This window comes from Saccostrea echinata, unplaced genomic scaffold (assembly GCF_033153115.1).
Source record: "Saccostrea echinata isolate AGI-Se365-2 ecotype Australia unplaced genomic scaffold, CSIRO_AGI_Sech_v1 ptg000009l, whole genome shotgun sequence".
NCBI classification, from domain to species: domain Eukaryota; kingdom Metazoa; phylum Mollusca; class Bivalvia; order Ostreida; family Ostreidae; genus Saccostrea; species Saccostrea echinata.
In genome coordinates this window covers 1,299,307-1,412,175 of record NW_026889758.1, presented here as the reverse complement: position 1 = coordinate 1,412,175, position 112,869 = coordinate 1,299,307, and the positions used below count along the sequence as shown (strand labels likewise).

Below are 112,869 nucleotides of genomic sequence, written 5' to 3'. Positions count from 1 at the left end.
TTTGTGTTTTTATACTTGAGAACTCGAAGTGTACAATGCGTAAACATGCAAACGTAGCAATGATCCAGAATAGCGTCAGGCTCCGGGCCATAAAACTTAGACGAGCTCTCTTTTGATCTCAGTCTCACTTTTAAACTATTAATTCCTTTGATAAAAAATGAGACTGAGATCAAAAGTGAGCTCGTCTAAGTTTTATGGCCTCTGAGCCTGACGAACGCAGGGTCTTCCACCTGAGTACATTTGAAAAAAAGCATTAATAGTTACAGTTCAGAAGTTAAAGCCAAGTATTCAAGTTTCCCAGACAATCAGATAAGGAGAGACAGTCGATCTTCGATGGCAGCATAAAAAGCACATTTATATATACATGTATCATTCATCTACATACTCTCAAATTGTTTACATTTGTAGAGAGCAGGATTCATATAAGCCTACTGGTTTGTTTCCCAATCTTAATTTTATTGTACATGTATTTATGTATTTGTAACATTGTCAATTTTGTCAATAAGATATATATCGAATTTAAATATATATATATATATATATATATATATATATATATATATATATATATATATATATATATATATATATATATATATATATATATATATATATATATATATATATATATTTTTCGATAGGTCCTTAATGGGATTCTATAGCGAATTGTCTAATTCGTTTAATTGAATTGAACTCGTTTTAACAATTTTAAGGAAGTAATTTGTTATAGCAAATTTAAGAATTCGTATTACCAGAATATATTTCGTTAAATCAAACTTTTGAATTCGCTGTAACGAATTCAACAAATTTGTAATACTGTACACAGGGTTATTTTCGCCCTTTTACACAAACAATTTTGCCCTGAAACAATTTCTGTTTGAAAAATTATACTGTCTTCTTTGAATTCGCCCCGTCTAAAATTCGCCCACTTGTGTCTAGGGCGAAAATAAAACGGATGCGAAAATTTCCCTGTATACAGTAACGTTTAAAATTCGTTATAACGATTTTAAACAAAATGATATTGATATACCGAATCAAATTCGTTTTCACGTAATTCGTTAAATATCGGATTCAAAAACATTTTTGATTGGTCCGAAATGGACTCCCGTATTACGCTAAATACAGTACAGCATTTATATTTTTGGCAGGATTTACAAAACATTAATTTTTAATACGGAAGAAGAAGAATTATCCTTTAAAACGTTATCCCTTTTGATAGAAAGATGCTGGGATAGAAAGTGAATCATTGCTTTCTTAGGAAGAAAAAGAACACAGATTAATTGGTTAATTTACTTCCAGTTTTTAATTGATGTAAAAACTAAGTAATCGGGATAACTTTTTTAAAAAAAAGAACTTCTTCTCTTTATGACGAGTTGAATTGTTTGTCGACATTCGCCGATACTTCGCTGTTTATTTCATGTACGTTGTTTGGAGTCATGTTCCACTCATAATTGCAAAAATGCCATTCACATTGATTTATCTTCAAAAGACATTGCAAACTAATCATCTAATTGTAGTTTTATTTTGTACTCGCTATAACTCTTCCGAGAATTAGGCCCGAGGGATTCCGGATGACTCTTTCAATTGCCGTCGTTGCAATTCGGAAGTATCGTTTTTATTATCAATTTAAATGAACGGTATCTTTGATCGTCTATTGTTAATACGCTTCTTGTCAAAAATACTCATTGACACGAGTAAAACACGTTCCGCTACGAATTTAATCTACGTTTTTTTTTCAAAACTCATCACTATTTTTTTTCTAATATAAAAAGACTATTAATCTTTTACCAAATTATCCAAACCTTCAGCGAACATTTCTCAAATCTTTCTTTTCATGTTGCAACAGTTTCCTTGCCCAATTTTTCAAGCACTCAAATATCTCCAAATTATGACATTTCCATCGCTGCATTCATAAACCTAGCATAGCTCAATGATAGATTGCTTCCCTAATTGGATTATACTGGTAGTTGATGGACACGTAGTTAAACTGCAGTCAAGACAGTAATCTTGAAAATAACCCACTTTGAAAATACACCTTCAAAGGCTGCGGGATGTGTTTTACAAGTTTTCTTTAATTTTCTGATTCGAGGTGGTCTATTTTGAGGTAGATCGTCGGTCAGTGTGGTTTCATATTTACAAACTTTGGAGCCAGTAGAGGTCCTGAATCAGAATTCGGCAGTCATCCAATCAGATAGGCACACCTGACGAACACTATGGACAGAAGCTATCTTGAAAAACTGAAAAAATATAAATAAAGAAAATAAAGCTCTGTATAAGCTTTGAGGGTACCTGGCGTATGAGTGTAAGAAGATCTGAGTCCTAGTATTTTACAGTGTTTCAACTAAATATAAGTATCTCACAAAGACAATCCATACTGTATTTTCCCCAAGTACATTTATTTATTATATTTATTTATTTATTTATTTATTTATTATACCCATTTCTAAAGATAGTTGGGGGTCAATTTTAACAAAAACCTGGTTCCTTGAACTCCTCTAACATTTTCAGCAATAGCCCATTCATATTTTGGAATATGGTTTGCGGTGCCCTGTACATATGCAATAAGGTTTGGAATTTCGATTTTCAATCTTAGGGACGATTGAGGTTTAAAAAAAAATGATGTTTTTTTTCTACAAAAACCCCTCTTACATTTTTTTGCAGTAGCCAGGCCTTTCATATTTTAGAAAGTGATTGGAAGTGTCCAGTAGATGTGCAATAAGGTTTCAGAATTTTAAATTTTTACCCTGGGGGCCGATAGGAGGTAGAAAGAAATAACGTTTATCTCCAAAACCTGGTTCCCTGAACTCCACTGACTTTTTTTGCAGTAGCCAATTCATCATTTTGAATACGAGTTACGGTATCTTGTAGATGTGCAATATGGTTTCAGAATTTTCATTTTCACATTAGGCGAGGATTGGAAGTCGAAAAACGACCTTTTTCTACAAAAACCTGGTTCCTTAAACTCCTCTTACACTTAACGCAGTAGCCAGATAATTTTTTGGAGTGTGATTGGTGGTGTCCGCGGTAGATGCGAAATACCGTCTCAACAGTTTTAAAGATATTTGATCAGTTATAAATTGACGAAACTTCAATTCCGGGGGGGGGGGGATTTAGAAATTTTCCAAAAGAGGCGTACATGTATTTTTATAATAATAAAGTACGATTTTTTAAAACATATCTTTGTGTTAACTATTCCGAATATGGCAGGAAAACAGGTGAATTGTGGAGGGAGGTTGATTTGGGCAAAAGTCGATCAAATGTATGATTGGAAAGTTGAGATCCCACCCAAATACTGAGAAAAGTGCTTTTTAAGAATTCGATCTGGCAAAAATAAAAATATAAATCACTAAATAAAAGAAAAACTCATCTTAAGTTTATCGTTAGGAATTTCATTTCTTACTTAAATATACATGTATAATCAATACTACATTTATGTAACCTTTATTTGAATATAATTGAAAAAAAAAACAAAAATTAACGACTGCAGTAAGATCGTAATGGGATTTTTTAAAAATAAGAACATCGTATACATCAGGTATTATAAAGCTTGTGGGGTATAGTTAACGAAGTGTAAAATGTTATCGATTTAAAAAATCCAAAACGCATTAATGAATTGGTAAAGACATTTTCCCTCAAGTCTTCAAAGGGATTGCATCATTTAAAATTTTATAAGCAGAAAGGATGAATTGCATGCAAACTGAACAAGTATTTTCTTCCTTTCCGAATACATGATTAGCTGCTCCGTACGGGTCGTCTACGCTTGTAGCGATGTGTACCAGAAAGAGAATCACATGGACTCCTCAGAAGACGTGAACACAACCACAGTTTAAACCATTTTCATTGCAAAAAATATTTATATACTAGTAGTTAAATTCATTTCAATTTATTGACATCACCATGTTGGTATACAGTCAAGTTACATAGTTATTCAAGTTTTATAGTATAGATATATACTTTATATAATACAAGGTATGTAGTGACATATGCGTTAAAGAGCTATAGGTTCACTTTATGCATAAAATGACCCTGTAGATATACCAATTTATAAAATAAAAATCTATGTTTCATTTTAAACATGAAGATAAAGTAGAGACTGAGTGCTTTCATTTCCCATTAAAAATTTTCTCCTGAAAGTTCAGGTATTGGAAAACAGGTTTTATGAAATTGCGATGTTCTTGAATTTTAAGGGAAACAGGTATATTTGAGTACTTTCAGAGAAGAAAAATAATATGAGCGCACTTCTTGATCCAAAAAATAAAACATGTTTTGTAATCCTCAGAAACATTTCTATCATTTGATGATTACACATTTTAGATCAGAGGTTGCGCTCTATATAAAATATCGAAAAATAGCTTTAAAAAAATGGCCGTTTTGTTGAATTTTTCAGGATATGAGGAAAATAACGCAATTTATGACGTCATAATGCATTTACTAGCCAGAAAATTACGTCATTTTTGATAGATTCGCAATCACCAAGGGTCTAAATGATATTTAAAGCATTGTCAACTAAACCAAAGCAGTTTCACTTTTTCAGAAATTCACAGGATCTAAAAAGGCCCTAAGTGAACCTTGTTCTTTGATTGACGGAATAAAATTAGAGAAGGGGGATTTTATGAATCAAAGAAAATAGAAAATAATTCTTAAAACATCTTCGTAATATTAGAATGATTTCGGGATTTGAATGGTTGCACTTTAAACCATTTCACGCAAACCTCATTAGGGTACATGTAACCTTTATTCAAATTCCGGCCTTAAAAGTATATTGTGCTATTTGCGAACAATCTAAAGAAAATATTCAAATAAGTTTATTTCTTGTCTGTGTTTCGTCAAACATACGAGTAAGAGAAAATGTTATTAGCTCATGCTACTCACTCTGTATGCGGTGAACTTTTTTTTTTCTAAAACAAAGTTTATTCAAAGAAACGCCTTGCTTTTTGAGATATATAATACTTTATACAGGCAATAATTCCAGTACTGAATCCACTGTTACGTACCGACATTGTCTGCTGGCGTACGTACTACATTGTAATTTACTTAATGCATCACGCTTGTTAGCCAGCTAGAATTTTACTTGTATCGCGATTCTTATATTTTCTTTTTATTGCAGAGAGGGTGAGGGCCCACACGAACAGGGATAAGATATGCCATTGGAGTTCCCCAACACGACAATCAAGGGTTTGACAAAGATTTTGATGCCAGTTTCGTATACAGACACAATATACAGGGAAGCCTCGTCGCTGTTTAGTATCCTGCAGAAGTTTACTGGTTCCCTGCTTTTTGTAAAAGAAATGACAAAATTCAGAGAAGCAGATATTCTAATCTGAGACGGCGTTTTTCTGCGAAGTTTTATGCGTTTCCGTTTCATTTGGCTCCGTGGCCGCTCTCTAGCCTGGCTTTTCTCGCGTGTTACCCTGCCTCCCCAGCCATTCAAGTCAAAGTCACTCAGACAACACGAGGAAGATGGCGCCCAGTTTCCGGTCCACTGTGTAATTGTCACTATGCCAACTCAGCAAGCTAAGGTTTAAAGCAAAATAAAATTATAATTTTGATATTGAGTGGACAAGGAGATATATACAGAACTCAATGATTTATTTGCATTTACATGCACCCCGAACAAAAAAGAGAGAAAAAATCCATGGCAAATGTATTTTGGCAGTTTGGAAATAGCGAAAAATTCATAGAATTTCAATTTTTTGATGCTAGAGACATTAGACATTACAGGCAAATTCATCAATAAACCATGATTCATAATTCTTGACAATTGCCATACATGCTTAATGAGCGGTGCACATAAATGGTGTAAAAAGTGTTTGACAGCTGAGAACACTAATTCAGGGAACTAGTAAAAAAAAAAAAACCGTATACAAATGTCACGGTTTTATTTTTTGAAATGCCGCTGAAAACTCTGTAGCTGGAACAATGTCTACGAGATCCAGAGGGAAACATTAAGCAAACCGACAAGTCTGTCAATGCTAGGAAATTAATAACTTGTTTTCCACAAGGGACGATCTTTCGATATGACACTGGTAATGCACATGCGCCAGAAACGGATTCTGATCAACATTTTCCGATGTAGTCCATTCAATCAATAATTCAGGACAAATATAATGAAATCAGATTTATATATTAAAAATATAAGTTTTTCTTTAACTTAATGCAAGTTAGAATTGTTCATGCGGTCAAGACAACTCAACCGTAGAATTTTAATCCACAAGGAGCGTGACAAAGGCATATTAACAGCGTTGCATTACAGGTGGCTTTTTGTTGTTTTCTTGGACCAAAGAGTTCGACTGCTCTTCTACTCATTGGTTCACTTCTTCCATCAAAAAAAGAAATTACTTTATTGTGGGGAAAAGCACGCGCTTTGAAATCCACGGAAAACACGGCGTTTTGGACAATAGCAGGGCGGGGCCGTGTCGGTGTGGGGATCTGTAGTATTTGTATTAATCACGTGACTTGAAGTGTCCTCGGTAAACCTTTGTTAGACAAAGATCCCCCGTGTAAGAATTAATGGCACGACAACGATGTCCACTCGCGTGTGGTCAGCTGTCTTGTCTTACATATTGAAATTATTGTCGTAAGCGGCCGACCTGTCGTTCGCGTGCGTGGTCACGTGTTCCGAATGAACTTATGACAATAGAAAGTACCCGAATGACCACAATGTCGGACAAGCTACGAAGTGTCACTACATTTCCCGAGCCGGTGCGGTCAGGGGCGGGCGTGATGTCGATGAACACAGTCTCTAAATATCTCATTATCGTATTATTTGTTAATAAAGGACTTGATAATGAGACAACAAGATTCTTCGATGACAAACAGCGTAACAGTGGTGCTAACAAGTCCAGTGATATCCACCTCAATACTTTATGTTAAATGCATTAATTGATATATCGCATGTCTCGGATGTGCATTTTTGACAATAAATTCTTGTACATACTACTTAAAAAAACAACTTGACAATGGGAATGTTATTATATAAACACAATAATCAGTCGGTCAATTTTAGAAAAGTTCCCAGTACAATATCTGGTTGGAGTTGTAAAATTCAATTCCGTGTTTTTCATACTGTTAATCTTCATAATTTATTTTTCTTAATAATATTGTAAACATATTACGTACAAATAAAAACATCTAAAAGTGAACTCCTCGAAAATATAAAATTGTAAACATCGTGTTTAAATTTTATGGGCAGGCATATTGCACATCTGTCATCAATGATAGAGAGCAATTTTTCTGATTTATTTCTGTGTTTTAGTAAAATATATAACCACACATAAACCATATTTTAATTATAGATGTGGCTCTTTAATTAAAGAGCCTCGCGCAGCACGTGTGTTTAATATCTTTACAGAGAGATACGTTTGCGCTGAAATGACAAAAATTCTGAATTGCGGCGCGAGAACAAACGACTTGATGTAGTTTTGGTATTGCTTGGCATGCATGGTATCAACAATGGGACAAAATATACATATTTATGGCAATTTATAAGATTGAATTTCTCTTTTACATCGTCGATGGATAGCGAGCGGCGGGCCGTGGTCACATGCTGTCTCGCTAGCACGCGCAGCCACAATAGATTTATTCCAGTCTTCACCCCTGTTTATGTGTTAATATGCTGCGATTTTTCATTTAAGAAATAGCAGGAATTTCTTAAGTTAATGCATCTCATATTATTGAATTGACAACATTTTTATCAAAATCACACCGATTTTTTCTTCTATCGTAATGAAAACCAGCGCATTCCCCACTAGGGGGCGTCATTTACGGCAGTCTCTACGTAACCCCGTGACCGCGTGTGGATCTCCCAGCGATTGGGGCGGGGTCTATCGCTGTGGCATTTGAGATTTTTTGCCATGTAAACAGATATAGAAAATCAGTAACTAATTACATCAGATAGCGTAAAAATATAATGTGTATCACCCGTTGGTAGAAAAGGCAAAACCAGTGCAAAACGGGGGATTTCATTAACACAAAAAACACTTTTTTATGATCAAGAACGTAAATTGTCTATTTTTTTCTTCAAGTTACGACAAGACTGAACGAATTCTTTGTTATATCAAAAAATAAAAATGTCTCAAACACAATTAAATGGGTACTACCCAGCGGGCTCACCGCCGGGTAAAATAAAAAAAATCATTTATAATTGTATATACCTCAACTACGAGATTAAATATATATATATATATATATATATATATATATATATATATATATATATATATATATATATATATATATATATATATATATATATATATATATATATATATATATATATGTATGTATGTATGTATATCTTTTTTTAATTCATCTTTTCTCTTAAGGAACAATATATGATCTTTAATAAATGCACACCAGAAAAATCTGTATAATTGGTCACCTTTATGAGTATAATTAAAACGTAACACCACTTTGTAAAATAAATCAATAAATTTTCACAGATGTTAAAAGTATATTGCGCATCAACTTAAGAATTATTCATATATATTCTTGTTAATAGATAAAAGTAACATGCTCCCCTTGAGCAAAATATTAAAGGGACTAGAACAAGCGAAAAGAAAGTATGAAAACACGGAAGAGCGTGAGTACAGTTATCATTTGCTGCGGTACTCGTATCACGACTGCGCATCAATGGCCTTCTGGCGAGTCACGCCGAGGCGGGCGGGGCATGATGGGTATCTCCACATCATCCTGGTACTAAGACCTCAGAGAAAACTCTGCTTCCAGGGAAAGCAATCTCATAAGATATATTTTTTGTGATTTTTTTAATTTCATCCTGTGGTATGTGCTGGTAAGATGTCATCAAAGCGCGTCATTGTCGATTGGAGATGTTACAACGCGATGTGAATTTACATATAATCAATAAAGAGCGTTCGTGTATACTCATAGAACATTCCGCACTGCCTTTGATCTTGATGGTTGTCAAAAAATTCGAGATGAGAGATTACCTGCAAGAGAAAAAAAAAACTTTTCAGGCACATTTTCTTTTATCTTTTTGTTTTTATGATCTATATAGTATATATGGGTTTTCCGTTGTACATAATCTTGCACAGAATGCATTTCATTATACATGGATAATTTGTTGAGTATACCGTAAATAATTGATTTCTCATCTCAATACAAACGAATGGAAAATCTTAGTAACTGTTAAAAATTGTATGTCTTTAAACTTTTATTCTTTGCAAATTTTTTACTTTGAAATTTATTATTTATAAAAATGGAAAGGAAATTAATTTCTTTAAAAAATGTTGCTTATTTTAAAAAATAAAATAAGATGTAATTCTGCAGTATGTGATCAATTGAGAGTCAGTGCCCCCTTTATATATTTAGATCTTCATCTTATCCGTCTATATCTTTACTGTATACTGTGTACCGAATGTTTATAACTTAATTACATTATCACCCCAAACTGTGCTCTCCTTTAGGACTATAGTTCACCTTGAAGGATCTTCAGGCCAGAATACTAGAATTTCATTTCTCTCCTACTTCATCAGATAAACATTTTATTTGCTACAGTTATTTTGTACTCATGTAAGACAAATCTCGCCGATGACTCGGTTTTCTTCTTCTTCTTTTTTTTGTTTCAATACAAATAAGTTCCACGTAACAAGTCCACCATTACAACCCTCCCCCCCCCGCCCTCCCCATATATTAAAACGAATTTTTTCATTAAAATATTTTTTATGGTTTGAGGTTGATTGGTGATTCACTTCAGTATATCTGTAGCTCTGATAACGTGTCCATCAGATAAAACAAATCAGAATTGGTCCTAGGTCACTTCTTATCCATACGATATCAAACATCTTCATGTTTTCTGTTAATTACAATTTTTTCCGGGCCACTGCTCATTAGAATGATTTTGAAAGGGAAATATATATAGTGTCTTAGTATTTATGAATTTTTTAAAAATATTATTAGCAAAATTATTTGATTATTAAACTCTAAAGTAATATTTCTATATAATATCATATTTTAAGACAGTTATTGAAATAAATCTAGCTATTCAAACGAAATATCCAAACTTGTTTGGTTGAAATATGACAAATAAAATTCATTTTGTAAGAAATTCTAGTGTGGCATTGACGCTGAACAAATGATGAAATATATCGATCTGATTTCTCAAGACACGCCCCCTCTGTGTTCACTGTATAAAAAGTACGAGTCGATCTACGTCTTGGTTATGTCTCTTTTTACTTCAATTAAATAGAATTAAATCAAAATTGAAAGGTGAAGTCAAATTTCAAAGAATATACAAATAAATTTTCAAGATATTCAATAGATTGCAATTACCACGGATAAAAATACATGTATTTTAAAAAGAGTTATATTCATTGCTCCATCATTAATTGTTTAGAAGGGTCTTTTATTCAGCTGGGATAACAGTACAGAAAAAATGGTAAATTTAAGATATTGCTGGATTTTGCTTCATACCGTAATAACAGTTTTCTTATCTAAGATTGAACTTTTATAAGAATACGCGTTTATAGTACAGAAAGACGTGTACTTTGCACAGGTTGATGAACATTTAAATATGTATAACTATTGAAATAGATCCGTAAACTGTAAATTTTTCTTCATCCCGATCGAGTAGAAATCTGTGTACTTCTAGAAAATACAAATGCATCATTACTGGGCGAAAAAAAAGTCTCTTTACATCAGTTGAATCTTTTTGTATCTACATGAACATATATACAGGTATAGTTAACTCTCGCGATTTTCGCTGCTCGTAACATCACAGAACAACCGCAACGCCTTAGCCGGGGTCCAATCAGTTTGATCTTTGAAAAAAAATTAAAAATTCAAATTACTTTTCTTCCTTTATTGTTGTTGTTGTTGCAGATCATGAGGTTATAAAGAAACAAAAGGGAAATCCCCATGTGAAAACATGAATAAGAAAATGGACACAGAAACAGTATATACGGTTCTATCTAAGACAGTACTACGGCAGCGGAACGCCATCAGTTTATTTTAAACATATTTTCTTGTAGATCAAATTGACTTGTAAAAAGAGAAATATAATATTTGTATTGGGAACTAACATATAATATATAAGACACATATATCGATTGCTTGTTTGTACTTCCGGTTTCTACATATTTTTCTTTTTTTTTTGACCTATTTGTCGTTCCCTCAGATATATTTAAACCTATAACGATTAAAAAGAGAGAATAAAGTTTTCTTGAAAAAAATAATAATTCTACCTTTAATTATACCCGGGTTGAAGCGGATATTTCCGGTTCATCGATAATGACGGTGATAAATCATGTTTATATACCACCGTACACGAGATATCTAGAGATAGAGGAAATGATTTCGGTTATATCATAAATTTTTATTTTCACTGGTCGTGATTGGTAATAAACCGTACATGGCACCAAGAACCACCATATCTCACCCGATCGTCTGTGGCGAAGCGTGGAACTCTTCTGTCTATGGAGTCTCATTTAGCCCAGTGACTTATAGTAGAAACATTTCAAGAATTTCTTATGGCTGTTTAATTTCTCCGATTTTCATATTCTAGACTATAGAAGTATGAAAATGAGCCGTAATTAGTCACATTTGGAAAATGAAAAAAAGAAAGAAAGATTTTAGGTTCTTAATCATTCCGTATGCGTTAAAATTAAGAACCCCGTTTGAATCTTGTTGTCCTCCTTTCAGATGAGTAGGATAGTGGAATTAAGATGATAAAAGAAACACATTTTAGAAACTGAAAAATAAAAAAGTACGAACAGTAGAAGAGAAGGATTGTTCTGCACAGAAAATATTTCAAAGCAGTAATTTTATTAGTCATAGTCATGGTTTAGAAATGTATGAAATTCCGAGAATATTCTCTTCTCTAATTACTAGTATCCCCGCCCGGTTATCAGTGATGAGTTTATAAAATTAAATTTAAATAATTTTATTTATGTGCTTATAATATTGTTATTAGTGTAGAATTTATATATTATTGTGTTATATTGTTTTTGTAATTCATTAATAATACCGTACAAAGTGAACGCTTCTTTTCTGTGACTGATACTAGGCAATGCAATAAACATAGATTGATCAATTATTATGCACCAGAACAAGTATTTACTTTCCTAATTTGTTTGAAGAAAGGCGAAAAGAAATACAGTTTATTAGTTAAATATTCTAAATTTTTGAATTAAATATTCTACAAATTTTGGCAGTTTTATTATGGGACCTTATTTGATAATTAATATATTAAACATTTTGTGCTTTTAGGATTTATGACCTAAAAATTAACATCTTTGTAATCTTATTATCTTTATTGACCGATTTTTCTGCAACTGAAATTAATGAATATTTATGAGTGAATTTCAAATCAGAGTTTGGTGTAATCTGACTGTAAACAAAAAAAAAAAAAAAAAAAAAACAAAAAAAAAAAAAAAAAAAAAACCAAGCATCACAGACAAAGACCTCGGAACAACGACAAAGTTATCAGTGGATCTTCTCGCTTCAAAAACAAGATAGATAAAAATGAAATACCCAGGAGTAAAACAAAGGGGTTGGCGTTAAAACCAAACTATCTACATGAATTCTGAGTACGCCATCGGGTAAACATTAGGTCGTGACTGTCTTTCACACAAAGATCGGCTTCACGACTGTTAGATATCGAGCTGTCGGATGATTTGAAATTAATTCATCAGATGATATCACACAAGATTTATTTGGAGTGATATATATATTTTATTGCATCAAATTAGAGAGGCATTTGAAGGTGACTCACTCGAGGTTTGAGACACAATTACTCTACAACAGTATTAATAGTATAATTCTCCAAGTAGAACAAATTCATATTTTATGAATTAGTGACCGATTTTTGCGTTTATGAGTATGATTACAAGGGATGAAAGAACTTACGACAAAACGACAATTTTATCTGTTTCTCACTTCTTGCCTTCACCTATACTTGATTAAAATTGCCCTCTAACAAATATTTTTCCAAATACTAGAATATATAACTTTTTTTCAAACTAATGTAAAGAAGAAAATAATTCGTAAAAATATGTTTTGTCTTAGTCGAAGGTTCGATTGTAAAAAGGGGGTCCAGCGAAGGATCAATTATTGAATAGGCTGCTTTCTGTTTAAAAGACGAATGATCACAAGGTCCCAGGTTGGTACATGTAATCATTCTCATAAACAACAAATAAAAGACGCTTATTCCTTAATTATCATTACAATTTACAAATCATTTTGTAATATCCCTCGCTCCTTTCTTAATTGAAATATATAATTTAAATATCAGCCAAGCCGAATGACGTCATGTAATCTCATTATGAAGGTATAACCCCGAATTTTACTGTCATGCTACTGTTGACAAAATATTTTCAATTGTACAATATTTTTATTTATTGTCTATCAAAATTATAACGAATTTTGTGATTTTTTTTCCCCCTAAAAGAAATAAAGCAAAAACTAGCATTAATGTTGAACATACTTATAGTAATATTTTGAATAACACTTTTAAAATATTGAAACTGTTTTTGTTTAAATTGAAATATACATCGTAGCAGTTTCTGACAACGGAATATTATGAGATAGATCTATATGGATATTGAAATTATAAGAGGCGTTTTTATGTTCCTTTGAATTTAATTCTAAAATTTTAATTCATCATAAGAGGAGAAAAATAAAATTAAGCGGCACTGATTCAAACTAAAATGGGGCAATTACCTAAAGACAGTTAAGTTTTTTTTCTTGTTTGAATGAAATAAGTTACAGGAGGGGAGAAGTTAATATACGAGAATGTGTTTCAGTTTTAAAATCTCCTGCAAGACCTGATACTTTTCAACCGTGTACTTTTTTTCATGTCTTCATGAAATACGGATGCTTGAAAGACCTTCGTGAACCTTCAAAATTCAAATAGATTTCTTAGATGGAAATGAAATAAAATGAAAGGAAAAATGAGAGTGTACTTTTGAACAGGAAGAACACAAAGTCAAATCAAAGTTAGAGAGCGCCCCGATCTGTTTATTTACTGCGGAAAGAACGACTCCTAGCGTTAGAGAATGGACTCCGAAAGGAAGCCATTTCTGTCTAATCAAATAGCTAATGTTCTTGACGTGATAAAGATGGTGCTCTCTGGTCATTTAGAATAATTAAAATCAAATTCACTCTTCATGTACGGGGAAGCCGCGATAAGACGTCCAGTAAAAGGTCTATAGCTCGCCTTCTCTCAGGTCATCTTATTCTTGTTGCTTCAGAGAATTCCAAGTTGTCTTTTAGAGAACTGTTTTACACCACATCAATATTTTATCTTTTAAAGGGAGAGGGGGACATTTCGTAGCTTTATTTTAATCTGCGTTACACTAAAAAGAAGACATCCGTTAAATTGTCTGCTTTAAATCCAAATGGACTAGTCATAATAACACTTCCGAATAATTTGCTACATGTTATAAAGTAAATTTACATTTTGTGATCTCTAACCAAATCATTTCAGCACATTTACCCTAAATTTATGTTTTCTTTATTTCAATTACGGATGTTAAAGCGAATGAGTCGAGTTTCATACTCGATAAAATCCAATATTTTCACGCCACCAGGTCTTGATTTCCAGAGGAATTAAATTACAGAGTCCCACAAAAACAGAGAGAGGCCGAATTATATCAGACGCACGGAAAAGCAGAGTGTGATAATGTAGGGTTCCGGAGTTTATATGATTCAGTTAGTTTGTTGTCACTCTCCGAAGCCGGAGACCTAATGGCGTCTTCACACTTAATTATTTGGAACACCAATATAACGGCTTCTTCTCATACTCTAGAGGAGTCCCGAGGGAATATATTTCTTCAAAAGGCGAAAAATGGAGGGAATTTTCTTCCAGGGAGTAACGGTGATTTTATTGGTAAATCGAATTAGCTTCAGATTATGGAGGGGAAATTAATCGGAAAACATAGTCTTGAAGAATTAATACCATATTTTGTTATGTATATACAATTCAAGGATATGAAACACACCAAAAAGAATTCCTTTATTAAACAGATCATTAAAGACTTACCGTCTCTGTAATGTAAATCTTTTACTCTCTTCTGTGATTTACGATTAGGTTCTTGATGAACACGAGCATTATTCTTTCTGTTTAGATACTCTTTGATGTAGAAAGCTTTTAAAACTTTGTGTTGATCAGGCCTTCTGGTTGCTGAAGCAGATTTTCCATAGAAAACGATATTCAAGAAAAGAATTTCGGCTTGTATATGAGTAATTCATATTAAACATGAAATTACAAATACGACAACTCATTTTATTATTGACACGAACACTACAATGTATATAATACAAGAAGAAATTCCAATAACATTAAAATCCTAACACGAAGGGAAAGTGAAATAGTAGTATAAAAAATGTGTTTCCAGTTTGTCCCAAATAAATTGATATTTATGATATTAAATAAGAGTAAATTTTAACATTTACGACAATCAATTTTATTCCCTATTTATTAGTACTTTCACTGTCTTTGTATCGCCAGCTATTGGCGCCTATATATGGACGAATTGGAACACACTATCAAATATAAGAAATATAGTTTTACCTTTCATCAGCAGCATACTTTATATTGATAATAATTTTTTTAAAAAAACTTTTATAGTATGTTGTTCAAGTAAGAATAGGAAGAAAGTGAAGTATTTCTGTATTTTTATAAATACATGGAATTATTTTCATTTAGAGGTAAAACTAAATCGGTTTCTTATTATTAACAAAATTTATTTGGTTTATCTTAAGAAAATTAAATCTAGGGTCAAAAGATTATCATTTTTTTAGTCCTATTCCAAGTAAGCATTATCATAAATCATTCCCTCTCTGCTGCTAGACTTATCAATGTATACGTATGCTATTATTATATCCAATATTAAGGCTATAATTAATTTAAGGGACTTACCGATAGCTAATTATAACTTTTAAATGGACAAAACATGAAACAATATTTATTTCTAATACAACGAGTGTATGACGCAGCGGGGAAATCTGGAGCTGTTTACAGAATTCATTATTCTTTAATTTTTGATGAATTTTTGTTTTATATCCTGACAAAAAATAACCACATATTTGGTATGATAAAGAAAAAAGATTTTCATTTCGCCAACAAATTATAGGAACACGTGCGTCAAGAATTGGCAAACAAACTGAAGTTTTCCTTCTCTTTGAGTTTGGTGTCTGTTGCGCATGCACGCAAGCGCCGCACGTGTACATGCGGATGACGCTCAAGTTTAAGTAAACATTGCAATACTCTTTTGAAATAATGTCCTATTGAATACACGTGTAGATTTGTTTTCTCATAGCTTTTTCTCGGTAGAAATTAATTGGAATCTTCTATCAAGTTTTTATAATACAAGGGATTAATTCTCTCTCTCTTTTTTTCTCTCTCTCTTTCTCTCACGCACTAACGGCGAAGAGTCAGCTGCGACCCGTAAAATTTGAGGGAAAAAAATCTCAACTCAAAATCCACATTAAAATTTCACGGAGAAGCGTTCCTCCATTTTAATATCATGTTAATAACATTATTGAGCGTTTTTGCCTGGACGCAATGGCACGACAACAATAGACAATATCAATCTGCATTTGACAACACACCGAATGGTTTACATAAAAGTTTCTTCTGATTAAATAGAATGATTGGAAGCAGACCATTCTAATATCAGAAACTGGTGTAAAGCGAGAAATGGTACACGGCATTATAACCCGATACGGATGGTCTACCCACCATTAAGCGTAGAAAATTTAGATTTTTAACAAAATAAATTTATAATCATGCCTCAATTTAAAGTTTGATGTCTCTATTGGAGTAGCGGCGCCGTTCCTCAGAAACATTAGATTTACATGATACCGGAAAGCATGCATCATATGAACGGGTACCTGCCCCGGTTAAAATGTTACAGTAACGGAAAATATCGGTCTATTTTTATAAAATGCCCTTTGCTTCTATGCAGGTAATCTGTACAATTTTTCATGCTATGGCAATATCAGTTAAATATCTGGGGACGATGATGGGTGCCCGTGTCCCGACAGATGGCCGGCCCGCGGTGAATTTCGCTCATCTTCCCGGTAATGACATTATAGAGGCTTGTCATCGTCACTTTGCCGACGGATCCGGTCATAAAAATATTTAAAAAAATACCCCTTGTTTCTTTTTTTACACCTTGTCTTTATGATTCGGTTATCGTAAAACATTTTATTTTATTATATCATATTTCATACTGACATAAAAACATGTCGACTACTTGAAAGCTAGGATCATTACTCTACTCTGGTCAACAATAAGCGTATACATGTATTTAAAATCATGTCGTTACTATTTAAACAGATACATTCTAATAAAAGTCAATATATGCATTGTGAACATGTGTTGCAAAAACAGATGAGGTAACAAGATTTTGTTTTTTGGAATCGGAAACTGATTGATAATGGACAAGTTCAGCCATGTTTAATTTCTCTGATTTCTAGAGATCCATTCATCAAGAATTCCGAACATGGACTGTAAACATGGATAAAAACGCTGAAATGTGGTCAATGTCAGACAAATTAACATCCTAAAACAATGGGAGTACTACCTAATGATTTGACACATAACTAAATACACTCTGTTGTTGTATGGCCGCCGTGTTATTGACACCACGTGCTCCGGACAACGGCGGTTGGAGGCCGATCCTTAAGTCTGTTTTCTTCCATGTTTTTGACCAATGTCTTCCTTCTTTCTGAAAATATCGACAGAGCATTTTGCACATGGCTATTTGTTATCCTGTGTTGGGCGCACGTCAAGAAAACATGCGTGCACGTGGGTAAATAGCCTTCCGAAACATAAGTTAGTTGTGTATAACAATATGGCCGTCGTTACATAAACACTTCATGTCTAATCGGCGCGCTTTATGTGAAAATAATCAAACCGAATTTCCTAGACAAAAATATATACATTCCTTTTCTCCTGGAGGTAAGTCAGGGTTGGCATCTATCGGGTATTGCTAACTATAGGACGCGATAAAGTCGGGCTCGTGCCGCTAGAAATGTCGTCCATCTTTTACCAGAAGAAATTTTATTTCTCAAAATATAGTTTTTGTATCTTCAGAGACGAAAGAATTGTTATTTAAAATAAAGCAGTTTTCAAGGAGAGAAGATTCATAATTATTATCATTGCAGAAATCACTTCCCAGATTAAAATTTTACTCGGGTACATTCCTATACCTGCAACATCGACCACCTTGCGACTTTTTCTACTGTGGTCGATTAGCAGTTGATGATAAGTGTTCGAGTTAATTGTCCCTGTTGGAAATTTCTCGCCTTGTAACGATGCCTAAGAATAACAATAAAATTACAATAGTCATCCTACCAAACATATTCTAGGACTTCTTAGTACTTTAATAAATGACATCCTCTTTTCCTTCACACGATCTAGAGATGTATACAAATATAAATATACAAGAAATTATACATGTATATTGCAAACATTTTATTTATTAAATCAATTTTCATGTTGATTCGGTAATCAGACATATCTCAACACATTTTTCACCGTTGATAATGTAAAGTCAAACCTCTACAAGTATCTACAATCCTGATAGCTTAAATCAGGGAGCTTTTAATGTGTCGAATTAGGGTGAGATTTCGCCATACAATCGTTTCGTAATGGAAAAGATATTTCATCCCTTTCGTCATACTACATGGTCTTTCAGTCGTTGTTTTGAGAGGTTTTCTCGGATTCCAATCCCATTTGAGTTCCATATATGAAGCTCCTCTAAAAATGGCATTGATTCTGTATCATTTTCCTATTTTTAATCCTTCTTAAACAAATAGTTGTAAAGTAATTCCGCCATGATGGCCCACTTATATCACTACTACCCCTTTATTATACAGTTACGCAGCTAAAAACCATCAGAATCATCTGATTCATCGAAAAGACTCATATTTTCAATAATGTAGGAAAGACGTTCTTTTCGATTTGAATGAAAATTGATGATTTAACTCTATATATGTAATTATTTGAAGGTTGTTAATTTAATTCTATGTATGTAATACATTTTAAGGTTGCAAAATTCATGTTTTATTTACATTTCCGAATATTTTTTCTTTAAAATTCTTTGCAAATTAGAAAAAGTTCATGAACTCATGAACTACCGTGGGATGAGTAAGAATATTTCCATTGTGATATGATTGAAGTAAAAAAAAATAGTGCAAACTTTTTTTTTCAAAATGATCGTTGAATGACAAAAATATGTGGCAAGTCATCAGAAAAATAATGTAAATATAAGATATGAATTTAATTTTTGAGAATTTCATGAGGTACATTAACTACAACGCTTCAAGCCTGCACATTTATCATGAAGCGCTAACGCGCTTCATGAAATATGCCGGCGTGAAGCGTCGTATTTCATGTCCTCATGAATTCTCAAAAATTAAATTAATCTCTTAAGTAATCGACATTCAAACTAAAACTGAACCGTGAACTGTACACTGCTTAGATGCAACAAAAGAAAGACGTCCCTTGAACAAGGCACAACAAAAACTCCGCGGTCTAACTGATAAATAAACTGACTACACGGTAACGACAAGGCTGGACGGCAGAGAACGGGTGTTTCTTTTTTGGCAAATCTGACACCGACATGTCAAAAACGTCTTGACCGCCCTCTGTTATCTTTGCTGAGGTCACAGAAAGTCTTTGATCCGGAATTCTGCATTCCTCTTACGGTATTTCAAGACTCTGCATTTAATTACACTGTCCGTCGACAGACTATGAGGTTGTCGCCAGTATTCCAGAGAATGGTAATGCGCAGTGTTTAATTATTCATTTCTACTTATCGATGTCCATATCTGAGATGTATTTTAGAGATGTCGAGGGATACAAACATTTTATCTAATGTTGTATCTTATACAGGGCTTTGATACTGTTTGATATAAAACCCAAGATTTCTCGGCCGGATAACACGGTTAAATATCCGAGACAAATAAAACCATAAAGTTTTGTATGAGCAGCGATTAAAAAATGATTCATGAACAGCGATAAGAATCAAATATTCACATCTCTATTACCAATCATTGTGGTCTATATTTATTAGTTGTTTGTCGTTGGAAAGGTGTAAATTGTACTTCAAGCATATGAAAAGCACAACCTTATCAAACATAATTTTTTGTAAATCGCATATTCCAAAATCACAGGTCACGAACAGAGATAGTAATCACTGTTGTTAACTAGTTATTTATATTTTATTACACAATTAACATTACAAAAATCAAGTCGTATGAGGGAACCAGTTCTTATGGCATAGCTCGGTGCACATGCGTAGGATACGATTTGCTTTACCGATGAAGGATAACTGGTACCAATGATGTTTTTTATAACCTCCCACATTGAAGAGTATACTAACAAACTCCCTATTATTCTAAGTATCTTGGATGCTGGCTTGTAATTGATCACTGATAGTACTTTGTCCGTCAGTTTGATGTCTTACAATTTACATACAACAGGGATAATTGCAAAATTCTCCTGATTTCCTTCTTTCAGCAGGTCTTGGCCCAGAATTTCCAGTTTGCATGGGGGGGGGGGAAGGTGGGAGGGGTCAAAACAGGCAATTTGACATGTAAAGATATGAAGTGTAAGCCTGTCATACAATTTTTTTTTCAGTTTATATGGATATATTGTAAGGTTTGATAAAAAATGCAATGTTATACATCAAAAATATAGCTCTTACTTTCAAGTGTTTTTGTTACTAATTTAAGGAAGCTGACATGGTGCTCCATCCTGAAACATCAATACACATAAGTATAATTAAAAGGATTACATATCTTTCGGAAGAATTACATAAGGAACTTTTTAAGTTATGTTCTCGCCATTTTTAGCTCAACATTCAACTGTGCTATTTTTTCAACGATACATCAACAAAAATTCCGCGATAAAAAAAATGATATATCAATATATAACAAACAAACATCAGCAATAAAATGGTTGACTTTGGGGGTGTCCAGAGAACTTGAATACATATAGAACTGGAGGGAGAGAGAAAGTTAAATTTTATATAACTTTTAAAAAACATGTTAATTACTAGGCAAACCGGTATTACACTAAATAAAGGGTGAAAATACAGTTAAGATACACTCAAATTATTGAATCGCTTATTCGATGAAAAAGGTATTTGAAAAAACTAATACACAGAATGTTTTCACTGAAATCCTTGAAAATACACATAACAGAGAAAACAAGCCAATTTATATTTTAACCACAATTTTCCTGATGATGAAGAAAGACGTCATGGTTGATGACAATCTGTCAGTTATGTCACCTTGAAACCAACACAAAATGAAGGCGCTCGTAAATTTAGTCCTGCACGTCCAGCATGCAGTTGTCTATACAAAGTTTATCTACAATTTCAAGAATGAGAATCGTGAAGGATGATGACAAACTCATTTTTTGGAGAATCTTGTCACGAGAGATTTTTATTTCCGTGTACGGAGGCAGGCGATAAATCAGATGGCTGGTTCTCCGCCCCTGCGGCATGACCGACAACCTCGGTTTGGGGTATAAAGAGTGCGGCCCTGGACTCGCCGATCAGTAAAGGCCTAATCTGTTGTGACGCTGTCCTATCAATCAGGACGACTAAAAATTGTCTGTACAAATGAAGTATTTATTAAAGAAACCAGCAGTACTAGTAGCTCACATAAACCTTTTATGTCTAAAAATTATAATGAACGAGAAAAATTAAATTACTCGTTTAACGAGGTACCTACATACATATTCTTTATGCAGTTGCAGCATCTGCAAGAACGTAAGAATACCGCGATTGATTTGTTTATTTATTGTGAACTGAAACATTTGCAGGTATCAGCAGTTTGGTGGTGCGTCTTAAATATGGTAGCTTAGTTCATGTTATTTTTTTTTTGCGTATTTCTCCTGGTTTTAACTGACCAATTCCTAATAGGGGGATTTTTCAGTGACTACTCATCCTCCCTGTCCCAGGGTCACCTCGGTGTTAACACGGACAGACCCTGTCTCTAACACAAAATTAGACCACTGTCGTCCAGAAAACGACGTTAACACGACACTGAGCACGTTACTGGATTTAGGGACTCTCATCCGCCATAAATCTATTTACATCAGTTTTTATTGAGAAAAACATAAGAATGTGTCTACAGAAACTTGTTTCCTTGGCATGATTTAAAGAAGAATTTCTCCTGAAAAGTACGTAAAATTAAGTGAAATAGAACAGTTATAGTTAGTAAAATAGAAATTGGCATTGCTGCTGTTTCAAAATATTTTAAAAGGAATTCATTGTATATAATGAAACCTGTTTATTTAGATACACCTATATTTGTAAATATAAGTAGCAAAATAGAATTTCAAACATTTTATGCATATTTGTCCACTCAAGTGTTATCGGAAACGAGGGCCTAACACTCGAACCAAGCAAATACGGGACTCGTGATTCCGTATTGAGATGATTTGTTTGTGGAATTGATCCCATGCTGGAGACAATGACTTACAAAACGCGAAAAAATATTTATTTGTGAATTTATTGAATCACAGAAGGATTTTGTTTGCAGAGAATCCCGCTTTGACCTATTTATTGGACCCCATCCATTGGAGAGATAAAACCCAGAACCAATATTGTTCCGGTACTCGTCCTGGTATCAGATGTCGATATTTTAGCACCCGATAGACATCGCCAGTAGGAAAGCAGGAGGAGGAACATGAAAAAAATTCCTCAAAGACTCGTCCTCTGTCGATAGCATTGTCACGTAGTTTTCAATACCGCTCGATCCCGGGCGCTGAAGCAGTTCCGGCAACCGGAAGTCTGAAAATGGCGGACACATTGTGTCCGTTGCTTCTATTTATGCCCATTATTTGTTCGATCCGGAACAAATACTCGTCGGGGTTTTAGATCTGGAGCGAAATCTACATCACAAATCGTTTGTGAATGATGAAACTAAATCTCGGATATATAAAAATCGAATTCATTGCAAATATAATAGATAATATGGATTCTTTTTTGTTTTCCACAGTGTGGAAAACAATCAACATTGTAAACCTTGGACTATGATGAGAACCACACAGATTACGTAACTTGAGCCATTCGATACTCGTCGCAATCAGTAAATCTGAGAATTTCATTCCATACTGCTACCAACTAACATAATGGGCCGAGTAAACAACAAAACAATATTTACTACTTTATTAATTTCGATATACCCATTACGCTACTTGATTTCAAGCTTACTTTTATAATTTGAGAAGATCATATATTAAAAAAACCCCACAATTTTTATGCTATTTCACATTTACTCAGTCCAAAAATGGACCTCTGAAATTACTCAACAGCCATAGCCCATGGGAAAAACATTCCGTGATCTTGATTATTCAGTACATAGCATTTTAAAAAAACGGATAACCTCTTTCCTTTTATAGTTCCAAACCATCTGCAAATTCCTTAAAAAGTATTCAATACTATTCGTTACATTTAAAAATTCTGAGATATTGTGGCATTAACGTAATTAAAATACCATAATGCCTAATCTCGAAAAAAGTATTGTAAGTGCTGCTATCTTTTATACCCCGAAAAAGCTCTTAGCTTTCCTTCTTAACGATAAGTCAGCACCTGGGGATTTAATGGCGGCCAGAAGCACGTAGCAAACGTCATAGCCTCGTCATCAATCTAGATTGAGTTGTCGTCTGTAGGTGTCATCCAATCGAAATAAAGAGATCAGCATTAGAAAATGGTGCTTAAGAGGATCGGTATAACAGTGATTGGGAACAACTCAGGGTTTATGATAACATCTTTTAAGAAGCCCAAATTTTATAAAGCTCGAAAATCTGTCGTAAACAAAACTTAAATCAGCGGAATGTTATATTTCAAAAGATGAATGATTATCTCTCAGCCTCAATATGATAGAAAGTCATAAAAAAGAATCATACTTATCATTCATATTGTTATCAGTCACACACAAAGAAATCACACCCATCTCTATCCATCTTGATATATACAGAATTGTTCATGTCTCTTCCCACCTCTAGATATCAGATTGTCATATACAAAATCATACTTGTCTATCAATCTCTAGATATCAGAATGTCATAAACAAAATACTTGTCTATCAGCCTCTAGATATCAGAATGTCATACACAAAATACTTGTCTATCAGCCTCTAGATATCAGAATGTCATATACAAAATCATACTTGTCTATCAACCTCTAGATATCAGAATGTCATATACAAAATCATACTTGTCTATCAACCTCTAGATATCAGAATGTCATACACAAAATCATACTTGTCTACCAACCTCTAGATATCAGAATTTCATAAACAAAAGCATACTTGTCTACCAACCTCTAGATATCAGAATGTCATAAACAAAAGCCTACTTGTCTACCAACCTCTAGATATCAGAATGTCATATACAAAATCATACTTGTCTATCAACCTCTAGATATCAGAATGTCATACACAAAATCATACTTGTCTACCAACCTCTAGATATCAGAATGTCATAAACAAAAGCATACTTGTCTACCAACCTCTAGATATCAGAATGTCATAAACAAAAGCCTACTTGTCTATCAACCTCTAGATATCAGAATGTCATATACAAAATCATACTTGTCTACCAACCTCTAGATATCAGAATGTCATATAAAAAATCATACTTCTCTATCAACCTCTAGATATCAGAATGTCATATACAAAATCATACTTGTCTACCAACCTTTAGATATCAGAATGTCATAAACAAAAGCCTACTTGTCTATCAACCTCTAGATATCAGAATGTCATATACAAAATCATACTTGTCTACCAACCTCTAGATATCAGAATGTCATATACAAAATCATACTTGTCTATCAACCTTTAGATATAAGAATGTCATACACAAAATCATACTTGTCTATCAACCTCTAGATATCAGAATGTCATACACAAAATCATACTTGTCTATCAACCTCTAGATATCAGAATGTCATACATAAAATCATTCTTGTCTACCAACCCCTACGAGGGATTATCAAAACATCGTGGACTGATGCGATAAAATTAATACTATGTAGCCTACGTTTACAAAATTTTTATTGAACATAAAACAACAAAAGTTTAAGAAATGTTGAAAATTTTAGCTTGATATGTTGATAATTTACCAAATTATTATTAAAATAAAAAAGACATTACATGATCACCGGGCGCTGTCGCCGTTTAGTTTCATGACGTCCGACAACGTCATTGTTCCACTCTTTCTATCTCATACACTTATCTTGAATAGATTCATTGGAGTTAAGAAAGGACTTAAACTCGGCCTGTTTAAATATGACTTTACAATGTCATGAACAGCTGCTTGCAATGCATATAATATTGTAAATGGATCTAAACATAAGGAAAGATCCTCACTTGGTTATGCCACCATATTTTACTTGTCGGAGTTTAATATCTACCACACATGATTTACGTCACTTCTCGACGTGACTGACGTTTGACAACCTGACTATAAATCGACATTAACTGCATGTGCATCTCTCATCTCTCTGAATCTTTTTCGGCGTTTAAAAACAACTATTCTGGATGCATTTTATTTCTCTGTAGCCCGTTAAACGTTTCCTAGATCTATACCAGTTTTTTTTCCAGGGGCGAAATTTTATAGAATGTTGGAAAAAGAAACACCTTCCCCTTTTTGACGTCACTTTCATGCCCTTAATTGTTTGGACACACCATATAAAATGTACGATAAAATTTTACAGAACTTACAGAATGAGGAAAACAAGAGGCCCATGGGCCTTGAATCGCTCTTCTGATAAACTGTGCAACCTATCACTTCTATTTGAACCCTCGAAGTATCCTGTATATTTAGATAAACCCTTGAAATTCCAATTCACACTCTGAGAACCCAAGATGATTCTAAGCCAATTAGTACCTGAGAGTTGGTCATGGTGACCCACTTATCACCTGTCATTGTCTGAGGACCCATCAACCAAGTTTGATGATTCTAAGCCAATTAATACTTAAAATATTTTTTAAAATTATAACCATAAAATTTTATAAGTAGGTCAAAGTGACCTACTTTTCAATTGTTGTACTCCAAGGACCCAAGATGCATCAATTGACAAAGTTTGATGACTTTAAGCCAATTAGTACCTGAAATATTTAATTAAAGCCATAGATTTTCAAAAGTAGGTCACGGTGACCTACTTTTCAGTTGCTGTACTCCGAGGACAAAGATACATCGACTGACAAAGTTTGATGATTCTAAGCCAATAAGTACCCAAAATATTTAATTAAAGTCATAAATTTTCAAAAGTAGGTCACAGTGACCTACTTTTCAGTCAATCTACTCCGAGGACCAAAGATACATCAACTGACAAATTTTGACGATTCTAAGCCAAATAATTCCTGAAAATATTAAATACAGCCATAAAATTTCAAAAGTAGGTCACCGTGACCTACTTTTCAGTTGTCGTTCTCCAAGGACCCAAGACGCATCAACTGACAAAGTTTAATGATTCTAAGCCAATTAGTACCCGAAATATTTAATTAAAGCCATAAATTTTCAAAAGTAGGTCACCATGACCTACTTTTCAGTTGTTGCACTCCGAGGACCCAAGACACATGAACTGACAAAGTTTTATGATTCTAAGCCAATTAGTACCCGAAATATTTAATTAAAGCCATAAATTTTTGCAAGTAGGTCACGGTGACCTACTTTTTAGTTGACCTACTCCGAAGACCCAAAAGTCATCAACTGACAAAGTTTGATGATTCAAAGCCAATTAGTACCCCATATATTTAATTAAAGCCATAAATTTTCAAAAGTAGGTCACTGTGACCTACTTTTTAGTCGACCTACTCCGAAGACCCAAGATGCATCAACTGACAAAGTTTGATGATTCTAAGCCAATTAGTACCTGAAATATTTAATTATAGTTATATAAATTGAAAAGTAGGTCACGATGACCTACTTTTCAGTTGACCTTTTTTGAGGACCCAAGATGCATCAACTTACAAAGTTTTATGATCATAAAACTAAAAATGTCCAAATTATGCTTCTAAAACGCTTTGAAATCGAATGCCTGCAAAGTTCAAAAAGTAGGTCACTGTGACCTACTTTTTAATAAATATGTTTTATGGCCCCAAGATGCATCATCTTACAAGATTTAATGATTCTAAACCTCTCGGTATTCGAATTAATGACCTTAATTGTTTTGAAAAAGATTAGCCATAAAATTCAAAAAGTAGGTCAAGGTGACCTACTTTTTAGTTGACGTACTTCGAGGACCTAAGATACATAAACTGACAAAGTTTGATGATCATAGGCCTTAAATTGTTCAAAATATGCCTCTTAAGTCATTTTGAAAAAGAATGGCCGCAAAATTTAAAAGGTAGGTCACCATGACCTACTTTTGAGTCAACATGATATGAGGTCCTTAGATGCACCAACTGACAAGATTTGATGATCCTAGTCCTTATAGTAAGCAAAATATCAACATTTTAATAAAATCTAATTTTTGGTCAACTTTGAAGTGACCTTGAGACCACGCCCTTTGCCCAAGGGTAAATCCCCGTGCAAATTTTAATCTACAACATATCCTCATCCTTTTGTGTAAGTTTGGTGATAATCTGCCCAGTGGTTCTTGAGAAGAAGATTTTTTAGCAACCAGTACTTTTGTTTCTATTTTCCTAATTATCTCCCCTTGTTAAAGGGTCACAACCCCAGTTTTAGTATAAAAGGGAGCCCTTGGGCCAAGGATACCTTGTGACAAATTTGACAATAATTGGCCAAGGGGTTCTTGAGTTATGGCCCATATTCTAAAAAGTTTACGCACACCGCACGCCGCACAAATGGCCATAGCATTAGCTCTTTGAGCCTTTGGCTCAGAAGAGCTAAAAATGGCAAATATTATGGAACAATCGTGTCATACCAAATGCCTGAACGGGATGACAAATACCGGCCCGTAGAACGCAGGGGGTGGGGGCAGGGGGGTCCGCCCACCACTTTTTCTGAGTATAGTATTTTGCTGTAGTAAATTTTCCTTAATAAGCTGGTTGCCCCCCCCCTTTTTTTTTTGCTGCAGTAAGGCTGAACACTGGTAATTTCCGCGATTTTTGGACTATTAATAGTTTTTTTTTGGCTTGTCAGATTATTTTGGAAAATTGGCCTCCTCATCTATTTTTGGTCATTTAAGGTTTTTTTTTTTGCTTGTCAGATATTTTTGTGAAGCCCCCCCCCCCCCCCCCCCCTTTGAAACCGTTGCTACGGGCCAGGGGCCCGTTTTACAAAAGAACTTACGACTAAGACCAAAATTTAATTCTGCAAGTAACTTTCTAACTTACATTAAATAGAAAACGGTTTTAGTCTTTCTAAAAGGTATGTAGAATGATATTTTTAAGTTAGCAATGTTAAACAGAATCATTAATTTTGTAAAATTTTACCATCAACTGAAGTTTTTGGTCTTAGTCGTGAGTTCTTTTGTAAAACGGGCCACTGAAATACACGTATAAAGGCGTTTTTCTTAGTTACACACAGGTAGAAAAAAAAACTTCATGTTCGAGGCTGCGCGCCGCCTGGACATACCATTGCTTAGAAAAACATTCACAGTTTATTGAAAATTATCATCTATGGTTTATCCTATAGATAGAAAAGATAATGCAAACTATATGGGTTAAAATTCGTTAATGTACCTAAAGCGATTTTAATTTTATTTCTCCAGTCCACCAACTTTTTTTATAAGCCCTCGTATATATAAAAGTAGATAACTGTTATTACTAAGAGACTACAACACAGCTATTAATCAGGGTTAGGGTTAGGCTGGGGGGGGGGGGTAGGGTGGAGGGTGGGGGTGGGGGGGGGGAGTGCAATAGATATCATGTAAAAGTAAAAAAAAAAAATAATGTTAAAAAAAAGGTAAACAGATAAGATATTTTAGATTATTTCCGGTTCAGGGCCCCGTTTTACAAAAGAACTTACGACTAAGACCAAAATGTAATTTTGCAAATAACTTTCCTTTTTTCATTAATATGACAATGGTTTTAATCTTTTGAAAAAGATTTTAAAAAGATATATTTATGCTGGCAAATTGTAATAGAAACATCAATTGTGCAAGATTTTACAATCACCTCAAATTTTTGGTCTTAGTCGTAAGTTATTTTGTAAAACGGACCCCAGATCCAGATTTCTTTTTAAGAGAAAAGATGTCACAACTTTTGTCGAACTGACTGGGGAGGATAAGGAGGGGGTCATTTCCCCTTCTTGTGGGAAAAAAGAGGCTAGCGCGTGAGAATGCTAGCATTAATTCTAGATATGTGCAATTGTCATATTTTGGCCCTTATAAGGAATCAATGCAAAGGATACCAATGTTAAAAGCATCAAAATATGAATATCATTAAAATTTGTAGTGGACACACTATTTTTGAATTTGCAATACTAGTACATGCTTATGAGAGAATAAGAGTTGGATTTTTCTTTTTAGATCACAAAAAGCACCCATCAATGTTTGTGTCCCGTACAAAATCTAGGTCAAGTTCATTCTAAACGTTGTTTTCAAATAAATTTATATTTTTTTAAGTTAGTAAATGAAGAAGTCGTAGTTTTGTTGAAATCTTGATTAATAAAGCACGTATATAGTTTGTATTTTATGTCAAGAATATGGAAAAAAAAAATGAAGTTCAGTAAGACACGGAAAAGCGAGTTAAAAGTATTGCTTAGTTGTGGGGACTTTCGTCAAATCATCAGAAGGAACACAAATCCCCCATTTCATTCCTGTGTCTCTAACTTGTGTACAGCATCTCCCCGCACGCCCCCAGTGTCGTGAGGACAGAAGGCACCGTTTTATTTACTATCCTCAAGGCTAGTTAATTTGTTCACTTGAATTTCTACTATTGGTCCGATCCCGTCTCCTATGTAGCGCATTAATCTACGCGTCCGTCAATGTACACCCTTTTGGCAGGCGACAGCTATTTACCGACAGATTAGAAACTTATTCCAAAGTCTTAAAACCTGAGTTTTACAACTAAGATACAACTTTGAAGATCGGTATGGCGGGCAAAACCCGAGGACCACGTATAAATAGATCACTTTCAAACGTTTTTACGATTCTAGTTAAATAAACTTGTAACCTTTGGGTTTACTTTGGAATTAAAAATAGATAAAGTCAAATCATTCAAAATTAAGAAAGACCTTTAAAGAACAAATGACTAGAACAATTAACTAACTGAACTGTAATCATTTGACACTTTTGACTCAGTATTCAGAAAAAAGCAATTAATAACATACTAGTATACAGAGTCAGAGAAGTTTGATGTATAATAAAAAATAAATGAAATTGATTTTCCTCTTCCAAACTGCAACAGATTTAGTTATATTAAAACAGAATCGCATCACTCCCCCATTCAGTCTTAAACACTGTTCACATCATTAAAAAAAAAGATTCTAATTCCCGATAATATTAGCTATACTCTTCTGTTGTACTTTTAGTAATTCACAAAAGAATTTGCATCATCATTGTTTTCATGAAGAAATGACAATAAAAAATCTATAAGTGATCGAAGTGAAAGCGAAAATCAAGAGTCTGGTATGTTGCGTGACACTTGTCCTATTGTACTCTCAAGCGTTCATTCGTTTCAATATCTATGAAAGGTTCGACTTCCCACCCTGCACTTCACCGGAAGCTAATTTACCAGTCCTTGCGTCTACACGAAAATGTAATTTGTGAGAGTCTTGTGCCGTTTCCGCTTCTTCACTCACCTATCTCACATGCCGAAGAATGAAAACAAAGACCTCTGCGGGTGTTCAATTCCCATGCCGCCATTTTCCGTGGGACCGGAAGTTTATTCGGAGTGCATTGGGTGGAACTGATGCTCTCGGTGAATCGGGATGCTTTAATGAGTCGTTGTCATAGAACAGGTATCTTTGATCTGATCATTGCCTCAGAGTTGAGCTCATGAGACAAATTATTAATTAAAACTGATTTATTTCACCTTCATCGACCTTCATTTCCGGGTCGTGCGTAACGTCAAAGCTTCAATTATCTCAGTCCCAAAACAATAGTCTGACGTCATTACGTAATCAAAATAGTCAAAAGTTCAGTCGAAGAAAACACGTCCTGTCGCATATTGATGCCTTCTACAAGAATGTACAATTTATACATAAAGACCTAATATTATTTTTTGAAAAGTTTTTGAATTTTATGAAAACAGAGGATTTCAAAAATTGTATATTGTATTCAAAATTTAACGTATATACTTATAGGTCATGGACTCATTAGCACAACCATGCATTAATCATCGTTTCATACATGTATCTTTGGCCGTGCTTATGACGTACAGCGTACTAAGAGAAAGTGCGTAATGCACTAAGACATAAATCTTGTTAAAAATGCACATTACGTTTTACTGCATAGCAAAATCACAATCCCAAGTTAGTGTTGTTAATTAATGCTTTGTTACAATGCAAAATATAATAAACTGAGATTATTACACTTTGCGTCGTAATATTTTGCGTTAACTTCGATGCATAAAGTAATAACTGGATTATTATATTTTGCGTTATTACATTATGCATCGAATCAAACGCAGAATGTAATCACATAAGATGTAGAAACACGCTTTTTGGATAATTACATTTTGAGTTATTACATTTTGCGTTGTAGTCAATTGAAATAATTACTTGTGTTACTAGAGGTAAAAACTCTCCAAATCAGGGAGAAGTCACTTTCTGAGCCGCAACGAGTTAAACAATTTACAGTAAAATATGACAGAAACACTTTAACATATAAGCTGTAGATAGAGTTAAGTCCTATCGATTTATATAAAATATTTTGATGTATAACATCAAATATAACAACAAGAAAACTTCCAAAAGTTCGAAAATATGGTTTTCATTTTGTTATGGGAACTTACAAGAATTATGTAATAAACTTTAATTTGCATCGGGATCAATGTTACAAGTATACCGATAGGAAATTGAAGAATATTTTTGCGGGTGTGACCGGCTGAAAGGGATGCTTACTCCTCCTAAGCCCCTGATTCCACTTTTGTAATTTCCGGGGGGAGGGGGGCATGTTTTATGCCCTGTTTAGTGTTACAGATTTGTATATTTTGTTTGAGATTGGTCTACACCTTTTTCATTGAATAAAGTAGCCAAATTGTATAAATAAAATATAACTGATTGCAATTATTTTATATTATTCCAACTTTCTATGAAAAATGCATTTATTTGTGGAGATAAAAGGCAATCAATTCTGCAATTTTATTCTGCGTTAACTTCGAAGCAAAATGTAAAACACAAAAAGAGCAGTAAACATGGTGATTTTGACAATAACAAAGTATAGGCATTACAGTAAAAAAAAAAATATCTGAATGCATTAAAATGATAACACAAAAAGCAAAAACTATAAAAAAGTGTATTATTACATTTTGCACTATTACATTCTGCAATGATCTTAACGCAGATGTAATAATACAAAATGTAATAATTTCAGTTTATTACATTCTGTGTTGCAACAATGCTTTCCTTTACTAAATATTTTTTTCCATGCAAGCTTTGGTTTATTTTTCGCTACTATCACCCATGTCATACGAGCTTTGCAGTAACAGAGCGGCCTTTTTCAGACCTAGCCAGGATTCCGGGATATTAAATACCCGTCCGTTCCGAACAATTCCTTATAAAATGAACAGTTTCAACTTACTGCATTTCCTCACATCTTGAATTAAGCATTTGCTTAAAAGTGATTGTCATTTCTAATATGAGAACGTGGTGCTTTGTTCTTTCTAAATTCTGTGATATAATTGACAGTGTTAAAAATAATTTGACAGTTAAAACATGTGGGAGCTCAATGTTACCGGCAGCGTATAAAACGAGGACGATTTTTATGACAGTTTTGAAGACTTGACCTATATCTAAGAAATTATCTCGAATCCAATGTAACTAAAACATACAGTGAAGTTAAATTCCATATGAATCATTAGGAAACCAACAATTAACAGCTGATTAAAGTATGTATCGACTATCTTGTATTTTGTTAGAAGAAACTCCAAATGAAATGTGTGATTAAACTCGACATAAATTGAATAAATTCCATTATTTTAACGATAATGCGGATTAAGGGTTTCTGCTTTTAGTCTGTCGATCTTACAGCGTTATCATTAAGCCACCATTAATCTTTGCTGTATCTGGATCAGACAAGACAGTTTGTAACTGAAGTCGGGATTCCCAGTGCCTGGAGTAATTAGTCGTCATTAACACATAGAATGGACTATAATTCAAGCAATATCAGTCATACAAATATTCCATACTCCGTCCGTGTACCTGATTAGCCGATCAGAGAGCTTCTTTTATTCCGTTCCGACTAACGCTCGCGTATCACCAAGTTTTATCCAGTACTCAATTATTTGGGATTTTCTTTCGTGCTTGGACAATTTCGCACCAGTAATTGAAAGCAAACCTCGCATACAGTATCTCCACAAAATAATAATGTATTGTCTTTTGAAATTATTGAAAATTCAATGAACCACATGGATCAGATTAAAAACTTTCGGCGACTCCGTATAGTCTATTGGTATTAAGTGGTATGTACTAAACCATGCCGGTTTTAACTATTGCTATTCAAGTCTAATCCCTTTACTACCAGGCTGACTTACTCAGGAATCTAAATGATTTTACTGAAACTGCATTACGACATAATTGAGACATTTAATGAACTGAAACTGGGGGAGAGTCTTCACCATTCCATTCTCTCTAGTATAAGTTATCAGCTTATGACCGATTCTACAAACAAACCAGCTTTCCTCTCAGTAAAGCATCTCACTATTAGTCCAAACGAGTCCACAGAGTCCTTTCAGTTCATATAAACTCGAATATTTATTGTGTTAAACATTTAAGGAATGAAATCAATAGCTACCAAAGTTACACTGGTATAACATGGGTTGGGGTAGTTTACGTTTTATAAACCGCTAAGTGGTTTATACTTGGGTAGCTATTAAATTCATTCCTTATCTTAGAGACATATAAAAACCATATAAATGGTTTTTATATGTCTCTGCTTATCATTATTAATTTAATTTTCCATCATTATGTGTAGAAAATAAACAATTTCTCCTTTTAAAATGCCTTAAAATTGTGCATATTTTAATTGTAACTCAAGCGGATTGATACGTTTTTGACGCAAGTCATTGTGACGTAGGCAACAAAGGTTATCCGATTTAAACTAATTATTTTTATCCAATCAAATGACAATTTACTACCAAAATTAAATAATTTTAAGATGATGTATATTTAAGGAATTAATTTAACAGCTATCCAAGTTATACTGTATAACCTGGGTTGAGGCAGTTTACGCTTTATAAACCGTGAAGCGGTTTATAAAAAAGCGTAAACTGTTCCAACCCAGGTTATACCGTATAACTTGTCATTCCTTATAATTTAATTTTCCTTCATAAAGTGTAAAAAAATAAGACAATTTCTCCTTAAAAAATGCCTTCAAATTGTACGTATTTTAAATGTAACGTCAACCGGATTGATACATTTTTGACATGTCATTGTGAGGTAGACAACCCAGGTTATACAATATATTCTATTTTTTTATCCAATCAAATGACGCGTTACAACCAAAATTAAATTATTCTCAGATGTTAATTTTCTAACATTCATAAACTGTCCAGAAAGTGGGCCTGTTCAGCGCGATAAAGAGACATAATTTGAAATTAACAGCAAGCTCCATATTTTCAAACATTGCAAGAAAATTTAAGAAGTTAACAAATATTAATTTTCAAAACAAAAAAAATGCAAGTGAAAAATGAAAAAAGTATTTAATACTTTTTGTGTATTCATGAACAAATTAAAAATTCACAAGCAAAGGTTAAAAAAAAGAGCAATAACACTTGTACACATTTCTTATAAACACACATCAATTCACAAAGTAAATAAACACAATCGTACATTACTTCAGAGATGTGAGGACACTGTAACTTTTAACATCTCTGTGATAAGATTTTTGAAACACTCATACATAAATCTCATTCACTTTGTTAACAGGCTTTTCTATGTACATTATCACATTTGGTTCCACATTTAATATCATTCATCAGATCTACATAAATATACCCATTTTGTTCTGTATCTAACATAATTACACCACCAGGTGTCTCTGTTCAGAATTTTCATTGTTCCTGTGACATGCTAGTGGGGTAGACAAAATGCTAATTTGATTTTAGAACTTGAAGTGCAGAAAAGAGTTCAATGACAATAAATTTGTGTTACATGTACTTAGAGGAGTACATGATTTATAATAGACATTTGAAAAATTCAATGTCAAAAATATCCTTAAATATACATGTTAATAAATGTACTTCTTAATTAGAAAATAATAAAAAATAACGGTAAACACCAAACTCATACAAAATAAATACAAAAAGAACTGTGAAAAATTGAACATGAATAAACATTAACAAAAATATAAAATCAAATATGGATTAGTGTCAAATAAGGACGGATTAAAATAAAAAAAACCCTCACACTAATCAAGAATGGTAATGAAAGTAAAATGAACACAAATTATCAAGCAGGTAATTAAAATGGTCCCACAAAATGAAGAAAAATCCACAATGAAAGCAACCCAGAAGAGTGTCTAGTTCAGGTCACTCATTATAACGTGACCTTGTCTAGTCGCTCATTTGACCTTGACTTAGTGGATGTTGATCTTGACTTGTGTAAGTTGATGCTATGTGACCTTGAAGTACTCCTGGGCAGCAGTCAGTTGCTCCTGTGGAAATCGTGACAGCAAAGACATTCTCTGTTCACCAGAATCTTTTTCTGGAACTGAAAAAAAAAATATGTACATTTAGGACAGCCTTTAATATAAAATTTAGAGAGGAGGTTTTGGAGCAGTTTTACACACAACCCAACTGACCTTTCTTAGATGACGCTGAGCTTGGTGAGATCCGGGCCTGAGCTTCCAAAACTTTCTCCTGACAACAAAAAATACACCGGTATTATGGGTAGAATCATACTTCAAAACATTAGATTCTACAATTGACACACCTAGATTTGTAGCTTTTCTGTACAATGAGTTAACTCAAGAGAGAAAATCCATAGGTACACGACTATGAAGTGGCACTTCCGAGAGTGACGTGGGAGTTTTTAAGATTCCATACTTTACACACATCTGGAACTGATACTGTCCAGCTACAAGATATGCACAAAAAACAGTCGTAACATCACCCGCTTCCATAGGATGGCGTAATAAATACATGATTTAAAGTAGTAACTTGGGGGTTTCAGCTGTAGAGATGCATGAACTCTGATGTGTTGGAGTCTGGGTCTTCAACAGCTTCTTAATAAAAACCTCTTCACAACGTAATCAAACTACACTAAAATTCAAGGACTTGCTGAAGCTGCAAAGTTCTAATCACCTTATTTTATTGTTAACACAATGAGTTAATTATGACAGTTCAAGTTCTATTTAGAAAAGTCTCTGTGTAAGGCTCTTTTTGGGGACTTAAATAGATCCGTAAGTAATCCGATCATTAAAATTCATTATAGTCTAATCACAGAGATAGCAAGCTGACATTACAAACATAATGAGATGTTATTCTGAATAATACTCAGTTCAATTAATGAAAATTATGCAAACTATTTTCAATGTATGAAAAGCCCTCCTCCCTCCCCTCCTACTTATTGGGTGATAACAGTTTTCATGAGATTCCTGGAAAATTAATCAAATATTTTGACAGTTTGAAGAGGTTTGGTTGAGAAATCTCGAGTGGTTCAGCAGTAGGTATAGATGTAATACAAACTCACTGTGCAGCATGTGCCTTGTGGGATGATCAGGAAGAAAAAAGACTACTAAGACAGTAGCATATAGGTATAGTGTATAGCTGATGGCTACATTAATTCATCAAACAATTTTTGTTAGAAAAGTTTCACTTTAAAAGAACATTACTCCAATGTTGGTCTTGACAAGTGTCTGACTTCAACAATTTTCCAAAATTACACCTATATGGAAGAAATTTTCATAGCTTTTTTAATTTCTAAAATTGATTAGAGCTGCTCTTTACTTGGGCAGGAAGTTACAGGTTTTCTACGATATGATTACATCACAATACATTGCTTATATATTATGATATTTTTTTCACACAATCATTCTGGCTTTATGTTAAAAAAAAGAAAATCCTTTTTCCTCCCAGAATCTTCAATAAAATAAAAATTATCATATCAGATAGCAGAGAGTAAGAAATTCAAAAACTAAAAAAATCCTTGTATTTGACTGTCATTGTTACAAAAAATAAAGTCTAAAAATGATTGCTACAGGACTGATACAGATAATACAAATATATCTTGTATCCCGATTAATTAATGTATAGAAATATTCTGATTGGTTAATGTATAGAAATATCCTGATTGGTAAATGTATAGAAATATTCTGATTGGTTAATGTATAGGAATATCCTGATTGAGTAATATCTTGATTGGTTAATGTATAGGAATATCCTGATTGGTTAATGTATATAAATATCCTGATTGGTTAATGTATAGGAATAGCACTCTTCCCAGCCCTACTCTTCTGTTCTTAACTTGGGTTTTGGTCAGAGTACAATTTTTTTTACCAAATTCGTACCTCCATCAACTAAAGAGTGCCATGGAATAATATGTGCTTATATATTGTTCATATTTAATAATCCTATGCTTCTTTTCTCCTAATAAAGCAATCTGTTGTCTTGTTTAAGCAATCACATCTAAAAACAAACAAGTTTTCTATATATTTTTTTTGACCTACAACACTGCTTTATTGACTGGAAACTTCAAACAAAAGACACCAATTAACTGAATTTTACATGAAGTACCTTAATGAGCATAACATTTTAATAATTTAAAAGATAAAATGAAAATCAAAATACCGAAATTCACTGCAAAAAATAAATAACACAATGAAATTTCATATAAATGCTTCAGCTTTCTTGCTCGATCATTTATTTCCTCAGTCGTTTTCCTCACAAAGAGGCTGTCATCATCAGGTGTGAAGTAAAATCAAAACCGAAAATAATTAAAAACTGAAAAAGGAGATTAGATGGATCCAAAACATGCCTTACTAATGGTGCATTATGCTTTATTGTACTTTATTCTTCCTGAAGAAAATGAGGACACGACTCATTAATATTTACACGTATCGTACCACTCCGCAGCTCAAAGGGGGAAACCTTTTACAGAAATGAAATGCACACCTGAGTGGTTCAGTAAAACAACGGTACAGATGTCACAATCATCGCTCTTAACCTTATTAAACCTCTCCTTTTCTTCAGTTTTCTATTATATTGCAACTGGGAATTATTTGATCGTTTCTTTTTTTAAAAACCTGTAAGCAAGAATTGCATAATCACTGCTGTTAGCTAATTGATATCAGCAGTTGATATTATCTGAAGTTATCAGAGTTTGGATCAGATGCAGACATATAAAGGAAACAAATCATTATCTTTTATATTTGACTTTAAACATTGAGGTAAAAAGTCTTGCAATACTTTATAAAAAGTACTTGGTATCATATGAACAGAATTTCTTTCAAATGCACAAAAAAATCTTCACTTCATCTCTTTTACATGATAACACCAGAACCATAAAAAAAAAAATCATTTTTCTTTGAAGAATAATCACTAGTGTAGGAATTATGTGGCAAAAGACAATGGATTTCTTAGTTCAGGACTAACTCCTGCACTATATAGCAAAATAATATTCTACTATGAATTAAGAGAGTGTGTAAATATCACTCACTTCTTTATTTCACATCTTTTAAAAAATTTCCCCAGCACTACTTTTAAAAATGATAACTACATTTTACAATATATTGAAAATGTAAACTACATTTTACAATATAATGAACTGCACTTAAAATATAATTCTCTCCAACAGCATTTCCACTTTACAGTATGTAATCATTATCCCATTTTCAATGTTTAAGGTTCATATATCTCTAAGTCACATTTTCCTATGTTTCTACTCTTAGAGTATACATGTGAATTTGACCCATTTAAAGTTCAGGTGTCTCAAGGTCATATTTCTGTAAATATTACCTCATCTTCCTAGTTTACGTGGATTTCTAATGTACATTTACCAATGTTTTTCTTACTGACCCTATTTCCCTAGACTGCAGTACAAGTTGATCATTTTTTTACCTCTATGAAGTTGGAGAGGAGGGCACAGCTAAGTTCCTGTTCCAGAATCGCCGTGTTGGACTTGTTGTTGTAACAGCAGGCTATGAGGGTCGGGAATAGAACCCCCGTCAGTCGAGGGTCACTGAAATACTGGAATGGTAAGGAACACATCTGCTGTAGAACTGTAGGGGACTGGCCGGATTGAATCACAATCTGAAATAATGCAACCAATACTTCATTGTCATTATTGTCCAATGTCAGGAACTTTAATTTTTACAAATATGTAAACTTTATTTTTAGAGAAAGCAAAGATATTCCCTGAGAATAACTTAAAATGTCTGCTGAATTCACTAAATATTCTCAGAACTTTCCGTTGAATAATTACAGTCAACCCGGTTATCTGGAACTCGATGTGATTGAGATAGACTTTCATATAACCAAGTTTCTGAGTGAAATACGTAAAGAAAAGGTGGAACTTCCAATTCACTTCAACGTATCCATGGTATTTGAGATATCAGAGTGAGGAATACATCTTTTTTTTTTTTTAAATTAAACAATTTGCATTTGTGAAAAATAACCTTCTGTCACCTAAACTAATAACATATATAAATCAAATTAAGGCACATATGCTGAAATTTTCAAACCTTTTTTAATCTTCAGAATGAAAATAAATTTCTTGCAAGACATTGTTATCATATTGCTCAATATAATTATGTAAAAAAAAATGTAACCTCTCTGAAAGAAACAACTCAAATTTCTACATGCATATAACTAAGTATACAAACTGTCATAATCAGATTGTTTAGACCTAAAATTCCCTGTAAATAATTAATTCCTTTACATGGACCCCTGGATTTTCTTTGTTTCTCATCTGTACAATCTGTGATACAGATACTGTGGGAGAATATCTGGCTCATCCTTTCTGAGCTCCCCGTATTTGTTCTTTTCTGGACAGTCTTACAAACATCAATGTCAAAAGCCTTAATTCTCTAAATGAGCTGTTTCATGATTGTCAATGAGAATTTTGATCCCAGTAATTTGTTTAACACCAGTGGCATTAATCAAATCCAAAGACTCACAACCTAGAACTAGATCCATTGTTTCAATTACAACGTCCACCTCTTAAGGGAATTTTCCTCATTTTAGCTAGACCCCATTATAAGAGGTCGTGACCTCAGAAGAGCTAGCTTGATTTTAGCAGGATGGACTTTGGGAGTAAAATACATTTATTCTGAAGCAGATGCACACAACTGTGATTAGGTGATAGAGCTACTCCTCGTTTCCAATAATATTCCACTGCTAAAACAACAGTAACTATATTGTGTTGTCATTTAGAGATCTCACTGACCCAAAGACTGGGGAAAAAAAGACAGCAAGGCTTCAGATGGAGAAGGCTTGTTAAGTGACAATGATTCAGAATCTCAGACAAGTCAGTCTGACAAGTGACATAGAATATTCCTATTTTCATTCAGGATTTTATGGAGTGAATTTCAACATTTGCAGTATGTTCTGTACAGGAAATGGAATAATTTAAAACCAAGAATACCACTTTAAAAGATTTCTACTTGATTTCAGTACATTTCAGTACACAGTACTCAAAGAATATGTCAGATGTGAGAGTATTTAAATTATGACCTGGCAAAAAAAAAATAAATCAGAAAAATTTCAGAAAACTTCATAAAATTCTGCCTGCAGCAAGTGTGTACATCTCAGAGATGACAAGTGGTAAACACCATTTATCATAGAAAGTCCTTAAAGCTTACATAAAACTCCTCCTTAACAAATCTGTAAACCACATTATAAGGGGAAGGTACCGAGTTATAGGGGTTCATAATAAAGGAATCCTCTTAAAAACACGTGTCTGAAGTTGTTGAATCTCTCTCCTCCTTGTTGCTACTTCAGCATTCTACAACTTTCCCACAGTCTTAAGCAGCCTCAAGCATAAAGTTAAACATGTATGAATTGTTCAATAATCATAATTGACTTGATACTACAGGAAAATCTGAGCATTTCTTCTTCTTGATCTTATGAGAGAGAGAGAGAGAGGGAGAGATTTGTTTTGAAAATTGATTTGGTGCTGTATCATTGTTTATGTCAGATCAACTAATTAAAAGTCAATAACCTACACCCTGGTAGGAATGTCTGAAGAAAGGGCATCAACTGATCAATCAATCTACCAGTTCCTCCTCAAATGACTATTTAAATAAACAATCATTTTTCTATGGTCCATGCACAGCGTCACGGCTCAGTGATTTTAGTCACTGCCTTATTAATCTAGATCATAAATTTCACTGCTTTGAATTTTTATGGAAGCTGGAATTACTCACAGCTCTCCAGTAAAAGATTTTTATTTGAGGTCAACTACCGAATACCATGCAACAAATACTGCTCGTCTTAAGTCAACAAGTAAAGATGATTGTAGTTATTTGCCACCTAGAAATAAGTCCATAGGATATGAATGCTGCAACCAAAGGTACATTGCATTGTAACATGAAAAGTCCCAAACCCTTGTTTATTTGGTCAGAGCTAATAGTATAAAAAATACAATGAAAGAACAAATAAAAACATAATCAGAGATTACAGAGCTCACCTCAACGACTGTTTTGTCTTTAAGTAAGACAAAGTCCCAAACTAATAATCTAGTAGTGTGCATCCCTAGATGTAACATTTATGTAATTTTGATCCAATAGGTCTGCAAGTTACTTGGGAATGGACTTACCTAAAAACTTTAAACTAGTCCCTAATCCAGAAAATGTAAGTCATATCCAGCATCTAAAGCAAGTTCGAGAGTGTTCATCCTGTGATGCATCATCCATGCAAGTTTGGTTCAGATAGCCCTTATAGTTTACTTTAACCTGGTTACTCATCCGGAAAATGTTGCTTAGATACAGCATCTGAAGCAAGCCTGGTAGTGTGCATCTTTAGATGTATCATCCATGCAAGTTTGGTCAACATAGGGCTTAAAGTTACTTGGAAATGAGACCTGCTCCAAAAATTTTAACCTGGTCACTCATCTGTGTGTCCCACACTTACCTGGTTTTGGGAGTGGAGTATGGTGGTCTACAATGACCTGTTTTAGGGTGGAGTTTGGTGTGTGTGTGTCCCACACTTACTTGGTTTTTAGGGTGGAGTATTGTGGGTCCTACACTGACCCGGTTTTCGGGGGTGGAGTATGGTGGGTCCTACACTGACCTGTTTTGGGACGGAGTATGGTGTGTGTCCCACACTTACCTGGTTTTCGGGATGGAGAATGGTGAAGTATCCAACACACAGAATGACTTCATGTAGAAGCTCCTCACACGTCAGCCTACTACAATACCACATCAGATAGCTAGCAATGTGTCGGAACTCCAGGGACATTCCCTCCTCACCCAGTGTTTTCTGTAACAAAAATAAAACCAGGCTAAAGACAATAGGACAATGCTTCCTTTCCTACTCAAGGAAATGGTCAGACAAACATACAGATCAAGTTCAGGTATACAGAGAAACTCCATTTAAAATTTGTTTTCCTACTGCAAATTTGTAAATCCCCCATGGGGCACATCACTCACCAGAGCACTTTGGAGCACTTTGGTTAGGAAAAGCAGAAATCTGTCAGTATTGAGTGACGCAGGTAACCTAATGACTAATTAAGGCATTGCTGTTATTGAGAAGAAAATTTTTATAGATACAACCTTTAGATTCCCTTGTAAAACTCTGATCCCCTGTTATGGCCCCTTTTTACATCTGAGGGGTCATAATTTGAACAAATTTGAATCTACAATAATTGAGGATGCTTCTATATTAATATGACTAATCATGGCTTTGCTGTTCTTGAGAAGAAGATTTTTCCTATGTATTCCTATGTAAAACTATGATCACCCATTGTGGCCCCACCCTACCCCCGAGGGTCATGATTTGAACAAACTTGAATCTTCACTACCTGAGGATACATAAATTTCATATTTTCTAACCCAGTGGTTCTTGAGAAGAAGATTTTTAAACAATGAAATTAATTTTTCACTAATTCATAATTATCTCCGCTTGGAAGAAGGTGTGGACCTTCATTTGTCTGAACAAATCTGAATCCCCTTCACCCATGGATACTCTGTGCCAAGTTTGGTTGAAATTTGCCCAGTAGTTCTGGAGAAAAAGATGAAATTGTGAAAAGTTTATGACAACCACAAGGACAGACAACGGACAAATTTCGATCAGAAATGCTAACTTGAGCCTTTGGCTCGGGTGAGCTAAAAGTCAGATACAGTTAAAATATTTTAATTGGTTTCTCTCCTCCTTCCTAACCTGTGGGTCAAAAAAGTGTGACACAAAAGGGGAAACAAATAATTAACTTTATAGGCCTAACTGGGAAGTTGGACATATAAGTATACTTATGAAATCATGATAATTTTCGTAGGGATGTGCTACAAATATTGATTAACATTGCTGTGTCAGAATTTTTAAGCATATTTCAAAACTCAAGCCTTAATCATCTTGTCACCTGGTATTCTAGTTTTTTGTTTAAATATGTAGTGGAAACATATTATAGATCCTACAATAAAAATTACTTTTCAAACTTTGTACTTGATAAACTGTTACCACTAGAGTACATTTCATCCCAGAATTCTCACTGACTTCCATTTTGTGCAGTTGTTTTTTTTAAGTTAAGCCAGAATGAACTTTCTTTTGATTTAATCATCTCATTCAGTGACATACTTCGGATTCAATGTGCACAATACAAAAAAAAAAAAAAAGAAAAAAGGTAAAAGAGAAACAGAAAAAAAAACCACAATCTTTTTCAGAGCAGAAAAGTGATTGAAATATGAAAATTTAAACTCATACGTCATGCTGACAGCCATTATTAATTTTTCAAGGCTGAGCAAAGTTTGATGTGCAACTGAAACTTTAACAAGTCATTAACAGCCATTTGATGAAGTTAATTGGCATAAAATGATTTTTAAAATTGTAAATCGCTCGTTTCATCTCCTTTTTTTTCTAAAGAACAATAATGAGAGGCTTCTCTTTCAGAACTTTCCACTCTTTATCTTTTGTCAGACTACAATCTGTATATAATTTCTCAAGATCAATTTTACAGACTATCCACAACCCACGCTGAAATGTACCTTGTGTTCAATATTTTTCCTCACAAAATTAAGCTTTTCTAATCCAACATGATGTTTAACTTAAACACAAGAAATCACATTAATAGAAATATCTATTTCACTGCTCACAAAGTTCAAATGTAGACAAATTATAACCCTGAATAGTTAATGGTTAAATAATCAGGCATTGGGAATGTGCTGCATTTTTTTCTTTGATACAATGTAATTTTTTCACTTGGGAGCTTTATAAAAAATTCCTTGATAACTGAGTACTATATAAAATTTAAAAATGGACCAGGAACACTTCAGTATGTTCTGAGAATAAACAATGTTTGTTTGTTGAAGTCCAGAACACAAATCTAACAATTTACCTGTAACATTTCCAGGCTGAAGGTGGCCATATTGTTTAACATTTTGATTCCCGTTAGGATGACTGCCATTGTGTGCTGGGGTAACTCCGGGGGTGAGAGTTCTCCCCTGCTGGGTGCCCCTGAGTGAAGCAGCATACCGTACAATAGGGAGACGATCCCCACGAGCTCCGTGACCTCGTACGTATTGATCAGCTGAGTCGGGTCCTCTAGCTTCTTCTTCTCAAAAATTGCAGCATTTCTGAAATTACAAAAAAAAATTGTGTAACAAATAACAGAAGGTTCGAGGACATACTGATGCATGTATTTAATAAATCTGTAATGAGGCTTGTCAGACTTTTCAATATACTTATAAATGTCTCTTGCACTATTCATGTCATAAATAATGTTTGATGCAATTACATTTGTACTTCACACACCCTGAAAGTGTCATTTATCAACTACTGACAGAATTCTGTTTTGACATTTTTTTCCCCAGTCAATTAAGAAATCCTTGTGCTAGGTATACAGTAGTGCTTTGCAAGGGAGATAAATCTAGAATTTAATATTCAGTGTACCTGTGGTCTCAGTGAAGGTTGAACATTTTTAAAAAAAGGATGGCAACTCTTAAGACTAGTTTACTGTTTGTACAAATTCTAACATCTGATTCTCTCTGGAAACAAGATGAACTAAATCAGATCTTATTTTAACTCCTATAACACCATATTGTATACATCAAAATATCATCAATATAGCGAACACACTTATAATGAATTGACGCTTACAGTGAAGTGATTTTCATTCCCTTTGACTTTAAAATATATTGTAAACTTAATGGATATAACGAATTATGCTTATAACAATTATAAAAAATTGTCTTTTCCCGGCAATTCATTATGTGTTTTTTTTTTCTGTACATGTGGAAAGCCCTAGCTTTTGGTTATGAGAAATAACTGATGGGAAAAATCCACTCTCTTAATGAATTGAAATGAATAGAAACTAATCATATTATGGTCCAAGAAAGCAGATAGAAATGAAAGAAATCGTCCAATTTTCCTCTGCTGCAAAACACAAAAAGAACTCTTGCATCAGATGTGAGCTTAAACACAAAACCATAAAACATCGCTGAACATTGAATTATTGGTCTTTATTTACAAAAAATGATAGTCTTAAATAGATTTATCAGATAAATGCGACAGCTCTAATTATATCTTGTGGGCTTTAATTATATTTTCAGTATGAAAAACATATTATTTTCTATCCATAAATGAATCATATTTTATCAATATTATATGAATCGTAGTCACTGCTGAAGCCTGGTGTTTTGGGAAACAGAATTAGATTTAAGTCCAGTGTATAATCTAATGATGGCCCGCAATAAGTCCCCCCAAACGAACCATTAGGCAATCCCCCGAGGAATATGATGAGGACGTCTAACTCTATCATTCACTGCAATATAATTTGCTGAGATTTAAGGTTGTCATATTTGATATAGATTAGGAATGTAAAGCCAGGAATTATCCCGACAGACCTAATGTGTTATCATTGTCATTGGTCATTTGAGCAGATAATTCAATATCTGTGGTATTTGGCGAGTACTGTGTTTACAATTAAACCAATTTTCTATCAAGCACTGATTTTGTTTTTTTCTCCTAGAAATGCACACATGCAAGGAACATAATATTACTTTCAGTATCTGGTGTGGGCCCAGAGGACATAGCTAATTTTGTGAAAACACAATGGCTCAATATTCAAATGTAATTTTGCTGAAAATCACAGCCAAAATGACTTCCTTTTTTACTTTTGCTTTTAGATTTCATGCTTTAAATTTTTTTTTTTAATGCAACAGATTTCCTTTTTGATTTGAAACACGTCTGAAAAATGAATAATTCATATCCTTGATTCATCGTGAAGAAAACTTACAAGTTAATTATGACAAACTGCACATACCTCAGATGATAACATTACAGAATGGGATACAACATTTGAATCTATACCTTAAAAATACATTGTATATCCCACATCTACAGGATTCTTAAAGGAGACACAAATATATATTTTCAATTTGAGTTTAAACATCACACAGCATGTAGTCTAACAAAGAAATATTTTTGACATTTAAAATGAACAACGATGTACAAACATGAAACATGAAAATTACAATTGAATAACTGTTTTTGCAGGAAGACTTATTGAAAGTAACTGAGATATTTAATTCATTTGTCTGAATAAAAAATATCCATAAAAAACATAAAATTCTATTTCTGACTGTGAATAATTCATGTTCAAAGTACACAGAGCTTATCACTGTCTATGTCAGTGAACAAGAAAATTGGAAATCTCGTTTTGTGTGAATGATTTTTCTTCATTTCTCTAAAAATTGGATTACGTTAATTAAGATATCAACTGTGAAAATACATGGAAAAACACCTGCATGTTAGATTTAATCATAGATTACCCAAACAATGTTACATAAATGTAAAAATTCTCGGCAGTAAAAAGAGAACATAATTATGTTCATGGTCTTTTTTGAGCAATTGAAAACATATTACTTTCTCAATTCATTTTGCGAGTATGATTTTTTTTTTTTGATTATCCTCCATACAAATATGAAATGATAAATTGTCTCCAACACAAAATCAAAGACATGCCTGATTTGTACTGATGAAAAGACACTTAATTGGACGATTCAGATACGTAGGGCAGAGAGGATTTTTTTTACCCAATTTTCATTACAGGAGAAACTTCATTGACAGATGTATCGGACCTGACCTCAACAGAAATAAAAATCACCCAACAGTTGGCTTTTAGACAGATTTCTTTTTCATGGATACAACAATTTCTGAAATATGTTTTAATATGTTAATTTTTTTGTAGTTCCTATTAACTAAATTAACAATGGATCTTATCTGGAATGTTAACACATGTGTATACTCATTTTTATTTTGATTTCAAAATTAATAATACATAATTTGTACCAAATGCTATATTGTAAGTTTTCTCATCCTTTGGGAGGTGATATTATAGAGTCTGGTCTGCATGGACAGAAATATAGCTCACTTTAACATATAATCAAAAGTTCATTAATATAAAGAGGGGAAAATCAGTTTTTGCATAAAATTTTCCATAAATTCTTAATGGAACTAAAACTATTCAGTGTTTGAGTTTAAATGATTAAAAAAATCTTAAATAAATATGATTTTAAATTGTTATATATTTTAAAACTTGGTTTAGCAAACAAAATTGGCATTTATTTACTGCAATATTTCCAATGACCAATTTCTTTTTACCATGTGTTTATAAAGGTCTTATGCAAGGAAATAGCCAATCAAAATGAACTTAGTCAATTGTAGTTCTATATATACAGAAACAATTTCTTTTTCTTTTTGCATTTTCGGCAACTTTTTTTTAGGTCTACAGTTTTAATTTTGGACTCATGTACTAGGAATATCATATCTTTAGCAGAATTGTGCCACTGAATTAAAGGGAACTCTTTTTTTAGATGCGCATGATGCAACTTCCTGGATGGTGTGTAGGCTGTTTGTCAACATGTGAAACCCACGTGTATTTCAGGGTAGGTATGTTTACACTCAATTTTCTTTCTTAAAAGCCGCATAAGGCGTATTTTTTCTGATCTCAAATTTTTGTCTCAGCATTAATCTTTATTTTCTCTTTCATGAATTATCTGCTGAGAGTCTAATTAATTAATTAATTTAATTAAAGCTACATAGTAACATATAGTGAAATCATTTCCTTGTGTGAGACCTAAAGAACAGTCTCCACAGGGCCAGTATCATATTTTCTGGTTCCTCCCCTAAACAACATTTAATTATAGATCAGGGGAACCCCTAGCTCATCATTGTCAGAAGTTGACTGCCCCTATCATATAATAACAGGTTACTGTACTGTTCTAGCCACCTAATTACTAGTCCCCACACAACCTGAACACGAGAAAAGTGATACAGGGACCCTGACAGATGACAAAATACGGAGTACATGTAGGGCTGTAATTACGACTTACAAGAAAACCTAGAAAATAAGGCAAGAGCTGGAGCTGCCAGGCAGAAGAAGCTGGACCAGGGTAAAAGTGGTGACAAGCTGACAATCTGACTGGGATAAAAGCAGTCCCAAAGGAGAGACTGGACTTCTATTAATTAACACGGATTTCACCTAGGACATGTATGCTTGTTGCAGATTTTAATTGACATCTGTAATATCTTATTTTATCATTTACTAAGAAAATCATAATTATGCTCCAGTACATAACATTCAGTTTATTAAAGATAATTAAAATAAATAAAAATAAATACTTTGTATATTTTTTGACATTTAACTAAACAATAATTCTCAAGACACCTGCTTATAAAACAAAGCATTGTGCAGGAATTATAGTGATAATTCTCTAAAAAAGTAGACTAGTTATAGCCTGGAAATGATTGCATCATTACATACTGTCAAGGTGACTCCTATACATATATCTCTACAAAGTATTGTTTGTGTAAGGTATAAAATCAACCCAAACCAGCATAAGACAGTGCCCACTGAGTTTGTGTAAGCTATAAAATCACCCAAAACCAGCACAAGACAGTGCCCTCTGAGTTTGTGTAAGGTATAAAATCACCCAAAACCAGCACAAGACAGTGCCCACTGAGTTTGTGTAAGGTATAAAATCACCCAAAACCAGCACAAGACAGTGCCCTCTGAGTTTGTGTAAGGTATAAAATCACCCAAAACCAGCACAAGACAGTGCCCTCTGAGTTTGTGTAAGGTAAAATCAACCACAACCAGCACATGATAATGCCCTCTGAGACTGTGTAGATGTAAACTCAACCACAGCCAGCACAAGACAATGCCCACTGAGACTGTGTAGATATAAACTCAACCACAACCAGCACAAGACAATGCCCACTGAGTTTGTGTAAGGTATAAAATCAACAAATACCAGCTCATGACAGTGCCCACTGAGTTTGTGTAAGGTATAAAATCAACAAATACCAGCACAAGACAGTGCCCACTGAGTTTGTGTAAAGTATAAACTCAACCAAAACTAGCACATGACAGTGCCAACTGAGTTTGTGTAAGGTAAAATCAACCAAAACCAGTACAAGACAATGCCTACTAAGAGTGAAAATCTAGTTAGGAAACAGACTGTGTAGAGTCACTGAGAATTGTGCCTTGTATCTGATCATTACGGTATCACACAGTCAGTGGTACCCTTATACTGGATGATACAGATATATATTTACTGATTACAATCCAGGAAAGACACATTTTATTTGACTCCACATTACATTCTGATTTCTATCAGTACAACCTACAAGTTCAATTTTTTTATTTGTAGTTAGACTATCACCATTTAAGAAATTGATGTCCTCATAAAATGCATTAATATTTCTCTCATTAATTTCAGCTCATTGCTGATGCTGGAGATTGAACTTTGAAAAAAAAAAGTATATAACAAGTACAGATATCAAACAGAGTCCTAAATCGGTATTATCCTCTAATCTGATTAGTTTTTTTTTTTTTTTTTTTACATTTCATGCTTAATATGTGATTTTAAAGATGGCCTTTAAAATACAGAGGTGAAAGGAAGGTCAGATCATAGGATTAATCTCAGTTTTGTAAACTTATTGGATACTTTTATTTAAATTAAACATTTAAATTTAGATATGATTTGATTTAATATTGACAAATGGCATATAGCTGGTTCATTTTGTATTGAAGTCATCAGAGCATGTTATCAATTATTTGTCATTAAGTCTATACACCTGCAACAGCACATCAAATGTCCTTGGATTCGGCGGTAACCATGCATTTCATATTCAGCTGTAACCATGCATCCCCATACATGATTGAATGATACCTGCACAGACACAACTTTCTGGACATTCTGTTATAGTACAAATCTCTGCCTCCTTGTCAAAACCAAACACGACTCTCTGGACATTCTGTTATAGTACAAAGCTCTGCCTCCCTGTCAAAACCAAACACGACTCTCTGGACATTCTGTTATAGTACAAAGCTCTGCCTCCCTGTCAAAACCAAACACGACTCTCTGGACATTCTGTTATAGTACAAATCTCTGCCTCCTTATCAAAACCAAACATGACTCTCTGGACATTCTGTTATAGTACAAATCTCTGCCTCCTTATCAAAACCAAACATGACTCTCTGGACATTCTGTTATAGTACAAATCTCTGCCTCCTTATCAAAACCAAACACGACTCTCTGGACATTCTGTTATAGTACAAATCTCTGCCTCCTTATCAAAACCAAACATGACTCTCTGGACATTCTGTTATAGTACAAATCTCTGCCTCCTTGTCAAAACCAAACACGACTTTCTGGACATTCTGTTATAGTACAAATCTCTGCCTCCCTGTCAAAACCAAACACGACTCTCTGGACATTCTGTTATAGTACAAATCTCTGCCTCCTTATCAAAACCAAACACGACTCTCTGGACATTCTGTTATAGTACAAATCTCTGCCTCCTTATCAAAACCAAACACGACTCTCTGGACATTCTGTTATAGTACAAATCTCTGCCTCCTTGTCAAAACCAAACATGACTCTCTGGACATTCTGTTATAGTACAAATCTCTGCCTCCTTATCAAAACCAAACACGACTCTCTGGACATTCTGTTATAGTACAAATCTCTGCCTCCTTATCAAAACCAAACATGACTCTCTGGACATTCTGTTATAGTACAAATCTCTGCCTCCTTGTCAAAACCAAACACGACTTTCTGGACATTCTGTTATAGTACAAAGCTCTGCCTCCTTGTCAAAACCAAACACGACTTTCCAAATCAAGTTCCAAGAACAAAACAAGGAAAATAGCAGCAGAAATACACAGAAATGGGTGTTTTACTTTCCAGAAAATACCCCCTCCCCTCCAAAAAAATGCACAATACAATCACACTTAAATTGCCTTTCTCAACACCTTAAAATCAAACATGATGCATATAATGATTAAGAGGAAATTCTGCTTTGATATACATGAAAATGCATGTGCTATTTTCTCAGGAGTGAAACAGACATATTCACTTCCTGTGAGTCCACATAAAAACTGTAAATTGAGATAACAGCAAAAGAATCATAGTGAAGTTAAACATGATTCACCCAAGAAATTTGTAATATAATATTCTGAATATTTATCTGTGTCATATTTTAGTATCTCTGTTAAACTTTCTTACTACAACTATAGTTTTAGTTTCTTAATTTAAAGTTTAGATTGAACTTAATTTTTTAATCAAGAACTTAAGGAAGGTCTGTATTGTTTCATAAGTTTGTATTTTCTTCAGTGTATGGAGACATACCGTTTTGACATGACTTTGGTCATAGCCACCAGAAGCCCGAGACTATGCTGTAGAAACTCGGCGCCATCTTTATCATCATCGATTGGACCCTGGACTTTACGAAAATACTGAGTCAGCTTGTCTACGATTCCCACACTGACAATGTAACTGTGAAGGAAAATAAAATCAATTTTTATGATGCAGACAAATAAATGCAGGAAAAGAGAGATAACTCTTATTATGGAGGAAAAACAAAATTGGTGATTCACATGTATATACAAAATGAACAATTTTTGCAAGCTACAGTCACTGTGATAGAAAAACTGAAAAATAAAATAAGGTCAATAAAATAAATTAAAACTGTTTCCTGTAATATGCTTTAAAAAAAGTGTAAGTAGGTAAGGATTTTTTAGAACTGTTCTCTAAGCCTACTTCAATTTCATAGTCACTAGTGACATGGGAAATATTAACAGCTAGAAATGAATATGCAATATGGGAAATATTAACAGCTAGAAATCAACTGCATCAGACTATTTCCCCAATATACATGTACTCCTGTGTAAAATTTTGATTGCCTTTTGTCGCCCACCCTTTACACAGAGGCAGAAATTTGAAAAAAAAAATTAATCATCTAAACTACCAGAGGAGGCTTCCACATTCATATAATTCATCATGGCTTTGCTGTTCTTGAGAAGAGGGTTAAAAGATTTTTCCCTATACAATTCTTATTGTGGCCCCATCCTACCCCCAGGGACCATAATCGGTGTAATTTACAATCTACACTTACTCAGTTAGCTGTCACATAAGTTTCAGCTTTTGTTGAGATGAAGATTTTTCCTATGTATTTCACATTAATGTAAAACTTTGATCCCCTATTGTGGCTCCACCCTACCCCTGGAGGCCATGATTTGAACAATTTAGAATGTACACTACCTTAAGAAGCTTCCACCTAAGTTTCACCTTTTCTGACCCAGTGGCTCTTGAGAAGAAGATTTTTTTAAAGACCCCACCCTATTTTTGCCTTTTCTTGATTAACTCCCCTTGGGAGAGACTTGGCCCTTCATTTTAATAATTTAGAATCCCCCTTTTCCAGGGATGCTTTGTAACAACTTTGGTTAAAATTGGCCCAATGGTTCTTGAGAAGAAGTTGAACATGTGAAGATTTTTCAGACGCATGCCGGACAATGGGTGATCAGAAAATCTCACTTAAGTTTTCAGCTCAGCTGAGCTAACAAGCTTCAAAATACACACATACATGTATGATTTAAGAAGGTCTGATCATAATAATCATCTTCATCTTATTCAAATAAAAAAAATTGATTTTAAATATTTGTTATCAAAGTGGATCAGTTTGTTTGTGTCATTCTTCCTCAATGCATCAAATAATTTTTCACATAATACACATATAAATACAATAATATACATAAGAATCACCTGATGAGGTCGTTTGCTCTGCTGGACACAGTGTCCACTGTCCCACTCATTCTCTCTGCCGAAGCCTCGCTGACGTTAGACGCAGGGTTATTTTTAGCTAGACAGGACAACACAGTAGACATTAGCTGCATCAGACTGAGCACGAGTGAGTCATACGGGAGTTTATTTCCCAGGGCCGTACCAGAGGGTGTGCCTGAGGACTGAGAGCTTCCTGTAGACTGACCAGACCCAGGACGAGGTGAGTTGTCTGGTAGGAGGAGCTGAAAAGAAAGAAACATTTATTTAGTATTGTCACCTCCATTATTAATGTTTAACTTTTCAGTTTTCCTGAAATCTTTATGATAACAAAATAAAAATTTCTTGCATCAAATTTTTACAACATTTTAAAACATTGTTTCTTCCATACTCAAACAGGCATATCATTTTTTTTAAAATCCTATCTTAGGAAAAAAAACTTTCATGACACAATGACTGTCACCTCATTTGAACAAAAACAAAGAGTACAATATGCACTCCTTACCATCAGTCTCTGGACAAGCAGATCCGCTATAATTCCAATCTTGTTACTGAACAGCATGTAGTGACAGTTGTCGTAATTATTTTTACATGCCTGTCGGAACACATTACACGTCAATGTCAAGGTCCTGTAAGTAGAAACAAAGACTTTAACAAGAAATAAACTATGATACACATGTACACTATCAGAAAATGACCTACATAAGCAAAGGTTTAGTCCTTGACCTCTGACCTACATTAGATCATTGACCCACTCTCTAAGGGAACTTACTTTGGTGGGGAATGATGGGAGCTGACCTACTTTCTAAGGTAACTTACTTTGGTGGGGAATGATGGGAGCTGACCTACTTTCTAAGGTAACTTAATTTGGTGGGGAATGATGGGAGCTGACCTACTTTCTAAGGTAAATTACTTTGGTGGGGAATGATGGGAGCTGACCTACTTTCTAAGGTAACTTAATTTGGTGGGGAATGGTGGGAGCTGACCTACTTTCTAAGGTAACTTACTTTGGTGGGATAACTGGTGGTAATTCTGGAGTGGCATTGTCTAAGACATGGAGGAGTCGGCAGAGGCTGTTCAGCCCACCCAGCACCCTTAGGGCATTCTGATCCTGTCCACTCTGTAGATAAAAAATATTAACAGTTCACAACATCTCACATAGGAACATGACACAATTACATAAAACTGAGAAATAAAATAAATATTCTTACAGTAAATTTATCAGCAACAACACTGAAATATGTCCATAGGATATGAATGCCCAACCCAGGGTTCATTAGTAATGCAATATGAAAATCTGTATTATTGTATGAAGTTTGATGTAAATACCTTGAATAGAAAAGGATGTTGATGAAATTGAATAGCTCTCACCAATATGTATCAGCATATGAAGTTTGATAAAAATATTGTGAATAGTTTTTTTGAAACTGAGCTAAATGCAAAGTGTGACAGATGGACAGAAGGATGGAAGGACAGAGGGACAGAAGGATGGAAGACAGGCATGACAAACACTATATGCCCTGGCCATATTCATAGTGGGGTGTAAAAAATTGTAGTACAGAACTTTATGATGGAAATTCTTCTGAATAGATGAAAAGATATGCAGTTAAATAGGCATTTAAAAGAGACTGAATACAGTCCAACATAAAAACAGTGTTACAAGAGCATACCTTTTTGTCTAGAATCCTACTGACTTCCCCTAATGCCCTGTCCAGAGCAGACACTTTGTTCTGAGGCCAAGGGCCTGAGTCTTGAGTCTGTAGATATTTGTTGATGTCTCGCACTATTTTATGTATTCTATAAATAAACCCAACTCAAATTCAAATTTCACCAAGATCAAAATCTGAAAATCATACAAATTTTATCACTGTAAAATCTCAGCTGAAGTTGCTTGTTTCGTCATTTACATTTATTATTTCTGTAATACTATAATTCATATAACTCACTTCGCTTTGTGTTCAGACTATAATATAACTCACTTTGCTTTGTGTTCAGACTATAATATAACTCACTTTGTTTTGTGTTCAGACTATAATATAACTCACTTTGTTTTGTGTTCAGACTATAATATAACTCACTTTGCTTTGTGTTCAGACTATAATATAACTCACTTTGCTTTGTGTTCAGACTATAATATAACTCACTTTGTTTTGTGTTCAGACTATAATATAACTCACTTTGCTTTGTGTTCAGACTATAATATAACTCACTTTGTTTTGTGTTCAGACTATAATATAACTCACTTTGTTTTGTGTTCAGACTATAATATAACTCACTTTGCTTTGTGTTCAGACTCAACTTGCTGTTGTTTCTGTGATAAGGAATTCTCATACTCATGTCCTCTGAAAAGTAAAGTAGGAAACCTCAGTATAATCTGTCACTTTGTATCTTCCCTTCTTTGAAGTAAAATTACGTGCTAAATGACAGTTTTAAAAAATAAATAATACATTCATAAATTCCCCCTCCTCATTTTCTATTTGGGGGGAGGGGGGTATTCTTGCTACAGTTTCCTACCTAGTGGTCATTCTCTGCCTGAGTTTCTTTGACCTCTTCTTCATGGACTTAAGTCGTTCTTTCTCAGACACTATCTTGGGGTGGGTGCTGTTGGTAGGGGCATTCACAATGTGCTTAAGATTAAAGTTCTCCTGAAAAAAAACCCAGATCCTCTGTCAGTACAAGACTAACAAATATATCAATATAAAATTGTATAATTTATAACGATGTCCTTACAACCAGAAAGCTTTAGCTTAAGGAGGAGAAGGACCTTGAGCTGAAAAAATACTTGTCATTCAATTTTTTTCATATTTTGTATATTTCTAATTAAGCATGTCCCACATATCTTAAAGCAGTTAAATCATTAGATTTCTTACCTTATTTTGGAGATATTGATTGACAAATACTCTGCCCTACAATATCTAAGTGGAGTTTTAATTCTCCATGTTTCCAGGCGCATTACTCTGTCCATAATGGGATTTTTTAAGCATACATAAAAAATATCGAAGTGGACATGTATCTTTTAAAATATTTCAGAGTATAACTAGGATTTAAAATTCGAAAAAGCAAGTTTTGTCTATCACACTGCATCTGGATAGGGAAAATAACGCACTTTTTAAGACAACGTAAACAATAAAAAACGTAATTTACAAAAAACCAACTATGACGTCACACGTAAGCTAAATAAACGAAATAAGATATACCTACATAAGATTTCCGTCATCAGCCATGCAAAAATAATTTTTGTGTTCCCCGTTTCTCAAAATATTTCATCATATACTGATTATGACCTGTTTTTATGTAATAATACCGCCCCTGTGTTCACCGAGTATGATCTTGCTGTACTAACAAATCATGTATGACGTCACCGACTTGTTGGACGCGCAGTTTAGGGAACAGAGGAGTGGATCAATCTTTTTCATAATTTGTTAATGTTTACAAGAATGTTAAAACTTTTTTATTTTTTTTTATATAAGATGGTAATTAAAGTTAAGAAATTGTCAAAAATTATACAAAAACTGATGCTTTACACGTTTTGCGCTTATATAAACGGAGACTATGACGTAGTTAAATAGAGTCATGTGACCATGTGTCCTTCATCCCCTTAAAACCTCATTCTTAAACTTTTTGTTGGTACAGTTATAAAACAATTTTACTCCTCTACTTCAAACATTTATGGATTGTAAATAAAGATGTCTGTTGAACATGGATCAATATTAAATTTGATTGCAATGGCATGCATTAACAAACCTGTCTCTACCCAAAATGTTTGACAAACAGGGTGGTTTTTGTTTTACAATTTTATTGTAGTGAGCAGAGATTGAGAATAAGAGCTGTGTTCTTAAGTATTTAATTCAGTGCATCTTAAAAAATATTTTAACTGGACAATATGGCTGTCCCTGAGTTTATTTATTGGGTAGACTTACTATTTCCTGTTTGGACATGGCCATCCCTGAGTTTATTTATTGGATAGACTTACTATTTCCTGTTTGGACATGACCGTCCCTGAGTTTATTTATTGGATAGACTTACTATTTCCTGTTTGGACATGGCTGTCCCTGAGTTTATTTATTGGATAGACTTACTATTTCCTGTTTGGACATGGCCGTCCCTGAGTTGTTATCCTGTAATGCCTGCTGATGTTTCTTTCCCCTCAGATGACTCAACAAGTATACCTCGGATGTTATCTGTACAAAAACAAAGATTCAATGTGACTCAGTAGGTATCGGTACATAAACAAAGATTCAATGTGACTCCGTAGGTATCTGTACAAAAACAAAGAGAATTATCTGTACAAGAATATAGAATAAGTGTGACTCAACAGGTATACTTTGTACAAAAACAGAGAACTAATGTGACTCAGTGGAGACTTTCGAGAAGTAAGAGTACCACCAGACAAACAAACAGACAGTGACCCCAGTTTAAATCTTTGACTTGTATGCAAGGAATTAATCAACACTGGTTTCTTATTATTATTCATCCTCCCCCCCCCCCTCCCCCCCATCAACAAAAATCCCTTGAGTACAAAACAATGAAGTAGTACAAGTGTTTACTAAAAATTACTGGAAGGAATTTTATAAAAACGTTTAAAAACTGTACATTTCCCAAAATATTTTGTAGTACAATTATAGTTAAAATTTAATTTCAGTGGACCTTCAAAACAAAGTGAATGTTTTAATCTTACCAGCACATTACAGATGGTGCAGAGTTTCTTGTGGTCGTATGGTACAACATTTGGGGCTTCATTATGTTCCTCCGTGGAATGTTTCAGAATACTCATCTCAAACGCCTTCTCTCGAATCTGCTGTAAATTCTCCTGGTGTCGCTGGCTTGTCTCATCTTGCTGTAAATGTTAAAATAAATCATGGAATCATTGTAATCAACTTTATCCAAATAGATTTATTGAATTATTTAAAATGTAAACCACTGAAGTAAAAAAATATATAAACAGAATTACACATAATTCTTCTTTATAATAAGTAGTGTAATTATAGAAGAGGCATTCTGAAACAATGTAACATACTTTTTTTTCTAATACTAGTTACAATGGCAATTGAATGTTTCATGTATGTAATGTGTAATGTATTTCTTGTAATTTTGTATACAGTAAAACATGGTTACAGTGAACATGCTTATAAAGAATTCACACTTACAATGAAGTAATTTTCATTCCCTGTAGTTAAAGATGCATTGTACAGTAAATCTTGTATATCCTACCTTTTGCTGGATTTTCTTCTGTAATTCCTGGATATGTTGTTGATGCTGGGCATTAAGTACTGCCAACCTTTCTTCTCTTTCTCTGTTACAAAACAAGGGCTTTATTTTATACAAGTCCTTACAGAATCTCCTATTTACCCCATTTATAACTAGCATGATAACCTTATCAACAACTTGTGTCAATCAGAAACAAAATTCACGTAAAGAATGAAATAATTTCATCTGACATAACTAAGAGTAATAATATATGATCGGAACAGCTGATCACAAACTATGCAAAAATTTTGATGAAACATGTATCAGATCCTTCCAAACCAAACTGAAATATTAAACAAGTGAAAAGCATTCTCCACTTACACTGAGGGGCCAGAGTTTTTAACAAGTCTTACAGAGATTAGCCTTCCCTCAAATTAAGATCAATCTCACCCCTAACACAGAGCATACTTGATAACCCTGACCTTTCCAATCTCACCCCTAACTCAAAGCATACTTGATAACCCTGACCTTTCCAATCTCACCTCTAACACAGAGCATACTTGATAACCCTGACCTTTCCAATCTCACCCCTAACACACAGCATACTTGATAACCCTGACCTTTCCAATCTCACCCCTAACTCAAAGCATACTAGATAACCCTGACCTTTCCAATCTCACCTCTAACACAGAGCATACTTGATAACCCTGACCTTTCCAATCTCACCCCTAACACACAGCATACTTGATAACCCTGACCTTTCCAATCTCACCCCTAACACAGAGCATATTTGATAACCCTGACCTTTCCAATCTCACCCCTAACACAGAGCATACTTGATAACCCTGACCTTTCCAATCTCACCTCTAACACAGAGCATACTTGATAACCCTGACCTTTCCAATCTCACCCCTAATACACAGCATACTTGATAACCCTGACCTTTCCAATCTCACCCCTAACACAGAGCATACTTGATAACCCTGACCTTTCCAATCTGATCCCTAGCACAGAGCATACTTGATAACCCTGACCTTTCCAATCTGATCCCTAACACAGAGCATACTTGATAACCCTGACCTTTCTAATCTCACCTCTAACACAGAGCATACTTGATAACCCTGACCTTTCCAATCTCACCTCTAACACAGAGCATACTTGATAACCCTGACCTTTCCAATCTCACCTCTAACACAGAGCATACTTGATAACCCTGACCTTTCCAATCTCTCCCCTAACACACAGCATACTTGATAACCCTGACCTTTCCAATCTCACCCCTAACACAGAGCATACTTGATAACCCTGACCTTTCCAATCTCACCCCTAACTCAAAGCATACTTGATAACCCTGACCTTTCCAATCTCACCCCTAACTCAAAGCATACTTGATAACTCTGACCTTTCCAATCTCACCCCTAACACAGAGCATGCTTGATAACCCTGACCTTTCCAATCTCACCCCTAACACAGAGCATACTTGATAACCCTGACCTTTCCAATCTCACCCCTAACACAGAGCATACTTGATAACCCTGACCTTTCCTTCGCCCTGATATTTTCCAGCCTTTCCTTTTCACGTTCCTGTTGTTGCTGTTCTGCCCGTGCAGACCTTTGTTTCCTCTTTTCCTCCATTTCCTTCAGCCTTGCCTGTCTTTCTGCCTCCAAGGCTTTCCTCCTTTCCTCCACAGCAGCTTCCTTTGCCAACTTTTCCTCATGACGTCGCTGTCTCTCGTCCTATCACATAAAAGGTGCACATGTCAATTAAGCATAACTTAATATTAACACAATATATACACAGAATGTAATTACCGTAGTAATGGCTAGAAAAACAAGGTCTCTTTCCATGCATTTTCTTTTAATTTTGAAGCAGCATTCATATATCATGCACATATGAACTAACCGAAGTATTAAGACATATATTCAGGATTTAAATTTATGATAATTCGTTCTAGTGGGAAAAAAAGCATTTAATAAAGCAGCATTAAGCCTCATTGAACAATGAAGACGTTTTTCTTCAACACACCCATTTACTGACCATTTCCTTGACACACCCACCTGTATGTCTTGTAGTCGAGCCTCAGACACCTGATGTTTGGACATTATTTCATGTCGTTTGTTCTGAGCCTCCAATGTGTTGATAAATTCTATTTCCTTGCCCTTAGAAAAGTACAAAGAAAATAAGCTTATCCCCTTCCAGGACAAATATAAACTGAAAATTTTAATGCCATGCAAACCAAAATATCTAGGCCATGTAAAGCTTGCCATTCTAAGCCAGGTCAAATTGAATAAGAAATTAGAAAAATATAATCCTAAACAAGTACAGAACATTGTGTCTTATAATCCTTGATTCAAATAAGTTGTGTCTTTCCAAAAAAAATTGCCATCTGTCAAACGAGAGGCCCATGGACCACAATGATCACCTGAATAACTTAGGGTCATTCTGTTCTTCATCAACAGATTCTTTTCCCTATATTATTATGTAAAACACTGATCCAACATTGTGGCCCCATTCTACCCCAGGGAGTCATGATTTGAACAAACTAAAATCTATACTACCTGAGGATAATTCCAAACAAATCTGACTGATCATGACTTTGCTGTTCTTGAAAAGTTTTTCCTATATATTCCTATGTAAAACTCTGATCCACATTGTGGCCCCTACCTTCCCCCTGGGTTCAAGATTTGAACAAACTTGAACCTGAATAAACATGAACCAACATCCCCTCATGATGCTCCCATATAAATATGATTAATCATGGCTTTGTTGTTCCTCAGAAAAGGATTTTTAAAGATTTCTTCCTATATATTCCTATGTAAAACTTTGACCCCCAGTCTTTGCCCCATCCTACCTCCAGGGGTCATGATTTGAACAAACTTCAATCTTCACTACCTGAGGATGTTTCCATATTAATATGGCCAATCATGGCTTTGCTGTTCTTGAAAAGAAGATTTTTCCTATGTTTTCCCATGAAAAACTTAGATCGCCCACAGTGGCCCCACCCTCCTTGGGGGGGGGGGGGGGGGGCATAAGATGCTAAAAATGTAAAATGTTTATGACAACACAACAATGCCGACAGACAATGGACAATTTTGATCAAAAAAGCTCACTAGTGCCTTCGGGTCAGGTGACCTAATAAAACTGTTATTAAATACTAAACACTGTGTACTTAGATAATATTTCTTTTCTATGCGTGGCAAAGGACTATATTCGGTAAAAGCATATTTTTGCCCACATAAAAGGGAAGTTTTGAAAATCTTTAGAAATGTACACAACTGTATATATTGTCTGAAAAATCTTAATCGACAAAAATGATAGTTTTAAAGTACATTATCGGAAATTATTTTTTCTGTGACATCACAAACTATTTGGGTTTTCCATTATTTTCAAGACAGAGGACAAAATTTGTTCAATTTTCAGTATAGAATTTACTGAGCGCAAGCTTTCCCAGAACATTATTCACATATTTCATTGATATTATAATTCTACACATTATATCAAAAGATCGAGCTTGAGCAGAACTTTACTCCATGACTTTTAATCATAATATTGACGTAAAATATACCTTTTTCTCTCAGAATTATTGTAATTTTGAATTTATGACATCTTCTTGAGGTCATATCTAATATGACGTCAGGGATGATGAAAATAGGTAATGCTTTCAAGTCTGTTGATATCCACATAATTTAGAACAGAGTTATAGATTCTCCATTAATTAAAGTTTGAATTTGGGGGCAAATATTTGTCATTAGAGAATACAGTCCTTTGTCATGTGATAGTTCTGAACATACTTTCAAAATTAATAGCATACAAAACAGAAATGGATCAATAAGGACTAATGCTGGCATTTAGCCTGACCTTTGCCTCCTCTTCGTGAGCTTTCTGTGCCTTGATCCGGATTTGTAATTGACGTCTCTCCTCAGCCTTTGCCATCTTCCTCTGTATCGTACCCTTCCGTTGTTGTAACAATTCATCCTTCCATGCCCTCACTTCCTCCACCTTTAAAATATACAGACAATATTATCTCCTATAAACATGTGATCTACAGGACTAGAAATCTTTTAGAATTCTTACCGTTTTCAACTGGTACATAAACAAAACATAATACATTAAAAGATCAGGAGAGGCCTGAATTTCACAAGTTTGAAGAATTTAATGATTGCCCAAACTGACAGCTAAAAAGCTCATATCATTCATTGTCTCAAGTTTTAAGCAGTCTTAGAAATATGCTTCTATTTTCCCTTCAATGCCAATACTTACTGACATCTTGCTGAATTTGACAACTGCACATTTGCAGAATTCAGCAGCCATTGCAGAATTCAGCCACAATGATAAATATGAAATTTTTCTGGACCTTGCTTGAGTAAGTCTCAAGACAATAAAACATATGTAGCTAATAACTGAACACCCAAGATTATGTAGATACTGTAAATCACTTTTATTCCCGAGAACTTTATTTCCATGTAATTAGACCAGTCTTCCTGCTTGCGAATTTTATCCTCACATACACTTGTATTACTGAAGATTATACAGAATAATAACCAGAATTAATGAAAATAATGTCTCGCTTGTAAATACCAAATGACCATCTCAAAAAAATAAGGTGTTGCGAAAATTTGGTGATCTACAGTATGAAAATGAATTTTGATTTGAAGTGATAGCATACACAAAGGTCACAGAAATGCTAAATATCCCAATGTCCATATCATAAATTTTTTTTTTACAATTTTGAAATTCATCTTAGAAAATACCAAACACAAGCTACCATATTGTGAATGTATTATATTTAGCATGTACAGTATTTGGCGGAAACAGATTTTACAAAAATGTAGCGCAGGTTTTCATGTTTGAATGTGCTAGTAAAGTACTTGATTTAGCGGAAGCTGCTTTCTGCCAAAGGCACTAAATAGAATACATAGCTAAATAAACAGCTGTAATATGTTATAGTATCTGCTGAATTTACTATTTTATGCATACTCATGCATACATCCACATAAAATTAAAGGAGTCATTTGTGTTTGCCAATGTTAAATGGGAAATTTTATGAAAATTCCAAAAGTTGTTTTATGCTAGCAGTTTCTTGTTACTCATTTATGCTTTCATTCCAAGTTAACCATGGTTTTGATGCAGGCATCATTTTAGCTGCATAATTACATACTATTGCAAAATTAGCTGTGTGCCAATTTTCATGTACATGTAAAACAAGATGAAGGAACAAATTTGGCTCTCATAATACATGTGTCTAGTCTTTTCATCACAGCCCTCACTCCCAGCTTTTAATTCATAATACTACATTCTGTCTAACAGAAATCATTGACAAAATATAAAATCACCAAAAAACAAGCACCTTTTTCTAAACTGAGTACCTTTTTGGAGATGTCCTTGAGTCTCTCAGCTTTTTCCTGCATGAGTTTTTCTCGGAGTTCCCGGGCCTTGGCCTGTTTTTGTTCATGTCGCTTTCTAGATTCTGTGGGGGACCTGTCAAAAGGAGAAGCAAATCTATTTCTACTGACTGACACAATCATCTCAGATCTGATTCCTACTAAATGACACAGTCTGCTTGTGAAAAGTTTACAAAAGGCTAAAATCAAAATACAAACAAAGTGCAATACCTTACATTTTCCACATACATATAAACTGAAATAATGTAAGCACTTTTTCTGGGAGATAAAGTACACTGTAATTTTAAAGCATATAACTTGGCCAATTCATTATTAGGACACAGTAAAAAATCATAATTCTTTAGACAGGAAAAGCAATAGGAATGTGTACATATCATAATTAGTGTACCTAGCATATTTATATTTGGAAGCGATCTTGAATTAGTGCTCAGGAGAACTTAGTGTGTAAAAACCAAAATATGCATCTTCCTAAATAAATACAGCAACTACAAGTGTATTTTTTGTCCAGATCCAAACTTGTCACCTTTTGCGGGAGGGGGAGGACAGTTTTTCATGCATGTGGACGGCGTGTCCTGGAGTCCTGGCTTCCTGTTCATCCTCCTCCTCTACCATCTCTCCCCACGATTTGTTCCTCTCACTCTCGGACTTGGCTAGTGAGCAAAAGTAAGTCCAGAATGAGCAAAGATACAAAACTAACACACTAAAATTCTTACAAAATTCTTTATCGGTACAGATTGAAGTGAGAAACTGATTGGGCTTACTAAAGACACCTTGACATGAACATATGATTCAATCAATTTTTAAAAATCTAAATCCATGGATTATGAAGCTTAAACTTCTATTTAATGAAGTTTATAACTATTTTTGGTTTTTCAGATTAATTTTCATTCATAAATTACATGTACTATGTGTATGTTTACAGTACCTTCATACTGTGCACATATTGTGTCCCAATCTAGTGACTTCTGAGATGATTCTAAGGAGCTCATTGTGTTCTACAACAAAATAAATTTTTATTTCATAAACAACTTGTCATCTTGCTTTTTTTAAATTACATGTACATTGTACTGAAAATTTATACAGTCAAATGAAGTAGTCAAACCTTGTTATCTCAAATTCAATGGGACCAAGAAAAAACTTCGAGATATCCGAGGATTCGAGATATCGAGGGTAAAATACTTATAGAATAAGTAGTTGGGACTTCCAAATCACTTCAACATATCCATGGTATTTGAGATATCAGTGTTCGAGATACCGAAGTTCAACTGTAATAATCAATTGACTGTAAACAAAGCCAAGCAAATTGACAACAACTGGCCACATTCTTAATTCCACCTGACTACTGTAGAGAAGACTGTAATCAAGCCTCACCCCGAGCTCATTCTCTGTTTCTGTCTCGGTCTCTACTTCGATGACAGTGTTTTCCTCGCGAGCGAGTTCTTTGAGCCAGACCTCCTCTTCTTCGATGGCCGTCTGTAATGCCTGCTGCTGCTCCTCCTCTAGCTGATTGGTCAGAGCTTCTTCTTCATCCATTGCCGAGGCCAGGGCCTATAAATAATCACGTATAGACTATAGCTGCCAATCATTACAATTATCTACACATTTTACAATAATATATTCAGTTGCCCACATGGCACAGTGGTTAGAGCGATTGCTCTAGAGTCGCAAGGGAGTTGATTTTTATGTCGCAGGTTTGAATCCACTGTGTGACATGGAGACCAGTCCTTTGGATGAGACCATATAAACTGAGATTCTGTGTCAAAGTAGATGCTGATACAAAGAAGATCCCTCACTGCTCAAAGACCTTAAGTGTCAAGTACAGGTCTAAATTTGCAGGCCCTTCACCGGCAAGTGGTGATGTCTCAATATGAGTGAAAATTTCTCAAAGGGACGTTAATCAAGCCGACAAACAAGCAACAATAATATATTAAAGTCAATCATTAATTCAACATTAACCAAGTTTCCTCACTTCTGAAACAAATCCCACCTTGTCTATGACCAGAGCCTCTTCATCCTCTGTAGCAGATTCCTCCATCACCGGAGAGACGGCCTTGACCTCTTCGAGAATTTTATTTACCAGCCCTTCCTCTTTGACCTCTGTGGGTAATATCTCTGGTTGGAGCTTTTCCTCTGTTCTCTCCTCCTTTGTTAGGACAGAAGGCAGAGATCTACTGTCCTCTTTGACAGAGCTGCTGTAGGACTGGACAGTAGGTGGGGACAAACTACTCTGTTTGACAGAGTTGCTGTAGGATTTTGTTGGTTTACTCAGTGACCCCGTGGACCCACTTTTGTTGGAATCAAGCCTTGACTTAGAGAGTGACAGAGTCTGGGGGCGGTTCTCTTTTTCACTGTCCCGTCTCTCTCCCAGAGAAGTCCTGAACACAGTTTTTTGAGGTGGAGTTCTGCCCTTTCCTCCCCCATGATTCCAGGGCGGTCTCCTCTGCCCTGCCGTGTGTGGGTCTGAGTATGTTCGCTGGAGTTTGGCCGGTGATTTTCCAACCCCTGTCAGATTCTCTAGGGACCGCTGAGAGGGAGAATTTCTGGCACGACCTTTTGGTGGTCTGTGGACAGTTTCCCAGCCCTCATTGTCATCTGAAACAAAGATCATGTTACAATAATTTTCATTACAACATATCCCTTGTTGTTATTCATAAATTCACTGCATTCACTTAAAAGTCACTTTTAGGCTGCAAAACCTTTTATTTTAGAAGAAATCAAGAATTATAATAGAAATCATGAACTATCAACCTTCTATAGTTGTGCTTCCATCTGTATCCACATCATCTGTGTGTCCATTCTGTTTTGGGGGTGGTGAAGGTAATACTGGCCCCGGGGATATGGGGGATGTGCTACCTTGTATTTGTGGGGAGGCTGGAGTAGGGGTCTTGACCCCGTCTATGAGAGAGGAGGTGGGAGTGTTGGATTTACCCCTCACTTTATCGGCCCAGCTGTTCCCATCACTTTCTGTTCTGGAAAATGAAAGTTAACTTTATGGAGCATGAACTTCTCTACGATTTTTCATCCAAAGCATAAATAAGATCTTGAATTAGCATTACCTGGGGATGTCAATTTCTCAAACCAGACAGCATAAACACAGTATATTTATAAACCTATTCCTGTAAATCTTAGGTGTGATGCACCAACCACCCTTTTGAACAAAACTTTCTTCCAATTTATGATTTTTATAATAGTTTAACAAAAACTGCACTCTAAATATACTGACTCTAAGATCAGGTCTGGTTGTAAATCTTACTCTGTTCTGTTGTGGTCTGTAAACTGTAATACCCTCTGGGCGGGGCTAGTGGGAGTATTGACCGGGACCTGTCCCTGGCTATTGGCCTTCCCCGGAGACATCTTCCTCACCTCCCAAGCTATTGATGTTGGCCTGTTAACAATCAATTAAAGATAATGATTACAAGGAAAGCTGTGTAGGAAAATGGAGGATTCTCTCTTATTTAAAATAAATACATTTCAAAGAAACAGAATAAAAATAAACTCATACACTATTTTAATAAATATCAAGCTTACTTGACTATAATCTTGAGTAATAGAAAAAAAGATTACATTTTCTTTGTTTACCTGTGCTCTTTATTTTATCTGCATTATAAATGACAGAGCACTGGATTTTTAACTATCAAATATCAAAGAGAAACTAGAGAATAAGGCCCACACATCAGATCTTATTATAGGTGGCACCACTTACCGGTCCCCCTCCTTCGTGGCATCCTCATAAGCCTTCATTGTGTGGAGTCTCTCAATCAATGACTTAAAATCACGAGTACTGTTGTCCAACATCATGATCACTTCCTACAGAACAATGTAACAAAATTACATCACTTCCTGTGACAATTTAACAAAATTACATCACTTCCTGTGACAATTTAACAAAATTACATCACTTCCTGTGACAATTTAACAAAATTACATCACTTCCTATGTAACAATGTAACAAAATTACAATACTTCCTGTGTAACAATGTAACAAAATTACAATACTTCCTGTGTAACAATGTAACAAAACTAAATCACTTCCGTGAAAGAATGTAACAAAGTTAAATCACTTCCTGCATATAAATGTAACTAATTTAAATCATTTATTGTGTAACAATATAAAAAAATCAAATAACTTTCTGTACAGCAATGTAACATTATCAAATCACTTCCTTTGTAACAATGTTATACAGCATTAAATGATTTTGTGTAACACAATGTAACATGATCAAAGCAATTCCTTTGTAACACTGTACCAAAATTTAATCGTTTCAAGTGTAATGCTATAATAATAATAAAAAAAGATAATATTTTTGGGGGGTTGGGGGGGATATACACCAGATGTTTCAATCTAGTGTTTCATAGAAACATTCATTTTCTCTTCTGTCTGGTATTGAACCTCAAGCAAATAAAACTATCATACATAATTCATCGATAGACAATATCTATTCCTGGGAAAAGTAATCCAAAGACAATATTCCTGCTAATGTTCACAACATAATGCAATAATTTTCCTCATTACACCTCATCAAGATACTGTGTCAGAATGGATGTTGTCATTAGTTTGTGGAGTTATATGTTTGCAGTGTATAACCCATAAGCCTACCTTTCTTTATTGGCTATGTTTTATTAAATCTCTTTATTTAATTATACTGTTGTCTCAAGAGTGCCTCCAATCAGTTTCACAACCATTAAACTGAGATTTGCATAACTTTAAAAAATCTTGTCAAAGATTCACTTCTGAGCTGATTCTGTGCATGGATAAATAACTTAAGGTTTTCTTAATATACACACTCAATAAATAGGTAAAATCCAGAGGCAATGAATAATTTATATGTATAATGGTCATTATATACACACTGAAAACATTCTAAATATTTTGCGAATTGGAACTTACAAGATTAGGTGTCAAAAGGGAAATAAGTAAACTGTTATATAGATGAATTCAAATCTTAAATGCAGCATCAAGCACAAAGCCCTTCTTTACCTTGCATTCTAAGACACTTTCATCTGTCTCACATGTGTCGTAAATAGCATCCACAGCTCTCTGTAGATTGTCAAACAGGAACTTCCAGTACCGAGCCCGCCGGTCCGATTTCCTGGTACCGGAATCAGATTTTGGAGATTTGGTCAGATCCTGGAGACTTTTGGTGTCAGACTCTGATACAGATCGGGATTTATTCTTCTGTTGTGTTTGATCCTTTAATGGTTTCTTGTAGGACGACTCTAAAAGAAGAGATTTAGCATCTATATAATTGTACACAAAAGACTGCTTAGATCACCAAATCTATGGAATGCTATTAACTTACAGTTAATGCCATAAACTGTTTCTAAAATGCATAACTCATCTGTATAAATGTCTATACACCAACTTGTCTGTATAACTGTCTATTCACCAACTTGTCTGTATAACTGTCTATACACTTACTTGTCTATATAACTGTCCAGACATGTTTCAAAGTTGTCTGTAAAACTCTTCAATTAACTGACTATACAATGACTACAACTCACTCCACAATTAGTTGATTACTGTGAATTCTAATACATTTTTAAGTGGTGCATTTCACTCAAATACACAGAAATCAATAAACAATCTCTACTTTTTTTCATTTGATATTGAGGGAATTTCTGAGCTTACCTGAAAATTGAGATCTTGAGAGCCTCATGACTCATGCTAAACTCTCCAGACAGTCAACAGAGACTCAGCCATTAAACCAAGAAATCCAACACAAGAAACTCACACACATTAAACAATTACAAGTGGGTGCATCTTCCAGTTGCAGGACAAATCGTAAGTCAGTGATTGCTTAGAAAACCCTGCTCTATAATGCACTATAAACTGTCATTATTTCTACTGCTGTTCTGTAGCATATCGGTGTGTATTGATAATAATAAAATCAATATTCCCCCAGAACTGTCCTGTTCTCAGACAGCCTCCATTCCTATTACTCCCCCATTATAATTGGGTTACAGATTCCCCGTGGATTCAGTTCAGGTCTCTCCTTTTCTACCATTTATAGGTTTAATTACCCAGGTAAGTGACTAATGCAGAAATATTGGTTGAATTCATGCATTTTGAATACAAAGCAATGAGACATAAAATGCTTACCATAACAAAAGAGTTACTACAATAATTGTATAGAACAAATATCAGAGTTGTTTGACCTATTTAAGATTTGACCTAATTAAGGATCTTGGTGAGGACCTTGAGTGATTGGGGGGGGGGGGGGGGTATTGAAAGTTCTAGATACATCATTGACCTACGGACTTACAGTTGAATTGTAAACAAACATGACATTCATAAAATTCATGTTTCTTAAAATATTTGAGTATGAGTATGGCATGCCTTAACCATAACTCATGTTTTTAAATAAAAAAGCCAATGGGTCACAATGCTCACCAGAGTCAATATGGCCTTGCCGTTCTTCATCAGCACATTTTTTTCCCAATTATACTTACATATTAATATATCTTGCAAATAAACTCCGGATACAATGTAACTTGACCCGTGTATACTCCTCTACTATTACACGACGTATGAGATGATTTCCATAAACTATATGTAGATTTCACTTGCCATACTGATTATCGTAAATTTAATTAAAAGTCCACTTTTGTTCTAGATAAATAGCTGTGAAATAGCAAGAAAGACCAAACCACAATCAAACCACACACAAATCTACACGGTTCCTCCTTTAGATCAAATTTTCCTTGAAATTTACAATACTTGAATATATCTGAAAAACTGAGTCACTGTCAATATAGAATGTCATCTTTACAATATAAAAATCTAATCATTTTCAGTTTCCTGCTAATCCTCTTAAACTTTCTAAGAACAATAGAATACAGCTTTTTTGTAAAGGTTGGTATGTTTTATGATTAACATTGACAAGGTGCAGTATGCATACATTTACTCTACCAGTGTCTAGAGTATCAAATGTTTGACAAGGTAATCAAACCAATGACTTCACACCAAACAATCAGGTTTCAGATAACCATGCATATCTGTGTGTTGTTTAGATGTATGTTGTCTTACCTATATGTTGTCTACCTGTGTGCTGTCTTACCTGTGTGTTGTCTACCTGGTGTTGTCTTACCTACATGCTGTCTACCTGTGTGTTGTCTTACCTATATGTTGTCTTACCTGTGTGTTGTCTTACCTGTATGTTGTCTACCTGTGTGTTGTCTTACCTACATGTTGTCTTACCTGTATGTTGTCTACCTGTGTGTTGTCTGACCTATATATTGTCTTACTTGTATGTCATCTACCTGTGTGTTGTCTTACCTACATGTTGTCTTACCTGTGTGTTGTCTACCTGTGTGTTGTCTTACCTACATGTTGTCTTACCTGTGTGTTGTCTACCTGTGTGTTGTCTTACCTGTGTGTTGTCTTACCTACATGTTGTCTACCTGTGTGTTGTCTTACCTACATGCTGTCTTACCTGAATGTTGTCTACCTGTGTGTTGTCTGACCTACATGTTTTCTTCTTGTATGTCATCTACCTGTGTGTTGTCTTACCTACATGTTGTCTTACCTGTGTGTTGTCTGACCGGGACATTGTAGATGACCAGATTTCTAGCTGTTCTCCCCTCCTCCTGGACTATTTTACGGACATGGTCATAACTATTCATTCTGGTTATGTTCTGGTGCTGTAAGAAACAAAACACAAATATAAAATCATGTTATTATACGATGCTGTTTTCTAACTACATCATGTACATCTAGCACTATGTGTTCAAAGTTTAATATTATTATTACTTTTACACAGGTTCAACATTTCCTTGGAGGCACTCCAATGCCATGGACAAAGAACATGTTAACAGCTCAAAGCCAGAGTGACCTTGACTTTTGTCACAAAATAGACCATAGTCATGTAAGATGGATGCTTCAAGTAATAATGGATGAAAAGACAAAACTCTGCATAGGAAACTTCATATTTTTATTTCAAAATAGGATTTCAGTAAACCCCCCCCCCCCCCCCCCACACACACACACACACCCCAATACAAATGCTTACAGTGAAATGTGTATGCTCTGAATAGATTGCACATGTTATGTTAGCAAAAACAGAAATTAAAACTGCATTGTGTAATGTGTATATACAGGTTTCTGCGAAACAGACTAAAAAGACGTGTACTTTCTCTGGGTAAGACACCAATTTATCCTGGAATAGCCACAAAAAAAGTTATGGATTATAATAGATTAGAGAGAAGATTTGGGCTGTTTGCTGATTGACAGGTTAATTTTTACAGACTTGTGTTGGGATTTACACAATTTGCCTTGGTTTTGATTTCAAACATCAACCTATTGCTAGTATGTACAACACTGAGAATAAAGGAAGCTCATATTTAAACAAATACCAACAGATTTTTAATCAAAAGCAGCAGTGTTCATTTTTTCATTAGTGTTAAGCTTTGATATACCTACTTTAAAAAGCCTGACAAATTCACTTCTCTGTTCTTTGTAATGTGGATGAAATACCAGCTGAACAACAACCTTAGTTAACAAATGTTATAGAATAAAGTGTATGATCCAAGGCTACAATCTACTGCAATGTCAAAAAACTAGCTCCCCAACACGGCAGGGTAGTAAGTAACATCTCTGTGTAATTACTGGAGACTGTTCTCCAACAATCTGTTGGAATTCCAATGGGCACAAATTTTGCAGCTTTTATTTTCCGATTTGTTTTTGTATTCTTATGAAGCAAAAATTCATTCATTAACTTTTATTTGATAGGAAGAAAGCTCTTGCTGTGGCCTTCAATTAGAAATTTAGACATACTGAAGATATTTTATTGATTAACACATCATTTTTATTTATCATGTCTATAGAGCTGGGTATCATGACTGAAAAATTATATCGCAATATATTGCAATTTTAAACCATTAAATTAATTCATATTCATTTTTGCCTTTTCTTCTCTTATTTTTTTACATGTGAAAACAAAAAAGCACATATCATGTGTTCTCAAGTTGATCTCAACATTGTCTGGCCATGTGGTGCCAGCGCACGAGTTTGTTGTGCCACGACAATATTTAATAGTCTCCTTGCAATAATTTCAGTTTTAACTTCAAGTGGTTTCATGTAGCAGCTTTTTTCTTTTTGTTTCTAATCAATTCTGTATGGTTTCCACCATTTCTTACTTGAACAAGGGCAAGTAACTCTTTTTGCAACATTTTACAGAATATCATACCCAAACTGGTAATCACAAAAAAGTACTGTAATACATATTGTGAACAACAAAATCAAGATTCACTGGTTAACCGGTAATATTGCACCAGCATTATTTATTCAAATGAAAAGTGAAGACTTTCTCTATCAAAACTTCCAACACTACTCTTTAACCATGAAAACTTTTTATGAAAGCTAGCAATGATCCTCATCACAAATCATTATTATCAGAATACCAAAACTTCTAAGTCAGGTAAGATGTACAATGTCTTCATTGAAAAACCATCCACCAAACATCACAATAAAAAAACGAGTAGCAGAAACCACCCATGAGACTCTAGCTATGCCAACAATTCTCCTGTACCCATTGTATTTGCTATATTTTACAATTTTTAGACAAATATTGCCAGATAAATATATTACTGTATAGTTGTATTATGGAAAGAAGGAATGAAAAAACATACATTGAAAATTTACAAATACATAATGAATATAAGCTGGACCGGGAATCAAACCTTCAACCCCTGCATACTAATTAAGGTGCTCTAACCACTGAGCTACCCAGGCCAATACAGTCCATCTATCTCAAATGACTACATAGGTATGGGCTATGAAAGTTCCTTGCAAGCTGTTTGCAACATTCTCCCTATGCATGAATACGTAGGGTTAGACACTCCCTAAAATTACAACTCGCAAATAATTGCGAGTACCAAGAAAGTGAACTTGCAATTTTATAAGACTACTCGCAATTTTCATATCATGCATATAAAGTTAAATTTATATAAATTAAATACATGTAACTTAAGAAAAAAACTACTGTACAATACACAAAATACAACTACAGTGTGACTTTTTTTTAAATTACTGATTTAAATCAAAGGCATTGTGTTCTGTCATATTATATAATTTTGCTACAGTTTCAATGCAAAAAAAAATCAACTTGCAAGTTTTTGCGAGTTACCTAATTTTTAACTCGCAATTGGGGAATTCTAACTCGCGTTTTGCGAGTTGTATCTAGTGAATTTCGAACCCTGATACAAGTCAAAAACCTCCTTTAAACGTGAAATTGTTCTTTTACAAATTATTCAATTTACACAGAGAACAACCTCCTGCAACAGATACAGTTTTAATGTAAACAGAATTCTCTAATGCAATGATACTGAGGCAAACTTTATAAAAAAAATGAGACTTTATTATCAAGCTACGTTCACAGCTTATGCATAACAACGTCAACAAAGGTGACAAGAGTTTGAACTTACAACACATGTTAATTATGAACTCTTGAACAGGTCTAAACATATATGAGATGTAATACTTATAAATAGGTATAGCAAATATTGCTAAAGGCATGAGTCATCCGGTCAATTTTTTAAGGAAAACAGCAAAAACTTCTTTTTTAAAATCTATTTAAACTCCACTTGAAATTCCTTCACAACTTACGCTAAACTGAGAATTGTTATTCCGACTTGATCCCCGCAATGGGGCAGACGAGTTTCTGTAGTTGTTTTCGCCGTTATCTGGCCGCGTGCGCTGCCCTGGGTTGTATCTTTTTCTCCTATTATCACTCATGGTGCTATGCAGTCATATACAGTGAGGTAAAATCGGTCATAAGTCATAGGTGCCAAAAATACCTGAAGAAGTGTAACGAGTGTTATCTCGAAACAAAATATTTACTCGGAACTTCTCGATTTGTAAACTTCTGGACCGCAGTGAATGATAATGAGTAACCATTTCTCTTCTTGCTTACTGCCCAATTACATATCCACGTATTGTTTTATCAAGTTTAACAATAAAGAGTTTAAAAGAAAATGTAAATTTAAATCAATCCAGCGTTTACTTGATAGAATTATAGAAATGTAATGTGGGACCATTCGGAAAGCCTCGGGAAGTGGAAGTCTTCTTGCGTGGGAAATTTAAAATGGCAAACAGCGATGAGACTGTGGTTAGTTTTTTCTTTTGTCTCAATGCAACATCTTTCAAGGACTAAGTTTTTCAACTCATTAGACATAGATATGCATAAATTATGTGACATTTTTCTGAAAAAAGGTGCTGAAAACTGGTTGAATCAATGCTCCATCTACATCAACACCACTCACGAGCACTAGAAGTTTATGTAAATATTGACTATCGAGTATGTGCTTCTATATACAATGCACATATTTAATATTTACATTAACTTCCAGTGCCTGTGGTTAACACCTAATACGCTTCCACTGGGCTTCATTGAATAATCAAGGTTATAAGATTTGCTGGAAACTGTGACTAACGAATTTTTGATCTTTTAATTTTTTGAATTAGGCTTAAGGCAAAATCTTTTTAGCTCACCTGAGCCGAAGGCTCAAATGAGCTTATCTGATCAAAATTCGACCGTTGTCTGTCGTTGTCGTCGTAAACTTTTCATATTTTCAAGAACCACTGGGCCAATTTCAACCAAACTTGCCACAAAGTATCCTTGGGTTAAGGGTAATTCAAGTTTGTTCAACTAAAGGCCACACCTTCTTCCAAGGGGAGATAATTATGATTTCGTGAAAAAAATGGCATCATGTAAAAATCTTCTTCTTAAGAACCCCTGTGCTTGAAAGCATGAATATATGTAGAATCATTGTGAGGTAGTGTAAGGCCATTCCAAGTTTTTTCTCTGTTTAGCGTCCGCGTGCGCCTTGGTTTTTGACACCCCATATCAGAAAAAACAAACAAAATCAGGTGTCCCTAACTCGAATATTCTGGTTGAAATCACTGAATTCTGTCAATTTCTCAAAATATTTGTCTACAATATGTCATATTAGGAATATTGTAAGCATTGAGTACACTGTACCTTGATTTTGCTTAAGAATAGTTTTTTTTCTACGAGAAGAATAGATTAATGAAATCAAATCCTTTGAATGGCGTCATTTTTATGACTATAAAGTCTGTGTTTTATTTTTTGATTTGTGTGTTTTTTGCGAATAGGTAGGTAGGTTTTTATGACTATAAAGTCTGTGTTTTATTTTTTGATTTGTGTGTTTTTTGCGAATAGGTAGGTAGGTTTTTGAAAGATGGGTGGACGCTAAACAGAGAATAAACTCGGAATGGCCTAAATTCAAATTTATTCAAATCACAATCCCAGGGGTAGCGTGGGGCCACAATGGGCTATCAAAGTTTTTACATAGGAATACATGGGGAAAATCTTTAAAAATCTCCTTCTCAAGAACAGCAAAGCCATGATTGGTCATATTTATTTGAAAGCATCCTAAGGTAGTGCCGATTTAGGTTTGTTCAAATCATGACCCCTGGGGGTAGGGTGGGGCCACAATGGGCGATCAAAGTTTTACATAGGAAAAATCTTTCAAAATCTGCTTCTCAAGAATAGCAAAACCATGATTGGTCATATTTATACAGAAGCATCCTCAGATAGTGTAGATTCAAGTTTGATCAAATTATAACTCCCGGGGCTAGAGTGGGGCCACAATGGGTGATCAAAGTTTTACATAGGAATACATAAATGAAAAAAAATCTTTTAACAATCTTCTTTTCAAGAACAGCAAAGCCATGATTGCATCGTCATAATAACATAAAAGCATCCTCAGGTAATGTAGATTTAAATTTGTTCAAATAATGACCCCCAGGAGAATAGAGGGGCCATAACAGGGGATCATAGTTATACAAAGGAATATAAAGGATATATCAATAAAAATTTTCATCTTAAGAACAGCAAAGCCATTATGTATCATATTAATTAAAAAGCATCCTTAGAAAGTGTAGATTCAAGTTTGTTCAAATTATACCCCCCCCCCCCTCCGGAACCATTTTTATATTTCAACTTTTCAATACTGAGTTGATTTCTGCTTTTTCCTAGAAAAAATGCTCAGGTGAGCGACGTGGCCCCTGGTTCTCTTGTTTTTATTCTTTAAGTACGCAGTATTAATTATTGATTTTTACTTGATTCACAAAAATGTATCTTTTCAGAGCAAGTTTGTTCCTGAAGTAAAAACAAAGTATGAATCATTAATTGATGACTGGAAGACTTATAAAAATGACCAGAAATTGGAAGAAAGTGCAAATGAGGTAAAGGTTATTTTATGAATTTGACAAAAGATCATTGAAAATTTTGATATTTTGCGGATACCTGAGAATGTAGACATGAGTTCCAATTTTAAAATTATATATATAATTATATATCGAGTTCTGGCACCGAATAAAGCTGCTGTTGAGTGAATTGTTGCTTCCTGCAGGATTTGCTGTTGGTAAGCTCAGATGATTTGTCCAAACTCGTCACCGAAGTCCAACAGAAGGCCACAGTACCACCAAAACCTAAAGTTACAAGAAGCAGCGCTGCTTCACTGCATGCCACAGAAAAGCTGAAAGAGGGCTAGTTCAATCTTTTGTTCAAAAAGTTTTTTAATTGTAGAACAAACATTACGTAATAACAATCTAAATAAGGACTGATGATTTTCAAGTATTTTAGTATTAAATGAACAATTTGTTTTGTGTTACTCTTATGTATATTTATGACTTTTATATGCATTTCATATTTCATTTTCTTTTGCCATATTTTTGGTTGGAAATTTGCAATACATAAAAAAAAAGAATTGAATTTCAGCATTATAAAATATAAAAATTCTTGTTAAAGGACAGTTACTGTACTAACTTTCATATCCTCATTGTTACCCCCCCCCCCCCAACCAAAAAAAATACACAGTAACACTTTATAATACTTTTAATTCAACAGAGTTAAAACAGTGTAGACAGCAGATACAGAACCACATGGCAGAAATATCGTATCTAAGGACGCGATGTGAAACAGCGGTGGCGGAGTGTCAGCAGGAAAAACAGGTGACAAAAGGAGCGGATCCAATCTTTAATTTATTGCAAAAATATCGCGTTTTTGTTATTTTTCTGCAAATGGATTTGTTTAGACTTTTAGAAGTTCATTTCCATATATCTATATTATATCTATATGAAATCCTCTGGCTTTCTAAATTCACCCTATCTAGATTGTATTTACACTCTGTCCAGTGACCACATTCTCGCTAGGCATGCGTTTTCAAGATTTAGATGCGTATAAATGACAAGCAAAGATTGTATAGGACCCATCTACCTTTATGTTAGAATGATGACGAGACCAGGCATCAAACTGGGTAAAAAACGAATCTTTCTTCTTTTTGAGCGAGAAGATCCTTGGTGTGTTGAGAGTACAGTTACCAATATATTTGTGTCTCTTGTGAATTTTGTCGTTTTCGAATGATGAGAATATAAGAGGGGGTCATGGTTTCTACTTTCCTTTTGCCATTTTACCTATAACAGGCATGCTACTGATCTTGAAAATTTTTGGACAAAACAAATGTCAAAGAAACTTTCTCCTAAATTCCGTTCACAGAAATCCTTTCAATTTATAGGTATGTTTGCTGACTTTTCTGAATAGTACAATCTGTTAGTGCTGTTCCGATTAATCGATTATCTAATTGAAATGGCCCCCAATTATAGATAATCGATTAATCAAAATATTAGCTAAAAGTAAATTGTTCCTATGATTTCCTGATTCATTTTCCTTTGAAAGTAACTAAATCCTAAATAATGATATTATAAATGAATCCAATGATGCAAAATATATCAAAAACGCATTTTAGAAATCATTCTGAATTTTTTCACTTATTTACTCTTCATTCAAAAATAAACAAATTTAATACTTGAAATTAATCGATTATTAGTCGATTATAGTGCGTCCGATTATTCCGATAATCGATTACGGAAAAAAATCCGTTTTCCCATCACTACAATATGATATTAAGGTAGTCCGATCCTCAGGTTCTGAAAATCAGCTTTTCAGTAATTTAAAATGCTCACAAAAATGTCCCAGATTTCACAGAATAACGTGCATTTATCCATAGTATTTCTTCAAAGTTTATTATTAAAGTTAATCATATTATATAGGGAAACTCATCAAATCTCAAATATATTTTTGGAATATGCGAAGAAAAGAACCAGCTATGCATTTTCTAATTGAAAACTGGCCTGGAGGTTATAAAGCTTTTTGAAAATGAACTCCGTGCTCAAACTCATACTCTGTTTTCCGAATCATACTCATACTCAAAGTTCCACTCTTTGTATATGAATTTGAGTATGAGTATGGTTTGGAGAACGGAGTATGAGTTTGGGCACAAAGTTTGTTCTCAGAAAGTTTTACAACCTCAGGGCCTGATCTACAGATATTTTGGGATTCCAAACTATAGGTATCCAGGCATTTTGAGGAAATTGCATGTTTTGCACACATACAGTATTTTAGTTCTTCTGTTTACTTCAATTATTATAACACATTAGTGTAAAAAGTTTGTGTAATATCGTTGTAAGACATCACAGCTCACTTCTAATTTCATAACATGCTAATAAGCAATGGTATCTTTTGCTAGATTAAAGTAAATTCAATTTTTCTAAAAAGGAATTTTGTACTTTTGTGGGGTACAAATGTTAATTTCCTGTCATACCATTTCTAAGACTTCAAAGAACCTTGAATCATTTTGAGATGCATAAAATGAAGATTGTTGCAAGAAAATATTTCAATTTTAAGCTTTATTTTGGAACTTTTTAAATTAACTATTGAATTTAAGAGTTATCGTTCCTAGCTAAGGATCGGATATCCTTAAAATGTGATTAATATAAACCCTGTGATTCTAGGAGAACATCCGATTACGTCATGAGGTGGATTTGCTGACTCAGCAGTTATCTCAACAATCGGAGTACTGCTCCAGTCTTGGATCCGCCTGCTGTACTTTGTTGTGGCGAGTGTCCAAAAACGAGAACACCATACAGTCCATACTTGTTGGGGTGATGCATCTTAAGTAATAACTAAATGCCACTGAAAAAAAATCTACCATACCCTGAATTACAATTGATTAATCATAAAAGCACAGTGATAAAGGACACGTTTTAATTTTGAAGTATATTTTTCATTTATAATTTATTTTAAAGCGATAACAAAATCATAAAGATATTTTTAAAACTTTAAGTATAAATAATGGTAAACCAGTAATGTATTTCTTTGCAGAGTAAAGTAGAGGAGTTCTTGACACTCATTTCGAACACGCTCAATAGTTACGTCATGACTTACAAATCTGATTGGCCAGACTCCAAATCGGAAGAGAGTCAGTTTGTACACGCTCTCTGTGGCGTCATCACAAGTAACCATCTTACTATTCTTTTGTCTTAAAATGTTACAGAATGGACCTTAAAAATAGTTTTTCCCATTAGATTTATCTAGATACTTTTGTTTGAAGAGTTTTGAATTAAACTTATACTGTTTTATTTTTGTGTCACACAGCTGGGGAAAAATGTATATTTTGCAGACATTGCAGCCTCTGCTTTTGGACGCGATTATTTAATTAACAACCCATGTGGACTTCAAGTGATTGACACTTATATTACTGTACTGGAACAGGCGCCCAACGGGAAAAGTGCACGACTAAAGAAGTAAGTTTGACAGGGCAAAACTTCATGTCTGTTAACTGGAAGGGTATTTAACACATGGCCATAAGAACCGGGGGGTTTGATCTCCCACTAATTTTCACGATATATAGTATACTAGAAAAGATAGCTTCTTTATGGATGTGCTCAATTATTACTTCCAAAGATTTTTGTTTTTCTTGTCAAGAAACTTTTGCTTGGTAATACTCCCTCAGCCCCCCCCCCCCCCCCGCCCCCCGCCTCCTGAAAATATTGGTTGTGTCCCCCACCCCACGAATTTGCTTTTTTTTCAACGGGCCTGTAAGAGAACGCACTTCGTCTATCTTACAAGCGAAATATTTTTTTCAAATGTCTGAATTCTAATATTTCTAATTATTTATCCAACTGAATATACATGTAGTTTTATCAATATTTTTACAATTACTGCACAAAATGTTTTAATGCCATGCAATATCTTCAATCTATACGTAGCCTCATCGTGATGGCGTTGTACAACCTAAGCATCAATCAGAAGGGAATAAAATACCTGTCCTCCAAACGAGGGCTCATGAAGTTGTTGGCCTGGCTTCTACAAGGTATTTACATTATCTAAGGAAAAACTCATGTTTGTTGGTTAATATTTTCTTATATTGTAAATTTAGATTTTTTTTTTAATCTTAAAAAAAATTATTTTACAATTTTAATTTACACCTGAGAGAAATAGGTAAGCATTGATTCCATATAATTTTTTTTTTATAAAAGACGAGACTGCAACAGAAAACCAAGTGAACACTCTCAGACTAATACAATCTTTGATATCGGTGGACTACAGCCTTAACATCATACACGAGCTATTAGAAGAGGTGAGAAATGATCACATAAGTTGTAATGATGGAAGACCAAAAGAAGAGCCTACTCTGCTAGAATAATCTACTGTGTTCGGTTTTGGTCCTTTTCTTCTTTCCATGGTTGGCTGCTCTAACTAGTATGATGAACTAAAAGACTATTTTTAGAATATGTTTCTTTACATTTTTTATCTGAATTGTCTGAGGTTTTTGTAATTTTTCAATTTTTCAAAATCCGAATGTGTGCATATTTCCACCCATAAGTTCAGTCCAGTTCAGCTACAGTATCTTCAAAGACTTCCGGTCTAAAGCGAATAGACCTCTGACAGTTTAACTGATTTTTTTATTGCCTAAAGTTATATGCCACGAAGTATAGTTTTAGTACTGTGAAATATTACATCAAAAAGCATCAATTAACGGTTAAAATTAGATTTTAAGGATTTTATATTTGTTTGCGATAAAACAACCAAAACTTGTGGTTAAAGAATGATCTACCCCAGGGGCCATACTTAATTTTGAAACATACATGCATTAAGGCCTACAGGGACGACCTACACGCCAACACTACTCTTCATGCTAAGAACTGAGGCGTGAACAATATTTTTTTTTCAATGCTTTAAAAGTTCCTCTTTACGAGTTGTTAATACAGTAGTAATTTGACCATAGACATAGGGAGGGACAGGATTCCAACTCCATATTTGTTAGACTACAGTGTAGGTTGTCATTATTTAAATACTGTATGTAGTTCAGGTAACATTGAAAATTTTCATCCCTCAAAAACCATTTTCACTCTCGTTTGCGCCTCGTTTGACAATGGTTTTCTTGGTTGAAAATTTTCAATGTTACCCTCAACTACATGCAGTATTTATTGTATTATACTGAATGTTTTATAAAATTACATATAAAGTTAAGCGCGCGCACATAGATTCCACACGGTCAATATTTTTTGGGGAATATCATCCGTCATCAAGCAATGTTAACTGTAGTCCGAAATATCTGACGTTTTCCAGGCTTTTTTCACGATTTTGATATTTTACGTAAAATATCAAAATCGTGAAAAAAGCCTGGAAAACGTCAGATATTTCGGACTATGTTAACTGTTGCTATGTTCTAGCGCTCGGGGGCATGATTTCAGAGGGTAACAGCGTCAAATTCAAGTAATTTACATGGAAATATATTAAGAAGTAGTTCACAAAAAAAAAAGTTAAGGGAAGGGGATACTACACTAGCTGTGTTTGACATTTTCGTGAGTGCAGTATTGATTTCACGAAAATAGTGATAGCCAGGTGTGAAGAGTGATATATGTCCGTAAATGAAGCACTTAGGAAGTATTCTTGTGTTTTAGCTACCCAAGTCTGTCCTTCAGGAGCTAGGGGTGGATAAAAACAAAGAAATCAGAGAACTGGTCAGAGATATTACAGACGACATTCAGCACCAAGTTAGACACGAACAGTAACTCAACACAGACACAAAACAAAGAAATCAGAGAATTGGTTAGAGATATTACAGACGACATTCAGCACCAAGTCAGACACGAACAGTAACTCAACACAGACACAAAACAAAGAAATCAGAGAATTAGTTAGAGATATTACAGACGACATTCAGCACCAAGTTAGACACGAACAGTAACTCAACACAGACACAAAACAAAGAAATCAGAGAATTAGTTAGAGATATTACAGACGACATTCAGCACCAAGTTAGACACGAACAGTAACTCAACACAGACACAAAACAGAGAACAGAGAATTGGTTAGAGATATTACAGATGACATTCAGCACCAAGTCAGACATGAACCGTAACTCAACACAAAACAAAGAAATCAGAGAATTGGTTAGAGATATTACAGAGGATATTCAGCACCAAGTTAGACATGAACAGTAACTCAACACAGACACAAAACAAAGAAATCAGAGAATTGGTTAGAGATATTACAGATGACATTCAGCACCAAGTCAGAGATGAACAGTAACTCAACACAGAACAAAACAAAGAAATCAGAGAATTGGTTAGAGATATTGCAGACGACATTCAGCACCAAGTTAGACATGAACAGTAACTCAACACAGACACAAAACAAAGAGATCAGAGAATTGGTTAGAGATATTACAGATGATATTCAGCACCAAGTCAGACACGAACAGTAACTCAACACAGACACAAAACAGAGATCAGAGAATTGGTTAGAGATATTACAGATGACATTCAGCACCAAGTCAGACATGAACTCAACACAGACACAAAACAGAGATAAGAGAATTAGTTAGAGATATTACAGACGACATTCAGCACCAAGTCAGACATGAACCGTAACTCAACACAAAACAAAGAAATCAGAGAATTGGTTAGAGATATTACAGAGGATATTCAGCACCAAGTTAGACATGAACAGTAACTCAACACAGACACAAAACAAAGAAATCAGAGAATTGGTTAGAGATATTACAGATGACATTCAGCACCAAGTCAGAGATGAACAGTAACTCAACACAGAACAAAACAAAGAAATCAGAGAATTGGTTAGAGATATTACAGACGACATTCAGCACCAAGTTAGACATGAACAGTAACTCAACACAGACACAAAACAAAGAGATCAGAGAATTGGTTAGAGATATTACAGATGATATTCAGCACCAAGTCAGACACGAACAGTAACTCAACACAGACACAAAACAGAGAACAGAGAATTGGTTAGAGATATTACAGATGACATTCAGCACCAAGTCAGACATGAACCGTAACTCAACACAAAACAAAGAAATCAGAGATTTGGTTAGAGATATTACATAGGATATTCAGCACCAAGTCAGAGATGAACAGTAACTCAACACAGAACAAAACAAAGAAATCAGAGAATTGGTTAGAGATATTACAGACGACATTCAGCACCAAGTTAGACATGAACAGTAACTCAACACAGACACAAAACAAAGAGATCAGAGAATTGGTTAGAGATATTACAGATGACATTCAGCACCAAGTCAGACACGAACAGTAACTCAACACAGACACAAAACAGAGATCAGAGAATTGGTTAGAGATATTAGAGACGACATTCAGCACCAAGTTAGACACGAACAGTAACTCAACACAGACACAAAACAAAGAAATCAGAGAATTAGTTAGAGATATTACAGACGACATTCAGCACCAAGTTAGACACGAACAGTAACTCAACACAGACACAAAACAAAGAAATCAGAGAATTGGTTAGAGATATTACAGATGACATTCAGCACCAAGTCAGACACGAACAGTAACTCAACACAGACACAAAACAGAGAACAGAGAATTGGTTAGAGATATTAGAGACGACATTCAGCACCAAGTCAGACACGAACAGTAACTCAACACAGACACAAAACAAAGAAATCAGAGGAAAGGTTAGAGATATTACAGACGACATTCAGCACCAAGTCAGACACGAACAGTAACTCAACACAAAACAAAGAAATCAGAGAATTGGTTAGAGATATTACAGACGACATTCAGCACCAATTAGACACGAACAGTAACTCAACACAGACACAAAACAAAGAAATCAGAGAATTGGTTAGAGATATTACAGACGACATTCAGCACCAAGTTAGACACGAACAGTAACTCAACACAGACACAAAACAAAGAAATCAGAGAATTGGTTAGAGATATTACAGATGACATTCAGCACCAAGTCAGACACGAACAGTAACTCAACACAGACACAAAACAGAGAACAGAGAATTGGTTAGAGATATTACAGACGACATTCAGCACCAAGTCAGACATGAACCGTAACTCAACACAAAACAAAGAAATCAGAGAATTGGTTAGAGATATTAGAGACGACAGTCAGCACCAAGTCAGACACGAACAGTAACTCAACACAGACACAAAACAGAGAACAGAGAATTGGTTAGAGATATTACAGACGACATTCAGCACCAAGTCAGACATGAACCGTAACTCAACACAAAACAAAGAAATCAGAGAATTGGTTAGAGATATTAGAGACGACATTCAGCACCAAGTTAGACACGAACAGTAACTCAACACAGACACAAAACAAAGAAATCAGAGAATTAGTTAGAGATATTACAGACGACATTCAGCACCAAGTTAGACACGAACAGTAACTCAACACAGACACAAAACAGAGAACAGAGAATTGGTTAGAGATATTAGAGACGACAGTCAGCACCAAGTCAGACATGAACCGTAACTCAACACAAAACAAAGAAATCAGAGAATTGGTTAGAGATATTACAGAGGATATTCAGCACCAAGTTAGACATGAACAGTAACTCAACACAGACACAAAACAGAGATCAGAGAATTGGTTAGAGATATTACAGATGACATTCAGCACCAAGTCAGACATGAACCGTAACTCAACACAAAACAAAGAAATCAGAGATTTGGTTAGAGATATTACATAGGATATTCAGCACCAAGTCAGAGATGAACAGTAACTCAACACAGAACAAAACAAAGAAATCAGAGAATTGGTTAGAGATATTACAGACGACATTCAGCACCAAGTTAGACATGAACAGTAACTCAACACAGACACAAAACAAAGAGATCAGAGAATTGGTTAGAGATATTACAGATGACATTCAGCACCAAGTTAGACATGAATAGTAACTCAACACAGACACAAAACAAAGAAATCAGAAAATTGGTTAGAGATATTACAGATGACATTCAGCACCAAGTCAGACACGAACAGTAACTCAACACAGACACAAAACAGAGATCAGAGAATTGGTTAGAGATATTACAGACGACATTCAGCACCAAGTCAGACATGAACCGTAACTCAACACAAAACAAAGAAATCAGAGAATTGGTTAGAGATATTAGAGACGACATTCAGCACCAAGTTAGACACGAACAGTAACTCAACACAGACACAAAACAAAGAAATCAGAGAATTAGTTAGAGATATTACAGACGACATTCAGCACCAAGTTAGACACGAACAGTAACTCAACACAGACACAAAACAGAGAACAGAGAATTGGTTAGAGATATTAGAGACGACAGTCAGCACCAAGTCAGACACGAACAGTAACTCAACACAGACACAAAACAGAGATCAGAGAATTAGTTAGAGATATTACAGACGACATTCAGCACCAAGTCAGACATGAACCGTAACTCAACACAAAACAAAGAAATCAGAGAATTGGTTAGAGATATTACAGAGGATATTCAGCACCAAGTTAGACATGAACAGTAACTCAACACAGACACAAAACAGAGATCAGAGAATTGGTTAGAGATATTACAGATGACATTCAGCACCAAGTCAGACATGAACCGTAACTCAACACAAAACAAAGAAATCAGAGATTTGGTTAGAGATATTACATAGGATATTCAGCACCAAGTCAGAGATGAACAGTAACTCAACACAGAACAAAACAAAGAAATCAGAGAATTGGTTAGAGATATTACAGACGACATTCAGCACCAAGTTAGACATGAACAGTAACTCAACACAGACACAAAACAAAGAGATCAGAGAATTGGTTAGAGATATTACAGATGACATTCAGCACCAAGTCAGACACGAACAGTAACTCAACACAAATCAAAGAAATCAGAGAATTGGTTAGAGATATTACAGATGACATTCAGCACTAAGTCAGAGATGAGCAGTAACTCAACACAGAACAAAACAAAGAAATCAGAGAATTGGTTAGAGATATTACAGACGACATTCAGCACCAAGTCAGAGATGAACAGTAACTCAACACAGACACAAAACAAAGAAATCAGAGAATTGGTTAGAGATATTACAGACGACATTCAGCACCAAGTCAGAGATGAACAGTAACTCAACACAGAACAAAACAAAGAAATCAGAGAATTGGTTAGAGATATTACAGATGACATTCAGCACCAAGTTAGACATGAACAGTAACTCAACACAGACACAAAACAAAGAGATCAGAGAATTGGTTAGAGATATTACAGACGACATTCAGCACCAAGTCAGACATGAACCGTAACTCAACACAAAACAAAGAAATCAGAGAATTGGTTAGAGATATTACAGACGACATTCAGCACCAAGTCAGAGATGAACAGTAACTCAACACAGACACAAAACAAAGAAATCAGAGAATTGGTTAGAGATATTACAGACGACATTCAGCACCAAGTCAGAGATGAACAGTAACTCAACACAGAACAAAACAAAGAAATCAGAGAATTGGTTAGAGATATTACAGATGACAGTCAGCACCAAGTCAGACACGAACAGTAACTCAACACAGACACAAAACAGAGAACAGAGAATTGGTTAGAGATATTACAGACGACATTCAGCACCAAGTCAGACATGAACCGTAACTCAACACAAAACAAAGAAATCAGAGAATTGGTTAGAGATATTAGAGACGACATTCAGCACCAAGTCAGAGATGAACAGTAACTCAACACAGACACAAAACAAAGAAATCAGAGAATTAGTTAGAGATATTACAGACGACATTCAGCACCAAGTTAGACACGAACAGTAACTCAACACAGACACAAAACAGAGAACAGAGAATTGGTTAGAGATATTAGAGACGACAGTCAGCACCAAGTCAGACATGAACCGTAACTCAACACAAAACAAAGAAATCAGAGAATTGGTTAGAGATATTACAGAGGATATTCAGCACCAAGTTAGACATGAACAGTAACTCAACACAGACACAAAACAGAGATCAGAGAATTGGTTAGAGATATTACAGATGACATTCAGCACCAAGTCAGACATGAACCGTAACTCAACACAAAACAAAGAAATCAGAGATTTGGTTAGAGATATTACATAGGATATTCAGCACCAAGTCAGAGATGAACAGTAACTCAACACAGAACAAAACAAAGAAATCAGAGAATTGGTTAGAGATATTACAGACGACATTCAGCACCAAGTTAGACATGAACAGTAACTCAACACAGACACAAAACAAAGAGATCAGAGAATTGGTTAGAGATATTACAGATGACATTCAGCACCAAGTTAGACATGAATAGTAACTCAACACAGACACAAAACAAAGAAATCAGAGAATTGGTTAGAGATATTACAGATGACATTCAGCACCAAGTCAGACACGAACAGTAACTCAACACAGACACAAAACAGAGATCAGAGAATTGGTTAGAGATATTACAGACGACATTCAGCACCAAGTCAGACATGAACCGTAACTCAACACAAAACAAAGAAATCAGAGAATTGGTTAGAGATATTAGAGACGACATTCAGCACCAAGTTAGACACGAACAGTAACTCAACACAGACACAAAACAAAGAAATCAGAGAATTAGTTAGAGATATTACAGACGACATTCAGCACCAAGTTAGACACGAACAGTAACTCAACACAGACACAAAACAGAGAACAGAGAATTGGTTAGAGATATTAGAGACGACAGTCAGCACCAAGTCAGACACGAACAGTAACTCAACACAGACACAAAACAGAGATCAGAGAATTAGTTAGAGATATTACAGACGACATTCAGCACCAAGTCAGACATGAACCGTAACTCAACACAAAACAAAGAAATCAGAGAATTGGTTAGAGATATTACAGAGGATATTCAGCACCAAGTTAGACATGAACAGTAACTCAACACAGACACAAAACAGAGATCAGAGAATTGGTTAGAGATATTACAGATGACATTCAGCACCAAGTCAGACATGAACCGTAACTCAACACAAAACAAAGAAATCAGAGATTTGGTTAGAGATATTACATAGGATATTCAGCACCAAGTCAGAGATGAACAGTAACTCAACACAGAACAAAACAAAGAAATCAGAGAATTGGTTAGAGATATTACAGACGACATTCAGCACCAAGTTAGACATGAACAGTAACTCAACACAGACACAAAACAAAGAGATCAGAGAATTGGTTAGAGATATTACAGATGACATTCAGCACCAAGTCAGACACGAACAGTAACTCAACACAAATCAAAGAAATCAGAGAATTGGTTAGAGATATTACAGATGACATTCAGCACTAAGTCAGAGATGAGCAGTAACTCAACACAGAACAAAACAAAGAAATCAGAGAATTGGTTAGAGATATTACAGACGACATTCAGCACCAAGTCAGAGATGAACAGTAACTCAACACAGACACAAAACAAAGAAATCAGAGAATTGGTTAGAGATATTACAGACGACATTCAGCACCAAGTCAGAGATGAACAGTAACTCAACACAGAACAAAACAAAGAAATCAGAGAATTGGTTAGAGATATTACAGATGACATTCAGCACCAAGTTAGACATGAACAGTAACTCAACACAGACACAAAACAAAGAGATCAGAGAATTGGTTAGAGATATTACAGATGACATTCAGCACCAAGTTAGACATGAACAGTAACTCAACACAGACACAATACGTTGTTTGTTTTATTTGTTTCCTGTTAGTTTAAAATACTGAGATAATTCATTATTCAGAATTTGTAGTTTATAAATATAATTTATAGATGTTTATTATACATGATGTGTTTTGATTGATCAAATTGACGTCACAATAGAAGTGTCCTTGTTTTCTCCTGTTTCACCGTTTCGTTCTTCTATGTTGTTTTCTATTTATTCCTATGACAAGTACCTGTACTGCAATTTTATTACACAAACAACATGAAATACATGTATTCAAAATTTAAAAATAACAAACTTTTGTTTGTTTTGTTAATTTGTTTTGCACAGTAAAGTTACAAACGGAAATTCTTTTCAGAAATTTTATTTGAAATGCTCATTTATTTTCATGAAAACATGAATAACCTCAACATTAAAGAATTTTGATCATTATATTTTTTAGCAAAAAACTTTGATGCAAGCAATAATCACTGTCCTGGAAACTGCTTTGATCTTAAAGAGAAAAAAGTCATCCACATACGAAGAGAATGTGAAGTATACAATCCGTGAAATGTGAAGATAACGAACAGTGATCAACCTCATAAATCCAGTAAAGTGTACGGATCGTGAACAGGACAAAAACACAGACACCTAGAAACACCAGAGGATATAGGTGGGATCAGGTGCCTGGCAGGAGAAAGACCCCCTCTTTCGACCGGTCACCCCTTGCCGTGAGCTTTATGTATTTCTCAGGTAGACGGAATAATCCATAGTCAAATTTAGTAGAAAACAATGACCTAACAATTGGTGGGAAACATGTAGGACAAAATATGACGAAAAGATAGGTTATATTTTCACGTAAGGTCATTATAACGACCATACAATTTGCAAAAAACTGACTTTCAACGATGTTGAAATCCTAGTACCAACTTATTTGTAAGTAGCCCGCCTCTGATTAAATATTGATAAAACTCAGAGCACGCTCTTGTGTATCGAATCAGTTTGGAAACATTAATACCATATACAGCGATAATGGAATGTTCCTACACAAAAGAAAGTTGTCCACTGAAAAGCAGGTCATCTCATTTGTCATAAAGTTTGGTTGTTAGTTAGCCATTATCGTACATTGTCAGTAAAACATCCAAATATGAAACAGAGTCTGTGGCGTCTTTCATTTCGAATTCACTGGGATATATCGGGTCTACATATATGTATGAATGAACTAACTATTGTTAAATGATATATCTAAAATCCTAAATGCCGAGTTGAAGGCCACAACAAGAGTTTTCTTCTCATTTAGAAATTTTTGAATATATTCTGCTTCATGGGAATATAAAATCAGGTTGGCTAATAAAGGAGCACAATTAATGCCAATTGGAATTCCAACAGATTGTTGGAAGACCTGGCCTCCAAGACTACAAAGATTTCAATGAGGAGCACCAGCACCTTTTAACTATCAATTTCAGAGTATTTGTGTGTAAAATCAGAGTGACTTTTAACAAAAATAATTTTGTAGATGACCAGTCGCAAGACATAAACATAGGTAATCGGAGATTACAGAGCTCACCTCAGCGAATGTTGTCTTTAAGTAAGGCAAAGTCCCACACTTAACTTATAATCTAGTAATGTACATCCCTAGATGTAACATTTATACAATTTTGGTCTGATAGGGCTTGCAGTTACTTGGGAATGGACTTATCTAAAAACTTCAAATTAGTCACTCATCCAGAAAATGTAAGTCAAATGCAGCATCTGAAGCAAGTTTGAGAGTGTTCATCCCTTGATGCATCATCCATGCAAGTTTGGTTCAGATAGGCCTTATAGTTACTTGGAAATGAGATCTGCTCCAAAAACTTTAACCTGGTCACACATCCAGAAAATATAGGTCATCCAGCATCTGAAGCAAGTCCAGTAGTGTGCGTCCTTAGATGTATCATCCATGCAAGTTTGGTCAACATAGGACTTAAAGTTACTTGGAAATGAGATCTGCTCCAAAAACTTTAACCTGGTCACTCATCCGGAAAATGTAGATCAGATCCATCATCCGAAGCAAGTCAAGTAGTGTCCATCATCAGGTGTATGATCCATGCAAGTTTGGTCAATATGGGGCTTAAAGTTACTTGGAAATAAGATCTGCTCCAAAGACTTTAAATTGATCACTAATCCGGAAAATGTAGGTCAGATCCAGCATCTGAAGCAAGTCCAGTAGTGTGCATCCTTAGATGTATCATCCATGCAAGTTTGGTCAATATAGGACCTATAGTTACTTGGAAATGAGACCTGCTCCAAAAACTTTAACCTGCTCCAAAAACATTAACCTGGTCATTCTTTTGCTGAAATGCAGCATCTGAAACCTTGACTTGTACAATGAAACACACTAGAAGCATTCTCCATGCATCTCTGATTAATATAGGGCATGGAAGTACTTGAAAAAGAAAACTGCTCCAAAAACTTTAACCTGAGACACCGACGCCAACTTCGTTGAGGTGAGCTAAAAATTTATGTTTCCATTTTTATGCCCCCGAATCGAAGATTCGGGGGTATATAGTTTTTGCCCTGTCCGTCCGTCTGTTTGTCTGTTAGTCCGCAAAAACTCTAACCTTGCCCATAACTTTTGATCGGTTGGAGCTATGGCTTTCATATTTCACGTGTGTATTCCTTGTGACAAGGCCTTTCTTTGGGTACCACCATATTTGATCTTGACCTTGGAGTTTGACCCAGTTTTGCAAAATTTTACCCAATCAAAATTAGATGTTCCGAATCCGCTACTGCTTCTCAAACATCTAACAACATCTCATTAGGGGTCACGTCAGAGCGACCTTTCGATTATGAATAAACATAAAAAATTTGGCCAATCAGATTCAACCTTCTGTATACGATTCTAAAATTAGTTCCACGGCTACATCTTTACATTATTGATGCTCAGTAGACTGTTTTACGTTGAATTAAAGTAATTTTGGTATAAATTGAACGTATAGTCCGCCAATCTGGCATTCTTACCTGAATAATGCAAACAATGCAAACGAAAATGCACAAACTACATGTATACATCTATATATCCCGCACGTCACATTCATATATACTAATATAGGACGGTCTTTGCCGTGCATATTTTGTTTACTACGAAACCCCTCGGGCGTTAAGGTGTGGCAGTAAAAATAGAAACGCATCCGAACTATAAGCCAAGATTTCAGAGACGGCGATTTCATTGGGTAATCGAAAGGTCGTCTGACGTGATCCCTAATGGGATGTTGTTAGATGTTTGAGAAGCGGTAGCGGATTCGGAACATCTAATTTTAATTAGATTGAATTTTACCAAACTTTAGCCTTGGCCATAACTTTTGAACGGTTAGTGCTAGAGCTTTCATACTTCACATGTGTAATTCTTTTGACAAGACATTCCTTTAGATACCAACAAGTTTGACCCTTTGACCTTGATCTTGGAGTTTGACATACTTTTGGAAAACTTTAACCTTGGCCATAACTTTTGAACGGTAAGTGCTAGAGCTTTCATATTTCACATGTGTAATCCTTGTGACAAGACCTTTCTTCGAATACCAACAACTTTGACCCTCTGACCTTGACCTTGGAGATTGACCTACTTTTGGAAAACTTTAACCTTGGACATAACTTTTGAATGACTGGTGCTTCGGCTTTAATATTTTACCTGTGTATTTCTTGGGAGAAGGCCTTTCCTTGGGCACCATTAATTTTGACATTGATGTTTGACATACTTTTGAAAAAGACGTTAACGTTTTCCATATCTATTCAATGGTTGCTGCTAGGGCTTTCATATTTCACAAGAATATTCCTCGAGACAAGACCTTACTTTGGGTACAAACATATTTGTTTTGCATTTGAGAAAGTTCAACCTTTGATTTACGTTGCCATACGGGGGCATCAGTGTTTCACAAACACATCTTGTTTTGAGGAAGAAGTTGTCTCTGATGTCAAAAAGCCAGCTGTAATTTATCTCGAGGAATCGCTTTCATTTGTCTTTTCAGCAGATCTCTGACCGAGAATCCATCGACACATGACATCTAGCTAGAGGGGTCTTTCCCGCATTTTCATTCCTAAACATAAACGCAAAGTTACAATTTTACAGGTTGCTTTCCTAAATGTGTAATTTTTGTTTTACTTTCAACAATCTTCCACACATTTCTTTGGGGGAAATATTAATCTTTAAATATGTAGATATTGATAACACTCGTTTAGAGTGTAATTTTATGTCATTTACAGTACGCATCAAATTCAGCTGTAAAGTTTATTTCCCCCTGGCTTTGGGGTGTGTTATTCTTTCAGTACCTTTCATTTTAGCTGATAGTTGTTCATTATGGCTGTAAACGTTGTCAGTTTCAAGTTGAATGAAGACAAAATAAACTGCTTTATATACTTTCAGTAAACGACATTAAACAGCCTTGTCCTGATTGGTATCCAATCGCTCCTTCTCTTTGGAAGTGGGTTGGACCTATTGGCTGGCGAAAATGCTGAACCATTAGAGCAAACATGGCAATCTACTTATCCCCCCCCCCCCCCGCCAAAAAAAGGAGAGAGAAAAAATGATCATTGAGCGAAGGACACATCCGTTTGACATTCATTAGTATAAAACTAGCAACTCTTTTATATAATAATAATCAGATACCTGGTAAAAACACCCAGAAGTATGGAATTATTAGTATGGCACATTCAATGTATGGAATGTGGGTTAATAATAATAATCAGATATTAACACCTAGGGGTGCGGAATTATTAGTATGGCACATTCAATGTATGGAATGTGGATTAATAATAATAATCAGATATTAACACCTAGGGGTACGGAATTATTACTATGGCACATTCAATGTATGGAATGTGGATTAATAATAATAATCAGATATTAACACCTAGGGGTACGGAATTATTACTATGGCACATTCAATGTATGGAATGTGGCTTGATAATAATAATAATCAGATATTAACACCTAAGGTATGGAATAATTAGTATGGCACATTCAATGTATGGAATGTGGATTAATAATAATAATCAGATATTAACACCTAGGAGTACGGAATTATTAGTATGGCACATTCAATGTATGGAATGTGGATTAATAATAATAATCAGATATTAACACCTAGGGGTACGGAATTATTACTATGGCACATTCAATGTATGGAATGTGGCTTGATAATAATAATAATCAGATATTAACACCTAGGGTATGGAATAATTAGTATGGCACATTCAATGTATGGAATGTGGATTAATAATAATAATCAGATATTAACACCTAGGAGTACGGAATTATTAGTATGGCACATTCAATGTATGGAATGTGGATCAACAGTTCATGATCAGAAATATTTGTTATAGTTTACAGCAATCCAGGAATGGGTAACTCTGCTCAGTGCTATACATGTATTTCATGCTGATAAAGAAAACACAGTTATAGTTTTAATATTTATTTGTCTTTTTTTCTAGTTTTAAATGTGGAAGTTTAGTATGTTCTCGTTTTTAGTTGATTTGTCATGACAGATAGCACGATTAATACAGAAGTGCCCTGTACATATAAGTGCTGCCTCCTGATTCAATCCTTGTTTTGATCTTCCATGTCTTTTATTATAGTTATCGCCTGAAATAAGTACAGGTAAAAATTTTCAATCATTAAAGGCATTACTAAATATCAATTCTGCATTAAATTTGTTCTTCAATTCAGTTGCTATTCTCTCTTTATCAAATCTTTAAATAGATACCCATTCATAAAGTTTGGCGGCGGCAGCGCTAGATTTGCGGGCCTTGGCACTGTCCATACTCTTAAGCACATCTTTAGCCCTGGTCAAGGAATCTGCCGACACGTGCTTCACGTCAAATTCACTCAGCGTTACCTCTATCTTACGGTGGAGTCTCTTCTGATTTTTCCACTCCTAAGTAAGGATGAATAAACATGAAGAGTTCACTTTTACTGTTAAAAGTAATAGTATTCTAAAACTTAAATGTAACAAAAAAACTTCCAAACTTATCAAAGATTACAAGATTAAAGGGAATAACTTGCCAGGATATCCTTCTCGTCTCGACCAAGAATAATATATGTAGCGTGCATTATGACTAAAACCGAATCCGGTGGTTCTTGGTAGGTTCGCAGTTCTTCTAAAGCTGCAAAAAGAATTGCATTGTAAGTAATGGGAGTAGCATGATGGAATATCACAAGCTGGTGTAGGGATTACTGTATACAGCTGAACAGTTTTTTTTCCTTTTTAGTAACAAGAAACAGTGAACCTTTTCGGAGTGATATGTGATGCATTTTCCGTTCAGCTTTCGCCACCTCCCCGAAGTCTTTTCCCCCGCTTTTCTGGAACTCTTCTTTGGCTTTCTGAACTTCTGTCGGTTTAACATTTTCAGACCTCAGTAACTTCAGAAGACGTTCTCTTGCCTTCCTTTGACTTTGGGTCTGTTAAGATAAAAAAAAGAACCTTGGAATAGGGTTTACAAATAATTTAAGAAGTCAGTATTCTCTATGAGTTCTTGAGAATTTGTTTGAACTCATTCAAGTGTACCCAAGTCCCTGAATACTAATCAAATTTTAATGTATTTCGACCAAAAATGTAATTCTAAATTTAAGAGAAAATGTGTTTCATCTAACCTCTGTCCTTTCCAGTAGATAATTGCAAACGTTAACAAATTCAGAGGCATCTGGATCCCGAATGAAAATCTTCAAAACAAACTCCCCTTGTTCATGAAGTGGAGGCTGCACCAAAACATGAACATTGTGGTCTTTCTTTTCAGTGCTGACGGAATTCTCAAAGTATTTTTCATTTTCACCAATTCTCGTCAATTCTGCTTTAGCATCACTATTTTCTGGATAAGCAAAATCAAATTTCATTTCATCTTCTACCCAAGGATAAAGGCCATTAGCATGTGACACCACCTTGACGCCATGTTTGTCAAGTTTAGCAGAAGTGCTTCCCCATCCAACCTCAGAATCCACCGGTAATGGAGCAATTGAATCAATCCCTTTCTCGCATATCAACTTAAACTTACAGACTGGGACTTCAGCTTTGACATGACCTAAAACTCTGCAAAAAATCTGCAGCTTATATTCTCCTACTGCTGCAGAAGGGAACCGGAAGTCAAAATAAGCAACGTCGTCAATGACGTAATGGAGAGAGTACTTCTTCATATTCAAACTCTCGTGTTCCTGAGAATTCAGACGAGAAATCTTGTAATCGAAACTTAGTTTACCCACTGACATGTGAGGAAATCTGATTCTAAGATTGAATGTTTCAGAAACCGCAACCGTACAGCCAATATCCCTATCTATGAATTCAAGTTTCAAGAAATGGAAGGCGGGGTACAAAAACGGACGGGACTCAAACTCTTCTAAGCTGACCTTCTTACTTAAAAGTTGCCAACGGTCATCAAATGGATAGAAAGTATAAATAAAAATCGATGGCTCCGTTAAGAAGTAAAAATCATGCGAGAGTGCTCTAAGAGGAGAGGACCGACTCTCTAATTGTTTCCCGTCGTCTACGCTGAACTCCGGATTATTTTCCTCTTTCATGGAACTGCAACCATTTGTTGGTGCCCCGTTACAATAAACAAACCACCAGTTATTCTCTATATATACAGCGTTCCAGCAGCTACTAGGATTCTCTGTTGTCATGACATTACCAACTTCATACGTTCCATTTTTTTCAAAGCCGTGGATTATAACGCAGGGTATGTTGATCTGTCTAAAAACAAAGACGATCAAAGAAATTAAAAACTTATTTTTAAAAATAATTGAAGAAATTAATTCTGAATGTAAACAAATTCGATAAAATTTCCTGAGTAGGTGCCTAAAAAAACGATTATAACGCGGAGTTGGATGTTTTTGAGCCATATATATATATATATATATATATATATATATATATATATATATATATATATATATATATATATATATATATATATATATATATATATATAACCAATGGCATTGAATATTAAATTCACCTGCACATTTTGCTCATCAGTCCAGCAGAAGTTCCCTCCCCTTGTGTGATGAGATAAAGGTATTGTACTGGATTGTCTCTGCTTAAGCTCCTAACATTATCATTAACCGAAAGTTTCCTGTTTATAATCCAACAAAAAATTGCATACACTCGCTGAAAGTCTGATTCGAAATTTCCACAAAGGTACTGTAATAGAGATTCGTAACTCTTGCATTCCATCTCTGGAACCTGTGTAATTATAAAAGATAAATATTGTAATAATAATTCTTTATATTAAACAACTTTAAGCCATACGGCCCATCAGCATATACAAAATGATCATAAATATAAACGCATGGCGAGATTCTACGGGGGTGGAACCCCTAGTGTCCATCTAAATATTACATATAATTTTTTGAATAGAACATATTTTTTCATATATTATTTTCTCTATTATTCCAAACTCTCTGATTGGCTCATCTTGATCACATGATCAAGTAAACGAGTTACTATTTAAAGATTCTGAAACGCATGTATGTCATGTTGCTACAGATGGAATTAATTTTCTATGTATAACAATTGCATTGACTTCATAAATAGCTATTAATATGACTTGATGTTTCTGGAAAACAGATACTTCAACTCCTAATTGTAATTGTAATGTTCTGTAATAACTGATAAGACGTAACAATGCCTTGAATATGGATCTACTTTATATTAAAACATATAAGATATATTTTTCAAAAATTGATACAAAATAATTACAATTAAACAAATGTATCTTTTTAATTGGTATATTCCCTAAATACCTCTATTGGTATAAAGGCAACACAATGATATTAAACCGCTTACTTTATTTTGATCTCTATGTAAAAAAAAAGAGGACAAGTGAGAAAACTTGTGGATTGTTCCCATTATTTTCAAATTTTGTTTTATCAATCTCTGTGAAAAATAAAATATCAAATGTTGCCCTTTCATTCGGCCAATCCATACCTATATCGACTTCACAGAAAAGCATATCGACCGAGCACGAAGTGCTCGGTCGATATGCTTTTCTTGAAGTCAGTATACATGTATCTATGGATTAACCTCACGAAAGGGCTATATTTGTATAATAATTCTGAGCAAAACTTAAAGCACCTGAAGAGCATGCTGTTTTACTTCAGAGAAGTCTCGACTACTAAAGACTTCAGACTTGGTTAGATGCGGTGGTTCTGGTGGTGGGTATCCATCTATGACGTCATCATCCTCAGTCGTGGGAGGCTGCAAATGAAGCAATTTAACTATTAATAGAAATACTTGTACTTATTGAGCCGAGATCAAATATGTTTAATTTTGTTTTATAATAACACTTCGTTCACATTCTAGTGGAAAGGCAAAATTATTTTTATTTCTTACTTTCGATCAGATTTATTTTTAACTTCTTGTATCATTTCAGATGCATTCATAAAGTTTTTGATTACTCATATGCTTTGTTCAAAATATTCCTTTAGGGAGGTTTTCGTGGTTTGAATATTAAATAATATGAAACAACTTTCTTGATAACAAAGCCATAAAATTTGAGAAGGCGAATTGTATAATGATATAAATATCTACCATTCACTTAAGGAAGCTCTAAACATTGCACACTAAAGAGTTCTACTTATAGGATAGTTTTATGCAATTAGAGTGATCTGCCTTTAGAAGTAAGATAGAAAAATTAATTATTTACACTTAATAACACAATTTGTAATAGATTAAAATATTCTTAGCGTTATATTAGACCAAGAATAAGTAACTGAATTCATTATTTCTATTAATTTTCCCAATGTCAGTAAACAACAGTGATTTCTGCTCACGAATAGTCCATTGTCTTTGAACATTCTTACTGCAGAAATAAGGCAGGTACCCTATGTTGAAAATGAATTAAATAGTCTCAATATGCACACCTTTATATGATATATTTTTCCCCCAGTCCAAAAAGCACTTTTTGGTAGTGTTTAGAGCTTCCTTAAGAAAAGAGAAAATGAAAGTCAAACACCTGTACCCAGACCTTGCTTATGTGTTCTTCCGAGTCAGCTGCTTCAATTTCCGGGGCAGCAATTGCTTCTATTTCCGGATCAGTTGCTTCAATTTTCTCTGAGAAGTCGGTCTGTAGACATTGATCTTCTGTGCTCTAGTGTAGAAAGACCAACTCACATGAATTAAAGTTTAAAAAAGGAAAAAAATATTTCGTGAAAGGTAAATGATGTAACATATGTAATGATGGAAAATGATGCAACAGAAAACTCAAACTGGTTTACCTTTTTTTCAAAGCACACATCTGTTCCGATCGAAACTCTCGCTGTATTCTCTGTTTGGAAACATTTGTCTTTTTTATCCTATGAAAATGAATGTTTAATTTTATGTAATCAATATTGTATTAAAAAAGACAAAGATTTAAAAAATAATTTAAAGCACATAAAAATCCTCTCCTTGGAAAAAATCGTTTCTATCAATTAGATTACAATGGCAAACTCAACTTGAACAAATCACCAAAAATATAAAGCAAAAATAAATAAATAAACAAACAAACAAACCCAAGCAAACAAACAAAGAAAAAGAAAAAAAAAACCCAAAGGAAACGTCCTGGATGTTTGATAATTAATTTTCGAAATAAAGCAGTAAAATTCTTACAACCAAGTCAGAAGGTCCTTTGCCACCTTCCGTTTGTACACCAACGTCACTTGTTTTCTGTAAAAGAAGGCATAAATGAAAATACATGATTTTTTAAAAAAAAAATTGTGAACGGAGAAAGTGTTTCTTCAATATAACAAGTTTAAAATACATAAGTATACATTTTACGACTTCACCTTTTCCTTTTTCAGTCCTGTGTCAGCATTAGTTAATTTCTTGTCGAACTCCGTGCCAACACCGGTTGATTTCTTGGAGACATTTTCTGTCTGCGACTGTTTGTCCTTCGTTATTTTTTGTATCAGTTTTCTCTCGTCTTCAGTCTGTTTACGTTCATACTTGTGTTTATAACACTTAGTACAGAAGATGATCAGATAGATGGATACACCAATGGCTCCTGTAACCAGAATCTCTGTGGACGTCATTTTAAAACCTTAAAGATATACAAAATATATCTGGTTAAAGGATAACGAGAGAGAGAGAGAGAAAGAGAGAACTGTATTTCAGAGTTATGCTGATAAATCCATAAAAAAGATATGCATTTTTATAGGATAAAAGCACAGGCACTTGTTTCGGTAATAAAAGCCTTTTTTAGACAATTTATGAATTATGATAATTACAAAATTTTAAACCGCAGATGTCATGAGAAAAACTGAAATGAAGATCATTGTTACTGCAGTTTGATGACGTTGACATAATCTGGACTTAAAGAACATCGTTTACAGAAAAAAAACTCTTAGCAAGAATAGAATTTAAATCGGATTTCATGTAACACAAAAGCATGATCGTTCAGCAAGTTTCAATGCCAATGAACATAAATACATGTATACATAAATATAACAAATTTTGGATTTGTTGCCATCCGGTAAATTCAAAATTTACAACATGAGAGTTTTCAAAAACACAAAAATCACAGTGGTCATAATTTCTCACAAGATGTCGCAAAGTCTTTTGATAATAAATATTCATGGATCTGTATCACCATGCTCGCCCAATGCATATTTTCCGGTACGTGTCAAAATTAATGAAAATTCTTTTGAGTTAGTCAGTTCAGTGGTAGGTTTGCAGGAGAATGTCGTGACAATGTACATATGATATATACAATACTTAATTTAACATGTCTTTTCTAGTTTTTAAGCCAAAGTAAATAGTCTCAATGTAATGTTATATCACATTATCAAAACTATGTAAAATAACAAATCATACCACTTTAAAGGAAACGCCGTTTAGTTTCTTCCTGTTGATTATATATATACATAACGTTAATGGTGTAAGTATTACGCTTCCTCCCGATGAATCAGTTTTTATTCAATGTAAAATTGCATGTTCATACTGCAGCTGTGTATTAAATATTATAAACCACATGCACATGCCAGGGAAAGCGGGCAGGGAAATCTCTCTATAAGGTATTGGACTGAAATGCTAAACCTCTTCACATACATGCATCAAGTTTGACCCAAGCATTTATAGTAATTGTAAAGAAAAAAAAGTTGAACATCAGAAGTGTCTATTGCGACTTGTCACGTGCTGCAAGGTCGGTTTTCATCTCAAATACACTAAAAATGGACAATTTCTGCTAAATATACACAATTCCCAATGCATTATATATCCACAGAAACAAAAAGTCGATGTATGATAATCTCAGTATTTGTGTATTTTAAGTTTTAGTATGTAAGTTGTATCTTCAAGGATTCATAGAGACTGACAGCCGTGTTATCAGCGCATTCATTAGTAACATAAGAACAATACATGTAGACATTTCTTATCTTCTCTACAGTTGTATTCTTTCTTTCTTTCGTTCTTTTTTTTTGGAGAAATTAAATAATAGCATAGTAAAGGGACCAATTTCTTAAAATGGATGAACATTAGTTTTTCTAATGCAATAGAAGTTTGGAGACCGGTAGAAATATTAGTGTTTTATATGTTAATAGATGTTTTCTCTACAATTTATCATTATACATCAAACTAATTGCAACAGATTTTCTCTAATAAATAAACTTTAAAATGCACAATGTAAATGTGGTAAATATCTAGTAAAATCGGATAAGGGCAAATCATTATTTGGGGCTACATAAAATTTTAGTGTAGAGATTATCAGAACATGGGTCAAGTTTTGTCTCTAAATCTTTATGCACACTTTTTTTTTTATTATATTTAATATTTATGAACAAAGTGCACCGATCGATGCATACTAAATTATTTCATATCTATTCTTTTCTAAACTGTATTAATCACTATTGATGTGTTAAAAATGCTAACATTTCCAAAATAACTAAAAAGCACAAGGTAAACTCAGACCATACATTCGAAATTTATATTATCTATGTGAAGTAATGATATGTTTAACTGTATAAAAATATTTAAATCAAATTCCGCTATCATGAAAAACAACAATTTTCTTTTGATTACTTGGAAAGATTTATAGAGTTAAGTCCCCTTTCTATAGTAATTCTCATAGGTAATAAGATATGCCAAAATTGTGCTTTTCCTTCATTGGGTTTTCTTTAAATTTTTACTGAATATATTTTGTACATCTTATATTTCATTTGTCCCAAAATAATTTCTGTTGAAATTTGTTTGACGTTGGGCCTACTGGACTGTAACTACTGCTGTGAAAATACAGCAGCATGTACATGTATTTGACTTCGAATATCCTATTAAGCTGTCTCTTGGCAAGGAAAAGTGATTTTTTTAGAGCAGTTTTAAGTATATATTTCCTCTTAATCACTGTTTTATTGGCTTTGTCGCATGACAGACACATATGTATAACTTTGTCCGCTGTCTGTCTGCTTGTCCGTCTGAGACGACTAATACGTCCACTGAAAAGACTAACTCTCTATATTATACACATTATCATAAAACTTCATGGAAGGGTACATCTATGTACGTTTTTATCAGTCGAAAATGTGGTTTTCACAAATAGCTCTGTGACTAAAAGAATACATAAATCTTACTAGAAAACATGCGTTAGTGACTACAACTGTACGTGTCAATTTGCAAGTAATAATTAAGATTCAATTTAACAAGTAGTTTATAAAGAAAATAAGTCCTCGACAGAGAACTAACAGCAGTTAGGTGATGCCACACTAAAAACAATGATACTGTTTGACTTGATCACTCAGTGGAGCATACAGACCATGGTCCATGGGCCGCATGACAATAATTTCAAATAAGCGAGGGATCTTTATCAGGTACGTGTTATTAGAATTATTGTGAGTTTTAGAAGAAATCTGAAAGATCGTGATTTTTTTAAAAATTTAATCCCTAGATCAAAGTATAAAATGTTGCAATCTCCTACATAAGCCCAGGAGACACATTACATCCATTGAACTCTGCAGTTAATCTGTTTAAATTCTTTTCTCCAGTCCATCCAATTCTCCTTCTTTTTATTTTCTAGCTTCTCTGCGTTTTAACAACACCCTCGGTTTTGTGTAATCCGTTGTTTTAACAACACCCTCGGTTTTGTGTAATCCGTTGTTTAATTTCTTATTCCTTCTTTTATATGTATCACAATGTTTTGATATGCATTCATGTTTGACCTTGATCTTGGGAGAGAGGCAGACTAAGCATATTGATCCATGTAAGGTATACATGTACTTACATAGTAAATAAAATATACCCTAGGTAACCAGCATCACGTCTGTTTATAATACCGATATGTATAAGCCTCTCTTTCCTCATATCTATATAAAATACCAGTATAATACTTGTAATTTGTCATTACGCTGTACTTAATGTCAGTTTATGAGAATAATTTAATACACTGACAATGTCTGAAGATGTGAACCAAGTGAAAAATCAGCGAAAATGTTATTTCTGCTCATGACAAAGGGCACATGGCGGGTGTGACCGGTCGACAGGGGATGCTTACTCCTCCATGGCCCCTGATCCCATGTTTGCTCTGCTCTCAGCTTGTGTATTGTTAGTTTGTTACACTTGTGTGTTGTTAGTTTGTTACACTTGTGTGTTGTTAGTTTGTTACACTTGTGTGTTGTTAGTTTGTTACACTTGTGTGTTGTTAGTTTGTTACACTTGTGTGTTGTTAGTTTGTTACACTTGTGTGTTGTTAGTTTGTTACACTTGTGTGTTGTTAGTTTGTTACACTTGTGTGTTGTTAGTTTGTTACACTTGTGTGTTGTTAGTTTGTTACACTTGTGTGTTGTTAGTTTGTTACACTTGTGTGTTGTTAGTTTGTTACACTTGTGTGTTGTTAGTTTGTTACACTTGTGTGTTGTTAGTTTGTTACACTTGTGTGTTGTTAGTTTGTTACACTTGTGTGTTGTTAGTTTGTTACACTTGTGTGTTGTTAGTTTGTTACACTTGTGTGTTGTTAGTTTGTTACACTTGTGTGTTGTTAGTTTGTTACACTTGTGTGTTGTTAGTTTGTTACACTTGTGTGTTGTTAGTTTGTTACACTTGTGTGTTGTTAGTTTGTTACACTTGTGTGTTGTTAGTTTGTTACACTTGTGTGTTGTTAGTTTGTTACACTTGTGTGTTGTTAGTTTGTTACACTTGTGTGTTGTTAGTTTGTTACACTTGTGTGTTGTTAGTTTGTTACACTTGTGTGTTGTTAGTTTGTTACACTTGTGTGTTGTTAGTTTGTTACACTTGTGTGTTGTTAGTTTGTTACACTTGTGTGTTGTTAGTTTGTTACACTTGTGTGTTGTTAGTTTGTTACACTTGTGTGTTGTTAGTTTGTTACACTTGTGTGTTGTTAGTTTGTTACACTTGTGTGTTGTTAGTTTGTTACACTTGTGTGTTGTTAGTTTGTTACACTTGTGTGTTGTTAGTTTGTTACACTTGTGTGTTGTTAGTTTGTTACACTTGTGTGTTGTTAGTTTGTTACACTTGTGTGTTGTTAGTTTGTTACACTTGTGTGTTGTTAGTTTGTTACACTTGTGTGTTGTTAGTTTGTTACACTTGTGTGTTGTTAGTTTGTTACACTTGTGTGTTGTTAGTTTGTTACACTTGTGTGTTGTTAGTTTGTTACACTTGTGTGTTGTTAGTTTGTTACACTTGTGTGTTGTTAGTTTGTTACACTTGTGTGTTGTTAGTTTGTTACACTTGTGTGTTGTTAGTTTGTTACACTTGTGTGTTGTTAGTTTGTTACACTTGTGTGTTGTTAGTTTGTTACACTTGTGTGTTGTTAGTTTGTTACACTTGTGTGTTGTTAGTTTGTTACACTTGTGTGTTGTTAGTTTGTTACACTTGTGTGTTGTTAGTTTGTTACACTTGTGTGTTGTTAGTTTGTTACACTTGTGTGTTGTTAGTTTGTTACACTTGTGTGTTGTTAGTTTGTTACACTTGTGTGTTGTTAGTTTGTTACACTTGTGTGTTGTTAGTTTGTTACACTTGTGTGTTGTTAGTTTGTTACACTTGTGTGTTGTTAGTTTGTTACACTTGTGTGTTGTTAGTTTGTTACACTTGTGTGTTGTTAGTTTGTTACACTTGTGTGTTGTTAGTTTGTTACACTTGTGTGTTGTTAGTTTGTTACACTTGTGTGTTGTTAGTTTGTTACACTTGTGTGTTGTTAGTTTGTTACACTTGTGTGTTGTTAGTTTGTTACACTTGTGTGTTGTTAGTTTGTTACACTTGTGTGTTGTTAGTTTGTTACACTTGTGTGTTGTTAGTTTGTTACACTTGTGTGTTGTTAGTTTGTTACACTTGTGTGTTGTTAGTTTGTTACACTTGTGTGTTGTTAGTTTGTTACACTTGTGTGTTGTTAGTTTGTTACACTTGTGTGTTGTTAGTTTGTTACACTTGTGTGTTGTTAGTTTGTTACACTTGTGTGTTGTTAGTTTGTTACACTTGTGTGTTGTTAGTTTGTTACACTTGTGTGTTGTTAGTTTGTTACACTTGTGTGTTGTTAGTTTGTTACACTTGTGTGTTGTTAGTTTGTTACACTTGTGTGTTGTTAGTTTGTTACACTTGTGTGTTGTTAGTTTGTTACACTTGTGTGTTGTTAGTTTGTTACACTTGTGTGTTGTTAGTTTGTTACACTTGTGTGTTGTTAGTTTGTTACACTTGTGTGTTGTTAGTTTGTTACACTTGTGTGTTGTTAGTTTGTTGGATGTTTGAGTATGGTTACTATTTGTTATCTTCACGTTGATCAAAATTTTATCCAAAATGACTGATTTAAGCAATTTTGTTTAGAAAATATACTGCACATGTGAAGAAAAAAAATGAAATGCAAGCTGCAGATCTTACCTCAAATTACCGGCAGCGTTTACGAGGACATCCTTTAAATTCTGCACATTTAGATAAAAACCTACAGTTCTAAGAATTACATAATAATTTTCTTCCTACTTGACCGAGTTAATTTAAAAGGTCTCCTTGAACCCACAGAATAGTAAGACATCTAAACCAAGAAAGGAAGTGAAATATTAACACTCTACAATACTTTAATGTTTGAATTCTGATAAAGTTTTAAATATGCTATGACAATCAATACCTGTATTTTATATTGACGTAAATAGCTTTGTTAAGCAAATATAAATGGCACAGATGTGGTTACAAACAAGGTATAACAACGATTATCCAGCACGTGGATAGCGGGAATTCTACCGACCACAAACTTGCCTACATTTCATCATAAATCTACATAATTTGGTGTCACTACATGCTAACATACGTTATACATGTACTTTAGTTTGTTCATAAACAGTATACAGTTATAAACTTATGAGTCTTGGAAGTAGAAAAACGCAAGTACAAGATCCTTTATTTGATCTGTTAACAGAAGAGGCTTTATGAGTAAAATTCTACTGGGAAACCCTTTAAAGTTTCACACTATATAACTTCCACACATGAAGAAATAACACATTTTCCTTGGCTATCAACTCCATAAATAAATAAAGAGACGTACTGATAGTGCGATAAAAATGTTGATAAACATTTCACCACTAGAAGAGAAGAACAATGTATTATGGTTTACCTGATGTGTCCTAGCTTTTCTTCATGCCGTCAGACTATAGTTGTAAGACTATAAATAGATGATTGAGGAAATACCGGTCTGCACTCTTCCCGTAAACTCAAAGGTGCCCATCTACTTCTCGTGCCACCAGAGTGTGGTCCAGGTATATACCCGATCCTGATAACAGGTATAAAACACACGGAGCCCTGACAAGGCCGTGAACTTAATTCCTCGTCTGAAGGGCGTGGAGATAGCAAAACACACAGCAGGAAGGTGTGGCAGCGAAAAACACGGGGCGAGGAAGTCATAAAAGAATCTTTTTTCCTCTTGTTATTGTTAAAGACGGGGTGTGTCGGCGGAGACGAATATGGATGATACTTATTAAATGTCTTGTATTGCTTTGTTCTGTTTATTGATTTGTCCTATGTTATACTAGTACCTATATGTAGTGTGCATAGTAACAAAAATGTACCTAAGAAGAAATTATTATCATTTTATAAACAGCGTGACAGTTTGCTTGTTGGAGCGTGCTAAAATTTTTTGTGCTGATTATCATTTTACTCATCGATTGGATGTTTGATCTCAATGGAATCAATAATATTTAGTATATGAAACACAGAATCCAGCAATACCACTGACAATACTGACCAATCATATTGAATGATTGCTCACTAGTATGCAGTAAACAACAATTACAATATGTACATGTGGACAGACAAAGCAAGATTTACTTCCTGTAATGTTAGTACAGCAGTAGCAGAGTAGCCTTACTAATTCCATTATTTAAATTTTCTTATACGTATTTAAAACCTCATATCCGGTCGAATCGCTACAAATATGACACACGTATTTCTTGTTTCTGCCCTTGTAATCATATAAATGGTTATCTCACCCTGCCCTTGTAATCATATAAATGGTTATCTCATTCTGTCCTTGTAATCATATAAATGGTTATCTCATTCTGCCCTTGTAATCATATAAATGGTTATCTCATTCTGTCCTTGTAATCATATAAATGGTTATCTCATTCTGCCCTTGTAATCATATAAATGGTTATCTCATTCTGTCCTTGCAATCATATAAATGGTTATCTCATTCTGCCCTTGTAATCATATAAATGGTTATCTCATCCTGCCCTTGTAATCATATAAATGGTTATCTCATTCTGTCCTTGTAATTATATAAATGGTTATCTCACCCTGCCCTTGTAATCATATAAATGGTTATCTCATTCTGCCCTTGTAGTCATATAAATGGTTATCTCATCCTGCCCTCGTAATCATATAAATGGTTACCTCATTCTGCCCTTGTAATCATATAAATGGTTATCTCATTCTGCCCTTGTAATCATATAAATGGTTATCTCATCAACTCTACATCTGACTAAACAGGTGGATTTAATACGACTATTTAATTTACTTATAACTGATGAATTCAAATTACAGTGATTGATGCTGTATCCAAAAATCAACAGATAAATGATTTTTCTGAACATCTTTGCACAACAGCAGACAAAAATCCTAACAATGTAATGGCAGAGAATGAGAGAGAAATGAAACCCTCTATTGCAAGTACCACTGTCATTATAGAAATTCTGACTTTTAACCAGATACATGACGTATATTTAATCTAAAAAAGTAAACAAGAAAACACTGATAGAATTCTTTTTTATTGTTTATCCTTGTCATGATACAACATAAATCGTATAAACTGAACATAATTAGGGAAAGTATAAAATAAATTAAGCTTCATTTTGCGAATTTCAGCATACTAGGTAAATAAAGTTTATCTTTTAGATTCACTAATATATTAAACAGAAAAATCAAAGTACATTCATAATAATTTTGCAACTTTCTTCTCGGTTTAAAAGATTAATCAGAAAACAAGAATTTAGTTCTGTGGTACATTTTGAAACAAAACCCTCTGAAAACTCTTATCTGCTGGACACGCCTTTAGCTTGCAGTGTGGTCCCGTTCTTCGATGTCTGTTATCATATTTATAGCCTGCAGCAAAAAAATATTTAAACTTCAAGTAAAGTCTAAAATATAAAAAATCATAAACTGTATCCGATAAATTATTATTTAGCGCTTAACGCCAAGTTGGCAGTATTTTATTTAGTTTGGAGGCAAAATTTATATTCAGAGTCAGACTATGAACAGTTTTGGAAGTTTTTTTTGGGAGGTGGGGGTGGGTGGAGTGTTTCTTTGGCAGTCCCAGTGAGCCTACTACATTGTATTTTTCGAAAAGCGGAGCAATGTTCGAAGGGGAATCCTTGACATGGGCACCGTTTAATTTTAAAATGTAAAGCAGTTCAAATATACATATGTATATATGTGTTAGTCCGTGTTTGCTCTGCTCCTATTTTGTATTATTTAATGGACTTTTGAGCTTGAATACTGTTCGTTATCTCCATATATTTCATCCATCCAAATCTGAGTGTAAACAAGATGTGTTTGTTAAATACTGATGCCACTGTATGGCACCTCATGGCGAAGGTTCAAGTTTCTCAAATGGAAGTCAAACTCCAAGGTCAAGAGATCAAAATTGTTGATACCCAAAGAAATGTCTTATCACAAGATATACAACTGTGAAATTTGAAAGCTATAGTACAAACCGTTCAATAGATATGGCTAAGGTTAAAGTTTTTCAGAAGTAGCTTAAACTCCCAAGTCAAGGTCAAAGGTTCAAAACTGTTGGTATCCAAGGGAAAGACTTGTCACAAGAAATACACTTGTGCAATATGAAAGCCATAGCACCAACCATTCGAAAGTTATGGCCAAGGTTTAAGTTTTTCAATAGTAGGTCAAACTCCAAGGTCAAAGTCAAATTTTTGTACCCAGAGGGCATACTTGTCACAAGAAATACATAGATAAAATATGTAAGCCATAGCACCAACTATTTCCAAGTTATGGCCAAGGTGTAAAGTTTTTTCAAAAGTAGGTCATATGCAAAGGTCAAGGACAGAGGGTCAAAATCTATGGTACCCAAGTTAAGGTCTTGTCACAAGGGATATACCTCTGAAATCCCTAGCACTAACCATTTAAAAATTATCACCAAGGTTTTCAAAAGTAGGTCAAACTCAAAGATCAAAGTCAACGGGTCAGAATGATGGTACCCAAGGGAAGGTCTTTTCACAAGGAATAGACATATGAAGTAGGAAAGCCCTAGCACCAATTGTTCAAAAGTTATTGCCAAGGTTAAAGTATGGTATAATTTTGCAAAAGTAGGTCAAACTCTAAGGTCAAGCTCAAGAGGTCAAAAATGGTGGTACCAAAGGAAAGGTCTTGTCAAAAGGAATACAAATGTGAAATATGAAAGCCAAAGCTCCAACCATTCAAAAGTGATGGGCAAGGTTAAAGTTTTTGTGGACAGATAAACAGACAGACAGATGGACAGAGCAAAAATTATATCCCCCGAATCTTCGATTATGGGGATTCGTGTAAAAACGTTTAATGTATGAACAGTACTAGTTGTTAATTATTTGTACATACATAATTATTTTTAAAAACGTCTGTATATGGACTAAGAATCAGTAAATTCTAAAGTCAAGAAGCTTTACCCATTGATAGAAAGTGGCGGCCCCTGCACTGGCGTCCTGTACGGTGAAGAGATCGTAGTCCTTCAGTATTTCCTTGGCTCTGTGCCAGTTCTTCTGACTTACGGACTTCCCGTCAAAAGTCTCCACTCGCTTCTTTAAACCCTCTCTGCCTCTTTTACCAATCAAATTCTGAACACCGACCCAGTGCTACAGCATAAAACCAAGTAATCAGACTTTACATTGCACGTAAGACAACGTTAAAAATCTTCCCTAACGTTAGAAAATTAAAAAAAAAAAAACTCACCCTCATTTCCTTTTCCTCGACCCCCAGGAGAACATAGGTAGCCACCATGACTCCGTGAACAGCCAGTGGCGGCTTGTTGTAACTACGGAGTTCTGAGATTGTCTTTGAATCCATTTCCAGGACAGCTGCCCGGAATCGCATCAATCTCTTCAGGTGAGCGAGCAGTTCCTCAGCTTTAGATATGATATCTAAACCTATGTCATTCTCCATCTTGGCATCGCTAATGTCCTTCAAAACTTTTTCCAGTCTGTCTAAATTTCTACGTGCCATGGCTTCCAAGAGCTCTGAAGGAAGTCAAAAAACCATTTAGAAGTATTTATTAATGCCCATTGGTTAACATAATACAGTTCAACATATGAAACATCAGACTGTTCAAAATTTTATTTCGAAAGACACAGAACTAGAGAGATAATTGACGAAAACAATCAAGAAATCAATCCCATTACCTTCTCTTTGCTTCAACATGTTCAATTTGTTTCTAGCTGCCTCCAATTCACCCCGATCTATAGCTCCAGAATTCACAAACTTTTCAATGGCGTCTGTTAATTCCTGTAGTGTAACAGATGTCCTTAAAATAGTAGACAAGAGGTGTTTCCTCGCCTGTTCTTGTGACTTTGACTGCAAGGTAAAGTGAAGAAGAGAAAATCTAAGAATGTTAATACTTTAACATCACTGAAAAACATCTTCTATCTTAAATAATTATATCTCTTGATTTCTTCAGATTATTTTAGATAAATAATTGTCTATTTACTTGTACTTAGCCTATTTTCATTGATTTATCAATGTTAAAGTACCTCAATGGGAAACGTCCTTTCCAACAGGTAGTTACAAACATTCACATCATTCTGGGCACCTCGCTCCCGACAGAAAATCTGTAAAGCAAATTCACCTTCACATGGAGGTTCTACAGTTATACAAACATCGACACCATTCTTCTCAACTTTGACATTCTCCGCAAATTCAGATCTTGAACGCCCATTTTTCACTAGTTCTGCTCTAACATCTGTCTCTTCCGGGAAAATAAAAAGAAACGTCACTTCACCATTGTCCAATGAGTACAAACCTCCTGTGTGCGAAACAGCGGCGATCTTGTATTTTTCTAGCTCCGTTTTCCTTCCCCAACCTATTTTAGGCACCACAGGTAACGGTACACAGACGTTCATGCCTTTCTCACAAACAATTTTGAAATCACAGATCCAGTCTGATGGGAGGCAAACCTCACTGTTGCAGCAATAAATCTGGAGTTTGTATTCCCCAACACAAAGCGGAGGGAATCGAACCTCAAAGAAAGCCATGTCATTTAAACAGTAATGAAGGGTGTACCTCTCTAAAGTCGGATAATCATATTCACCTTCATCCGCAAAATCTCGCAGAAAATAAAGGTTATAAGAAAAACATAATCTGTCTCGCGCTTCAAAGGGCATTCGGATTTGAAGAACATATTTTCCATGAATGTGAGCTACACATGAATGGTTTTGTTCCACGAGTTTAAGCCCTAAGGCGTGAAACGCAGGTTGCAGAAATGGACGTGATTCAAATTCAGCTTTGGTGATTTTCTTTGCTAATAGTTGCCATCTGTCATCATTCGGAAAACACTTGTCGATAAATACTGATGGTTCGGTCAAGAAATACCAATCGTTTATAAGTGTACTGACTATGTACGATCTACTCTCTCCATACACGGCATCTTTACGAAATTCCGGACAATCTAATATAACCCATTTGCCAGACTTGTATCCCCTCGATGATTTTGACGCCCAGTGACAATGAACAAGGCGCCAGTTTTCCTGCACATAGACGGCGTTCCACGAATTTCTGTGTTTTGTGTTGTTCATA

At 34.6% G+C, this 112,869-nt stretch overlaps 4 protein-coding genes and 1 long non-coding RNA gene across 6 annotated transcripts in view; 1 reads left to right on the top strand and 4 right to left on the bottom strand.

Moving 5' to 3' along the window:
- Positions 1-35,303: 35,303 nt before the first annotated feature.
- On the bottom strand, positions 35,304-74,707 carry LOC133181568 (S phase cyclin A-associated protein in the endoplasmic reticulum-like). Of its 2 annotated transcripts, XM_061316071.1 has the most exons (29): positions 74,467-74,707; positions 71,390-71,504; positions 68,842-69,080; positions 67,567-67,670; positions 67,117-67,248; positions 66,612-66,832; positions 65,851-66,455; positions 65,235-65,411; positions 64,789-64,858; positions 64,387-64,513; positions 63,828-63,939; positions 62,320-62,460; positions 60,519-60,620; positions 60,001-60,197; positions 58,485-58,566; positions 57,952-58,110; positions 57,353-57,454; positions 55,788-55,918; positions 55,550-55,615; positions 54,944-55,070; positions 54,281-54,393; positions 53,779-53,902; positions 53,259-53,518; positions 51,846-51,992; positions 44,546-44,783; positions 42,328-42,477; positions 39,118-39,309; positions 35,862-35,919; positions 35,305-35,770 (listed from the first exon to the last, which is right to left on the bottom strand). In XM_061316071.1, the coding sequence occupies exons 1-29, from the start codon at positions 74,593-74,595 to the stop codon at positions 35,673-35,675; spliced, it is 4,518 nt and encodes a 1,505-aa protein (XP_061172055.1). In that variant the 5' UTR covers positions 74,596-74,707; the 3' UTR covers positions 35,305-35,672. The 2 variants fall into 2 exon arrangements, with proteins under 2 accessions (XP_061172056.1, XP_061172055.1); XM_061316072.1 differs by lacking the exon at positions 60,519-60,620 and having other exon boundaries at positions 35,304-35,770.
- A 2,159-nt stretch (positions 74,708-76,866) lies between these two features.
- On the top strand, positions 76,867-82,833 carry LOC133183904 (heat shock factor 2-binding protein-like). Its single transcript, XM_061318795.1, has 10 exons — positions 76,867-76,874; positions 76,974-77,070; positions 77,238-77,373; positions 77,735-77,838; positions 79,678-79,827; positions 80,048-80,180; positions 80,346-80,469; positions 80,935-81,038; positions 81,205-81,305; positions 82,633-82,833. Exons 1-10 carry the CDS (start codon positions 76,867-76,869, stop codon positions 82,741-82,743), a joined length of 1,068 nt encoding a protein of 355 aa, XP_061174779.1. The 3' UTR covers positions 82,744-82,833.
- A 12,266-nt stretch (positions 82,834-95,099) lies between these two features.
- On the bottom strand, positions 95,100-95,590 carry LOC133183145 (uncharacterized). The gene is made up of 2 exons (XR_009720593.1): positions 95,407-95,590; positions 95,100-95,285 (listed from the first exon to the last, which is right to left on the bottom strand). It is a non-coding gene; the product is annotated as an uncharacterized LOC133183145 (long non-coding RNA).
- Positions 95,591-95,687: 97 nt separating this feature from the next.
- LOC133183870 (hillarin-like) lies at positions 95,688-107,229 on the bottom strand. The gene is made up of 10 exons (XM_061318765.1): positions 107,213-107,229; positions 100,458-100,711; positions 100,282-100,338; positions 99,909-99,986; positions 99,659-99,781; positions 98,767-98,889; positions 97,649-97,875; positions 96,294-97,383; positions 95,930-96,101; positions 95,688-95,806 (listed from the first exon to the last, which is right to left on the bottom strand). The coding sequence occupies exons 2-10, from the start codon at positions 100,701-100,703 to the stop codon at positions 95,688-95,690; spliced, it is 2,235 nt and encodes a 744-aa protein (XP_061174749.1). The 5' UTR covers positions 100,704-100,711; positions 107,213-107,229.
- A 1,692-nt stretch (positions 107,230-108,921) lies between these two features.
- Positions 108,922-112,869, bottom strand: part of LOC133183144 (uncharacterized) — an 8,912-nt gene continuing 4,964 nt past the window's right edge. Inside the window, exons 5-9 of the mRNA XM_061318096.1 lie at positions 111,828-112,869; positions 111,480-111,651; positions 111,034-111,317; positions 110,751-110,936; positions 108,922-109,194 (exon numbers count right to left, since the gene is read on the bottom strand). The exon at positions 111,828-112,869 is cut by the window's right edge and continues 69 nt beyond it. Coding sequence (XP_061174080.1) covers positions 109,144-109,194; positions 110,751-110,936; positions 111,034-111,317; positions 111,480-111,651; positions 111,828-112,869 — 1,735 coding nt within the window. The 3' untranslated portion in view covers positions 108,922-109,143. The remainder of the gene's footprint in view (positions 109,195-110,750; positions 110,937-111,033; positions 111,318-111,479; positions 111,652-111,827) is intronic.

Bases quoted from the DNA above. Each gene is read 5' to 3' on its own strand.
- LOC133183904 (XM_061318795.1), top strand. The intron at 77,071-77,237 runs GTAAAGGTTATT...TGCTTCCTGCAG, and splicing joins TGGAAGAAAGTGCAAATGAG to GATTTGCTGTTGGTAAGCTC. The intron at 80,470-80,934 runs GTAAGTTTGACA...ATCTATACGTAG, and splicing joins AAAAGTGCACGACTAAAGAA to CCTCATCGTGATGGCGTTGT.
- LOC133181568 (XM_061316071.1), bottom strand. From the start codon at position 74,595: ATGAGTGATAATAGGAGAAAAAGATACAACCCAGGGCAGCGCACGCGG. The intron at 65,412-65,850 runs GTGGGATTTGTT...GATTATTTATAG, and splicing joins AGGCTCTGGTCATAGACAAG to GCCCTGGCCTCGGCAATGGA. The intron at 58,567-60,000 runs GTCAGGGTTATC...GTTTTGTAACAG, and splicing joins AATATCAGGGCGAAGGAAAG to AGAAAGAGAAGAAAGGTTGG.
- LOC133183870 (XM_061318765.1), bottom strand. From the start codon at position 100,703: ATGACGTCCACAGAGATTCTGGTTACAGGAGCCATTGGTGTATCCATC. The intron at 97,876-98,766 runs GTGCTTTAAGTT...ATAATTACACAG, and splicing joins TAAAACAGCATGCTCTTCAG to GTTCCAGAGATGGAATGCAA. The intron at 96,102-96,293 runs GTTAGATGAAAC...TTATCTTAACAG, and splicing joins ATCTACTGGAAAGGACAGAG to ACCCAAAGTCAAAGGAAGGC.